Genomic DNA, 144,179 nt, shown 5'->3' with positions numbered 1-144,179 from the left:
GTAATTCCTAGATGTTTAGCTGAATTTACGGCCTTTAGGTTTGATTGATTTATCGTTAACCGAAGTTAGGCGGATTCCTTTTGGCACTTATGTCGATGACCTCACACTTTTCATTATCTAAGCTCAATTTCAAACTTTTGCACCACACAGATAACTTGCCTATATAGTTTTGCATTTGGCTTTGATCTTCTGACGAGTTTACTAGGCTATAATCGACAGCATCATCTGCAAAAAACCTAAGATGGCTACTGAGATTGTCTCCTAAATAGTTTATATAGATTTGGTTTGTTTGTTTTATATAGATAATGTGATTTGCAGAGTATCCATGTAGATGTCGAAAAAGGTGCAAGCAGGCGGCGCTTTCTCGTATAAGCGAGAACTAGGCATGAAATACCACAAGTAAAATCAATAAATTTTCTAGGGAATTGGTTTTTTTAATCTGAAAACCAAGAGAAATTGTAAATAACTTCCATTACATACCACTGATGATGTTTTATTTACATAAATGAAACGCGTTTGGTGACAACACTACCTTGCGGAACGCTAGAACTCATTTCTGTTTTACTCGATGACTTTGTGTCAGTTACTACGAAGTGTGACCTCTCTGACAGGAAATCACGAATCCAGTCACATAACTGAGACGTTATTCCATAAGCACGCAATTTCACTACAAGCCGCCAGTGTGCCAGAAGCCTTCTGGAAATCTAGAAATACGAAATAAATTTGAAATCACTTGGCAATAGCATTCAACACTTCGTGTGAGTAAAGAGTTAGTTGTGTTTCACAATAACGATATTTTCTAAATCCATGTTGATTGTGTGCAATAGACCATTCTCTTCGAGGTAATTCGTAATGTTCGAATACAATATACGTTCCAAAGTCGTGCTGCATATCGACTTTAATGATTTGGACCTGTAATTCAGTGGATTACTCCTGCTGCCTTTCTTGGTTATTGGTGGGACCTGTGCGACTTTCCATTCTTTGGGTACGGATATTCCGTCGAGCTAGCTGTTTTAAATGATTGTTAATTATAGAGCTGTTGCATTAGCATACTCTGAAAGGAGTATTCCTTCATTTGGCAGTGTCTATTCTGGCCTAGTCCCACATTGCCTTGCAAAAGTATGCATTTCTTGATTTGAAGCACAACATGATGTACACCACTAGCGATTGCATATTTCTGGCTAAATATGTCACGTGTGGATTGTAGAAGGTTAACAACATTACCGCTATTTTTCCTTTCATCTAAAAATGTTCTCTTTCTCTGCGATTCGTCGTATGTAAGTTATGTCGTTTAATTATGTTACTATGCATTTATTTCATGTGAAAGAGAAACGAAGGAGTAGTGATGGAGTTGGATTTCTAAATGGTGAGAAGATGGGAGAGAGCCGGGAGAGGAGGGCCAAGATGCGTGAACAGTGAATCCAAGTCAGTGGAACGAGTAAGTTTGAGGAAAAGGGATGAGGAGCATGAGTTGAAATGAAAGGGGGGAGAGGTAGAGTGAGAGTGAGGAATGCTAAAGAAAAAATGTTTTTTTCTCATTACGTTATTTTTAAAAGCTTTGAAATAATGTTTCGTTTCCAATATTTTTCAGAACATTGAGTAACTTTTTAATTTTTGTTTTGTTATGTGTATAAACAACCTAACTTGAAACTTAACTAATCTTTGTCATGTTCATACGTTTCACTATTGTGTTTGTATTGTGGTATTCCTGTTCATGGTGATCTGTAAATATTGAGTGGTTTCTACCGTATTTCCATGCTCTGATGTATTCTTTCAAAATCAAATGTGAGTGAAATCTTATGGGACTTTAACTGCTAAGGTCATCAGTCCCTAAGCTTACACACTACTTAACCTAAATTATAATAAGGACAAACACACACACACACACACACACACACATGCCCGAGGGAGGACTCGAACCTGCGCCGGGATAAGCCGCACAGTCCATGACTGCATCGCGTTAGACCGCTCGGCTAGTCTCGCGCGGCTGATGTATTTTTTACACCTTGTGCTAAATGTCATGTCAGTCATCACAATGTAGATTCTTTCACGGTCCCTGGAACTGAGCTGGTAGATATCAAATTGTTGGTATCTGTCTGGTTTTGTCTTCAGTTCAAGGATGTGTTTCTGTAATTACTTATTTGTTTCTTAGGCAACGTTTTTTGAATATATTACCTATTTTGTATGTGAGTTTACTATGGTAGGTCATTGTACGCCACTTTCTTGTGATGATGGTGTTTGTATGTGTTGATGTGATTTGGTTTGTTTGTTTTATTATTTATGTCGTTATTTTTCTGTTACGTTTATCTGCTAATGTGTCTTTTTTTAATGTTATCATCTTTATAGCGGTAATGAGAAGCGTATAGTTGAATCTGATTGCGTTTGTTTGGCATGTATCTGACCGCAGCTTGTTTGAACTTGCATTTATTATAGTGTTTGTTGTTATGGATTTTCTGCGTTCCGTTCTATAGGTCTTAATAACTGCTGTGCAAGTCCAAATGCAACATAATTTTGGCTTGAGAAAAGGAGGTAAATGATACGCATATCTGTCTCAGAAGGACTTCAGAAACCAGCTATGTTTCTATTAACACAGAGCAATACTTCACTAGGCTAATTGATGTGAGTGATTCTTTGTATTTTAATTACTCCTTGTTTTTCCTGTTTCAGTCAGGTGCAAGGGACCCCTTAAACTCGGTGGTCCTGTCCAGCGCGTGGGTTGCCTCAGCCTAGTTCGCCCCTGCTTGAGGAATATTTCAGGACATCTAATAAACTGTGATGGGTGATGTACAACAGACTTTATATCGTGTGGCGAATCAACCAACGTCTTAGAATATTACCAACTTTTGCAACAGCGGTAATCAATCTTCTATATTATCTTCATAATTTTGTTCTGGAGTTGTGATTTTTTTTTTAACCTGAAATATTCTCGTTAATCTCAAAATGTAGAAACTGCATTCTTTGGGTAAGAAAAGTCCAACACATGTGATTTTTCAGAGATGTCCTACGAATATGGTACGTTAACAAACTATTCCATGTACACAAAGTATTTAGCAGACTCGATTTTATTTCTTCTTCAAAAGACATGCACATTTGCTGACGTAACCGTAACATACGGGAGATAGTACTGCCACAAGAGACCCACTAGCAGTAGAAAAATAAATACGTGTGTTCGGTTCCTATACCCCCGTACAATGTTTTGACAGATCTTGCTCATAACTGGCCAAATTTCCTTTTATACAATATTCGACCGACAAGACTAGATTCAGCGGAGGGCACAAATAGTTTGCTGTGAGTATTTCTCTTTGAAAGACTCAGTGCATCTTCACTGAATCTAGAACATTGTTTGGAATAGCAACCAACAAAAGCAGCCAGACATCCAGCTACAACAGTCTGTACTATCACCAATCCACTTTTCCCACTCCACTTATTTTCACTCTTTAAAGTGTTTAGTATCTCGAACAAGTATTGAGCTTTTGCGGTTGCAGTTATGTTCTTACAAAAGAGACAATTCCCCACAACACAATTACCATGTAAGATCAAGTGTGCACCCTTGTTATTAAATATGGCCTTAAGGAGCTGAAACATAAATTTCCTTTCTCTTTTTCAAATATTTGTGCCATTTAACATAGTTTTCTCGTCAAATCGCCAATCGTGAATTTTAATAACTGTGGGATAATATACGCGTGTTTGTTGTTGAAGAGAAAAATATCAACTGTGTTTTTTAAACCAAAGGAGAAACAGAACTGAATATTATCTAATATCACAGCAACTCAACCCCTCAGTCTCACTACTAAAGACTTTAATATAAGAGAATTATATCTTTGAACATAGCTGCTAAGGTTCAGTGACCGTGTCAGAATTATATTGGAACAAATAAGCCCTCGGTCACAAATATTAAGTCAAAATTGACCAGGTTTCGACGCTGCTATGAGCGTCGTCTTCAGAATTAAACTAACTGTTCTAAAACATATTAGGTATATAATACGTTAATAAAATTAAAGTTTGTACTGACTGGAAAGAGATGCAGTACTTACAAGTATGTTGCCTTCTCTACTAATAATAATTTGAAGAGAAACTTCATTCATAATTTGAAATCCATTCACTCCCCTATAGAAAGTTCTGGCGTTTATAATATCATCTGTGATACCTGCTCCTCCTATTATATAGGGCAAATTGGACGTGCTTTCACCATCAGATATGAAGAACATCTTTTGAGAAAGAACGGCACCAATCCCCCAAATTCATCCTTTGCCGATCATCTCTTAATTACTGGACACGTGCCTAAAGCCATAGGCGATAGCAATATTCTGCATACCGAAAAGAAGGGGCGTAGGTTAGATGTTTGAGAGGAATTGGAGATTTTCAAACATCTCTCTCGTCATGATGGCCTCATTCTCAACGAACAGCTGCAGCTGCGAAATAAAAACTTTTTCGACTGTATAAAGCCATTGCTTGATCTTTGATTCAGATTTCCTCATGCAGTTTACCGAAATGTTGTTTTTCTGTTACATCTTTGCCGTTTTCTGGAATGTCATAACTGACGTTTTTTACGTTACAAAATATATCTCTGTTTAAAGCAGATAAATATATAACTTCATCCTATTATTATTAGTGCTTACGTTATGTCTGAATCAACTGCATCACAATTTCATGTGTCTAAGTTTGAATGTACAGCAGCCGAGTTGTTTCTGCGGCTACTAGATGGCGCTTGTAGCAACACCACGTTTACTTGCCCACACTTTCTAACGTGGGAACCTCAGTTTTGTTGGAACCCTTGTTCACTCAAGTACGAGCAGCCCTTAGCGGCTCACCATCTTATTTACAACTATTCATGACGTCGCCTTTCCGGCTTAGATTTTTTAAAATGTGACTTGTAAGTGCTGCATCTCTTTCCAGTCAGTACAAACTTTAATTTTATTAATTTATTATGTACCTAATATGTTTTAGAACAGCTAGTTCTGAAGACGACGCTCATAGTAGCGTCGAAACCTGGTCAATTTTGACTTAATATTTGTGACCGATGGCTTATTTGTTCTAATATAAGAATTATATCTGTTTCGTCTACTACAATAACTGCAGTATCACGTTACAGTCAGGGAATATTCATCTATTTCCGATCATGAGCGTGCAATGTGCTCAAAACAATTTCAACTCGTTCCACAGAGTTAAACTATACTACGCGCAAATGATATGTTGGAATAAGGATTTTCGAATACTTTGGTTTTTAACAGTGACTTACTTTCTTCTGTCACCGGATTTCAATTCAAATTGCATTTGAGATGCTTTAACAAATGCAATTAATACTGAAGTCCACACAGTCTCCTATAATTATATTTATCAGAGAAGTAAAATTAACGTACTAACGGTTGTCGTAGGCGAACAGCTACAATAATACTGCAGAATTTGTTAAGTTCGGGCTTAAATACACAGAGTGTTTCGATGTCCTTGCATTAAACGTCTAGGCGTGATCGATCACCTCATGGGGAACAGCTTCTGATAGACACAAATATTTGCTTTCGCTTTCCGCAGACAGTCATTCGTCTGCCTTGGGACGACGAGATGTCACCGAAATAGCAGGATCAACTAATCAGCTCTACTGCATCTGCATACTGCTTACCCCAGTAAACTGATACAGTGATTTTACGGTCTATACCTTTTCAGGCGGAGCAGGCGTCTGGATTATAAACACTACTCATTGTATAGATAGGTAGCAGAGTGTCTAAGGTCTGCTGCGTCGCACGGGCGTAGTCAGTGATATGATAAGACACTTGGCGTTACTGGGAAGAGTCAGCGAACATTTTAACTCTCACGAAAGTTGTTCCTCATTACGTAACCTGTCACACCAAGATGTTTGATGCAAAGACTTTGATTACTCGGTATGCATCACCAGTAACCTGTAAAATGTAAGATATTAGCTTGGTCCCTTCATTTGGCGAGCGGAAGTTGCTAGTTTTGTGTACAGGGTATAGTGCCTTTAAAACGTACTCTCATCCCTACTTTAACCCTCATTAGTCAAGAATTTTCCTGGTCATGGTCCTCCCTCCTATCATTCTACCACTGCACTAAAGTTTGTGACTAGACGAATTATTTCCCATAATTGACCATTTTTGGTCTTCATTGGGCTATTACGCCACCGGCTTCGTCGGTTGCTTCGTTACCATTATTAATTTAATCTTTCCTGTGATACCATTGCCAGAAAAAAGAATTCTGTAAACGTTATACGTAAGCTCATTACGTTTACATTTCGATCTCAATTTAACGCCTACAGACACAATGGTTTCGCCGTGTGAAGTCCAGACAAACAAAACAACTTGTCAATTTTATGCTGTTAATATCAACACAGTTATGAGGTAATTTTACACTAAAGTCAATTTTACAATTTGTAAGTGTACGACTAAGGCGATGGCGTAATAACAGACGAATCAATGAGTAAAAAAGGTCGAATATGGGAAATAACTCGTGTAGTGACAAATTTTTGTACAGTGGTATTGTGATAGTAGGACGTGCCTTGAACAACATACTGAAAATCCTGACCGGTGGAGCGTGAACGTCGGATTGGGTATACATTTGAAGGCCACATTCGTACGTTTTTCTTGAATAATTCTAAAACGGTGATCTGTAACGATAAAGTGACCCCATACAGAATTAAACTACGTTATATTTGCTTCCACTGAGAGAACGAGAGAATTCTGAAGATCTCGCACACCGCGCATGTGCTGTAACTTAGGTTGTCTTTGTAGGTCCATTTGTGGTAGTTGATGGACCACAAGTGTTTTGTATGAAACTGTACGTGTAGACGTCCTCTACACCGCTGTGGTACTTTGGAAACAATTATATCTGCGATTGCACGCAGTTAAAGCTTCTTCAAGTGTGGCAGTATGGCTCACTTGGTTTAGTTACGAGTGTTTACTAAGCTCAGATGCAGGCCTGGATGCTCAGCTTTCAACTGAGACGAGTAGCTGTTCGATGTACAAAATGAGATTACGAGTGAAAAGTACTGTTACCACCAGAAAAACCGAAGGCAGGTCCGTATTGAATGGCATTTTAATACGAAGAGAGATGATGCAAAATAAATTGTAGCATATCTCGACTGAAGAGAAGGTGCTTGGAACAAGTAAAGCTTCACTTGGTCGCAAATGTAGTTTTAAAAATGTATTTATTTCATGCTTCTGGTATTGGAAGTTACCTGGTTGCGTAGAAAAATGTATATTAGATTAGATTAGATTCAATTTTGGTTCCATAAATCCAAAATGAGATGTCTGTGGGTGTGGAACATGTCAGAAGGTATAAAATAATAAACAAAGAACATGTGAACACTCACTTCCATGAACATTTGTCAGAAGATTGTCAAAATATGTGAATATTTACAGAATTAATACGCTGCCAGAATTAAACATAGTTATGCACTTTTAATAAATAATAATAAAATATTCATTTATAAAGTAGAAGGAGTTCCCTACCAAAAAGTCTTTCAAACTCTGTTTAAATTATGCATTATCTGAAACCCAGCTTTTAATGTTTGCTGGAAATTTACTGAAAATGTGCGCTCCTGAATACTGGACACGATTTTTGACCATGGCAAGTGATTTGAAGTCTTATGTAATTTGTTCTTATTTCTAATATTGGTACTATGTATTGAACTATGGATTGGAAATAGAGCCATATTACTTGCAACAAATTTCATTACAGAATAAAAATTTTGAGAATCAGTAGTTATAACACTGTTTCTTGAACAGGTTTCTATAAAATATTCTTGAATTTACACGACAAATGAGTCTAATTACCCGCTTTTACTCCCTAAAATCTTTTTCTCAGTTTGACAAATCACCCCAGAATATGATCACGTATGACATAATACTATGAAAGTAAGCAAAGTACACAGTTTTTTTTTTAATATTTATATCTCTTACATCTGACACCATTCGCATTGCAGGTACAGACTTATTTAGGCGCTTCAGCATTCTATAGAGTGCCCTTCCCAACTGAATTTATTATCAAGTTGTAATACCAGAGCCGGCCGGAGTGGCCGTGCGGTTCTAGCCGCAGCAGTCTGCAGCCGGGCGACCGGTACGGTCGCAGGTTCGAATCCTGCCTCGGGCATAGATGTGTGTGATGTCCTTAGGTTAGTTAGGTTTAATTACTTCTAAGTTCTAGGCGACTGATGATCTGAGAAGTTAACTCGCATAGTGCTCAGAGCCATTTGAACCATTTGTAATACCAGAAATTTAACAGTGCCAACCTCTTCTATCTGCATATCTTCGTATGTTATAGACATGCTGGAAGGAAATCTCTCATAGTTTCTGAAATGCAAATAGTGAGTCTTTCCAAAGTTTAACGTCGGTGGATTAGTTTTGAACCGTTTATTAATTTCAGTGAAAATTTAATTAGCAGACCTTTCTAAATCTGTACTTGACTTGATATTTATTGCAATGTTTGTATCATCTGGAAACAAAATAATATCTGGCAATATAATGGATGAGAGGTCATTAATGTGCACAAGAAAAGCATTGGGCCCAAAATGGAACTTTGAGGAACACCACATAATTTAAATTCCAATCAGATGAAAACTGATTGCTTACTCCACAGGTATTTCGCAACGTCACCCTTTGTTTCCTGGCAGCACTGCCAGCAACAGCATGTTATTCTAATTTACTTACGGTAATGCTGCGATTCGCACAGTTAAAGGCTTTAGACAGATCACAGAAAATGCCAGTAGCCTGTAATTTGTAATCTAATGAATTAAGTACATTCTCACTGTATGTGTATGTAGCCTTTTCTATATCTGAACCGTTAACGAACCCAAACTGGGACTTTAACAATGTATTATTTACATTCAGATGCTGAAGAACACTCTTGAACACAACCTTTACAATTATTTTGGAAAAAACCAGAAAAAGGTCGATAGTTTGGATGTATCCCCTTATCCCTTCTTGTAAAGAGTATAGTTTAGTCAGTCTAGTAATATTCTGCCTATAAGAGATTGATTACAGAAATAGCTTATGCTAGAACCCAACTCGCATGAAGACCTAAAAGATTAACTTCTTTGACATGTTATCATAACCACTATAATACTTCGGATTTTAGGATTTTATGATAGAGATTGCTTCTTTGGGAAATGTAAGTGTCATTTCCATTTTACGGATGTTATCTGTAGAGACTCTCAGATGTTCCATTGCACTGTTTACTGAACCTGGTAACCCAAAGCTGTCAGTAACAGCAACAAAGTACTTGTTTAAGAGGTCTGCAATATTACATGCACTTATTAACAATGCCTACTGTATTTTTGAGCTATGTGTTCCTCTTCCTTTCTGGCATCATCTGCTCTGCCTTCAATATATCCCATACCGTTTTTATCTTGTTGCGTGATGTAATAATTTTTTTCTCATAACAAAGCTGCTTAAATTTCTGGATTACTTGCTTCATTATTTCGCAGTACTCTTTATAATGCATTAGAATGATAACATCAGAACTGTTCCTAGATGTAGATACAGTTTCATTTTTGTTGCACATGATATCTTTATTCCTTGTGTGATCCACGGTCTATTTTTAGACTTCTCTTTGATTTGAGTAACATTTAAAGAAAAACCAATTTTCAAATGAGGAAGTAACTTTATTAATCAGGGCTTTGTATTTTCCAACTGAGTCAGAAATATTGTAAAGATTTATCCAGTTCATGTCTCTGAGCAATTTCCTAATTTCTCAATTCTTGACTGTTTTATTCCCCCCTGTTCTCAGATTTAATCGATTGTTTATCCTGACAAGTTTCAAAATTTAACATAAGATGCAACATATTATGTTCAGATAGCCAATTAACTATTGATTTTGTGATATGACTTTCTTCCCTAGATTCGTCTACAAAGGTGTTATCAATAACAGTCTCTGAGCATTCACATAACCTAGTTGCAAAATTGACAGTAGTAATTAAATTGAATAACTGTTACTGATTACAATAATTATTCACTGACACAGCTTTTCAATAAATCGCCATTAAAGTCACCAGCAACCACAATGTCCCTGTTTTTTCCTGTGAGATAGTGTGGCGAAACAAGCGCTGTATCATTTGATACAGAGGCGAGCTAGTGTGCCGGTACTTACCCCAGTTCATTGCTAGTAGCACCACGTCACCTAACGCGTCTGTACGTAGCACGCAAGCATTGCACCATAATTAAGAATGAAATTAAAAGTTGAAGTAGCTTTTTCAAACTTTGTGAACAATGCTCTAGTGTAATAATGTTTAAACTGTCACGTATGTGATTGATTAGGTCAAAATTTTACCTAAATGCATTGTTTTAAGAAAAAAAATAAGCGGCGCTAAATAATAAAGCTAGGAAGCCAGAAACTGGTCATAATGTGCAGATGTATGTCGAAATTAACTGGTACAAGTCTCAATGTGATTAAAACAATATTTTGGCCAGAATCCACGGTTTTAAGAAAAATTGAAGCCGCTAAATATTAGACTTAGAAATGTTAAAATTTGTATGACGCTTCAGCTCAACATAAAAATAATAACTACGTGACCCCATTACGCTAGCTCTGATAATTTTCGAGTAATTTACTGAAAACTAAATTTGGAACAAAAACGTTCTTATTTGTAGTAGATTAAGTATCTGTTATATTAATGTTAGGAAGTTTTGGTTACAGCAGGGATGAAACCTGTTAAATAACACAGCTATAAAAAGTTTCAGGACCTTGATGTTAATAACAACTAATACAAGGTCTCTTAAATTTGTAGTTCAGAAGTAATGTTCTACTGCCAGTTCCGTTCTAAAAATTCTAGAAAGCAAAGTTTTAATGCAGGCGTGCTAAAAGTTTTTTTGTGATTTTAATCAACTTAACTACATGCATGCAAAAATTACGAAGATTCTAAATTGATCCATAACATTGTTATTAAATACTGTGTGTCCGAGAAAGCGGCCGTTTAGAGACTGCTACAGCATGCATAGGGCGGATGACAGCAGGTGTTCCCTTGGCAGTCCGCTGCGCTACATATATAAATACAGCCCGAGAGGCAAGACTAGGTTTCACTTCGCACCCAGCCACTGTAAGATCGCGTCTGTCGAACGCCGGATTGCGCGCTGCCTCGGGTGACGTCAGGACAGGCTGTTACAAAACTCTTATTTTCAGTAATAATAGAAAGTGAACTCGCGAGGACTGTACACCGTCCTAGATCGCTTAGATTTCACTACAGTCACTGTTAGTGTGCCTCCCGTAATGTTAACAAATCCGTGTGGCAAGTGCTGACAACTATTTTCCACTTTTGGGGCGAGCATTTACTTTGATTATCAGTAGTCAGGGCGAAAGACAATTTAATAGGAACTTACCGTAGAGGACGCCTCTGAACTCTCATAGTGCTGTTTAGGATAGAGTGATTTACTGTCAGTATGAACATAATGAATATTACAGTGTTGTGCGTGTGAAACTTTACCAAATACACTCCTGGAAATTGAAATAAGAACACCGTGAATTCATTGTCCCAGGAAGGGGAAACTTTATTGACACATTCCTGGGGTCAGATACATCACATGATCACACTGACAGAACCACAGGCACATAGACACAGGCAACAGAGCATGCACAATGTCGGTACTAGTACAGTGTATATCCACCTTTCGCAGCAATGCAGGCTGCTATTCTCCCATGGAGACGATCGTAGAGATGCTGGATGTAGTCCTGTGGAACGGCTTGCCATGCCATTTCCACCTGGCGCCTCAGTTGGACCAGCGTTCGTGCTGGACGTGCAGACCGCGTGAGATGACGCTTCATCCAGTCCCAAACATACTCAATGGGGGACAGATCCGGAGATCTTGCTGGCCAGGGTAGTTGACTTACACCTTCTACAGCACGTTGGGTGGCACGGGATACATGCGGACGTGCATTGTCCTGTTGGAACAGCAAGTTCCCTTGCCGGTCTAGGAATGGTAGAACGATGGGTTCGATGACGGTTTGGATGTACCGTGCACTATTCAGTGTCCCTTCGACGATCACCAGTGGTGTACGGCCAGTGTAGGAGATCGCTCCCCACACCATGATGCCGGGTGTTGGCCCTGTGTGCCTCGGTCGTATGCAGTCCTGATTGTGGCGCTCACCTGCACGGCGCCAAACACGCATACGACCATCATTGGCACCAAGGCAGAAGCGACTCTCATCGCTGAAGACGACACGTCTCCATTCGTCCCTCCATTCACGCCTGTCGCGACACCACTGGAGGCGGGCTGCACGATGTTGGGGCGTGAGCGGAAGACGGCCTAACGGTGTGCGGGACCGTAGCCCAGCTTCATGGAGACGGTTGCGAATGGTCCTCGCCGATACCCCAGGAGCAACAGTGTCCCTAATTTGCTGGGAAGTGGCGGTGCGGTCCCCTACGGCACTGCGTAGGATCCTACGGTCTTGGCGTGCATCCGTGCGTCGCTGCGGTCCGGTCCCAGGTCGACGGGCACGTGCACCTTCCGCCGACCACTGGCGACAACATCGATGTACTGTGGAGACCTCACGCCCCACGTGTTGAGCAATTCGGCGGTACGTCCACCCGGCCTCCCGCATGCCCACTATACGCCCTCGCTCAAAGTCCGTCAACTGCACATACGGTTCACGTCCACGCTGTCGCGGCATGCTACCAGTGTTAAAGACTGCGATGGAGCTCCGTATGCCACGGCAAACTGGCTGACACTGACGGCGGCGGTGTACAAATGCTGCGCAGCTAGCGCCATTCGACGGCCAACACCGCGGTTCCTGGTGTGTCCGCTGTGCCGTGCGTGTGATCATTGCTTGTACAGCCCTCTCGCAGTGTCCGGATCAAGTATGGTGGGTCTGACACACCGGTGTCAATGTGTTCTTTTTTCCATTTCCTGGAGTGTATATGTATCAATTAGGGGTCAAAATCTTCATTGATAATCGTAGTTCTAATCCTCCTGAGCAAATAATAGAAACATTTCTTTCAGTGGGCTGAACAAGAATGTGGACTTGCAGACTGAGAACTACAGTCAATATGTTCTCCATAGTTGCCAGGCTCTCGTAAAAGATGGCGAACAATATTTACAACAATTCCAATTTCCTCGTATGACTAATGATTATTATTACGAAAATAAACCCGCCGCCCTACAATAGGACAGCATAGCTTCCAGGTTTTTTTATGAAGAGGTTAAAGTTTCCTGAAGGTACTCTGTATATCCTTACTATTATGAAGAACTTATTATGAAATACTAGTTCTGTTGTATAAGCTTCTAAGTGCTGACCTGAGGAAAATTTACTAACGCCAATATTATTGAAATTAGAATATTTTTGGCAGATGTGGCAACTCCTTCTGTCTCCATATTTTCTCTACAGAAATGCGAGGCTGGCTTGAATCCTGTAACATTTAAATTATCTGTAGGGTGGTTACATGATGTTCAGAGACGCAGATTATAACATCTGGTTTGCTCAACTCTAATTCTTTAACACAAATAAGCAACTCATTAAGCATACACATGTCATCAGATATTCTGATGCAGTAAGGGTAAATGATTTTGTGCAATGGCTGAATTGCAACTGGATGAATCTATTTTTTCTGTCGATTTATGAGCATCACCAATTTAAATTATAGGCTTTTGCATGAGCTGTGTACATTAAAATGTGTTTTCTGGCTGCCTGTTTTATCAATGTGAAGGTAATTTTCATCCTGTCTCTGAACATCTTTTGTTCCGCCCTCCAAAGCGCATAGTGCTGTAGCTGTGGAATAAATGTTGTTTACTGTGACTGTAAAGCTGGTTCATGATCTTGCCACATTTGATAATTATTGTGTCGTCGTATAAGGGTACAAGGATTTAGTAGTGTTATATGTAAATTTGAGATACGTATTCAGTGTTGATTTAAGAGTAAGACTAGAAAGTATTCAGACTTTTCTCACTAAATGGGCAGAAGAAAAAGGCAAGATGGAAAAAAGCCAAGGCAGGGACGAGAAAGGGAAATACGAGAAGACAGGAATAAATTCAACGATTTTTTGAATATTGCATTTATTTTTGTTGTGGTCTTCAGTTCAGAGACTGGTTTGATGCAGCTCTCCATGCTACTCTATCCTGTGCAAGCTTCTTCATTTCCCAGTACCTACTGCAACCTACATCCTTCTGAATCTGCTTAGTGTATTCATCTCTTGGTCTCCCTCTACGATTTTTATCCTCCACGATGCCTTCCAATATTAAATTGGTGATCACTTGATGCCTCAGAACATTTCCTACCAAACCATCCCTTCTTCTAGTCAAGTTGTGCCACAAACTCCTCTTCTCCCCAATTCTATTCAGTACCTCCTCATTAGTTATCTGATCTACCCATCTAATCTTCAGCATTCTTCTGTAGCACCACATTTCAAAAGCTTCTATTCTCTTCTTGTCCAAACTATTTATCGTCCATGTTTCAATTCCATACATGGCTACATTCCATACAAATAATTTCAGAAATCTATACGCTATGTTAACAAATTTCTCTTCTTCAGAAACGCTTTCCTTGCCATTGCCAGTCTACATTTGATATCCTCTCTACTTCGACCATCATCAGTTATTTTGCTCCCCAAATAGGAAAACACCTTTACTACTTTAAGTGTCTCATTTCCTAATCTAATTCCCTCAGCATCAGCCGACTTAATTCGACTACATTCCATTATCCTCTTTTTGCTTTTGTTGATGTTCATCTTATATCCTCCTGTCAAGACACTGTCCATTCCGTTCAACTGCTCTTCCAAGTGCTTTGCTGTCTCTGACAGAATTACAATGTCATCGGCGAACCTCAAAGTTTTTATTTCTTCTCCATGGATTTTAGTACCTAGTCCGAATTTTTCTTTTGTTTCCTTTATTGCATGCTCACTACACAGATTGAATAACATCGGGGATAGTCTACAACCCGGTCTCACTCCCTTCCCAACCACTGCTTCCCTTTCACGTCCCTCGACTCTTATAACTGCCTTCTGGTTTCTGTACAAATTTTAAACAGCTTTTCGCTCCCTGTATTTTACCCCTGCCACCTTCAGAATTTGAAAGAGAGTATTCCAGTCAACATTGTCAAAAGCTTTCTCTAAGTCTACAAATGCTAGAAACGTAGGTTTGCCGTTCGTTAATCCATCTTCTAAGATAATTCGTAAGGTCAGTATTGCCTCACGTGTACCCATATTTCTACGGAATCCGAACTGATTTTCCCCGAAGTCAGATTCTACTAGTTTTTCCGTTTTTTGTAAAGAATTCGTGTTAGTATTTTGCGGCTGTGGCATATTAAACTGATAGTTCGGTAATTTTCACCTCTGTCAATAACTGCTTTCTTTGGGATTGGAATTATTATATTCTTCTTGAAGTCTGACAGTATTTCGCCTGTCTCATACATCTTGCTCACCAGATGGTAGACTTTCGCGAGGTCTTTCTCTCCCAAGGCTGTCAGTAGTTCTAATGGAATGTTAATCCTGGGGCTCTCGTTTCGACTTAGGTCTTTCAGTGCTATGTCAAAATCTTCACGCAGTATCATATCTCCCATTTCATCTTCATCTACATCCTCTTCCATTTCCATAATATTGTCCTCAAGTACATCGCCCTTGTATAAACACTCAATATACTCCTTCCACCTTTCTGCTTTCCCCTGTTTGCTTAGGACTGGGTTTCCATCTGAGCTCTTGATATTCATACAAGTGGTTCTCTTTTCTCCAAAGGTCTGTTTAATTTTCCTGTAGGCAGTATCTATCTTTCCCCTAGTGATATATGCCTCTACATCCTTACATTTGTCCTCTAGCCATCCCTCCTTAGCCATTTTGCACTTCCTGTCGATCTTATTTTTGAGACGCTTGTATTCCTTTTTACCTGCTTCATTTACTGCACTTTTATATTTTCTCCTTTCATCAATTAAATTTATTATTTCTTTTGTTGCACAAGGATTTCTACAAGCCCTCGTCTTTTTACCTACTTGATGCTCTGCTGCCTTCACTACTTCATCCCTCAAAGCCACCCATTATTCTTCTACTGTATTTCTTTCCCCCATTCCTGTCAATCGTTCGATTATGCTCTCCCTGAAACTCTGTACAACCTCTGGTTTAGTCAGTTTATCCAGGTCCCATCCCTTTAAATTCCTACCTTTTTGCAGTTTCTTCAGTTTTAATCTACAGTTCAAAACCAATAGAGTGTGGCCAGAGACCACATCTACCCCTGGAAATGTCTTACAATTTAAAACCTGATTCCAAAGTCTCTGTCTTACCATTATATAATCTATCTGAAACCTTCGAGTATCTCCAGGCTTCTTCCATGTATACAACCTTCTTTTATGATTCTTGAACCAAGTGTTAGCTATGATTAAGTTATGCTCTGTGCAAAATTCTACCATGCGGCCTCCTGTTTCATTTATTACGCCCCAATCCATATTCACCAATATTTCATTTATGAATTTGGAAAAAATCAATAATAGTATTAATGAGCGACTAAAGACAACGGGTAGACAACAGGTAAAATGGAATGTTTCGGTCGCAGAACTAATTGTTAACCACTGATCACGTAGCCTATTCCTATAGTACATTAATACAGATTATCCTAAATTTTACCCATTTTTGTTACGCTCATAAAACATATTGCAACAAACTGAAGATACAGGGGATAACTCAAAACAAAAACATCTCTATAAGTATTTTCTTGCGCTTTTACAGTTTTTATTGTCTCATTTACAGCAGTTTGTGCACAGATGCGCTCGATATTCTTTGCAATAAGGACGACGAACTGCTTTGCAATATTGACTGTCATTCTTTTTTTTTTAGAAGGGAAAATGTGACAAACAGTACTCTTGTCAGTGGTAAGTTGTTCTTGCGTTTTTAGTGGTGACTCTTTAGTTATTACACTTTGTACGGCTACACGAAGGTGTGTTTGTGGACAGTGAGTTTCTAGGCTCTTCATCATACAAGGTTTAGAGAGTTCTTCACCCTGGCGAATAAGGAAGTCTTTTCGTGGATATCTGTTGCCTCTCTGCTGGTAATTTTGTGGTGTGGATATACCAAGTATTCACACGCCCAGTATTTATCTTGCAATGAAACACAAGTAGTGGCCATCTTTCTGGTTCCGCGACTACGTGAATAGGTGCTGCACCTAGGGTCCATCACGTCTACTACAAATTTGGTAGCGTTATAATCCTCTAGTATGTGTTGTTTCTTACTAATGCTACTGACAGAGGGATGACCATGAGCAGTTGACAGCAGAACAATCATTTTATTTGGTTCTGCTTTTTATGAAACTAGGGTTTTCTTCTGTATCAGAGCAAAACATAGACGTACCTACCCCTTGGGTTTTCGTGAACAATAGCTGAGGGCGTGTTTCAAGTTTGTTGGAGCGAATAGTGCCGTCCAGCGCGAGTTTATCTTTCAAAAGATCACCTAAACCAGTTCTCTACTGTGATATTTCTATTTGACACTCGAAGAATCTTGGTCATTTCGTTTACATACAATGCCTCGAGGAATATTCCATTGTGTCTGCGCATTTCCTAAGTAAGGAGACGCGTCGACTATGTACCATGCTTTTGAGTCACAAACCATAACTACACTGAAGCGGCAAAGAAACTGGTATAGGCATGCCTATTCAAATACAGAGATATGTAAACAGGCAGAATACGGCGCTGCTGTCTGGCACAGTTGTTAGCTCGACTACTCCAGCTACACTGGCAGGTTATCAAAACTTAAGTGAGTTTGAATGTGGTGTTGTAGTCGGTGCACGAGCGATGGGACATAGCATCTCCGAGACAGCGACGAAGTGGAGATTTTCCCGTACGACCATTTCACGAGTGTACCGTGAATATAAGGAATCCTTTAAAACATCAAATCTCCGACATTTCTTCGGCCGGAAAAAACATCCTGCAGGAACGGAACCAACGACGGCTGAAGATAATCGTTCAGTGTGACAGAAGAGGGATCCTTCCACAAAATGCTGAAGATTTCAATGCTGGGCCATCAGCAAGTGTCAGCTTGCGAACCATTCAACGGAACATCATCGATTTGGGCTTTCGGAGCCGAAGGCTCACTCGTGTACCCTTGATGACTGCAAGACACAAAGCTTTAGGGCTCGCCTGGGCCCACATTGGACTGTTGATGACTGGAAACATGTTGCCTCGTCGGACGAGTCTCGATTGTCGAGCAGATGGACGTGTACTGGTATGGAGACAACCTCATGAGTCCATGGATTCTGCATGTCAGCAGTGGACTGTTCAAGCTGGTGAAGGCTTTGTGATGGTGTGAGGGGTGTGTAGTTGGAGTGATACGTCTAGATATTACTGTGACAATGACATGTGCGTATGTATCCTGCATCCTTTCATGTCCATTGTGCATTCCGATGGACTCGGACAATTCCAGCACGACAATGCAATACCTCACACTCCAGAATTGACACGGAGAGTCTCCAGGAACATTCTTCTGAGCTTAAACACTTCCGCTGGTCACCAAACTCTCCATACATGAACATTATTGAGCATATCTGGATGCCTTGCAACGTGCTGTTCAGAAGAGCTCCTACTCTTACGGATTTAAGGACAGCCCTGCAATATTCGTCGTGTGAGTTTCCTCCAGCACTACTTCAGCCATTAGTCGAGTCCATGTACGTCGTGTTGCGACACTTCTGCGTGCCCAAGCACAAGAAAGTCTTGGGACTGCTACGACTCATGTCAGTATTTGGCCCAGAAATATCTTAACGATCTGTATCAGTCATTGCTATTTAAAATGTAATCATTATCAATTTCTTCGTTAGAACCAGGATCACCGTCAAGTCTGAATTAATCAAGCATTTTCGTAAGCTGTTCTTCAAAATTTGGATCGTCTGCAAGCAGAATACTCTACTAAAATACAATAAAATAAAAATTCAGATACTAGCCGGCATATATTATAACCGTTACATCATGGCATAAACTAATTGAAAAAATGTTAATGATTGAAATAGTTCCTGTCGATGCACTTACCTTATGCAATTCTGAACGTGTAGACACAAATTCCCCTAAATATTAGTATATACTGGGTGTTTCAAAAATGACCGGTATATTTGAAATGGCAATAAAAACTAAACGAGTAGCGATAGAAATACACCGTTTGTTGCAATATGCTTGGGACAACAGTACATTTTCAGGCGGACAAACTTTCGAAATTACAGTAGTTACAATTTTCAACAACAGATGGCGCTGCAAGTGATGTGAAAGATATAGAAGACAACGCAGTCTGTGGGTGCGCCATTCTGTACGTCGTCTTTCTGCTGTAAGTGTGTGCTGTTCACAACGTGCAAGTGTGCTGTAGACAACATGGTTTATTCCTTAGAACAGAGGATTTTTCTGGTGTTGGAATTCAACCGCCTAGAACATAGTGTTGTTGCAACAAGACGAAGTTTTCAACGGAGGTTTAATGTAACCAAAGGACCGAAAAGCGATACAATAAAGGATCTGTCTGAAAAATTTCAACGGACTGGGAATGTGACGGATGAACGTGCTGGAAAGGTAGGGCGACCACGTACAGCAACCACAGAGGGCAACGCGCAGCTAGTGCAGCAGGTGATCCAACAGCGTCCTCGGGTTTCCGTTCGCCATGTTGCGGCTGCGGTCCAAATGACGCCAACGTCCACGTATCGTCTCATGCGCCAGAGTTTACACCTCTATCCATACAAAATTCAAACGCGGCAACCCCTCAGCACCGCTACCATTGCTGCACGAGAGACATTCGCTAACGATATAGTGCACAGGATTGATGACGGCGATATGCATGTGGGCAGCATTTGGTTTACTGACGAAGCTTATTTTTACCTGGACGGCTTCGTCAATAAACAGAACTGGCGCATATGGGGAACCGAAAAGCCCCATGTTGCAGTCCCATCGTCCCTGCATCCTCAAAAAGTACTGGTCTGGGCCGCCATTTCTTCCAAAGGAATCATTGGCCCATTTTTCAGATCCGAAACGATTACTGCATCACGCTATCTGGACATTCTTCGTGAATTTGTGGCGGTACAAACTGCCTTAGACGACACTGCGAACACCTCGTGGTTTATGCAAGATGGTGCCCGACCACATCGCACGGCCGACGTCTTTAATTTCCTGAATGAATATTTCGATGATCGTGTGATTGCTTTGGGCTATCCGAAACATACAGGAGGCGGCGTGGATTGGCCTCCCTATTCGCCAGACATGAACCCCTGTGACTTCTTTCTGTGGGGACACTTGAAAGACCAGGTGTACCGCCAGAATCCAGAAACAATTGAACAGCTGAAGCAGTACATCTCATCTGCATGTGAAGCCATTCCGCCAGACACGTTGTCAAAGGTTTCGGGTAATTTCATTCAGAGACTACGCCATATTATTGCTACGCATGGTGGATATGTGGAAAATATCGTACTATAGAGTTTCCCAGACCGCAGCGCCATCTGTTGTTGAAAATTGTAACTACTGTAATTTCGAAAGTTTGTCTGCCTGAAAATGTACTGTTGTCCCAAGCATATTGCAAGAAACGGTGTATTTCTATCGCTGCTCGTTTAGTTTTTATTGCCGTTTCAAATATACCGGTCATTTTTGAAACACCCTGTAGCATTCAATACCGCTGAATCATATAACCGAATTTCGATAGTGCATGCGCACTGATCGACGACTTCGACAGCTGGAAAGCTTCAATGAAGCAAGTAGTCTTGCGCGAAAACGATAACAGACAAAAAAATGATACCAACCGTGCTTCGTTAAAGTGACGACGCTTGTGATCTACGGTTAAGGAATCGGAGGACCGTAGCGAAAATGAAAATTACAAAAAGTTATAACCCAGTAATAGTCGACAATCTATTCAGAAAAAAGACCTCGCTTCACCGGATACTAATCCTAATGTAGTGATAATCCCTTTCGTAGGAAATCTTCCGAGCTAGCTAGCAGAACTTTTTAAGAAACAGGGGTTAGACGTTATTTGTGCTTCGGCCAACAGCCTAGAGAACCGTTGTATTCACAATGAACAGCCGTATAGATATAAATTTTCAGGTTCAGGGCTGTATAATATCAGTCGCAGTGTATGTGATGCGTCATATATAGGACAAACAGGTAGAATATTCAAGACTAGATTTAATGAGCGTTTACAGAACAGAAAAGGGTAGGTGAAACACCATTCAGTGTTTGAGGAGCCCTTAAAATCTAGTGGCCATCAGCCGCCGACGCTAAGCAGTTTAAAAGTAACCCATTCAGCCGAAAAGGGAAAAAAGCTGATCTCGTTATAAGAGGTGGAAATTGCTACACTCTCGTGTGAACATAGTGCTACACTTCTTAATGATGAGTTGTTTAGCAAGAGTCAGACATTTTATCGTTTAATGACACATGTCATAAGGCCCTTCCCTTCACTTAGAACTATATTTTCAATAATTTGTTGATCGTTGTATTCTTTTTTTTCTTACCTAGACCTATTCAGTATGTACCATTGGTTCTGAACCTTCCATTTTCGTATTTTTGTATTGTGCATAATGTTTTAATCCCATGATATTCAAGTAGGCACTAAAAGGTTAAATTTTTTATTGCTTTGTGTGAACGTACAATACGATTGTGTGGTATTCGAGCGTGAATTTAGTAATGCAATGTTATAGTATTCTGCCCCCTCATACGGACACCTAATTTTTTTAACGCTTTTAAGATTTGTAAAACTTTTATTGCAGTTTTGTAGCTGGTTTATTTGAATGTTCAAGGACGCTGCTTTTGAACGCTTTATCCATGTCGCACCTGCTGGTTAACTTTTAATATTACTATCGTTTACCATTGTAATGTTTACCTAGTATATACAGTAGCATCGCTGTATTGCACGTGATTTTGATGGCCCATATTCCTTGTTCAATAACTTAAATCTTCATTACATTTTAACTTAAATTTTAATGAAATTTAGTCATTCTCACTAAGTATAGATTAACGTCTCATATTAGCCTTTTCTGTAGCTTACGTTCCTAGGGCCATCTATTGTGCTTTCGCTGTATTAGCGCGGCCATATTAGGCCACGCGCTGTTAGTAATTCTATTGCCGCTGCCGGTTAGACCGTCCAGCTGTTTGACAACCAAGCTTACATGTACACGTGGCTCTTCGGGCGCTCTACTTGATGCTGTAGCAGTTCAAAGGTATCTGTAGTCCTTTGTTGATTTTCTGTATTAGATGGTCAGACCACTTTCCCGCTGTGGCCTGTGGGTTGAATTCCGAAATTTTCTGTGCAGGTTCCCACAGTTCGTTTTCGTTGTTTTGACGACCGTATTTTCATCCAGACGGTTTTATGTGTGTATGTGGTTGTTGTAGCAGGTCGCAATGAACTTCACTTGACAGTTTTACGCGAGTGTTGTTCGCAGTTTTGCATTAAATGTTTAGCGCAGCTTAGCACCGTGCTTTATAATGTTTATAAGATAATTGTTTAATTAGTCTCCGTTTTCATTTTAGATAATCTGACGATGCCTGACCACGGCGAAACGCATTATCTTTAAATAAAAATAACTTTTCATACGTGAGGTTTTACTTTTAATATAATGCAAAAGACGTAGAAAGAAGCTTAGTTGGCAGAACACGCTGAAGAGCCAAAGAAATTGGTACATCTGGCTATATCGTCTAGCGCCCTGTCAGCACGCAGAAGTGTCGCAACTGAAGCAGTGCTGTCGGAAACTGACACTATGAATCCTGCAGGGCTGTCTATAAATACGTAAGAGCACGAGGGGGTGGAGATCTCTTCTGAACAGCACTATTCAAGGCATCCCAGATATGCTCAATAATGTTCATGCCTGTGGAGTTTGGTGTCCAGCGGAAGTGTTTCAACTCAGAAGAGTGTGCCTGGAGCCAATCTACAGCAATTCTGGACGTGTGGGGTGTCGCATTGTTCTGCTGGAATTGCCCAATTCCGTCGCAATGCGCAATGGATGTGAATAGATGCAGGTGATCAGGCAGGGTGCTTACGTACGCGTCACCTATCAGAGTCGTATCTACACGTATCAGGGGTCCCATATCACTCCAACTACACACGTCTCACAGTATTACAGACCCTGCACGAGCCTGAACAGTCCCCTGCTGGCGTGCAGGGTCCATGGCTGCATGAGGTTGTCTCCATACCCGTACACGTCCAAGCGCTCGATACAATTTGGAAACAGACTCGTCTGACCAGGAAACGTGTTTCGAGTCATTAACAGTCCAATGTCGGTACTGATGGGCCCAGGTGAGAAGGAAGCTTTGTGTAGTGCAGTCATCAAAGGAACACAAGTGGGACTTCGTCTCTGAATGCCCATATCGATGATGTTTCGTTGAGTGGTTTGCACGCTGACACTTATTGAATGCCCAGCATTGAAATGTGCAGCAATTTGCCGAATACTTGCACTTCCGTCACGTTGAATGATTATCTTCAGTTGCCATTGGTCCCGTTCTTGTAGGATTTTTTTCCGGCTCAGCGATGTCGGAAATTTGAAATTTTATTCTATTCTTGATATTCACGATACACTCGTGAAATGATCGTACGGAAAAGGACCACTTCATTGCTATCTCGGAGATGCTGTGTCCCATCGCTCATGCATTGACTATAACACTACGTTCAATCTCACCTAAATCTAGATAAGCTCCCATTGTAGCAGCAGTAACCGATCTAACAACTGCATCAGACACTTGTTTTCTTATATAGGCGTTGCTGACCGCAGCGCCGTATTCTGCGTGTTTACATATCTCTGCATTTGAACACACGTGCCTCTACCAGTTTCTTCATACACTTCAGAGAGCACGAAGGTTTCTTTGGAGAGGTGTGGGTGGTATAGAACTGAAAGCAGAAGGTCATGTGATCGCTCCCTCCCACTTCCTCCAACCCTCAAACCCCTTCACCCCGCCCTACTCCAAGCAGAGACGTGATATAATGACAGACAAGAAACTGTCGTACCCGTGACCAAACCGTGAACGAAGTTACCTAATATCGGCGAGGACTGTCTAGCATGTCTTCAAGGAATGGTGTACCATTCGCAGCTATGTAGCACCGCATACGATCAGTAGTGATGCCAATATCCTAACTAATAGCGACTGGATCTTATCAACGCCAATCGGTTTCTAATGTAACAGGAATTGCTGCTGTCAGGGAATGTAGGTCTATCACAACCAGTTTTAAAGGGAAAACCGCGAAGGGATCTGCATGCAATGGACGTTTGGAGTCCAGCACCTCGCGTGAGGTCATACCTCACATGGGCACGTAGAACTGCAAGTCTTCAGTCGGCCAAACAGGACAGAAACTGGATAGTTGCTGACTGGAGACGCATGATATGGTTCGAACAGTAATGATTTATCCTCTTTTTAAATGATGCAGGTCGTCGAGGGCACCGTCCCTCAATTGAGCCATTTAATCCGCAGTGTGTGGTTGAGGCTGGAGGGAATTCGATGACATGTGGGGAGTGTCTTTCGTACGATGACTTGGGTCACTGACGTCAGGATGCCGTGTACCTTGACTTCGGGGAGGCATTGGACATCGTCTAACACTGCAATTAAGAGAAAAAATAAAAGGTTATCGCGTATCGGACAAGATTTGAGACTGGATTCAAGATCTCCTTGCAGACAGAACATACCACGTCGCTCTTAATGAAACGTAATCGATACTTGTAAGCGCAATTTGCAAAGTATCTCAAGTAAGTGTGGTAGGACAGCCGCTGTTTACAACGTTTATCGATTATCCAGTAGAAAGTGTCGGAAGCTCTTTAAGAACGTTCGCGGATGATGGTAGGATCTATTATCTGTAAGCAGATAGCAACACCATAAGACAGTATCGACTTTCAGAATAATGCACAGAAGATTGATGAGTGGTGAAGCCTCTGGCAGCTGATCCCGAATGTAAATAAATGTAACAAATTCAGCTTGCATAGGGAAAGAAATCCACTATTGTACAACTACAATATTGTGACAACACATTCCTGGAAACAGTATCTACAGTAAAATATCCAGGAGGAACTATCCAGAACGACCTTAAGTGGAATAACCATATAAAATTAATAGTAGGACAAGCAGACACCGGAAGAATCTTAAGGGAATGTAAACCATCGACGAAGGAAGAGGCTTATTAGCCATTTGTTCTACCGATTTGTGAGGATTTTTTTATCAGTTTGGGACACTTACCAGGTGGGACTGTTAGAAGAGACAGAGCAGATCCAATGAAGAGCGGCGCGTTTCGTCACGGGATCGTTTAGTCGACGCGTGATCGTTATAGTGACGGTGATCAAACTGCGATGGCAAACGGTAGAAGAGAGGCACTGTGCATCACGGGGAAGTTTACTATTGGAGTTTCGAGAGAGTACTTTCCGGGAAGAGTGGGGTAACATATTGCTGCCTGCCACGTACATCTCGCGAAATGACCACTAGGAGAAGATTCGGGAAATCACAGTTAGTACAGAGGCTCACGGAACATCATTCTTCCCACGCTGCATTCACGAGTGGAACGAAGGAGGTCGTGGGTTTACAGTTGAAGGTACCATATGTACCCTCCGCCCCACACCGTCAGGTGTCTTGCGGAATATTGATGTAGACTATGTAGATGCCCCATCATTCAGGTTACCGCGAACACACCAATATGTTTCACCATCCTCGGTTGCCAATTGTTGCCCTTTATTGTTGATTAACAAGCCATCTCTACGCGTGTCTTCGAGATGATAACAGGCGATTCACAGTGCATCACATTTACGTTCCTGAGTTTGACGAACGCACTGGCACCCTATCGATCTTCGACTGTTTCCATAAATCAAGAAGTCATAAGTCCATATAAAATGTCGTAGATTGTTTGGAATGTTGCGGAAAGTATCAATCACCGTCCCTGCAGTTCGGTAATCTCTTGCGTCTAATGAACAATGAGTAACTTCAGGTTGGTATGGCACTTACGGAGAAGCTTATGAAGTCTCTTCCTCTGTGAACTGAGGCCATTATCGACTATAGTAACGGTGTAACAGTTTTATGCCCGGTATGCTTTTAGAATTAAGAAACTGAAAGAATGAAAAAGGTCTGATAGCCGGTACAGTAAAAATAGAGACGAAAATGAAGAACGTAACTGAAGTTCTCGATCTCTGTCCGAACTGACTCGGCTTTGGCCCCGTGGAGAATTTCTGTGTTACTAAAATTTCGATAAACCGAAACGTCCGCAGTTTTTATAACGAAATCCACTGACCCTGTGTCCACTGGAAGGAACGAGTAGTGTGAGGTGTTATTCCACGTGCCACGTTACGCAAAAGCGATTGATTAATGTTACTGGGGCAATATTTTACTAATAAGTTAATCATAACAGCCAGATGTACGGTAACAATCCAGGTTTATTAACTGAAATAATGGTGCGATTAAGCACGCACAGCCAAACTCTGTGGCCTAGCGGTTCTAGGCGCTTCAGTCTGGAACCGCGCTGCTGCTACGGTCGCTGATTCGAATCCTGCCTCGAGCATGGATGTGTGTGATGTCCTTAGGTTAGTTAGGTTCAAGTCTACGGGACTGATGACCTCAGATGTTAAGTCCCATAGTGCTTAGAGTCATCTGAACCATTTGAAATACGCACACATACGTGCTGCGCTATGCTCCCAACGATAGCACAGCGCTCCCGGCACACGACTCAACTACCACTGACAATGCGAACTAAGAACGTGTGTCGGTGTTATTGTTAACCGGTACATTTAAATGAAGGTGTAAACTATTCAAAAGTGTGCTCGATTAACTGACTTCGAGGTGTGGTAGCTCTGGAAACGTCACAAATTAATTTGAAATCTGTAACTCAAGATTTACTTCTTTGAGATCACTTTGAGGGGTGTGAAAGTGTGAGATGATTCCGAAGATACTATCCACGTTGTAAGGAAATTTTTGATTATAGAAGGGGCAGTCAAATGAAAACGAGACACTTGGAAAATAGTAAGTAAAATGTTTATTATTTGAAAAGTATTGGCCTTATCTATTAATATACTTATCCCACTGTGAAACAAGCCAGTCAGTAAATTAGTGAAAAAATGTTTGCAGTTGCCTATGAAACCATTAATGTGCCCAGGCGTGCACGTCTTCGTCCGAAGCAAATCGACGATCGCGAATGTCTTTCTTCAGGGCTCCAGAAATATGGAAATCGCATAAGGAGAGAACGGGACTGTATGGAGGATGTGGGCAGGCCCACATGTTGCCATGATCGTTTCGAGTAAGCTTCAAAGTTTCTATGGGAAGCCATTACACATCCTCCCTACAGCCTGTATCCATGCGATTTTCTAATTTTTAGAGCCCTGAAGAAAGACATTCGTGGCCGCCGATGTGCTTCGGTCGAAGAGGTGCATGACTGCGTATGATCACGTTTCCGTAGGCAGCTGCAAACATTCTTCTTGAAGGCATTAACTGGCATGTCTCACAACGGGGTAAACGTACAGGGTGACAATTACTGAACTACATGAAAAGGAAACGTATATTAGTTACAAACTACCACGTGTACACACTTCATTCAACACGTAAACGTCACTAAAGATATTTGGATTTAGGTTACGACATGTTCGATATACCTGCCGTCATTGACGATGATGTGGCGCAGACGAATAGCGTAATTCAGCATGCCCCGCCGAAGTGTCGGAACATCGATGCTGTCAATGACCTCCTGAATGGCTGTTTTCAGCTTATCAATTGTATTGGGTTCATTGCTGTAGCCTTGCCTTTAATATATCCATACAAAAAGGAGTCGCATGTGTTCAGATACGGAGAATATGGCGGCCAGTCGAGGCTCTTGCCAGTGGCCCCTGAGTACCCTAGAGCCAGAATGCGGTCCCCAAAGTGCTCCTCCAGGACATCAAAAACTCTCCTGCTTCGATGGGGTCGAGCTCTGTCTTGCATGAAACACATCCTGTCGAAATCAGGGTCACTTTGGACAATCATCTTCCAAAACATTCAAGTTGCTTTCGGTAGTCACCGTGCCATCAAGGAATATCGCACCGATTATCCCGTCACTGGACATTGCACACCACACAGTCACCCGTTGAGGGAGAAGAAACTTCTCGGTCGCGAAAAGCGGATTCTCAGTCCCCCAAATGCACCAATTTTGCTTATTGACGTACCAACACAAATGAAATTTTGCTTTGTCTCTGAGCCAAACTACACAGCGCATACTAATTCCCATCATGCGCCGCGGCCAACCATGCAGTTTGAATGTTCTAACGCAAACCGTTCAGAGGTTATGACGATTTTTATTCATATAGTTCAGTAATTGTCAACCTGTATTAGTAATAATGGCGATTACATTTGAAATAACAAACACTTTACTCATTTTTCCCCCACTGTCATTTGAATGCCTCTTACGTAATGAGAGGCTCGGTCGGTGTTCTAGCACGACTGTCGCCAGCCTAAGAAGAAGAACTTAATGCTGTGTTCCGTCGTTACTTCGGAATCCGGATTTAGCCATTCAAGTGTTATGAAGCTACAACGAGATTAGAGAGCACAAATAGACTTAACAGAAGCGCAGGATGAAGAGATTGCTGACTAATCTGTAATCTTAAATTGCTGGGACGAAGTTCTACAGTTGAAGTAGGGGCCGTGTCTTGTTTATCTTCGTGCAGTCATAAGCATTAACCAACTTGAGTTTTTATCGTAGTATAACAAAACGTGCAGCTTATGCACGTTGTATATTACACGTGTTCCCACAACTGTCTCTGACAATGTCACCTCTCATGTGTGTACGGCTGACAGCGTTATCCCTTGCTTTTAAAGTTCATGCACAATGACACCTTCATCTTCGTAAGGCAGCCAGTACCTGTCAGGGATTCGAGTTCTGCACTGCACACGGTAACTAAAACTTGCACATAAGAGTTTCCACATATTCAGGGTACTTATGAAGTCAGTGAAACATCTAGTAAAAGAGAAGTACCGATATATCGCTCAGAACAACGTAATTAATATTACATGCGTAGTAAACCAAAAACTCAGCTACATTCAAAGACTTTCCATTAAGATGTTATTTTCTGGTGCTATAAACTTATTTTTGTCTATGACCATTACCAATCTATCTGCAAACAGTGTTGTTAGCGCATGTATCTAGTGCATGTTTACTTGCGACTGGTAACAGTTTTTTATGTATCTGTCGTAGTATTTATTTCCATAACATATCGTCAATGCTGTCGCTGTATAATACCTTCTCTTGTTGTTTATCGTAAGTGTAGCGCAGACGATATTGTTATTCGCTAAATATTCAATGTTTAAGCAGTGGAATTTATTGCTGAACAGTATTCGATAAGACCTATTTAATGTTTGCTTTTTTGATAGCTTCAATTGATACGTAAGTCAACGATGTTGTGTGTTTCAGTAGGTGGCTTATTCATCTATGGAATTCTTTGTGATAACAGTAAAATATTTGGCACTAAATAACGAGTGGGTCAGGAAATCAAGGATAAATTGGCACAGGAAAATCTTTTGAATGAAAATACGTATGCGGCTTACTTGTGTCTCAGGACAGCACCAGTCAATAGATTTTTCACCAGTTGTCCAGATTTATAGATAGATATGTGTGTTATACCAACGAACATGCACATCTAACACATAAAAATAAAATGCAACATATACTGCTCATACAGTACCCTATAACTAAATCGGAACAGGCGTGTGCATAACCTTTCCAATTCCATGCAAGAACATAAAATCTAACATATATCAACCTCACGATTGACGAGAAAGCTTACTTGATAAGGGCTTAAAATATAATTGAAAACCTAAACCAAACATGAAATCATTGACCATTCGTCTTACTGCAACCAAGGTCGCAACTGACGCAGCAAAATTAAGACCCAGACAAAAAATGAAAAACAGTACGAGCATCACACAGTATAGAAAAAAATTAACACACAACCGTCGATACAAAAAAAGGTGAAAAATTAGATCACTCTACACACTAGAGCAAAAACCAAAGCTCATCACAAACCATGCATCGGAATTAAAGCAGAAAAGAAACAAGTTTACTGATAATAAATCGCAATGACTGTATAAATAAAGTAGTACTCAAACCAGTATTAAACCAGAATTGCTTTGAAATCTGTAATGCAAAATACACACAAAAGGATAGAGTAGCCATCGATGTATCACAGCTGGCACCATAGATGTCATATTTCGAAATAGAATGGAACAAAAATTTTTAGAAACACAGCACACTTGCAGAGAAAGTTGAATATTTTTCTTGTTATGTAGATGACACCCTGCTACTAATAGATGATTCCGGCACAGACATTCAACAGATGCCCAAAATAATTTCTTCATATACGACAAGACCACACACTCAATGTATCATCTAGCAGATGGAACAATTTTAGCCACTGTAGGTCTTCAGTTTCATCCTTTTAATGTACCACGCATATGCATCACATTACTGGCCAGTTTAAGCCTTAGGCCTTTATCAGATGTCTGCAATATAATGCCAAAACTACAGCAAACAGGTAAAACATATTAGTGGAGCACATTACAAATGCTTATTACGATTGTTGTTTAAATTACTTACGCGATACTAACGTTATGTGTGTCACATTTTAAAAAATCGTGTTATTTGGAGCTATACGCGTCGAATGTTAGTGATATGGTCTTGCACATACCAGTCAGCTTACAGGAACAGCTATCATAACAGGTCATGTAGGAAAAAACCTTATTGACAGGTAGCTTATTAGCCCTTGCACGTTCGTTTAACAGAATACCGTTTACTTTCCCGCACGCATACACAACTGTTACAAATCACAGGGAACATGCAGTGGCACAACAGTACTTTCCCTCATTACTGTAGTAAAACAGTTCTTACATTTGATAAATGTCTCACTTCAAATCGAACTGCGAGCTTATAATTATGCACAACACTGTTGAAATTGTTTACGGTACTGTCAAATAATAAAATGATGTACATTTGTTGCTGTGTGTAAAAAATCGTTTTTCTGGCTATCATTTTCACTGAAGTGGTCTCACGTGTTTGTTTTCTTATAATAATCTATTAAAACTTATAATTTTCGTCATTAGTAAAATTACAAATCCACTTCTTTGCAGAGGTACGACACTTCTCTGAAGCCACCACCCAGATTTCATGGCAATAATATCAGTCACTCTTATTAATTAAGTCACATAATGATGCTCCACTTTATGCATACAAGCACTTTATGAATACAAGCATAGAGGCTATTTTCAATGATGGCGTATAAAACTAAAGCCATTTAAAAAGGAACAATAAGACCACATAGCATCATTCCAACGATAACGGAAGTTTAATTATGTATAGAATGATTATAAGTATTGTCAAAGTCCATCAAAGGTTGATAAGAACTAACGACATGTAGGCGAGACTGTCATCATATGTCTGGCGATGATTTTGTCTTTGCAAAATGACAAGTCTTAGCATGTATTTTGGTTGGTGCATGTTTCCATCCAAGATAATATGCTGAATCCTCGCTACGAAAAAATCCTCACTCTAAACTAAAATTTTGCTTGATACCCCATATAATCTTACTTTTAATGGTAAGGATAGATGTAGTACTGAATGAAAAGCTCTCGGGAAATCGAGAAATAGTGCATCTACCTGACTACCTTCATCCATGGCTTTCGGATGTCATGTGACAAAAGTACGGTTTGAGTTTCACTTGATTGATGTTTTCGGAATCCATGGTGGTTGGCATGATAGACATTCTGTTTCAGATGTATTACGTGTGAGCTCAGAGTATGTTAAGAGATTCTACAAGAAATGGATGTCAAGCATATTGGACGACAATTTCGTGAATCACTTCCACCACCCTTCCTGTAGACGAAGGCGACCTGTGCATTCTTCAAGTACTCCGCACGGCTGTTTGTTCGAGGGATCTACGGTGGACTGTAATTAAAACAGGGTGTAGCCGCAAATTGGGGGTAGTATGCTTGGGTATCCTCACGGCTCGCGAACTTCGTACTGTGGTAGCAAGTTCAACTGTTTCTTTACACTACTGACACTAACAAGATAATCTTTGCAGTGCTATGAGTATTTAATCTGTTACTTAGTATGGCCTTTTACGTGACAGATATAATGTCATCAGAAATAATGGTAATGAATTCATTTTGTATGCCCTTACTTAAGTAAGTTACCTATCTTCCAGGCTTAGCCACACGATTAATGTGTTCATTTATTACGGGGTCGAACTTGGCCCTTAATTTTACTAGCCGTAAGAAGTTTCCAGAACCAGGATTTCAAAACATTTATTGGTCGCCTCTTAATGAAATATTATTTTCGACAGGAAAACATTCTGTGGAAAATAGCCTTAACGAAACCGATCTATGCCTCTTTTCTTCCTAGTTAATTTGATCTTGAGCTGCCTGACCCATTGTTTTTGAGTTTTTAATTCTGTGCAAAAACTCTTTCCACGAGCGCATTTCAGTAATACGGTTGCGGGACATTTCATGGCAAGATAGAATTTTTGATAAACTTTGCCAGTCTCTTAGACCGCTTCTTATGAGAAAGCCAGCACTCGTATTGAACAACTCGCAACAAAAACAATACACAGCATTTTTTTGTTCGAGAATACACAAGCCACGTTCGCCTAACTTTTTCGTCATTTGAAGGATGAAAGAAGCAATTAAAAACAGTAAAAGCTATCAGAGAGGTACATGAACTATTCACGAACAATTGCCAAAAATATTTTTCACCTAGTGAGTATCTTGCTGTTGACAAATAGCCTTTGGCATTTAGAGGAAACTTCCCGTTCAGGCATTATATTCCTAGCAAACTAGCAAAGTATGGGTTAAAAGTGTTTGCTCTGGTTGATGTAAAAACAGGTTACACTTTGAATTTAGAACCGTACGTCTGTAAGCAACAAGAGGGACCACGTAATGTCAGTAATTCAGCTGAAGATATTGTTCTTCAAATGGTCAGTCTTTCAAACGTTAGAATATATTATACTATGTACAAATATTAAATGTATTGTATTTAGATTTAATAAAAAGTCATAAAACCAGTCATAAAGACAGTTCAAAGTGTACAAATAGACCGCTTGCTTTGTGGATGACACCAGTTATCCGCGCGAGTGACAATGTCACGAATTTTCGCGCGAATGACGGAGGGTTAATTTACAATCACGTATTCCACGCAGAGTGATTAATGGAAGTACAGACATACTTTTAAGAGCAGTTGGCAGCGTCGCACCCAGGTATGTATGATAGACACTTTATCATCATGTGCGAAGGTAGGATTTTGTATGGATGCGCATTATTTTGAAAACAAAGAGCCGACTTATATTTCAGAATGTCTCATGGTAAAATAGTGTATTTTGCGACAATGTAATTTAATCTTAACATGGTACAACAATGTAGAGCTAAAAGAGCAACTTGATAAGCGTTGAAACAGTCCGCAGCGTTAGTTTGCTATCATATCTTGGATCCACACAATGCGAACATCTTTTCAAGCCGTAGTTGGATGCCACCTTTAGGCATAAGTATAATGGACCTAGGGTTGTACTCGAGGTTCGTCACCGTTTTGTCCGTGGTCCGCACATTGTGCCTCGACAACAGGTAAGCGAGTCCCACCTTGACTTGCAACAGACCGAGTCTCATACCTGAAATAGAAAGACAAGAAACGTAAGGAGCCTGTGCATTAGGCAAGGCAACAGAGTGATTGATAAATCTCTATGTTATTGAAAATTGAAAAAAAGATAACGAGAGAGTTTTTTGTTCCGTTGCATCTCTGTGTTCATGATACGTGTCACTGGGTATTTACAAATGTTTAGAAAGACAATTGGACATATATCAAACATTTGAAAGTAAAACTGATGAAATGAAAACAACTAAGTCAATGACATCAATAATAATAAAAAAATTCAACGTATACATTTACTTCATTTTAAAAGGCTTCGTAATTTCTCAAAGAATGGGGAAGGTGAAGCTTTTGCTTTTCCTATCTGTCGTATAGGAATGCAGCAGTCTAACGTTCTCGACAAACAGGTGGTATTTATAGGGGTGAATACCTTGTCCTTTTCAAGGTAAGAATCCAACGAGAGATCGCAGTTTACTGCACATGTTCTGTGAAAACGATGCAGTGTTCAGGTACCGAAATACTGGCAGTCTCGAAGACGTTATATAACTGCAGTTACCTAAGTTACCTGAATAAGGAAGAAAATGTAGGCCTTGGTCATCATCGGAAACTGCAGCCTATGGAATAAAAGTTTGACGAATACAGGATGTTTTGCAGAGAACAATAAATATATTACAAAGTGGTTCTACAGACAAATTCGAATGAAACATGCGTCCAGCTTTTACTCGTAGCAGAGATACAACTGTTAGAACACAACTCACCCAAATACGCACAGAAGACACTAGGCCATTAGAGGCAAGTGATGTAGTTCACAACTGATATTTTTAACCCATCTGCAACTTCAGTGCACTTTCTAATCCTCTCGACAACACCACGTGTTGTTTTTCTGAGTTCGTCTTGGCGTTTATTTACAAAGGGAGCACTACTCATGATCCGTACAATTAGTTCGTCTAATGTGTTTACTTTGGATCCTCAGACTTTGCATTCCAACTATTCTCATAGGCATAAAGTGCTGGAATATTGTTGGTCAACGAACTTGATCATTTCTATCTATCTATGGTTACGCAAGAGGCCCAGTTAGCTGATTGTCTCTCATGATACAACAAACACTTACCGAGAAGCGTTGTTCAAAATGTCTGGGCCACGGCATGTGAGCTTTAGTCGCATCACGGATGTTGATAGTATCACGAGTAAAAATGGCTTCAGCAGCAAACAATATAAATGGCAGTACTCGAAGATCTTGAATTAGCCAACAACAAAATTACAATCGTCTACCTTCATCTCTTTCACCGAGAGGTGGAATCTGCTACAAATGATAAGGACAGAGGCCGTGCATACGCAGTGTCCGCCATATGTTTGGTTCAAATGGCTCTGAGCACTATGGGACTCAACTGCTGAGGTCATTAGTCCCCTAGAACTTAGAACTAGTTAAACCTAACTAACCTAAGGACATCACACACATCCATGCCCGAGGCAGGATTCGAACCTGCGACCGTAGCGGTCTCGCGGTTCCAGACTGCAGCGCCAGAACCGCGCGGCCACTTCGGCCGGCGCCATATGTTTGTATGTGGAACACCGCTGTGTATAGAAATTCTGCGCAGGCTTGTTGAAGGATTACGTTCTACCATCTGAATAATTAATGAAATGTATTCGCAGTTGCGAATATGGACAACCATCACCTTTATAACAGAATGAAGACAATGAAAATTTGTTTCAGATCGATACTCAAACCCGGATTTCGCGCTTATCGCAAACGGTCGCCTGTCTGATCACGACTCACGGCCAGACCCAATGCATAAATACAACATAAGCATACATCACATTTGTAAATACATGCAGCATTAATTGGACAACAAATCATACTCACAAAACAATTCAAAAATTCAGTTGTGTAAGCTCAAGCACAACTTCACCTCAGCTTAAAAATTAAAATTAAAATCTTAAAAGAAACCCGCTGCAACTTGAATACCGACCGACGAAATGAAAAATTATCTCTGTAGCCAGTTGTATCTCAGTAAGCAATTCAGCTAGACACACGTCACATGGAATATTGTATTCGAATTAGTCTAGGCTGCCAGCTCCTAAAATGTTTAGAGTTCCTCCTGAAACTCCCTGTATAGCAGATCATGGTGGCTAGAGTAAGTAAACAATATAAATTCATGTTTTCCTTATATTCTATAAATTTTAATAAGTTACAGTTAACGTAAAACTGACGGGAGACTTTTCGATTTATTTCAGTGTTCCATAATTCTCATAATATCGGTACCTGTACCTTAAGTACAAATTATCATACGTAATAAACATTATATTCTTACTTTGCGTATTACTAATTTACAATTCACTAACCATCATCATAATTAGCAGCAGCATCAAACTGACACACAGTGTGGCATACTTGTTCGCTCTGGACTACTTCAAGCCTTACAGTCTTCACTCGCAGGCCTCTACACATTTGTATCTATGCAGTCTGCCCACCTTACATCAGGTCGCGATCCCTGTCTTCTCACATGTCGTGGAAGCCATCTAAAGCGTCCGTGGCCCATCTGCCATCCGGCAGCCGTATTACTAGCACTGTTACTACCTATCGCTGACCGTTTTCTTCATTTTACTGTCTCCAAATAATCTGAAACAGGAATCGCTTCGTTGATAGCTGAGAATCACTCGATTTTCTAATGGTTTCCAAAGATAAACTGGAAGTTTAATTTTGAAAATTTTATTTAGTTTACAGGAAGCTCCTCAGATCAATTTTTACACTTCAGCTCTTTCTTGGCTGTGCATCCAGCCATCTTCCTCAACATCGATAGATACACTAACACAAAAGCTGCATTGTTAAGTTGCACCATCTTCTTTCCGATATGCCGGTTACGCGTTATTTATCTTTTATTATAACTGATTTTAAGAATACTTTTAAATTTAGTTGACTGAGATTTTTCAATAATTAATGCACTAGAAACAAACATCGCAATTTCATTAGTAAAATTACGGTGGGTCAGTTACGTTCCATTTATCCAAACACCTTATTTTCCAGTTTAAGGATAAGAAAACTTACTCTAGCGCTGTATCCTAGGAATATTTCGCGGCGACTTGACCGACTAAACCCTTCTCGGTTTACAAGCGGCGTCATTTCGAAACGACTGGCTTGTAAGCCGAGAAGAGCAGATTTACTCTAGTGCTGCTGATAATTTTGATGATATTGCATATCCGTGTTAGCTACTCCCTTAGTTTTGAACTTCCCATCATTCTACTGAAGTCTAATAGAAACTGTTGCCTTAATGTATATACTCTTCAACAAGATAACATACACTAGTGTCCAAAATTAAAGCAACAAACGGAAATTTTGCAAGGTTGCGTTTATTTTTCCGCAAGACAGGTGATAGTAAAATAAAAATAACGTAAAGAATACAGAACGTAATCAACTGCAACATGCGTAACTGTAGACAAAAATGTTCTTCTTTTTTGTTTTTCAACTTACTCATTCTGACAACTGGTTAATTTGCTCAGTATGGCGTGTGACCACCTGTGGCACCAGTAAAGGCTTGACAACGACGGGACATGTTGTGAATGATGTCATCGATCCCATGTTGAGGCAATAATGCCCATTCTTCCCGCATAGCTGCTCACAAGTGTTGGACAGTGGTTGGTGGATGCTGATGTGATGCAACCTGTTTCCCTAGTGCATCCCAGGCATGCTCTGTGGGATTCAAATCGGGAGAGCGAGCAGGCCACACTATGCGTGCAATATCTTCCGTTTTATGAGGTCGAGCATTACCTCCATCAGTACGAAGTCTGAACGCACAGCATCTTGGAACACCTGGTCATGAAATCCCAAGATCTCCTCACGGTAGCTGCATCAGTTAAACCTTGCCAATTCACCCGTAAAATTTGGAGAGGTGTTGGAGTGGTCAACAAAATCTCTGCCCACACCATTAGGGATACTCCTCGATATCGGTATCTTTCTACAATGTTTGGGTCCCGAAATCGTGTTCCATGTGCCCTACAGATGCGAATCCGTCGAGAATCACTCTCCAGACCAAATCGGGACTCATCAGTGGAAAGGACATTGGGCCACCGTCCGACCTTCCAGGTTGCATGTTGACGGCTCCACTCTAGACATTCACTTCTGTGGAGACGCTTCAGAGATAAGACAGCTGTCTCCAACAATAATGGCCACCCTGTTGGAGCCTTCTGTACACTGTTTACCTCAATACAACACGTCCAGAGGACGCTGCGAGGTCAGATGCCAGTTGCAGTGCAGTAGTAAGGGGGTACCGTAGTGCCCTTACATCCAAATTACGCTCCACTCTCTCTGATGTCACACGTGGTCGGCCCTGTCCTGGTCTCCGAGGTACAGTTTCGGTCTCTATAAACTGTCGCCTCATCAGAGAAACAACAGAACGATTCACACAAAGCAATCGGGCCACATAAGTTTGCCCTGTGCCATACTGTACCGTCTGTGACTGTGTACACAGAAATTGTGGATGTGGCATTACCCTGCAAACACCACCCCTTTTGATAGGTGCCCTGACGTCATTGGTGACATTGTTGCCCGTTGATCGAAGTGCCATATTCCGTCCAGAACAGGATCGTAACGACATCTGTTGACAGTTTGTATGGTTATGTTGTGAATTAGACACAGGAAATAGAAGTGCGTTATTTTAATTTTGGACACCAGTGTAGTTTGAATCAACGTCTTGTCTATCAAGGGCTCTTAGTAGAGTTTTTATTGAAAGCGAGTCAAATACTCTTTCAAAAAATGGTTCAAATGACACTAAGCACTGTGGGACTTAACATCTGGGGTCATCATTCCCCTAGACTTAGAACTACTTAAACCTAACTAACCTAAGGACATCACACAGGCCGGCCGAAGTGGCCGTGCGGTTAAAGGCGCTGCAGTCTGGAACCGCAAGACCGCTGCGGTCGCAGGTTCGAATCCTGCCTCGGGCATGGATGTTTGTGATGTCCTTAGGTTAGTTAGGTTTAACTAGTTCTAAGTTCTAGGGGACTAATGACCTCAGCAGTTGAGTCCCATAGTGCTCAGAGCCATTTGAACCATTTTTGACATCACACACATCCATGTCCGAGGCAGGATTCGAACCTACAACCGTAGCAGCAGGGCGGTTCCAGACTGTAGTGCCTAGAACCTCTTGGTCACTCCGGCCGGCCGCCGATGGTCACATTGCCGTTTCGATCAATCAGTGGACCACCCTGTATACTGTCATAAATAATGGTGCTATAACGCTTTCTTGGAGCACACGTAAATTTACTTTTGTCTCTGAAGACTTCTCTCCATCCAAAATGACATGCTGAGTTCTCTTTGTAGGAAATTCTTCTATCCAGTCACCCAGTTGGAGTGATTCCGTACGCTGTTTTGGTCATTAGGCGGCAGTGCAGGACTGTATCGAATGCCTTCCAGAAGTCTACGAAGACGGCATCTACCTGGGCGCCTATATGTACTGCGTTCTGGGTCTTGTGGATGACCAGACCGACCTGGATTTCACACGATCACTTTTTGGTACATAACTATTATTATAACACAATTAAGGAGACCGAAAGTATTCGTAGACTGAGTAGAAGGACTTGGTCAAAGTAAACGCCTTGAACGGGGTTTGGAAACTTGCAGTTTGTCAGTAACAGCGTTCATATCTTGTGGGATCTTGTTGAAAATTTCTGTATAAGGGACTATCACAAAGTTTCCGTTCGAAGGCCCCTTGCTTACATGTCTGCGCTAATATACCGAATCGGAGTCGGGCTGGGTTGCATATGCGCCGCTGCATTGCCATCAGAAGGAAAATTTGTCACCATCTCTTTTTCAAGAAATGAGCAAATTATGATCACAGGCGTTGTAAAAATGAGCAGAACTGCAAAGAAAATGGAGGGAATTTATGCTGTGGTAAAAGTAATGAAAATGAAAGCTGGAGTTTGCACAATCAGTGTTTATATTTAGGTGCTGCTCTGAGGCGAATTACCTGAATAAATGTTGGTTTAAAGAGTAGCTCTTTCTTAGAACAACTGAGCGACCGTAAACAGCATTCAGTTAGACTTTGTCGAATAAGTTCCTGTCACTGGCTCTCGGGGTAATGTGTCTTAGCGATGAACATAGCACGCAGATGTGATATCAGGTGCTGAGAGCAATCATACAACGAAGGCTTTCGCTACCGGATGTTTCAGCTACCGAGAATTATTCCGGGTTGTATGGCCGTGGTCCATGGAACTCTTCTATCCCTGACGTTTCGTCCAAAGCTGCGTTGGACATATTCGGAGGTGCTCCTGGCTGTCCAACGTAGCTTTGGACGAAATGTCAGGGATAGTGAGTTCCATGGACCATGACCATACAACCCGGAAGAATCCTCGGCATCTGAGAGTAATGTTTCTTTGATTGCCGGACTGGAACGGATTTTATTCAGCTTCATGAACTCTGGTGGGTAGATAATTGAAGGATAAATAGCGGCTTTGATTTCTGAAGTTTACCCCGACCTCTGCGCCCGAGAGTGAAGTCACCATTACATACTAGCAATATGGACCTCGCCAAGGTGGAGGCCAGTCCGAACCCTTGTGGTGTAAGAATTTTCAACGACAGTCTTTGATGAGAAAGGGAAGAAATTTGGTTGTTTACAGTTTTTGAGCACCAGATGGTGCACGATAGCTTTGAGTTAAATCCAAAATCTCTCAACAGTCTCTGGTGAGGTATGTGATCATTTTGTTACATTTGTAGTTCAGAGACACGAGATAGCGTTTTGTGCGCGTTTGTGTATATGTGTTCTACATATTTAAGTTGTGTATAACATACATGATGAAAAAAATCACAACACCAAAAAATAATTAATATAGGGTAATGAAATTTCGGGAATACATTTGGCTAAATTAACATATTTAAGTGATTAACCCCGGAAGATCACATGTTAATGTAAACGCGAGATAAGCCATTGAAAATGTGAAATGCTGGCACATTAATAACCGGTGTAACCGCCAGAATATTGAATGCAAGCATGCAAACTTGCATGCGTTGTGTTGTATAGGTGCCGGATATCAGTTTGTGATATGGATTTCCATGCTTGTTGGACTTAGTCGGCCAGTGCAGGGATGGTTAATGCTGATTGTGGATGACGCTGGAGTTGTCATTCGGCAATGTCCCTCCCATAAGCACTCCACTGAGGACAGACATGTTGATCGAACAGGCCAAGACAACATGTAGACATGCTGTACAGCTTGTTGGATCACAACAGCAGTATGAGGACGAGCATTATTCTGTTGGGAACCACCCCCTTGAATGCTGTTCATGAATGGCAAGACAACATGTCGAATCATCCGGCTTGCGTACAAATTTGAAGTTATGGAGCGTGGGATAACCACGAGAGTGCTCATGCTATCATACGAAATGGCACACTGACCATAACTCCAGGTGTAGGTCCAAAGTCTCTAGCACGCAGACAGGTTGTTTGCAGTTCCTCAGTTGGTCTCCCTCTAAACAACACATGGCCCTCGTTGGCACCGAGGCAAAACCAGGCTTTATCAGAAAACACAACAGACTTCCACCCTGCCCTCCAATGAGCTCTCGCTTGGCACCACTGAAATCACAAATGAATGTGGTTTGGGATCAGTGGGAGGCCCGCTACAGGACATCTGTTTCGGAGCTGTACTTGAAGTAATATATTTGTAATAGTTCGTTATGTCACTATGTGCTCAAATTGCTGCTGCAGATGCAGTACGATGCGCCAGAGTCATACGCCGAACACGACAATCTTCCCTCCCGATAGTGCCACATGGCTTTCAGGAGCCCCGTCTTCTTGCGACTAAACATTCCCGTGACAACCGGTGCCAGCAATCATGTATTGTGGCTACATTCCTGCTAAGTCTTTCTGCAGTATCACAGAAGGGGCATCCAGCTTCTCGTATCCCTATTACACGACCTTGTTCAAACTTAGTGCTTTGTTAATAATGGTTTCTTTGCCACCTTAAAGGCATTCTTGACGAACATCAACTGCCACATCCAAATTCAAAGGTAACTAACTTTCACGACCGTTATGCAAGTATTTATGGCGAAACTGATTTTCATTCTCATAGTGGCGCTGCATCTTTCAGGTGTAGAAACACGCCTACCAACTTCCGCGTATGTCGCACCACTCCTTCTAGGTGTTGCGATTTTTTTCCGTCAGTATACTAAAACTATTTTTAAGCTATTCTTAATTCTTCAGTTACAGAAGCTTACAGAGAGCAAAATGCTGTTTGTTTTTAATATTCGTTACATAAGGTGTGGGCAGGTACACCAAATTTCGTCCATCATGCACCATCTTGTACGTTGAAACGGAAATCCTCCTACCATGGAACACGTGACATTTACAAATAAACTGACAAGGGAATGGTCCAGTCCGACCTGTCGAAACTTTCCCTGAAACATATTATGCAGGAAGACCCTCTCAAAATTTTAGCTGCTAAGACGCACTATAAGTATTTTAAAAAATGTTGAAAATTTTCAAATTCACAGCTCGGCAGGTGGCTGGAGAAGTTTACAATCCTACCGGAGCTGTAGTAGTCAGCGCATGCGCAACACGACAGCGACATATGCTTGGTTGACAACACTTCGGTAAACTAATAACTCGTCTCTCACGATCGTAATTCGTGATGCGAATTGTTGTTGTTGATTGTTTCTCTGAAGTATTTGTCCGTAGTTACTGTTCATTCAAATTTGCAACCTTTTTTGCTGTAGCAAAAGTGTTAAAAATGTAGTTAAAAATGGTTCAAATGGCTCTGAGCACTATGCGACTTAATTTCTGAGGTCATCAGTCGCCTAGAACTTAGAACTAATTAAACCTTACTAACCTAAGGACATCACACACATCCATGCCCGAGGCAGGATTCGAACCTGCGACCGTAGCGGTCGCTCGGTTCCAGACTATAACGCCTAGAACCGCACGGCCACTCCGGCCGGCCAAAAAATGTAGTTAAAACTGAATTAATATTCATCGTGTTTAACACCTAATTTTAAGCAGCGCGCAACCGGTTTTACTTCGTAAAATCTAACTGCGAACTGTATAAATGTAAGAAAGACTTACACAATGTAATAATAAATAAGCGTCAAAATGAAACTCGCAAAACTGTGAAATCGAAACTATCCGAACAATTTATTGCATAGAGTGGTCACACGAAGTCCCGACGCCCTCATTAATAACCGTACTTAGCCCCTAACCTTGAATAAATAACGTAGACAACAGTTCTTTAGAGAAGTTTTCTTGACATATGAATTATGTAGAGCTGCTCCTACCGATGGAGATCTTTGAGACAGGGTCTTCGAATCGCAGTTGAGATGAACACTGCAAAAATCTTCGATCTGGTTGAGCAGATTCAAGAAATCATACAGTATAGGAAATCGCCAACAATGAAGTATACTTCAAGTAAACGTGTAGAGGAGTGCAGTCAATCGTAGCTGTTGTGAATACAAAGCTTGCTGTTATCTCCACATCTGATCTGTCTAAAGCTATTCAGTCAGGTTTCATGAAAGAACTGTGAGCAAACCACGTTTTATCATTTAGAGGCGAAAACAGACAGAGTCTATTGTGGAATGGACTAATGCTCTGACTCTTTCATATGCAACGTTGTCAGTCATAAGTATGAGTGGGTTACTGTTTCCACAGTTTTACATCTTGAGGGACCTTAACGCATAGTACGACCAAAACTAAAAAGAAAGGACTTTTTGGTGGCAAAAATTTTGCTACGGACTTATTAAAAACTGGAAAAATAGGAAAGAATAATTTTTAACATTTTATTCGAAATGGTTTCTAATGAGTTGCAGAAATTAATTCATTGCCTTTGGTACACTCTTGCCCTGGACATAACAACTCTCTTTCAGGTGGACGAAGAAAAGACTGTTGATATAATTGAGATTCCATCCGGAATGACAAGTGTGAGGCTGGAAAACAGTTTTTTTTTTTCAACTGTGGAACATATTTTTAAGGAAATTGTCGGACGATATAATTTCCGATATCTACGTGTCATTTGAGGATTAGCTGGAGATCAGTAACCTTAAATTTCAGTGATTTGTGGAGTCAGTTTGTATCGGCACATTTTTACCAAATATACACTGTTAGTATGAGATTTTCACTCTGCAGCGGAGTGTGCGCTGATATGAAACTTCCTGGCAGATTAAAACTGTGTGCCGGAAGGTAGGAGACGAGGTACTGGCAGAAATAAAGCTGTGAGGACGGGGCGTGAGTCATGCTTGGGTAGCTCAGTTGGTAGAGCACTTGCCCGCAAAAGGCAAAGGTCCCGAGTTCGAGTCTCGGTCCGGCACACTGCCAGGAAGTTTCTGTACACTGTTAGTTTGTATCGGCACATTTTTACGAACGGTATGCAGCACGATAAGCAGAGCAACGGCGAGGACCATTTCCGTTTCTTATTCAGTCGCAATTCTGTCTAAATAAGACTAGTAATTACTGTGACGTTTCTGAAAGTATTAATTTTAGTTTCGCTGGTTATGCCTGATGAAAGGAAAATGTTGGTTTTCGTCAAATTTTGTGACGACTACGTGGAATCAACAAGGAACTGTTTCATTGTTACTAAAATACACGTTATTCAAAAATTACAAGAACTTTGCTACAGGAATTGTTACAGAGAGATGTACGTTTAAGAAATATTTTATTTCAATGAATTGAAACCACGAATGACGGAACTTGTCTGCAGTGTAACAGCAAACACTGCCTTGATTTATTTTCCTCTGCTAGTCACCTCTGTAGGAATTACATACGCAACAGTTTAGCCGTCGGTACGAACTGCCTCTTAGTGAAAACATTAATGATACTTTTTTTTATGATTCAGATGTTTCAAATTCGCTTGTGTCACTCCGGGTATCAGCACTACGCAGCACAATGCTCTCTTGTCACAGCCGATCGGACTCTAGGCAAGTAGGACTGTACAAACGGCTGTCTTAAGCTATTCGTCAAGTGTCAAAAACAAAAAGCGTCAACTTTGAAAAAATACTTGCTGTGCGTGTCAGCAGCAAAAATGTTGACAGAGAATTTGTTCATTGGATTCTAAATTCCAGGGTGGGTTTAGACATGTCGGATTGGAATATTTCCTTGTGTTTCTTTAATGTGTTAAGTCTTCCCCGTCTTGAAAACGGAAATTTATGTTAGTTGGCTATAGTTTATATTTCAAAGGCTATTTAACTTATGCCTGTTTTAAGTACATACTTCTTCTTACTTTGATTACACTTACTGATAACTGGTGTGCTGTAGAATAATAATATAGGCCTAGCACATAGATTATCAAATGCAATGTATTCACGATTTTCTCGATCACAACGTTTTTAAGTTTGACCAGAATATTTGTTCATAATTACATCACTCTGACGTTCGTTGCAACATTTTTTCACATTTTTTTAAACCTTTCTTTCCTGGAGTAATTTTTATGATTTCAAGAAGAGACTGCACCGCACATAAAATGAACGCTGTTGTTGTTGTCTACAGTCCAAAGACTGGTTTGATGCAGTTCTCCATGCTACTCTGTTCTGTGCAAGCTGCTTCATCTCCCAGTACCTACTGTAACCTACATCCTTCTGAATCTGCTTAATGTATTCATCTCTTGGTCTCCCTCTACGATTTTTATCCTCCACGATGCCCTCCAATACTAAACTGGTGATCCCTTGATGCCTCAGAATACGTCCTACCAAGCGATCCCATCTTCTAGTCAAGTTGTGCCTCAAATTTTTCTTCTCTCCAAATCTATTCAATACCTCCTCATTAGTTACGTGGTCTACCCATCTAATCTTCAGCATTCTTCTGTAGCACCACATTTCAAAACGTTATATTCTCTTCTTGTCCAAACTATTTATCGTCCACGTTTCACTTCCATATATGGCCACACTCCATACAAATACTTTCAGAAACGACTTCCTGACACTTAAATCTATACTCGATGTTAACAAATTTCTCTTCTTCAGAAACGCTTTCCTTGCCATTGCCAGTCTACATTTTATATCCTCCCTACTTCGACCAAATAGAAAACTCATTTACTACTTTAAGCGTCTCATTTCCTAATTTAATACCCTCAGCATCGTCGGATTTAATTCGACTACATTCCATTAGCCTCGTTTTGCTTTTGTCGATGTTCATCTTATATCCTTCTTTCAAGACACTGCCCATTCCGTTCAGCTGCTATTCCAGGTCCTTTGCTGTCTCTGACAGAATTACAATGTCATCCGCGAACCTCAAAGTTTTTATTTCTTCTCCGTGGATTTTAATTCCTACTCCGAATTTTTCTTTTGTTTCCTTTACTGCTTGCGCAATATACAGATTGAATAACATCGGGGATAGGCTACAACCCTGTCTCACTCCCTTCCCAACCACTGCTTCCGTTTCATGCCTCTCGATTCTTATAACGGCCATCTGGTTTCTGTACAAATTGTAAACAGCCTTTCGCTCCCTGTATTTTACCCCTACCACCTTAAGAATATGAAAGAGAGTATTCCAATCAACGTTGTCAAAAGCTTTCTCTAAGTCTACAAATGCTAGAAACGTTGGCTTGCCATTCCTTAATCTATTCTCTAAGATAAGTCGTAGGGTCAGTATTGCCTCACGTGTTCCAGCATTTCTACGGAATCCAAACTGATCTTCCCCGAGGTCGGCTTCTACCAGTTTTTCCATTCGTCTGTAAAGAATTCGTGTTAGTATTTTGGAGCCGTGGCTTATTATACTGATAGTTCGGTAATTTTCGCATCTGTCAACATCTGCTTTCTTTGGGATTGAAATTATTATATTCTTTTTAAAGTCTGAGGGTATTTAGCCTGTCTCATACATCTTTCTCACCAGATGGTAGAGTTTTGTCAGGGCTGGCTCTCCCAAGGCTATCAGTAGTTCAAATGGAATGTTGTCTACTCCCGGGACCTTGTTTCGGCTTAGGTCTTTCAGTGCCATGTCAAACTATCATTTCAAAACTGAATAAGAAAAGATATTAAATTTACATTACATTGCGGGAGAGAAGCGAAAGTCTGAAAAGTCTTCCAGTGTACAACAGATTCCCCTACATATCAGCGACACGTTGCAACTGTCATGAGGGCGAAAGAGGTCTGGTACACGTGACTACGCCGCAGTCTCTGATTCAGCTCTACATCTTTTTACACTGTCTGATCAGACGATCCGGGTGCTCCTATATAATGTGGAACTGACCACAAAATGTGACGAGAGGCGGACCCACAAGTATATAAGAAGGAGAGGAGTGCTGTGTTGTCAGTAGAGAAGCAGTAAAGATTGGATGGTTCTGCAGGGAGAGTTCATTGACTCCCTGTGTGGACTAATCATTGGATGTCATCTGAGTAACAAACCCATCAGGGATATTTCAGCCCTTCTAAAGCTGCTCATACCACCACAATTGGTGGTATGAGTGTGAAGTGAAAATGCGAAGGAATAACCGCAGCTAAACCAATGCCACGCAGACCTCATATACTGACAGACAAGAACCATCGAGCATTGCCGCGGTTGGTAGTAGAAAAATAGCATGACATCTGAGGAAGGAATCACTCGTAAGTTCCGAAGTGCTACCAGCAGTCCAGCTAGGACAGTAATTATGAGTAGGGAGTTACAATGAATGGATACAATGTTCAAACAACCCCTCTTACATGGCACATTTCGGTTAGTACGTGATAAGTGGTGTTTTAGGTGGTCAATGACTGGAAACGAGTGATTTGGAGAGATGGATCACGCTATACACTGTGGCAATCCGATGGAAGGGGTTGGTCTGGCGAATGCCTGGAGATGGTTTCATGCCCTTATGTGTAGTTCCATCAGTGAAGTATGGAGGTCTTGGTGTTACGGTATAACGGTGTTTTTCGTGGTAGGACTGTAGTCCCCTAATTGTGTTTAAAGAAACAAAACGCCGTACGAAGAGACCATGAAGGCGGAAAGGTACCGACCGGTCGTCGTGTCATCCTCACCCCTAAGGCGTCACTGGAGGGGCATGTGGTCAGCACACTGCTCTCCTGGCCGTTGTCAGTTATCGTGACGGTTTCGCTAATTCTCAATCAAGTGGTTCCTCAACTGGTCTCACACGGGCTGACTGCACCCCGTTTGCCAACGGCACTCGGCGGACCCAGAGGGTGCTCCATCCAAGTGCTAGCCCAGCCTGGCAGTGCTTAACATCGGTGATCTGACGGGAACCGGTGTTACCACTGCGGCAAGGCCACTTGCGTTAATTGTGCTTCAGGAAAAGCTAAATGTAGATGGATATGAACAAATATACAGCATTTTTTTACCATGTATAGTAGAGGAACAATTGTGAGTCGATGACGGTATGAACATGACAACGCACGCTGTCGGAAAGCAACAATCCTGACACAGACCGGTCTTCCTAGAGACCCGAGCTGGATCAAATGGAACACGATTGAGATGAACTGGAACGATGGCCTTCCTCTAGCGCCCAGTGTCAAAGATCACTAGCTTCTCTGGTTTCTGCTTTTGAGGAAAAATAGACAGCCATTTCTCTACAGATATTCAGACGCCTTACTGTAAGCGTCCCCAGTAGGGTTCAAGCCCAAGGGTGGGTTAGTCTACGTATTAACGCCCGCTAATAGGTGTCTTGATATTTTTGGCCAGGTAGAGTAAATGCTCCGAAAGTCACTGAACAGTGCGTGATACAAAGTAATTCGTACCAACATTATCGATTTTTATTTCTATTCTATTCACGTATTCAGCGAGGGAAAATTGACTAGATTTATACTACTGTACGTAGCATAAACTCTGTTACCTTATTCTTAAGTTCCATATGCGAGGCGCCTTGCCACAGTTCATGCGGCTCCCTCCGTCGGAGGTTCGAGTCTTCCCTGGGGAATGCTTCTGTGGTTTGTGGTTAGCAAAAGTTAGTTTAAGTTACATTAAGTAGCGTGTAAGCCTAGTGACCGGTGACCTCAGCAGTTTGGTCCCATACGATCTTACCACAAATTTCCAAATCTCCATACGCGATATATATGATGGTAGCAGCATAATGTTCAAATAGGTTTCTTTGAATACAGCTTCCTTAAATGTTTCTAACAGGCTTCCGAGTCATCTTCATTTCAGGGATTCTCATTTCAGTCACGCGTACATTTGTAGTTACTTGATAAGGCCTCCAAACAATGAAAAATACTCTACAACTCGTCGCGGTAACATTTTGTCTGTGATTTCCTTTACAAGTGTGCTACATTTCCCCATAAACCTTCCCGCAAACCTGCATCTACAGCTACATGACTACTCTGCAGACCACACTTACGCGCCTGGCAGAGGGGTCTTCCAACGGCCTTCAGACTATTTCTCCTCTGTTCCACTCTGTAACAACGCAGTTGTAAAAATGAACACTTAAATCTTCCCATACGAGCTCTGACTTCCCTTATTTTATTACGATGATCATTTCTCTCTGCGGGCCGCAGTGGCCGAGCGGCTCTCGGCGCTTCAGTCCGGAACCGCGCGACTACTACGGTCGTAGGTTCGAATCCTGCCTCGGGAATGGATGTGTGTGATGTCCTTAGGTTAGTTAGGTTTAAGTAGTTCCATGTTCTAGGGGACTGATGACTTCAGATGTTAAGTCCCATAGTGCTCAGAGCCATTTGAACCATTTTGAACCATTTCTGTCTACGTCAATTGGCGAGAATAAAAGATTTATGCATTTAGAGTAGAGAATTCCCCCATTTCGCTATGATAGGAAACGAACTGTCCTTTTTTTGGACTTTTTCGATGTCGTCTTGAAACGTGGTAATGTGGTATGCACCAATGAACACGCTTCAGATATGCAATAGTCTTAAGCCTTTTTAATTAAGCGAGCTCTGATTAGAATGCAGCAGGATGGCAGACGAACGGACGGAATGAGCGGAGGTAGTGAGCCGAAGGGTTACGATAAGAGCCGAGTCGGGCGCGGTAGACCAGCACGGTGAGTTGCGAGAACGTGAAGGCAGAAGGACACAGAAAAGCCAGGGGTAGGCCTAGGTTAGAAATACGACGCAGCATCCACAGGCGGGCTACCCATGTGGATTTAGAAGATGGACGAATCTTACTAGACGCTGCTGAAAGGTAAAAAAATAATTCGTTGTAAAAACTTTAAATTAGAGCAGAGGGCCATGGTAAAATTTGCAGAAGAATGAAATTCAGAAGTGTATTTGCCCAGAAAGCAACAGGGAAAGTATAAAACAAAATATGTCTGTTTTAAGGGCAGTGACGTCACAAGCGGTTTAGTGGGGGAGGAGGAGCACATAGCTCACCATTGTTGAGGATTAGCGGTTAGACGGGGGAGCAGAACGGATGGCTGGCGGTTGCGCTCCCGCAGGATTACCAACTAAGCTTTGCTCTGTGGGTTAATCTGCTTAAGACCGTGACAAAGTAATGTTCGCGTAGTGGTGAAGTTATGTTGACTGTGAAGGAACGTTTATCTTAATATGTTACAGTTACTGAGGTACAGACGCCAATAGTTAACTGAGCAAAGCTTATTGCATGCAACAACACGACAGTCATTGAACACTGCTGCTGTGCTCGCTCCTGCTGTTGCAGATTCTGATTTTGTTTTCTGATAATGATCATTATTTCCAATTGGTGATCATCATGCTTATTTTTATATGGCGCATCAAGTGTAAGTAAAGACTGAGTTCCGTGACATCCAGTAATACAAGATCGTGGCCTTGTGCACACAAAGACCCACGTGGCAGCTTAGTGATTTATATTAATGCGATCACAATTGGGATTAGCCTGATTGAGACGACAACAAAATGCAATCGGTATCCGACAGTGGTCTAAAACCCACTGAGAGAGACATATCCGTCTGACCGCTATCTGGCTGGATTCTGGCGTGAAAACTACGATTTTGCTACTTGTTTGTAATAAAGTGTATCAGAGCATTTTGAGGCCAATATAACTGCTTTTATCAGAGGTGCGTTGCACTATTTAGTCGCAACGGAATTCCTCTCCAAACCCTTAGTTCTACGTATTTACGAAGTCAAGAATCCACAGGGGGCCGAGTAACGTACGAGCGGCTGAACTGCAGGTAAGGGCAGGTAAGATTACAGGACGAGAAAGTGCGGAGGCTGACTACGCTGCCCCTGTCCTGGTAAGTCACAAACAGGACCTGCCATGCACCCCTGAAAGTCTGCTGCTTACCGTACCAGACAGTCCAAGCAGACCAGTAAGTTATAAGTTAGGGTACGTCATTCCGCAGAGGGTATGTTACATAGAAGTACATCGGCCTAGGGAATGTTGCATAGTGTCAATCCTGTTTGGTAAGGACCCCATAACGCATAGTAGTGCTCTAGCAGAGGACGGAAAAGCATAGTTTAGGGAGACACTTTATCAGATCTTTTATGTTTAAGTGTCCTGCCAATAAAACAGTCTTCCGTTTGCCTTTCTCACAACGTTATCGATATGATAGTTCTGATTTAAGTTGTTCGTAATTGTGATTCCTAGGTATTTAAATGAATTGGCAGCCTTTAGATTTATATGATTTATCAAGCAAATGTAATTTAACGCATTTCATTTAATACTCATGCGGATGCCCTCACATTTTTCGTTATCCAGAGACAATTGGTACTTTTTGAATTATACAAACATCGTGTCCGAGTGATTTAGCAACTGCTTTTGATCTTACGATGAAATTACTTGGCGGTAAATCACAGCATCAACTGCAGAAGACAATATACGAGACAAACTCAGGTTGTCTTCTAAATTGTTTACGTAGATTAGAAACTGCAGAGGGCTTATGACGCTTTCTTGGCGAACGCCAAATAACACTTCTATTTTACTCGATGACTTTCTGTGTAATGCTATGTACTACGAACTTTCTAACAGGAAACCACAAATCCACAGATGAAACGATAGTCCACATGCACGGAATTTGATTAGAATTGTCTTTTAAGGAACGGCGTCAAAAGTCTTCTGGGAATTTAGAAATATGGAATCAATTTGAGATCCCTAAATCTTCCATTCACCTTCCGTAACACCGGTTTTACGTGATCGAACCGTTTCATGTTGCTCCTTAGTGTTCCGCAATAACCATTGCTGTAATACCAGCATTTTCTAGAGTTACTACTACAAGAAAATATGAAACTAAAATCAGATCTGTACATTGGCCACAAAATTGGAGGATGGATAAGCATAAAGAGAGAAAGATAAAGGTTTTCGAAAATTAATTTCTGAGGAAAATATTTGAACCAGTATGTGAGGGAGGAGGATGCTGAAGGAAAAAGAACAGGGGGATATATAATGAGCCAGGTGTTGTTGCAGAGGGCAAGACAAGGAGACTGAGAATGGCCAGCCATATTTATAGAGGAGACGAATAGTCAAGATTGAGGGGAATGTCAGAGAAGAAACCCAAAGGACGAAGATATTCAGGCAGACCGAATATAAAATGGAGAGACCTGGTGGCCAAGGATTGTCAGATATTGGCAGCAATGAAAAATATGCCAATAATAGGAAGAGCGTACCTGAAGAGGCCAAACATCGACTACTCTTTGTGGAGTCACTGGAGTAAGAGAGAGAGTCCTAGAATGACCCATGAGTACTCATGGCATTTGAGGTGTTCAAGACGTTCACCATTGCTCATGTGGTGGGTTACGATAGGGTTGTTTCTCTACATTACATGCGTTATCTTACACCTATCCACATTTAAAGAGTGCTGGCATTCACTACAGCAAACTGAAATTTCATCCAAATCATTCTGCATTCCTCGCTCATTGAGACAATAGTCCCACTTTGTTTAATGTTGGTTTACTATAAAGGATATGTAAACCGACTGCTGGTAATAGAGTTGTACTTCAGCTTGACGCCAAGAATTATTCCGAAAGCTCTCTGTGCGTACGAGATAAAAGCTCAGGAATTATTGTATGAGCTACTTTTACCGAAAAATGCAACTACATTTTAGAACTCACAATTTGAAGATTTTTACTCTTCTTCACATCGAGACACAAATTGGAACTAAAAAGGCGTGGGGCGAGACTACTCACCTATACAGATGCGGGGGCCCTCCCCGAACGGCAGGTAAACATAGGGGTGCCTCTTGGCTTTCTCCTCCTCCGAGAACCTCTCAGGGTCGAAGCGCTCAGGATCCGGGAAGTACTTGGGGTCGTGCTGGAGGCCCAGCACGGAAATGGCGACCGCCGTTCCTTTCTCCAGGACTAGATCGCTGCCAGGAATCCTGTACTCTTTGTTACACTCCCTGTTCAGGATGGGCAGGGGCGGGTACTTCCGCAGTGTCTCTAAAAAAAAATCACACAAACGCTGGTTTATGTATACATTAATCTACCAGACTAGCTTAAAACACGATCCTTTAGAATAGTGAAGAAACCAATCCATAGTTCGCAGAGGTTGTAACGTAACAGGGGATAATATGGAGCTCTTTCAAGTAGTTTGTAATTTAAATTTAAAGCACAGCAGCAGAAATATGTCAGGCTGGTGTACTCCAATCAAAACGTTTCATAGTAGAATTAAGTTATAAAGATGTTTAGAACAACTGCAAAGTAAGTCGTTATTTTATTGTGAAGACACTATTCAGTTTCGATGTTTGTAGTGCCAGACAATTATTTGTATGTTTCATATTTCGTGCAGAGATGTCATTAAATGATGGAAGAGGGGTGAAGCTGTGCCAAAGTATGGAGTTATTCCTAATTATGTGATCTGGTAGCATGTCATAAATTAGTACTGATTTTAATTTTCCACGCTTAAGAATAAAACTGTGTATTAAATGCAGAGTGAAAATAGTATAATGCAAAACAGACAGGAAAATACTTGTTTTGTGTTTTGATGAACGTTGTAGTTCCGTTGTATAGTGTTTTGTTTTCTTTTTAATTGCTACAAATTATAAAATTGTGGTGATAAAGCTGTGTAAAATTATCTAATGTATTTAGGTTTAAGTATTTAAACCTTATAAAAATTATAAACGAATTGTGGCTCTGTTTATGGATTATTTTGATTAATGTAGTGTCACGTGACCCGAACTGGGGTATGAGCGTGAAAAGGAGATCTTTGGTAGTTGTCCGTGTTGGTGGTAAGTTCGGAGCGGCAAAGTGCCACGAGTGTAAGCTTGGACGCCAGTGTATGTGAGGAACAATATGAAAGTGTGTAGGTACGCGACAATAAACCATGTGTAAGAACTGCACCGACTGTTATTCATACAGATCGATTTATTTGTGAACTTAAAAAATGCATGGCCACAAAGTTAAGGTGTTTATTTTTGAATAAATAAGTTTCAATCTGAACGTGTATAGTGTACCTCATTTTCGCAAGGTTGTGGTGTAGACAATTGTGTATTCAGTCCACTGCCGTTCAAGAGCTAGCGAATATATGACTCAATAGTAGGGGTGCAAATGCAACCTTTCACTACCAATCCCCTTTGCAGATGAGCCACGTGAAAAGTAGGCCGAGTACAGTTGCAAGGTGATAATGTTTGTAACTGCTCTTAATAAGTTTGACATTATTAATTTTAATATAACGACGGTGTGCAATTGTTATTATACCTAATTCACTTACTGTTGGATGTAATTTCATTATTTTTGTGTATAGCTCCTTTGAACAACAATCCTGAAGACATGATAACTTGAAATTAATTGAAAAAGTATATACGAAATATTTACCAATATGTAACTAAATAAAATTTTTCAGCATTTGTACGAAAACGTATTTTAACTGCAGCACAAAAAATAATTTTGTAATTGTCTTTACAGACTAATTAAGTGCAAAAACAAATCTTAGTAGTTTTCGTATTGAGAATGTATGAATTGTCTTCAATAAGTAGTGCAACACATTTTTTTGTTGGTCATTTTCGGATGAAAGAAGTCGGAATTTGCTGTGGGTCATCGTGTTGTATTCTCCCTTCAGTCTTTACAGTTTCATGAAGTTCTGGTCAGTGGTGGCGCTATACGTCCGCCAGTTGGGGAACTCAAAGGTGTGTGCGCCCTGGGTTCCTTGCCGTCTAACGGAGGACCAAAAGAGCAACGAAAGTCCATCTGTGCGGAACTGCTTGCGCGTTTCGAGGCTGATAATGACAGTTTTTTGTCGAACATTATCACAGGCGATGAAATATGAGTTCATCACTTCGAACTGGAAGTAAAACGGAAATCCATGGAATGGCGCCAAACCACCTCTCCTCCGAGGGAAACGTTCAAAGCCACACCCTTATCCAATAAAGTCATGGCGACGGTTTTCTGTGGCTCTGAAAGGGTTATTCTATTTGATGTCCTTCGTCTTGGTGCAACGATCATCCTGGACGTGTGTTGTATTACCCTCAAAAATCGAAGAAACGACATTAGCTTGTTCGCTACCAAGAAAATGCAAACGGACTTGTTCTCCTCCATGACAACGAAAGGACTCTCAGAAGTCGGCGCACCCGAGAGGAGCTCACAAAACTTCATTGGGTTGCTTTTCCTCATCCACCCTTCAGCCCTGATCTCGCACCTTCTGACTTCCATCCGGTGGCCCGAAGAAGGACGCACTCCACGGGAAGCAGTTGGTGGATGATGGGGCGGTTATTGATACAGCCAGACGTTGGCTCCGACGTTGAGCAGCAGAGTGATACCATGCGGGCATACACGTAAGGTGGCGTAAGGCCGTCCCATTGAAGGGAGATGGAAAAATAGGTTTTTGTAGTCAAAAGAGTGGGAAATAATATAGTGTATTGGAATCCTGAATAAAACCAAACCGCCTTAAAAAAATAAAATAAAAAATAAAAAAAACGGTGTGTTGCATATTACTTATTGAATGAATTCCCCTCGTATTTGTTCCAAAATGCTGTTAAACTATGTTAAACATATTACTACGTTTCGTAAAACTTATCTTTGCACTTGGATTTTTGTAGACGTGTAAATTATTGTTTTAATTATGAACACATTCCAATAATACTTTGAAATATTGTAATTGTTTTAACTCATTCATAGGCCAGCGGCGGAGCCTGCCAAGTGAGTTGTTTGAGAGTTCTGGAAAGTTATAGACTGTTTATGCACTCATCTCATTTCAAAATCCCTTTTGATCCTAGTAAATGTGAAGTGTTGTTATAATCTCGTGCTCTTCGAAGTAATAAACAGAAAACATGGCGCAGAAAGTTGTCTGATTATTATTTTATACATAAAAACCCAGGAAATATTTACGTTACTACCCCACAGATAAGAATATTTTCAAAATTTATTTCATTGTACGTTACAATTCGCTGTTATTGTCCCTCAGCGTTGTTCATTGGTATTTTGTTCCAATTGAATCACTTAGGTTTTTAAAGTCAATTTATGTAATTGATTAGGATTACTCGGAATTATCGGATGATTGTGTTACAACTGCAAAATAAAGAAAAGGAAAGTAACTGTTTAAACAAGAGATCATTAGAAACGGAACACGATTTCGTAAACAATGAAGGGAAAAATGTCGGCCATGGCAGAATGACACCCAAAATAATTTATTTGGACGGAAGTGTAGCAAATTTAGTTAATTTGAAGTGTGATATTATGTATTATGATAAGTTAACGTTGTTGTTGTTGTGCTCTTCAGTCCAGAGACTGGTTTGATGCAGCTCTCCATGTTACTCTATCCTGTGCAAGCTTCTTCATCTCCCAGTACCTACTGCAGCCTACATCCTTCTGAATATGTTTAGTGTATTCATCTCTCGGTCTCCCTCCACGATTTTTACCCTCCACGCTGCCCTCCAATACTAAATTGGTGATCCCTTGATGCCTCAGAACATGTCCTACCAACCAATCCCTTCTTCTAGTCAAGTTGTGCCACAAACTCCTCTTCTCCCCAATCCCATTCAGTACCTCCTCATTAGTTATGTGATCTACCCATCTAATCTTCAGCATTATTCTGTAGCACCACATTTCGAAAGCTTCTATTCTCTTCTTGTCTAAACTATTTATCGTCTATGTTTCACTTCGATACATGGCTACACTCCATACAAATATTTTCAGAAACGACTTCCTGACACTTAAATCTATACTCGATGTTAACAAATTTCTCTTCTTCAGAAACGCTTTCCCTGCCGTTGCCAGTTTACATTTTATATCATCTCTACTTCGACCATCATCAGTTATTTTGCTCGCCAAATAGCAAAACTCATTTACTACTTTAAGTGTCTCATTTCCTAATCTAATTCCCTCAGCATCACCCGATTTAATTCGACTACATTCCATTATCCTCGTTTTGCTTTTGTTGATTTTCGTCTTCTATTCTCCTTTCAAGACACTGTACATTCCGTTCAGTAGTGGATTCGAATTCGAGACGACGACTGTTCAAATTCCTGTCCGGACATCCAGATTCATATTTTTTGTGGCTACCCAGAATCGCTTAAGGCAAAGGACGGAATGTCTCGTTTTAGAAGAAGGCAGCCGATATCGCACTCATAATTTTCCATCCCGATCCTGCATATCGTCTCTAATGATCTCTTCGTCAAACTGACGCTATATCCAATCTTATTTCTTATTTTTCAAAGGATATACCTAATAGGGCCAATAACCAGTGAACGCCAGCTACCATGAGCAACACACCAAGCATCTCCACGACGTCAACAACAAATCTCTGCTGTCAACGACGTTCGCTTCGTAATCGTTCTTTTATAACTGTTTTGTCATACTAACTAAAGCATTTAGTGTCTTGGCTAGGGGCAGAAACAAATGATGTACAGGTCTGGATTCGTAGTGAATGTTAAACTGACTTACCGCACACCACTTTATCAAGGTAGGACATTTTTGAAATGGAGTCGTAGGTTATGTCCGTTCCATATTCCTTGAACACCGAGTCTATCTCCTCTTGCAGCTTGGTCTGCAACGAAGGATTGAGAGCCAGTTCGTGCAAGGCGAAGCTCATTGTCGTCGAAGAGGTTTCAAAGCCGCCTACGAAGAAGGTGAATGCGTGGGCAGCCAGCTCGTTGAGTGTTAGCTCTGCAGAAAAGTAAATACGGCTAAGAAAACAACGTAAAGCTACGTCTGTATCTATACTTAACAATCCACCTTACAGTTTGTGGCGGCGGATGCCTGTCGTACCACTATCATGTTGTCCCTTCTCTGATCCGCTTGTGAACGACCCGTGAGAATAACGAGTGTGTACAAACTAGTTTCTCTGATTTTTTAGTCCTGATGTTTAGAGGGACATATATGAGCGAAAGTAACATATTGCCTGCCAGTTTTTGGAAATACGCCCTGGAAGTTTCCTCTCCGTGATACAGTACGCCTCTCTTGTAACGGCTACCAATGGAATTTGCTGAGCACCTCCGTAACATTCTAGCGCTTATAAAACAGCTCCGTGACGAAATGCGTCGCTCTTCTTTGGATATTCTCTGACTCTTCTGTTAATCCTGCTTACGAGGGATCATTCCCAAGTGTCAAGAAAGGATCCTGATGAAACCTGGCGGGTGTGCAGAAGGTGCAAAATATCCCAAAACGTATTTTTTTTGTTCGTGCCCAAATTCACTTGTAACGTAATTTAACAAATTAGGTTTGGAAGAGATATCTTCAAAACTATGATACATAAAAAGTGTTTGCCATATGAAAGCTGATATGTAATTAACGTTCTCGAAAACTGGGTAATCGAATTTTATAATAATTAGAATTTTTTGCAAAATACCCTCACTCCACCATTAATTATTTTTGAAAACTGAAAACTTTTGTACCAACACAAACCGAAGGAAATTTCAAGCTTGGTACATCCATGTGTAACAAAGTTGGTTCTGATTTTTGTAAAATACAATGTACACAATGTTGTGTCAAGGTATATTCAACATACTTCATTGAAATATCAAAGTTTTCATTCTTAGTCCAGTTATTTATTTTACTTACATTGTTTCATATTTCGTGTTGTTATTTTACATTCTTTTTCCTGCATTTATTATTTATTTTTTCGTTGCACATAAGTGTATTATGTTAAGTGAAAATAATAAGTAACTCATTATTATGTCACAAAATCATTTCAGTTATGATATCTGTAAATAAACGCTTAAAACATAACGTTTTCTTACGCCATGCACATAAAATTAACAAAATTTCTTCATATAATATACACGACAGAGAACACAATATAAAACAGAATTCAGCAAGATTTCAAACTGTCGTAGGTGATACTTTAAGTATTCTGATTTGTATCAGGCATATTTCATTAAATTGGTAAGCCGTGGCGGAAAGAACTGATTATGTGGCAGTGACTACAGCTTAATTATAGTGTTTCGCAAGTGGAGATTCACATCAAAATCATTCAACAGAACTAGATCTGAAAATTTTCTCACAAGGTTCTCGCAGCATCGAAATCCGTATACTTACCAAGTCTGTGCCGTCGTGTCTTTTGGGATCACAAGGTGAATAAGTTTCTTCTCCTCTGGTATAATAGGCAAGATGGTTTTTTCACATACCTTTTGATAGTTTTAAAAAAGAACTAATGGTAAGTTTGAACTGAGAGTTCGAGAATCTCTTTTTTAAGTCCCAAATGTCCTTGTGACAGCATCGAAATACGGAAAGCAATCCTCTGACCAGGTCAAAAGATATTTAAAACAGCTTTTCTTTCCCAACGAGGGAGAAGAATCTGTATTATTGTTAGATTTTTAGAGCTATCAGTGTGAAAGACCTGTACAGAGAATCGTACCTAAGGACAAGGAACTTGTTCCTCTGGTGGTCCCAAAGGACAGGACGGCACAGGTGCAGACCTGGTACATATACGGCTTTCGACGTTGGAAAAACCTTCTGAGAATATTTTCAGGTCTAGTTCTGTTGGTTGATTTTGATGTCAGTTTCCACTTGGGAAACAACACAATTAGGCTCCAGTCACTAGTACATTATCAGTTCTTCTCGCAACGGCTTAGCAATGTACAGAAATATGTCCGATACGGATTAGGATATTTTGCGGATCACCTGCGAACAACTTGAAATCCTGCTGAATTTTGTTTTATATTGTATTCTCTGTCGTGTATACGAGGTGCATTCAAGTTCCAAGGCCTCCGATCTTTTTCCTAATTAACTACTCGCCCGAAATCGATGAAACTGGCGTTACTTCTCGACGTAATCGCCCTGCAGACGTACACATTTTTCACAACCCTGATGCCATGATTCCATGGCAGCGGCGAAGGCTTCTTTAGGAGTCTGTTTTGACCACTGGAAAATCGCTGAGGCAATAGCAGCACGGCAGGTGAATGTGCGGCCATGGAGAGTGTCTTTCATTGTTGGAAAAAGCCAAAAGTCACTAGGAGCCAGGTCAGGTAGTAGGGAGCATGAGGAATCACTTCAAAGTTGTTATCACGAAGAAACTGTTGCGTAACGTTTGCTCGATGTGCGGGTGCGTTGTCTTGGTGACACAGCACACGCGCAGCCCTTCCCGGACGTTTTTGTTGCAGTGCAGGTAGGAATTTGTTCTTCAAAACATTTTCGTAGGATGCACCTGTTACCGTAGTGCCCTTTGGAACGCAATGGGTAAGGATTACGCCCTCGCTGTCCCAGAACATGGACACCATCATTTTTTCAGCACTGGCGGTTACCCGAAATATTTATGGTGGCGGTGAATCTGTGTGCTTCCATTGAGCTGACTGGCGCTTTGTTTCTGGATTGAAAAATGGCATCCACGTCTCATCCATTGTCACAACCGACGAAAAGAAAGTCCCATTCATGCTGTCGTTGCGCATCAACATTGCTTGGCAACATGCCACACGGGCAGCCATGTGGTTGTCCGTCAACATTCATGGCACCCACCTGGATGACACTTTTCGCATTTTCAGGTCGTCATGCAGTATTGTGCCCACAGAAGCCACAGAAATGCCAACTCTGGAGGCGATCTGTTCAACAGTCATTCGACGATCCCCCAAAACAATTTCTCCACTTTCTCGATCATGTTGTCAGACTGGCTTGTGCGAGCCCGAGGTTGTTTCAGTTTGTTGTTAGACGATGTTCTGCCTTCATTAAACTGTCGCGCCCAAGAACACACTTTCGACACATCCAAAACTCCATCACCACATGTCTCCTTCAACTGTTGATGAATTTCAATTGATTTCATACCACATAAATTCAGAAAACGAATGACTGCACGCTGTTCAAGTAAGGAAAACGTCGCCATTTTAAGTATTTAAAACAGTTCTCATTCTCGCCGCTGGTGGTAAAATTCCATATGCCGTACGGTGCTGCCATCTCTGGGACGTATTGACAATGAACGCGGCCTCATTTTAAAACAATGCGCACGTTTCTATCTCTTTCCAGTCCGGAGAAAAAAAAGTCGGAGGCCTTTGAACTTGAATGCACCTCGTATAATGTGAAGAAAGTTTAATTCACTAATAGAGTAATCATGGATGTTTAGGAATTTTAATGTGGTTTATTGAAAATACTCTGACAGCACACCGAGTACAGAGTATTTTCCGTAAATCGTGTTTCAGGAACCAGCTTTATTACACACGAATGTCTGTAGCTTGAAGGCTTCTTTAATTTGTATTGTAACAAAAATTTTCATTTTTCAAAATTAATTAATGGTGGTGGGGTATATTGCCAAATTTTAAATTATTACAAAATTGGATTATAAATTTTTCAAGAACGTTATTTACATATCAACTTCTACATAAGAAACATTTTTATATATCATCGTTTCGAAGATCTTCTCTCCAAACGTATGTCAAATTATCTTTCGGGATGTGTTTTACCCCTTAAAAGTGAAACTGGTCTCAAACAAAAAAATACATATTGGATTATTTTGCCCCTTCCTCACACCCGCCAAGTTTCATCAAGAGTGTTTTTTGAACCTTGGAAACGTTCCCTTGTTAGCAAGCGTCCCAGACTGATAAACAAAACACAGTAACCTGTTGAATGAGTGTTTTTTAATCCAGTTGTTTCGTGGATGAGCCAAATTTGCTTAAGATCCACCTCATAAATCTCAACCTGGAATCTGCTTCTCCTGTAGTTAGTTTTATTTGCTCATTCGACTGTAGGTCGTCCTTGACGGTTATCCCTAGGTATTTTACGGTTGTTACTATTTTCAATGAGTGTTCACCAAAAGAATATTCTAACAGTAATGGATCACTTTGTCTAGAAAACAACAATTAACATTTACGTACAACACAGCCATGTGAAATCTCGTGTGTGGCGAAAATAGAAACAATAAATTATTTCGGTGTGAGTGAGATGGGATTATTTAGGTACTCGGAGCAAGCAGACCAAAGCATTCGACCAAAAGGGTGGTTTTACACCGCAGTGCTTTTCTGGGTAAGGCAGTACTCGTGGTGGTATGCAGTTGCTTTTCTCAATCTCTGAATTGACGTCTTCCAGAAAGAATTTCACTTCTAGTTTGTTCATTACGTCCTAAACGACTAAACGAGGACTCCATAGTCCTCGATCGCCTAAAGCCGAGAGAACTCAGTCGACTTCGAGCCAGGAAGGTTTTTGTCCGGCCGCTGCCAGTATTGCAGAGGTGTACACATTCCGCTTTTAACCTGACTATGCTTGCCGGTTAGTCAAGCAGGCAAGCTGCCACACATTATCACAAGATCGGGCAGTCTGCTTTACTCACACCTAAGCCAAGCTATACCCAATCCATACAGGCTAAAGGAAACATGTCTGTCCGGTTTTCTCTGCAACTTCACCCTCTTTCTGCCAGTACTGGCTATTCTGAATTAGAGCCATCATCAGGTCTCCTCTAATGCATGTTATCTGCAGTAAGCAGAACCGTCTCTGAGAGTCGACATCCTTTTGCACCTAAGAACCTGAAGATCTCTGATACACTGCAAGTCTAATTTCTGTAACCTTAGTGTGCTTCAGCCAAAACATGAGCTCAGTTATATCAATTTTAATAGTTTTTTTCCGGGACGTGTATTGCGGGTTCGCTGAACTATCAGTTGATAGGCTAAATATTATACGCAGTTCAGAAGGCAGCACGTTTACTTATAGCAAAATCATAGTAAATTAATGTACTTTTATTGAGGAAAACAGCCTAGAATAATTTTTACAGAAAGTATTTTCTAAAAACGTACTTACTCTTGGTATCGATGGCTTCACTCATGTACCCGCTCTCCTGAGCTTCGCTCTTGTCTGGATCAGCAACCCCCTTGTTTTTGAGCTCAATAAGCAAATCCATGAAATCTTTCCTCGTGATATTGTTCTTCTCCCTGTAGGCTACGGTGTCTGCAACCATGCGACGAAAGTATTCGCTGACTGCTGTAATTCCACTCCTGATCCTATAAGGGAGATGTTCCACTGCTGAACTTATAAGCACGACATGATCAAAGTTCTCGTCAAGCTGCTTCACAAACAGGGGTTCTTAGTGACCCCGCCTGCAGTTCTGAACGCTTGCTGCAGCCACAAAATAAGGAGAGAGGGAAGAAATAAAACTATGTGGTTATAAAACTAAAATATAGAAATAGAAGTACTCTGACGAAAATGGAAAGTATTAGAAAAGGAACACCTTGAAACAATGCCTCCAAACTGCTACTGCAGTATTTCCATACGTTGAATATACTTCATAGTTATGCGTGCTTATTTTCAGTATTTTAAGTACAGTATAAGGCCATTATTGTAGATGAAGAACGGTGTGAGGACATGATGCCTGTTTGATGTGTCTAACGAGACTGGGGATCACAACACAGCGTGCCCAGGGGTCATGTAAGTGGAGCTTATCGTCATCTTACGGACTTTCAGAAAGCTAGAATAATTGGGATGAGGGAAATGAGAACATCAGAGCGACAGATTGCACGGACAGTTGGCTTTAGAGCAAGAGCTGCAGAGTATGTGGTGATAAGACGGATTCACGTTAACAATGAAAAGAAAAATAGGTATTGGTTCTTCCAGAAGAACTACAAAGCGAGGAGGTTGTAGCATTGTTAGGCTGGCTGTGAGAACAGAGGGATGCCGTTAACTAAAGCCCAGGCATTGGTTACAGGCGGAGTGCCACTAAGGACCGTCGCGATCAGATTAGTATGGGCTGAGTTGACATCTCGAGTTGGCAAGCCTCCTTTACTGCTGACACAATAACAGAGGCAACAGCCAGAATCTGATGGGACATTTTGTGGTATTCTGTAGTGTTCAACGACGAGTCACGCTGTTATTTGTGGTGATGCATTCATACGAGGAGCGTTCTATAAGTAATGCAACACAATTTTTTCTGAAAGAAGGTTCGTTATATTCAGAATTAGAATAGACACTATTATTCCCCACTCTTTTGAATACAAAACCCTATTTTTCAGTTTAATCTCCGTTCAATGCGACGGCCTTACGCCACCTTACTGGGAGGACCTGTATATCCGCATGGTACCACATTGCTGGATGACGTACTGGTTAACGTCTTGCTGCATCAGAAAACTCTCCATCATCCACGTACCGCTTCCTGCCCTCATTGTGCCAGACGGATGGGAGTCAGAACGTGCGAAAGTCAGGCTGAGCGGTGGATAGGGAAGAACAGCCCAACGAAGTTTTGTGGGCTCCTCTGGGGTGCGCAGACTTATGTGAGGCCTTAAGTGGTCATGGAGATGGAGAAGTTCGTTTGAATTTTTGTGGTGGCGAAAACGCTGAAGCCGTTTCTTCAATTTCCTGAGGGTAGCTCAATACACTAGTGAGTCGATCGGGGAACCATGAAGGAGGAGATCAAACAAACTAACTCCTTCAGAGTCCCAGAAGACTTAACCAATTTAAAGTGCAGCGTTGCACTTCTTCTTCGGAGACGTGGTGTGGCGCCATTCCATAGATTGTTGTTTTGTTTCCAGTTGGAAGTGATCAACCTATGATTCATCACGTGTGATGATGTTCCACAAAAAAATGTCACCATCAGCTTCGTAACGCGGAAGCAATTCCGTCCAGATTGCCCTTAGTTGCGCTTTAGGGTCTCCTATTGGGCGGCAAGGAATCCAGCGGTCTCACAGCTTTCAGTACCCCAACTGGTGTATGAGTGTTACAGCAGCACCAACAGATGCGTCCAGTTGTGCAGCAAGCTATCTGATGGCGATTCGTCGAACACATCGAGTGAGGCTGTCCGCACGTTCCAACATTGCAACCGCGCGGACTGGCCGCGTGGTTTGGGGCGCCAAGTCACGGATTGCGAAGCACCTCCCGCCGCAGGTTCGAGTTCGCCCTCGGACATGGGTGTGTGTGTTGTACTTAGCACTCTCTTGTGTGTTCTTAGTTTGTCCCTACCACACAGAGTCTCTCGCTACTTACCTATCAGCAACAAACAAACAGATTCATTGCTTTTACTAGGAATGTGGGTACGTGGGTAGTTCAATGTGTGCATGATGTATACTGGTTTCACAATGTCAGATTAATTTAGCACCCCAACCTGTGCATGATAATAGCAGCTGTACGAACACTGAAGGTTTCCCTTTGACTGTATTACTGGACCCTGGCAAGCCGCCCATACTACGGCAGTACATTAACGAATTCATTTTTGGAAACAACTTGCCGTGTAATTAACACACGAGACGATACATTGCATGCTTACTACCTTCTTGTCACAGTGAAGTAACACCTAGTACGCAGCACAATGCTTTTTTTGGTGGGGGGTCAGTCTTGTGACTGGTTTGGTACGGCTCGCTGTAAATTCCTCTCATCTGCCAACCGCCTCATCTCAGATTAGCATTTACGTCCAACTATTAATTATTTGTTGGATGTGTTGCAATATTCTAACACTCTAGAACTCCCTCAAGTACGATGGAAGTTATTTCTTGATGTCTTACGAAATGCTCTATCGTCCTGTCCCTTGTTCTTGTCAGTATTTCTCTCATATTTCTTTTCTCGCCGAATCGGCAGGCAACCTCCTCACTTTTTATCAGCCTATCTAATCTCCGACATTCTTCTGCAGCACCACATTTCAAACGCTTCCATTCTCTTCTTTTAAGCATTTCCCACAGTCCTTCATTCAGTTCCATACTATCATGAGATCCAAACGTACAAAAATGTCATCCTCAGTATAAGTTCTGTGTTTAATACCAGCGGACTTATTTTTGCCTGTAATTCGCTCTTTTCCTGTGCTACTCTCCTTTTTATGTCTTCCTTCTTTCGACCGTCATGAATTAGTTTGTAGAATTCCTTCACTTCGTCTTCTTCGTTGTCCCCTGTTGTGACTTTAGGATATTTTAATCTTATTTCTACTATTACTCACTTCTTTAGTTTCTCTTCTTTTATGTTTTACTCAATGTTCCCGTAATTGTCTCTATTTCACTGAGGATAACTGTGTCCTCAGCGACTCTTATCGTTGACATTCTTTCATTCTCATCTCCTGTTCCTGTCATTGCTTCCTCAGTATATAGATTTAATAGGAGTGAAAGACTACATGCCTATATTCTACCGTTTCTAACCCGAGAACTCTCTTTATGGTCCTCCGTATTCATTTCTTCCTGATGGTTCTTATATACATTGTATATTACCCGACTCTATCTATACTTTATACCCGTTTTCATGATGCTTTTGAATGTATTGCGCCACTTTACAGCGTCATAACTTTTTTCTAGTTCAATAAATCATTTTCTTTATTCTTCGATAATCAATATACAAGCAAGAATATGTATACTTCTGGGTGCTTGATCTGGAGATGAATCGGAAAAACAATGAGAAATAGTTCATGGAAATAAATGGGTATTTATTGAGCATCTGGTCGCTGCGAAGTTTAATTCTGCACTTTCTTCTTTTATTTTCTTTCTTTTTTTTTTTTTTTTTAAAAAAAAAGGAAAGAAGTAGACACACCACGAAGGAGTGATGCAAATACGTTACAAAGTGATATTCATATAAGTATCGATGGTAAATGAAAAATTGCAAAATGAAAAACTTTGGCGGCCAGTGGATGAATGTGGGATGCTGCAGCGCACTTTTACTGTGCAGTTACCATGGATAGTAAACAGGACACATGCAATCTTTGCAAATTTAATTCCGCGTCCTCAGTTGGACTTTTAACTACAGCCTACAGACAGGCGCGTGAACAACATATACATATGTCAGTATTTGAGAAAGTTGAAAGTTGGGCTCAAAGAAGCCAGCTGGAGGAACTTACGAAACAACGGCATTTGAACCGGAATGATGCCACTATTCGACGATGTTGGCGGGTATCGGTGACCATGGCCGGACACAGTGTCTAGAAGGAAGTGGTCGATCTAGAGGGACGACAGAAAGAAAGGACCGAGAAATCGTGAGAGACGTACCCAGAATCCAGGTTTCATCATTATCATCGATCTGAGGTGCAACTGGTGCTTCATCGACCACAAGGACCATTAATAGGCGGCTCAGAGGAGGCTGGCTTCACGGCTCCCTCTGCGCCGACGGCCATTGACCTCTCTACAAGAATCCCGTTTGCAGTGTTGTCGGGCACATTCGGTCTGGAATCTCACTGATTTGAGTAGAAATATGCTCAGTGAAGGGTCTTGCTTCGAATTGAGGTACGACGTCCAGCGTAGACGCCCCAGACGACAGGGGGATACCAACCTATCAGTTGCCCACTATATGGCGGAGTTGATATTTTATTTCATAGCATGTCCCCATTGGTTTGTCTTCATCTGGACCCTTAAAGTCCAGTGTTATGTCGGCGATGTTCTATGCCTCGTTTTGTTGCGTAGCGATCCAGAACGTATATTTAAACAAGATAACGTCTGCCGGCACATGGCAAGAGTTTCTAATTCTTGTCTACGTGCTTGCTAAACCATATCTTGGCCAGCAAGGTAGTCGGACCTCTCCCAATTGGAAATGTTTGGAGCTTTATGGGCAGGGTCCTCTAACCAGCTCGGGATTTTGACGATATAAGTCGTCAGTTGGACTGAATTTGGCCCGATGTCCCACAGCAAGACATTCAGCTATGCTGTCAACCAATTGTCGAGACAGAATAACTGCCTGCATAAGGCCGAGAGCTAGACCAGCGCATTATTGACTTGTTCAATTTGTGAATCTCTTTTTGTTGAATAAATCAATTTGTCTGAAGCTGTAATTATTTGTTTCTCTGTACATCATATCTATCGATTTCTGTCCCATTTGGATGAATCCTTCGTGGTGTGCCGTTTTTCTGTTTTATCTTAGACTGCATTTGATAACTTACAGTCACAGGCTCCTACAGTACCCATAATTACCTTAATAGTCTGGTGAGTGTGGGGCTGATGAAAGAGAGGATGTTGCTGATGCCCGTCTGTATGGTGGGCTTGAAGATCCTGCGGCCCCACTGGCGGAACTCGTTGTCGGGGTTCCGCTGGCAGTTGCACTCGATGCCGAAGGCGACGGACGCGATGACGTCAGTTGCGTACCTGGCTGCCAGTTCCCGCACTTCCACAGTGTCGCCGCGCTCGGCCACCGCCTCCAGCACGTCTGCCATCTCGCGGCCGCACTCTGACAGCGTCTGTCGGCAACCGTGGATTGCTGTTAACACCACTGCTTAGAGTTACGCGCGGCACCCTCGACAAACCAGAACATCAGTCCTGGAACTTGAAAACGAACTATTACCTTACCGATCTACAGAAACTAATATATCGGTATACTGTATTAAACAATGCAGTTTGTAAACACAGAGAACAATGGAAGTAAGGTATGATTCTAAAACGCTTTCTAAGTGGGAAGAGAAAGAGAAGGCGCAGCAGTGTAACGGTAGGGGAGAGCTACAAAATATTGAATTGTCAGGTGAAGAAGCAAAAGAAATTCATGCTTACATTTACGATGAGGATGACGTGCTCTTATCTAAAGTGCCTGTGCAGGATGTTGATACTGTACTAATAGATTTAGGACAGGAGGTAAGTAAGAATGTAGAGGATAGCCTGTTGGGGGTCGATGAACCCAGTAGCTGTGACCAGTTGTCACTTGAGAAGGAACCCGACGATAATAGTGAAAGTGGTTTAACTGTAACTAGTGTTATGCCCGGTCTGGAGGCGCAGAATCGCTCAGACTACAGTAATTTGGGTCATGTTCAGCAAACTAAATGTAATGAAGTCGTGCAGTGTTTCGATTTGAAATTAATAGACCGACTGGAAAAGGCAGCTGAAAACGTAATTCAGGAAACTCCTACACACTTTGTCCTAAATGTAATGAAGACAGATGTCGATCACTTTAGTTGGAGACAAATCCAAAAGGAACTATTGGATGAGTTTGAGGAACCACCTGTACAAACCAGAATAAGCCACCCTATAATAATAGTGAATATGTTGTGTATCAATGTACGTTCTCTTAGACAGTGGAAGTGAGGTGAGTGCGATATCTCAGTCCTTCTTTGATGCATTACCTGATAAAGACAAGCTTACCGTAATGAGGGTATCAGGACTAAGAATAATTGGTGCCACTGGCAAGGTGTCAAAAACGGTAAAGCAAGAAGCTTTGCTGCTCTTTGATATTAATGGTAATTTAATTGATCATCCATGCTTAATTGTAAACAATCTCAGTATTGAGGTTTTAATTGGCATACATTTCTTGTCGAAATATCAGAGTGTTGTTGACTTTGAAAGAAGCCAGTTAAAAATGGTCTTGCCGATAACCGGAGTAATTACGGTACCTTTTATTGATAAATATGTAGTAACTAATGATGAAACTTGGGAGCTGCCTATACGAGTTCTGAAAAATAGGAGATATTGGGACGAAGGTGTTAATCTAAGTAAAAGTAAGTTAAACACAAAAGAAAGAAAGAAGCGTCATGATGCAAAAGCTGTACCCACCAGTTTTGAAATAGGTCAGTTAGTTCTTGTCAAAACCAAGGAAAAATCAAAGAAAATAAATGCAGAAACAAAGAAATTCATGTTCGTATACCAAGGACCTTTCAGAATCATAGGAAAACCACATGCCAATGCATATAGGCTAGAGTACCCTAAGAGTAAAAACCTATTAGGTCTCAGGAATGTGATCGACCTAAAGAAGTTCAGAGGTAGTAAATGAATTCTGTAGGGAGGAGGTTGTTCTGTAACCTCTACACAGTGTGGCAGCTGTGCAGTCCCAGCTGTGTGAGATCTTCTTTCCTTTTCAGGTCTCACTCATTCTTCATCTTTCCTATCCACCAAAATTTCGGCTCTTACTCTCAAATACTAAATTTTCCGTTATTGTTATCAAGCCAGCATTAAGCTAATGAATGCTGTAGGGAGGAGGTTGTTCTGTAACCTCTACACAGTGTGGCAGCTGTGCAGTCCCAGCTGTGTGAGATCTTCTTTCACATTTCAGATCTCACTGTCTCTTCATCTTTTCTATCCACCTAAAATTTCGACTTCTTCTTTCCAACACATTAAATTTTCCGTTATGGTTATCAAGCCAATAATAAACTAATGAATTCTGTAGGGAGGAGGTTGTTCTGTAACCTCTACACAGTGTGGCAGCTGTGCAGTCCAAGCTGTGTGAGATCTTCTTTCCTTTTCAGATTTCACTCTCTCTTCATCTTTCCTATCCACCAAAGTTTCGACTCCTTCTTTGCAATACAAAAATTTTCCGTCATGGCTATCAAGCCATGAGTTCTGTAACCATTCTATCCAACGATTAGTGAAGAAAATACCTAATGTGACAAACCTAACAGTGACATAAACAACAGAGAAGTATGATGTAATTAAGATACAAATGTATACGAGTAACAAGTATGTATAGAACCCGGGTAATATTATAATTACAAAGTGTTGTTTTATTGGAAATGGCCCACCAACAGTAATTTAAAAAGATATACAAATTGGTGTACAAGCAGGATCTGAAGTGGCAGGGAAACCTATTGTATGCTGTAGAGCTAACTAATTAATAGTAAAAGAGATTGCTTAGTGTCATGAAAAATATGCAGATAAGTTGTAAGAATGAGCTCACCTTGTGTAGCAAGGAATGGCAGTGTAATAGAATTGAACAGTGTTTGTGGTTGAGACGTGAAGGACACGTCCTTGAAATATTTATAAGGTTGGAGCTGGCCGTTATTTGGTGTAGTGTGTGACAGGACACACCTGCACGTATTGAGGTTATGAGTTGGAGGCGTGAATGCGACCATAGGTACCCTTATGTTAGATGAGACAGAGCAGCTCATGGTGTCCTATAGGTTTAAGGAATTTAGCATTACGCTCGTCCATAATTACTTAATGCACTTTAATGGTAGGTCGAGAGAGACTACCTGTGGTTTCAGCGTCCGATCGAGTGGAAATGGATTGCAACGTGAGCAAACTGATCAGCTGCAATACACTTCAGATATGAAATAAATGTGCTATCCTGTGCTTTAAATGTTAATAGAGTGAGTGTTAAATAAGTACATACACTAGCAACATAATTGAGTAACATAATGGCAGACGTGAAACATTATTTATAGCTCAGCATAAATACACTTCGATGAAGTAAGTACATAATTGCAGATGTGGAACTGACATAGCAGCAGAGGACCAATAAGTGGATTTAGTAGTCAACTAAACTAGTGTGTTTTGAACACTCAGAACTGTACTATTACCACAAGTTACTCACATGTACAAAGAGGCTGAGAAGACAACTACTAATCAAATATACTTGTACTATCTCTAAGAATAAGGTAATAGAAGATGAGTCAGCTAAGTAAATAAAATACAAATGTATCAAGAATGTACCGAGCATTGGTTCAGTGTTCCGGCCCAGAAATAATAAATTGAAATCAAATAGGATTTATGATAAATTTTCTCTAGTACTTGACTAACGGCGTTTTGAGCCATTTGGTTATCGATTTTATGACAATTAAGTAACCGCGAGAGAAAAATTGAAAAAGTTCTGTTAACTTTGTTGCAGTAATATAATGAAAGATATAATGTATATATCCCCATTTCATTGTGACCCACCCTTAGATATTAAGTGAACAGAGTCTGAGGCACTCTTTTTGTTTGTTCTACAGGACAAACCAGATAATGGCAGCCTGATAGCTGCGTGAAAGCGTGGAGAGACTTGGACACAACTCACAGTGACCCCTCCCCTTTCCCCATGTAATTTAGAGTGAACGTAAAGGACGCACACCATAGCAGCTTCCCCTCCTCTACCCTTGTGAATGGAAGTGTAGCCATTTGAGGCCCTGCAGTTTCATGACGTTCCGATAGGTAGCGGCGCTATACGTAGCCTTCAAAACAGAGGTGCGTTCCAAGCAGAGGGCAGTCATGGAGTTTCTTTTGAAGAGAAACCAGAGCATCGAAAATATTCGTAGACGCTTGCAGAATGTCTGCAGAGGCCTTAAAGTTAAGAAAAACACGGTGAATCGTTGGGCGAAGCGTCCTGTCTTCTACATCTACATCTACATTTATACTCCGCAAGCCACCCAACGGTGTGTGGCGGAGGGCACTTTACGTGCTACTGTCATTACCTCCCTTTCCTGTTCCAGTCGCGTATGGTTCACGGAAGAACGACTGTCTGAAAGCCTGCGTGCGCTCTCTAATCTCTCTAATTTTACATTCGTGATCTCCTCGGGAGGTATAAGTAGGGGGAAGCAATATATTCGATACCTCATCCAGAAACGCACCCTCTCGAAACCTGGCGAGCAAGCTACACCGCGATGCAGAGCGCCTCTCTTGCAGAGTCTGCCACTTGAGTTTGTTAAACATCTCCGTAACGCTATCACGGTTACCAAATAACCCTGTGACGAAACGTGCCGCTCTTCTTTGGATCTTCTCTCTCTCCTCCGTCAACCCGATCTGGTACGGATCCCACACTGATGAGCAATACTCAAGTATAGGTCGAACGAGTGTTTTGTAAGCCACCTCCTTTGTTGATGGACTACATTTTCTAAGGACTCTCCCAATGAATCTCAACCAGGTACCCGCCTTACCAAAAATTAATTTTATATGATCATTCCACTTCAAATCGTTCCGCACGCATACTCCCAGATATTTTAAAGGAGTAACTGCTACCAGTGTTTGTTCCGCTATCATATAATCATACAATAAAGGATCCTTCTTTCTATGTATTCACAATACATTACATTTGTCTATGTTAAGGGTCAGTTGCCACTCCCTGCACCAAGTGCCTATCCGCTGCAGATCTTCCTGCATTTCGCTACAATTTTCTAATGCTGCAACTTCTCTGTATACTTCAGCATCATCCGCAAAAAGCCGCATGGGACTTCCGACACTATCTACTAGGTCATCCTCGCCGGCCGCTGTGGCCGACCGGTTCTAGGCGCTTTAGTCTGTAGCCGCGCGACCGCTACGGGCGCAGGTTCGAATCCTGCTTCGGGCATGGATGTGTGTGATGTCCTTAGGTTAGTTAGGTTTAAGTAGTTCTAAGTTCTAGGGGAGTGCGGAGTGCACTTGCCGAGGAGCGTCGGGTGAAATAGTCGATGACGGAGCCACCGATGGGGACCGGTGCGCTGGCGACGGCGCGTTGAACCCAGCAGTTCGAGAGTGCCCTTGGCTTTTGGGCGAGGTCCGGTCCAGGGCAAGAGACGGGCTCCCACCTTTTTATCCCTCGTTACCAATGATGGCTGAAATCGAAATGAGTGATTCGAGTGCGCCTAAACGGGCATCTATGGTGTCTGCTCCCTCTCCACAGGACGACATGGGACAGGCAGAGGACGAAACAGTAACACCGAGACACGCGAGGATTACACTGCTCTTGGAGCAAAACATAAAAAACGTCAAAATAAGTCAAGCGGCTGTGTCTGTAATCAAAAACGAGTTATCAGCATGGTCTATGGCCAATGCAAAACTTGAATGCCGCGTCATAGAGTTAGAAAAAGCCGAGGAAACCTGTCCAATCTTCCAGGTGTTGGCTGGCTGCAAACAACTGTGACGCCTCCAGTGTTGGAACGTGCGGACACTCTCATTCGAGCTGAGCGACGGATTGCAATCAAACACCTCGCTACGCAGCTCGGCGTCTCTGTTGGCAGCGCTGACACATTCGTCCACCAGCTCAGGTGTTCAAAGGCAAGTGCCCTCTGGGTTCCTAACAGAAGACCGTAAAGGAAAACAATGGACCAACTGTGCGGAATTTCTTGCGCGTTACGAGGTGACTGAAAATATTTTTGTCCAGCATCGTCACAGACGATAAAACATGGGTTCATCACTTCGCAGCGGAAACAGAACGGCAATCCATGAAGTGCCGCCACACCACCTCTCTGAGGAAAAGGTTCAAAGCTGCACCCGCAGCCGGTAAATTCATGGAGACGGTCTTCTTGGACTAGGTAGACGCGGTGCAACGATTACCTCGGAAGAGTGTTTTGCTACCCTCAGGAAACTGCAGAAACGACTTCATCGTGTTCACCAGTACAAGAAACGAGGTGCTCAAAAAACTTCATTGAAATGTTTCCCTGCCCCACGCTCCAGCTCGGATCTCACACATTTCGACTTCCATCTCTTTAGCGCAATGAGCGTAGCATTCCGTGGGAAGTACTATGTAGATAATGGGGAGGTCATCGATGAAGCAAGACTTTGGCTCATGTCAACCAGTAGCGTGGTACCAAGCAGGCATACAGGCCGTCACAATAAGGTGGCGTAAGGCAGTCGCAATGAACGGAGATTATGTCAAAAATAGTTGTTTCTCTCCAAAAGAATGGGGAATAACATGGTGTATTGGAATCCTGAATAAACACATCCCATAATGTGTTGTATTACTTACTTAAGACTCCCCTTACCTTAACAAGTCACCATTGAAGGTGCTTCACAAATAAAACGAAATGAAATGTGTATGGTACAAAACAAACAGCCTTTCATTTAGTTGCAGTAGACGAATCACATCTTCAAGAATACAAAAGAGTTCAGCTTCTCTGAGTCATAGGGTATTCCCCAACCAGAAACAATAAATCTGTCGAACAGTTAACAAAAGGTAGCATCACGGAAGGAATACCTTTCTTTATACACTTACTTTATACACCACTGTAACTAAAGGGACATTTAATGATTGGTACTGATTCTGGGAATCCTCTCAGTTGATGAAACGGCATAACTTTTCACGTATTCAACAATACAATCCCAAAAGAAAACGGTATTTAAAGTTAAAACTTTAACAGACTGTATAGTCGGTCATGAGAGTCCATACAGGACACTGCTGTTATTCTGCACATCTCTACAGCACCACCTCTCCCTATTGAGAAGATCACCTGTCAGAAGTAGCACATCTAAAATACTATCTTCTCAGCTGTTCAGCAGGTCAAAATTTATGAAGACAGTCGACAAACTGAGAATTCTTCTCCTGACAAGTGTCACAAATCTTACCTAATAGCCAAAACTCTACGCCCACATCGCAAGATACTATCAAGAGATGGACATGCATACCTACATTCTAAGATGTGAAGATACTGACTCACAGCAACTGCAGTACTTGATTAATTCCACAGGTGCACACTACACCAGGAACTAATAACAGAAAAAGAAACTGTGTGCCGTGATATGGTAACTTAATAATTGGTAATTTCTGTATAATGTTAGTCTATTGCCCGATTAGTTAATTACTTCCAGTGATAAATTCTATAAAACTTACTCCAGTGAAAAGTGATTGGCAATTATTAACATACTTAGCACAAGAATAAGAAAGTTTATACAGGGCATTTCAACATCTTTGAATCAAACGTCTAGGGAGGATAGTTGACGTCATGTGGAACTACTTTTGTTAGAAATAAAATGCTTGCTGACGCTTCTCGGTGATGCTAGCCATCTTTTATTACTGGTAATGTCCTGACAGGTTGTAATGGCTACAAGAGCGAAGCACAGTGGTTGAAGCTTAGCTTGTAGTTCACATGACTGGTTTCACAGGTAGCCCTGCTTGTGATGGTATCGACAATGTTTGTGACAGGACTAGAGTAGGTGGCGTTGGGACGATGTATGTGACAGGTTTTGATTCCAGGTCTATTACAGGGATATGAGCCATGAGGTAAGGGGTAGGGAGCAAGGATTGTGTAGGGGTAGATGAGTATATTGTGTAGGTTGGGAAACCTGTCGAATACCATTGTGTGAGGCATGGGAAGTATAGTGGGCAGGCTATTTCTCATTTCAGGGTACAACGAGAGGTAGTCGAAATTCTGCTGGAGAATGAAATTCATTTGCTCCAGTCCTGGGTAGTACTGAGTTACAAGTATCATTAGTGATGGAAGAAACAGGGAAAAAACGTAAATAACGTAGAATTGTGTACAGAAGAAATTCGCAAAAGTACTGTCAAATACACGAGAAAAATCATGAAAAGGATGAAACTGACGAAATACAGGAAACAAGATGAGTGAGTGAGTATGATGATTTATAGTTGACCTAGCTGCAAGATCTGTCTCATACATCCTCTCACCATCACCCTCTCCAGTCTGGTCACAAACATCACCTATACAATCAGAGGCAGTACTATCTTTGAAACCAGACATGTGCTCTACAAGCTAAGCTATAGCAAATGTGCTTCATTCTATGTGGGGATGACAACCAACAAGGTATTTGTCTGCATGAATAGCCACCGACAAACTGTGGCCAAGGAACAACTGGATCATCCTGCTGCTGAACACGATGTCCAGCATGACATTCTTCATATCACTGACTGCTTCACAACCTTTGCCATATGGATCCTTCCTCCCAACACCGGCATTTCTGAGTTGTGCAGGTGGGAATTCTCCCTGCAATATATTCTTTATTCCCGTAGCACTCCTGGCCTTATCCTGCATTAGTCATTCTCCTCCCCCATCTAGCCCTTTCCCTGTTCCCATTCCAGCACTATGGAAGACTTGATTCCATCAATGCACCCAGCCTTTTTACTTCTCTCCTTTTACACTATCCCCCCATTCTGCCCTGCCCTCCATCTAACCTCCTGGTTGCACTTAGCTGGCCTACCCTCTTTCCACCATGTCCCTGCATGTCCCCAGCAGCACTTCACCGGCCATAACCCCCACCCTGCTACCTCTCCCTCCTCCCTACCCCACTCTCCTCCTCATCCCCACTCAGTTACCTCTCCCATCATGCACTGATGCTGCTGCTGGTATTCTGGTTTTAGCTGCCAAAGACTGTGATCATGGTGTGTGAGTAGCATTTGCGTGAGTATGTGTCTATGTCTGTTGTCTATTTTTGACAAAGGTCTTGTTGGCCGAAAGCTTATTTTGTGTCAGTCTTTTGTTCCACCTATCTCTGACTCAGTCTCTCTGCTATATGATGAGTAGCAGCTATCCAGCTATCCTTTTTGTAATTTTTTCAACTCCATCCTGGATTTTCCATTGCTTGTTTTTGCTGGACGACTTTTCTTCTATCATAAACCCAGTGCTGTTTTTCTTTGTTACTATCTTCTGATGCATTAATATACACAATATCCATTCTTCCTTCTCTTCTTTCCTGTGTTTCTCTTGCCGCCTTACAAACCACACCACACGTTTTACTTACGAGCCACACTGTATCAACAGTCTCAACTGTGCACAACAGATGGCTACAAGACCAAGCTGATTGTTGGTGCAGCATCTTACGTCCCACATTACTGCTGCTGATATCATTAATCCTGTACCTTCAACTTAATCAGTCACCCTGTGTCACTTTCCCATATTTTCACATGTTATTTCCCATACGTTTCTTGTTTCTCATCCTACCAACTCATCCCCACCCCCCATTCCTTCTCCGTTCTATCCCAGGTTGCACCTACTAATTTCACCTCATCCAGTCATATCCACCATGCCCCTTATTCATGCTTATTCGCCTTCATACCTCCAACCCACAGTAAAATATTTTTTTAAATTTATGTCTTTTCTTTGACCTTATTATGACTTCACGCCAATTTTAGAGGGTTTTCTCTTGTCACTGTCATCGTACGCCCTCAGTTTCATCTTGTTTCCCCATATTTCCTTCGTTTCATCTTTTTCGTGATTTTTCGCATGTGTTTGGGATTACTTTTGCGAATTTTTTTTGCGCATAATTCTACTTTATTTACGTTTTCTCCTGTTTCTTCCAACACCATGGGCCCTTGCTCCTTCCATCTGCATCAATATAGAAAAGTTTCCTTATCCCTAGCCAGAACCCAGTCCCACACTATTACTGTGATGTTGCTTGGCTCATGGAATCCCCCCCAAACGGACTTACCGTCAAAATACTCATCTGCGGCTACCTCTCTTCCTTCCACAATGATTTCTATCTGTTCAAAAATGGCTCTGAGCACTATGGGACTCAACTGCTGTGGTCATCAGTCCCCTAGAACTTAGAACTAATTAAACCTAACTAACCTAAGGAATTCACACACATCCATGCTCGAGGCAGGATTCGAACCTGCGACCGTAGCAGCAGCGCGGCTCCGGACTGGAGCTCCTAGAACCGCACGACCACCGCGGCCGGCTCTATCTGTTCAGATAACGCCAGTCCTTTCTGTTCAGATTCCACCAATCCTTAGTCCTTACCAACATAGTCCTGCAAAACCATGTCAGTCAATTGCAAACCTCCTTGCAATACTTGCTCTCCATCTGTAAAATTACCCTGCTATGCAATCCCAAATACCTGGAACCCATAACACACATTGGAACTCTTGCCCTCCAGGAACGAGAGCAACAATCACAACGCCACCTCAAAAAGCTCTCCACCCTGCTCTCTTCCTACTCCTGCCTTGGAGTACCACTGTCCACCACAACAACCTCCAAACCTCCCCTCATAGCTGAGAAATCCTGTCTCACAGACATACTACATGTATCCCATCCTCCAAAACTCGATCACCATCACATAAAATCAAGAAACTGAAAAGACCTGAAACATAGTCATGACCGTTTCCTTCAGAAGCCTTAGCCCTGCAGAAATATTAGTCCTTTCCAAAAGCCTCACCTTTTGCTCCGCTCCCAAATTCAATCATGCAAGATGTGTTAAAGAACTTCTCTCTTTCTCCTGGTCCCTACAGTGGAAACACTTTTTCGCCACCAAACCTACTAATCTGAGTCAACCAAAGACCAATGTTGAACCCTGCCAGACTCAGTCCACGCCTCCATCCAACCGTGATCCACCGCCACTGCCCCCAAATCACTCCCTGTTAACTTCCCAGAATTTCTTAACCTCAAACCTTGCCTCACCATCATTCCCCAAATCCCTCAACATGCAAACTAACCTTACATCTGCAGAAAGAACTGCAGTTGACCACCTAAAACTGATTCCGACCTTATAATCCTACCTGCAGGCACATGATACACCACTGTTGTTTTTAACTAGAAGGATTACCTGGCAGAGGGATCTTGCGAAATGTCAGACTCATCCACCTACAAACATTGCCACAGTGCCATCATTCCTGAAATCCAGCAGGATCTCCAGGCTCTCTGCAAATCCTTAGGTCCATCCCAGAACCTCTCTCTGGAATCAATCTCTCTACTCATCCGTACCACACCCCACATGTGCTTCCTAAAGTCCATAAACCCAACCACCTAGGATGCCCTATTGTGGCTGGTTACTGTGCCCCCACTGAGAGAATCTCTGCTCTTGCAGACCAACACCTTCAGCCTACTACCTGTAACCCATCTTCCTACTGATGCCACCTCCCTTTACACCAACATCCCTAATGCCCACAGCCTTACTGCTGCTGAACATTACCATTCCCAATACTCGATGGATTCCATACCGTTAGCCTCTTTCCTCGTCACCATGACCCTCTATCATTACCCACACTTCTCCTTTGAAGGCATTACCTGCAAACAAATCTGGGCCACGGATATGAGCACCCACATGGCACCATCCTATGCTATCCCATCCATAGGCCATCTAGAGTAATCCTTTTTAAACACCCCAAATCCTAAACCCCTCTTCTGGCTCAGGTGAGGACACCCTATCCACATTCCTCCAGAACCTCAACAGCTTCTTCCCCATTCGTTTCGCCTGGTCCTCCTCAATTCAACAAGTCACCTTCCTAGATGTTGACCTTCACCTGAGAGATGACTACATCAGTGGCTCTGTCCATATCAGACCTACTAAGCACCAGCAATACATCCACTCTGACAGCAGCCACCTGTTCAATACCAAGAGGTCACTTCCATACAGCCTAGCCAACCACGGCCATCTGCAGCGACAAGTGGTACCTCTCGAAATACACAGAGGGTCTCACTGATGCCTTGGTCACATTAATTATCTTCCTAACATTCTACAAAAAAAACCTTCTGTGCCTCTCATTTCCAGTCACCCACCATCTCCCAATGCTTCACCATCTGGCAACAGAGGACCATCCTACTTGTAACCCAGTACCACCTAGGATTGGAGCAACTGAATTTCATTCTCCACCAGGATTTCGACTACCCCACGTCGTGCTCTGAAATGAGAAATGAGCTGCCCACTATACTTCCCACCTCTCACACAGTGGTATTCCGCTGGCTGCCAAATCTACACATTACACTCGTCTGCACAACACAACCCCTGCTCCTTACCCCTTACCTCTTGGCTCATATCCTTGTAATAGTCCTAGAAGCAAGACCTGTCCCATACATCCTCCAAACGCCACCTACTGTAGTCCTGTTACAAACATCACCAATACCATCACAGACAGGGCTACCTGTTAAACCAATCATGTGAACGACAAGTTAAGCTTCAACCACTGTGCTGCACTCTTTGTGGGCATGACAACCAACAAGCTAGTTGTCTGCATGAATGGCCACTGACAAACTGTGGCCAAGAAATAACTGGACCACCCTGTTACCGAGAACGTCACCCAACACGACATTCGTCATTTCAGTGACTGCTTCCTAGACTTTTCTTCCCGCCAACACCAGCCTGAATTGTGCAGCTGGGAACTCTCCCTGCAGTATATCTTACGTTCCTGTAATCCTCCTGGCCCCAACCTTCGTTAGTCATCGTCCTCACCCATCTAGCACCTTCTCCATTCCCATCCCAGCACTACAGAGCAGTCTAGACCACCAACGCACACAGTCATTTTACTTCTCTCCCTTTCCACTACCCCCCTTCTCTCCCCCACCCTCTGTCTAATCTTTGGACTGCAACTAGCTGCCCTACACTGTCTCCACCACTTCCCTGCATGATCCCCAGCGGCAATTAACCGTCCCCCACCCCTATCCTGCTATCCCTCCCACTCCCTGTGCCAGCCTCCTCCTTACCCCCAAACAGTTGCCTGTCCCATCATGCACCGCTGCTGTTCGTAGTCTGCCTTCAGCTGCCAGTGGCTGCGGTGATGTGTGTGAGTTGTGTTTGCGTGAGTGTCTGTGTGTGTGTTTGTATGTCGTCTGTTGTTGACAAAAGCCTTGTTGGGCGGAAACTTGTTTTGTGACAGCCTTTTTGTTGTGCCAGTCTGCGACACAGCATCTCAGCTACTTGGTGAGTAGCAAATTTCATAATATTGTTTCATTACATCCTGGATTTTGCGTTGTTTTGTATCATTTACACAGATTTTTAGGATGCTTCTAATTACACATCTAGTTTCAAGATAAGTTTTTTGTAGAAATAACATATAAGTGTGAATGTTGGTTTCTCTAGCACGCTGAGCGACGTATGGTCTTGGAATTTGTGGGAGTATTAGGACCGAACTTACAGAAGACGATAGCCACCTGGCGTCTTTCGCAGTTGGTTAGCACAGTTGCTGTGGGCGATGTTCTAGCCAAACGTGTTAAGAATATAGTAGTTTTTTGACGCTGTGGTCATGACAGAGAAATTTTACACAGTGTTTTAGTGGGGACTATAATAATCTTTGCAGCCATCAACAACTTCAAATATTTTGTCTGAGGTTCAGTGGGTCTCGTAATTTTTCATGTGCTGAGCTGATCTGGACTTAAAAAACTCTGTTGCGAGTTGAACTTTAGTTGAGTCTGAGTAATGGTGACTGTACTTTAGCATTAAATAGAGAGTTTACAAATCACAATGTGGGGGCTCGAGCTATTTTAAATCCGGTTAACGACTGTGCAGATTTGTTACTCAGTCTGCAGTCTGCTATGCAGTTTGTGAAAAAGATAATTTTGAGCCTTAAACATTGTAGTAGTCCAACGTTATACAGCATGTTGTTCCTGTCTATCACTTAACGTTCAGTTACTCAGGTTTATACGTGAGGGACAATTAAGTGTTTTTATTTACGAAGGCATTGGGTTTGGTGACTGCATCTCCTGTGAAAATGACACAGTCAATTTGATAACGAAACCGCAATATCGCTAGATCCTGTAGGTTCGGTGAAATCTCACCGTCCCAGGGCAGGTAAATTCAATAAAAAGACGCATAGCGTGGTGGCGTGCCCACATATGCCGCCACCATCACTGCCGGAGTGTTCACACTTGAAGTCGCTAGCCAGAGAATGAAACCAGAGGGCCTCCTTCGCTTGCTGCCAGCGTCACCGCCGACTGATTGGGTCTAGCTACACACCAGCAGCGCAGGCCACTCTCTCTTGCATCATTCATGTTCCGTGAAGGTTCTACTTAAAATTACGACTCTTTGTTATGAGGGGCATGATTGTTATCAGACTTGGGCCTGCATCGTTTTTCCCACTGTTTCTGTACGTGTGTGTACAGTTTTTGGTGCTCAGTTACTGCAGTTATACAGGGTGATCAGCAGCCCCTAAAGATGGGTTTATGCAACCTGCAACATCATCAAATTCCCCCTCCCCCTTACCCCCCAAAAAAATAAAAAAAAAGACAGAACACGACCAATTTTTAGGAAATTTTACCTAGTTTAAATTTTATAGCGAAGTTCGGTATCGCTAGAGGCCTTAGTTTTGCAGTTGTTCCCGAAATATGAATAAAAGTGATCCTCAGGTACGTTTTTAGTGAATAACTCGACAACTGTTGCCTCCAGAGGAGACGTATCCCAATAGAAAGATTAACTACACTAAATTTCCTACATATAATTCTGTTAACTTTTATAGTACTATTAGTTTGCACGTAATGAGTAAGAGAATGTGAAAATCTTGCACGTGGTTTTTGAAGGCATTGTGGATTACATAAAGCCCATCGGCAGGGGTAGCTGAATCATAATATTTTCAATAAATCTGTAGATACTACAGTCTTTGGCGATGAGGTTATTTAGTTTCCGCGTGGCTTCCACGACCACAGTGGATCCAGTGTTGGCGCAGGTTGCTAGAACAACAACAGCAGTAGCAGCAGCAACAACAGCAGTTATACTTGATGCATCAGTTGGTTATTACTTCGCAGGGTGCTGCAGTCCGCCCGAAACCTGCTCCCCCCCCCCCCCCCCCTTTTCAGCATGCAGCACACTCATCCATGCTTCCAACTTTTCCACCATTCCAAGAACTGATGGAAGAGTGGGACTCACACATCTGGCGTTTTAGGCACTTGTCAAAAATTCATTTCTTTATCTTGGATCGAGCCATAAGCGCTCCGCCTATTTCGAAAACTCACTCCATTAATGGAATCTAGAGTTTCTTAATGATTACACGACGCAGCACTCATTCTGCATCGGGGATTTGACATATATATGTACTTTGGCGCGTAGAATTCGAATATATACGAAGACAGTAACTTGTTCTCGACAGAACAGTTACTGTTGATGACCATGCAGCTTTTCCCTGGAATAAATGATGACTAACTGACAACCTCAGCTATCGAGGTATGTCAACAACACCTGTCGGTAGCTGAGGTTGTCAGTTAATCATGAATTCGAATATACCTTTTAGAAAGTTCTCATTCGTGAGATTTTTGAATTTTTATGCATTTTTATTGTTTATTTTCGGTGTTACGCTGTTTCCTACTCTTTTGTTTAGATATCTAATGTTCTAATGTTTTTTGTCCTTTTGGTACAGGAAGATCTCCAGTTCATCACTGGAAGGCAGATGTTATAAAGATTCTAAACTTTACTCATCTGATGGCGAGATAATCCATAGTGCAAAAGAGTTTTCACGATTTAATCGATGCTGAAACACACATGGTGCTATTACTTACCTCGGCCCAGCAGTGTTTTGCGAGTTTTTTTTTGTCCCGCTGAGTGCTCGTTGTGACAGACGTGGGACATTGTCATATGTTTGTTAAGCTTACACTTAACAAAAATGGTAACTTGCAAACGCCATTGCTGTGTAAACCATTACGATAATTTGCTATTTGTGTGGGAAATTCACCCACAGTCTCAAAGAAAACCAATCATTGACAGTATTTTGATCGTCTTGTTGGTGATCAAGACAAAAATTTTGCACTTCATATTGCCTGCATAACCTGTACTACCACTTTAATCGAATGGTCGAAAGCAAAAAGCGTAGCCGCGCCATTCACTATTACAAAATAGTGGCATCAACCTAAAGAGCATTTTCAGATTGCCCCTCTCCAATACTGCAGGGTATTCAAACAAACCAACATAAAGTTTTCAAATGTGTCTTCATTGCATTTGCATCCTTTGACGCCAAATATCGAATTAGCTGCTTGGTCCTCTTACAAGGCAATTGTGAAGGGCTTTTCTAACAACACAAATGATAATAACTACGTTTCCAATGTAAATGATCTGTTAGACTGCTACAAGAATATGGGGTGTAGAGCGTCACTTTAAATTCCCCTTTAACATCGCCACCCTGAATTATTTCCAGGAAATTTGGCCACAGTAAGCAGTGAGTAGGTTGCACGCTTTGACGAGGACATCCATACTATAGAACACCACTATCAAGGTTACTCCAACTCTTCGATGATGGATGACTGCTGCTGCCATCTTGTTAGGAAGAGCGATGAAATGGCAAACAAAATAACGGCATCTTTGTGACATTTTCGAAAGCCGAAAAATATTATAGTTGAAAAACCATGTTGGGAAATAATTTAGACCTTTTATTGGCGTCCTTTCCGTATACATACATTTATAAAGTTTTGAATACGTATTTCTTGTTTATTGTAATTCTGTCAGTGTTCATCAGTGCTGTTTTAATTCTGATGTATATGTAGTAAATTTGTAGTGATAGAGAAATACTGATTTTACCAGTGAACTCAAGACTCCAAAATTTAGAAAAATAGAACCATTTACAAACCAGATAAAGAAAAAAGTTTCAATTTGTAGACTAGTGTTATCATCATAAGAAAACTTGCGTTGTGGCTTCTCATATACAGGGCGGTCCATTGATAGCGACCGGGCCAAATATCTCACGAAATAAGCATCAAACTAAAAAACTACAAAGAACGAAACTCGTCTAACTTGAAGTGGGAAAACAGATGGCGCTATGGTTGGCCTGCTAGATGGCGCTGCCATAGGTCAAACGGATATCAACTGCGTTTATTATATTTTTTATTGCATATTCGTGTCGTACGTAAAGAAATGTGAATGTTTTAGTCGAACCACTTTTTTCGCTTTGTGATAGATGCCGCTGTAATAGTCAGAAACGTATAAGTACGTGGTATCACGTAACAGTCCGCCAGTGCGGACGGTATTTGCTTCGTGATACATTACCCGTGTTAAAATGGACCGGTCACAAATTGCGGAAAAGGTAGATATCGTGTTGAAGTATGGGTATTGTGATCAAAATGCCCAACGGGCGTGTGCTATGTATGCTGCTCGGTGTCCTGGACGACATCATCCAAGTGTCCGGACCGTTCGCCGGATAGTTATGTTTAAGGAAACAGGAAGTGTTTAGCCACATGTGAAACGTCAACCACGACCTGCAACAAATGATGATGCCCAAGTAGGTGTTTTAGCTGCTGTCGCGGTTAATCCGCACATCAGTAGCAGACAAATAGCAAGAGAACGGGAAATCTCAAAAACGTCGGTGTTGAGAATGCTACATCAACATCGGTTGCACCCATACCATATTTCTATGCACCAGGAATTGCATGGCGACGACTTTGAACGTCGTGTAGAGATCTGCCACTGGGCACAAGAGAAATTACGGGACGATGACAGATTTTTTGCACGCGATCTATTTAGCGACGAAGCGTCATTCACCAACAGCGGTGCCGTCCGGTGTGGCCGTGCGGTTCTAGGCGCTTCAGTCTGGAACCGAGTGACCGCTGCGGTCGCAGGTTCGAATCCTGCCTCGGGCGTGGATGTGTGTGATGTCCTTAGGTTAGTTAGGTTTAATTAGTTCTAAGTTCTAGGTGACTGATGACCTCATAAGTTAAGTCGCATAGTGCTCAGAGCCATTTGAACCATTTTGAACCAACAGCGGTAACGTAAACCGGCATAATATGCACTACTGGGCAACGGAAAATACGCGATGGCTGCGACAAATGGAACATCAGCGACCTTGGCGGGTTAATGTATGGTGCGGCATTATGGGCGGAAGGATAATTGGCCCCCATTTTATCGATGGCAATCTAAATGGTGCAATGTATGCTGATTTACTACATAATGTTCTAGCGATGTTACTACAAGATGTTTCACTGCATGACAGAATGGCGATGTACTTCCAACATGATGAATGTCCGGCACATAGCTCGCGTGCGGTTGAAGCGGTATTGAATAGCATATTTCATAACAGGTGCATTGGTCGTCGAAGCACCATACCATGGCACGCAAGTTCACCGAATATGACGTCCCCGGATTTCCTTCTGTGGTGAAAGTTGAAGGATATTTGCTATCGTGATCAGCCTACAACGCCTGACAACATGCGTCAGCACATTGTCAGTGCATGTGCGAACATTACGGAAGGCGAACTACTCGCTATTGAGAGGAATGTCGTTACACGTATTGCCAAATGCATTGAGGTTGACGGACATCATTTTGAGCATTTATTGCATTAATGTGGTATTTGCAGGTAATCACGCTGTAGCAGCATGCGTTCTCAGAAATGATAAGTTCACAAAGGTACATGTATCACATTGGAATAACCGAAATAAAATGTTCAAAAGTACCTATGTTCTGTATTTTAATTTAAAAAACCTACCTGTTACCAACTGTTCGTCTAAAATTGTGAGTCATATGTTTGTGACTATTACAGTGCCATCCATCACAAAGCGAAAAAAGTGGTCCAACTAAAACATTCATATTTATCCACGTACTACACGAATATGTAATAATAAATGGGAAATCCTATTTAAAAAAACGCTGTTGATATCCGTTTGACCTATGGCAGCGCCATCTAGCGGGCCAACCATAGCGCAGTCTGGTTTCCCCCTTCAAGTTAGACAAGTTTCGTGCTTTGTAGTTTTTTCGTTTGACGCTTATTTCGCCCGGTCACGATCAATGGACCATCCTGTATACTTTCACCATCGAGAACCGAAACCGAGCTAGTCCTATAAGGCGTGAGTAGCTGACCTCCTAAGGTTAACTCAGGAGTGCAGATTTGTATGTGGTCATTGTCAAAAGCCCTATGTCGACTATCTGATAAGCAACGCCGTTGTCCGTTTCTCACGGCAGCAACATATTACTAACCTTCAGATTCTGTTCACCTACTTGCAAGAGGTGGGCCTTAAGTTCAACCTGCAAAAATCAAAGATTTTTGGGACAAAATTTGAATGTTTAAGCTACCTTCGTTCAAAGAACGGTTTCAGACCTACGAAGCGCCACTTAGCAGTGATTGATAACTTCCCTAAAACACAGAACCTGAAGGAACACCAGTCGTTTCTGGAAAAATCAGTTATTCTTCTATATTTCTCCCTAACGTGGTGGACATAACTCATCCGTTGGATGAATTACAAAAAACAGATGTTCCTTTCTTTCTGTCAGCAGTTGGAGAGAAGTAAGAAGTCGTCGTGCGAGTATTCCTTCTGTCCTTTCCCGCCAGTCGGTGGTGTAGCAGGTGACTTCGCCCCGCGAGACGGAAGTTTGGTGACTTGTTTCACAGCTGCAGGGCCGGCCGCGGTAGCCGAGCGGTTCTGGGCGCTTCAGTCCTGAACCCTTGACATGATTCTCCTTCAATGGTATGTTTGGTGCTTTAGACCCAAAAGAGAGGAATTACCGCTGCTCTTGGAATCACAGCATCCATTTGTTCTCTGCCTCCAGGAACCAAAATTGCGCCCTCATGTCCCATTTGACATCTCGCATTTCTTTCCAGTCCGCTTTGACCTTCCCCTTGAGGATGGCAGTCTATCTCATGGGGGAGTCATGCTACTCATCCAGGATGAAGTTCATAGTCAAACCATCTCACTGACTACCCGGCTTCAAGCTGTTGCAGTCTGTATTTTCCTTCCTAACTTCGCTTTTTCGCTTTGTTTACATCCCTCCATCATTCGGTGTCACTAGGACAGTCTTCCTCCAGCTCGTTTGGGCAACTCCCTTACCCCTTTTTGCTGCTTGGTGACTTAAATACTCACCATCCCGTTTAGGGTTCTCCCAGAACCTGTCTGAGAGGAGTCCTCTTGGCTATTTTTCTCAGTCAGCTTAACCTTATCTCCCTTAACACGGAAATCCCCCCCCCCCCCGCCCCGTTCCTTTCAGACTCCACGCACCCCTATTCATATTTGGGCCTCTCCTTCTGCACTGTTCTTCCTGCTCATCGTCTCGAGTGGTCCATTCTCTCTGAAACTTACTCGAACGACCATTTCCTGTGTGGTATCCTGCCCCACCCACCTACACATCTAAATTGCAGCTTTCTAAGGCCGACTGGGTTCTTTACTTCTCCCTGGCGACTTTCAACGAACGTTTCCCCAGTTGTGATGACCAGGTATACCACATTACCAACATTATCCTTACCGCCGCGTAACGTTCCAATCCTTCTACTTTATCTTCACCTCACTGTGTCCCAGTCCCTTGGTTGACTGAGGAGTGCCGTAATGCATTTCGCGCGCAGAGACGTGCTCTCTGCGTTTCCAGAAGTCATCCTACGAGGGCAAAGTGTATTCGTTATAAACAGTTGCGAGCACAGTGTCGTCACGTTCTTCGGGATAGCGAAAAAGCTAGCTGGATTTCATTCACTGGTTCTTTTATCAGTTCCACTCCCTCTTCCAATGCATGGGCTAACATCCGAAGGCTCTCTGGGCCCAAGGTCCATTACAAAATTTCCAGATTGATCATAGCTGATGATGTCACAGTGGTGCTGTCTCCAACACCTAGGATCGCCATTCTGTGGAGATGTCGAGCTCCACCGACTATCACCCTCCCTTATACGAATGGAGGAGGCTCAGGTATTAGCCTTCTCTTCTCAGAATTGTTCTACAGTGAAAGAGCTAGATAATGCTCTCACTTCATCCTGATCCTATGCCCCAGGGCCAGACGATGCTCACATTCAGATGTTGCAGAACCTTTCTCTTGTAGCCAAGCACTTTCTCATTCATACATATAGTCGCATCTGTGTGAGGGCACGTTTTCTAAGCACTGGCGTGAAATTACTGTCATCCCCATCTCAGGTGTAACCCCAGTAAGGACAATTACTTTCCTCCTAGATACTGCCTCGTTTCACTCACTAGCTGTGTGTGCGAGGTGATTGGACATATGATTCCTGCCCAGCTGGTATGGTGGCTCGAGTCTCGCAATTTACTAACTACTGCACAACGTAGATTTCGAGCTCCCATTTCTCCAGTTGATCTCTGTCTCTTTGTCAACCCATGTCATGAACAGTTTTTTGCAGAAATACCAGACTGTGGCCGTGTTTTACGATTTGGAGAAAGCATACGACACCTGATGGAGGACTGGTATCCTCTGTACCCTCTGCATGTAATTTTCATTGCTAACAGACTAGTAGTTTTGGAGTTACAGGGATATGGCAGCAGAAGACTGATGCTAGTGCCTTTACTAACAGCACAACATCGTCTACAGCGCCTCTCCTGGGCTCGTGACGATATCGGTTGGACATTAGATAATTGGGAAACCGTAGTCTATTCAGATGAGTCTCGATTTAGAGCCGATGGTAGGGCTCCAGTGTGACGCAGACGCTACGGAGTTATGCTCACGAATTGTCAACTAGCCACTGTGCTAGCTGGTGGTGTTTTCAAAATGGTGTGGGCTTTGCTTACATGGAATAGACTAGGTCCTCTGGTCCACCTGAACCGATCATTGATTGTATTTGCGTACTTGGAGACCATTAGTAGCCATTCATGGACTTCATGTTCCCCATCAGTGATGGGATTTTTGTGAATGACAGTGCTCCATGTTACCGAGCCACAGTTGCTCAGGATTTGTTTGAAGAACATTCTGAACCATTTGAGCGAACTATTTGGTCATCCAGATCGCCCAACATGAACCCCACTGGATATTTAAGGGACGTAATCGAGAGGTCAGTTCGTGCACAAAATCCTGGATGACTATATAGTCAGAATGTCTCAATATTTCTGCAGGAGACTTCCAAGGACTTGATGAGTCCATGCCACATAGAGCTGCTGCACTATGCCGGAGAGAAGGAGGCCGCCACGATGTTAGAAGCCATCCCAATACTTTGACACCTCAGTGTGTGTGTCATCTTCTGTGGATTAAATTTAATTCTATAAAATACAATACCAAGTTTATGATCATTTGTCCATTGTAGGTCTAAATATTAGAACATGTGCATTTTGTCTGGTTTGTTTCAATGGCTGACCTGAACATTTTCTTGCTAGTGAAAATGCATTTTTAGAGATCAGTATCTTTGTGTGCCCTTTTTTGCCGTTTTGAGAGTATATCATCTGCAAAGTAGCAGTGAAGAAATTTTGTGCGTTTTTGAAGTACTTATTCCTGGCTAGCGGTTTGTATGTTACTGCATTTACATTTTCTGTCCTGTTCTAGAAATCTCTCTCTACTAATATTGTGTACATTGTTTTCACACCATTTTTTATATGATTTCACTCTCATTTTTACTTCACACATATTTTCCACAAAATGTGATCTGAGGAGGCGCTAATGTCTCCATACTGATTGGGAAGCGGTATGTTATGGTCGCTCCTCACTTGTTCGTCGTTTTTCTTATGTTTAGTATAGCGCTAATTTGGAATGTTTCGTGAGAACTATTGCGATGTCTGTGTTGGGAGAGAACTTAGGAGATGTGATGTGATGTGTTGTAATTTGTGTGTGTGTCTGTAAAAGCGAGATATATAGAGAATGTTGTTAGGGTGGTGGTTTTCTTGTATAAGATGATCTGCAAAAGTGGAGTGTATTCATAACATTTTGTTTTAAAATTTCTGCATGTTTGACCTATGTAGGCAATTGACATGAAATATAGTTTAACTGATTGATTGCAACTTTGTAGATTTGTTTGTGGAAGGATTCTCATTGTTTGGATTTTTCTGTAATGTGTTGTTTGCATGGAGTGATGTTTGTAGTACTTTATTCATCAGGATGTTTCCTACACTGTGGACGTTTTAATTACTCTGTTAGTATATGCCCTATTGTGCTCTTTATAAGGTTTTCCTGGTTCCTTGCGTTTGTCTAGTGTTTGTGTTCCTTGTTCTCAGTTGTGACTGTGCGTTGTTCACAGTCTGTTCTTTTTTAATTTCCTTTTTCATTTTGTTGTTCAGTTTGTTTATTATTGGTGTGTTGCACCCATTCTTCCTAGCTAACTAATGTATTGTGTCTAATTTCTGTGTGTGGTTCAGTTTGTTGTGTGGAGTTGGGGTGAGCCTTTATGGCATGTATGTGATGGTCAAGAGTTAGTGCGTGTGGGGATGATTCGAATTCTTGCAAATGGCTGTTCTTGTGGCTGTAGGTTTTCTGAATATTCCAAAATTATGTTTGTTGTTGTCTCTGTGTACAGCGATATGTAATAAATTCATTCTCGTGTCTGCTTCTCCCTCAATGATGAATTTAGTTTTTGAGTGAATGCTGTTTATGCTGCTGAGTAGTTTTTTATCTGGGTGTCTGTTTTGTCTATCATGCATATAATGTCATCCACATAATGGTGCCACTACATAAACATGTATTGTTTTGAATGTATTATTTCACTGAATACCCTGCTTTAAATGTGGTTCAGTAATATGTCTGGAAGTAGGACACCTATAAGTCAGCCCATTGTTAGGTCACATTTTTGTAGACAGAGTTCCTTGTTGAATGTGAAGTAATTCTGTTCTGTCATAATCTTTAGGGTCTATGTGTAAATTTATTATCTTCCCTTGTTTCTGCTGTTGTTCTTTAATAATGCTGACCATTTCTTCTACTGGAATCTTTGTGCACCAGGATATGATGTCAAACGATGTCAGGTTTGCTGTTGATGGCACAACTACATCTTTTATTTTTTCTATCAGTTCATTGGTGTTTCGTAGGTTGCTGTTGTTTGCGAAAGCGTACAGTTTCTGTATAACTGTATGTGTTTGTCTAGCTAGGTGGTGAGATGGTGCATAGTGAAGTTAATTATTGGTTGAATTGGACAAAAATGTTTATTTGTATTTGGTAAACTATTTAGATTGAGTGCTTTGGGATTGTTATGTGTCATGTATTTTGCTCAAGATTTTGTGATGGGCATCAATTGTGTCTTCTTTATTCACTAGTGTGGTGTATTTCATGTTATCATTTAGTTGTTTGTTTTGTGTTTCTTTCTTCATTTTCATTGTTGTTTCTGTCTATGATCTGATTCCTTGTGTGATGTCAACAAAACTGGCTGATGATTTTATGAGATTAGTTTGTTTAAAGTTTGTTTTATATAACTAAACATTTATCTGCTGTTTTTAGAAATTGCTGTACGTTTCTTTGGTATCTCATTGTGGGATCACTGACTAATTTAATAATGTTATTCTTTTCTGTGAATATTTCTGTTTTATTGATTCATTTTGCTTCACTCATAAGGCCCAGGGTATTCCCTTTTTCCGTCTTTGTTATAACTGCATTGTGTTTTTGCAGTTTTTTGATTTGTTTTCTGGACATGTTGTGTTCTGTTGTTTTTCTAGTTGATGTGAATCCATTTCTCCTTTATTATGCGTTTTATCTGTTCTGCTACCAGTTATTTTGTCAAAGTAGCACTGAAATTGGGGTTTTCAACCATTTCTCCTTGTTTTATTATCTATTCTGTTTCTGTGATCATATTTCCTGTTATTTTGTGTGAATGTTTTGTGTTTATGTTGTGTTTGGACTACTTTTCAAGTAATTTCCTTCCTTGCTTTGTTAATGAAATTTCAGTTAATTTAACAAGTCCGTCATTCAACTTGTGTGCTGGATTCCTTGAGGTCATCTAGATTTTTGTTTCGTGTTTCTTTCTTCCTTTTTATTACTGTTTCTTATTACTCAGATAGGTTTTCTTAAACCTGATATTGAGTACAGAATTTTGCAACTGTATTGTAAATGCAAAAAGCAGTGTTTCATGGGGTGTTTTAGGAGATATATACACCAAAAACTTTCACAGTGAGTTTACCGGATATAATGCAGCAAATTGCAGTACTTTAAATCTTCTTGTATATCAAAAGTAATTACAATTTAAGGTAAGGCTGAAAGGTAGCATTCTGGAGGATAACGACATCTTTCCTGCCAGGCATATTGAAGCGTAGATACCCTTTTGTGAAATAAAACCGTGTCTAGTTTGCGACGATGTGAGTTACTTTCTGAGTTTGGGGCACTGTCATGCAGTTATCAACAATGTGGTGGTGGCACTGAGACCATGTGATAACGTGTGCTGAGTGTTGTTCCACAATCGCGGTAAGATGCTGGTGTATTTTAACATAGTGACTAGGAAAATGATAGTTAAGTTTACAAATTTAACTTCCATAGAGAAACTGCCCGCCGCCAGTAAGGCAGATAGTGGATCAAAATACAGATAGTGTTGCTTTTGGGAATTACGCTGACTTGACAAAGATGCTTATAGCTGATACAGTTCATTAGAAGATTGGTGAAGATTAGACGTGACGCTCGAATAACAAACGAGAAGGTACTGAATCGAAGTGCATCAAAATGAAATGTATGGCACAAATCGACTAAAAGAGGAGATCGGTTGTTCGAACACATCTTGAGGCATCAAGGAACTGTTGATTGGGTAATGAAAGCATGTGTAGGGGGCAAGCATAGTAGAGGGAGACGATGGCTTGAGCACAGTCAGCAGGTTCAGAGATGAAGAGGTTATGTAGAGATGAAGAGGCTTGCAATGGATAGACTAGCTTGGACAACAGCCTTGAATCACTCTACAAAAGGAAGACCACAACAACAAACACGAAGAATATTATTCCAAATTTCGTTACTTTTCCGTCATTACGGAGGCACGCAAAGAGCTTTAGAGCGACTGTCGAACTGTAGAAGTATTTAAATAAACAGAGCTTTAAAAAGTATTTTGCAGTAGTAAAGTCCGAACATTAGTAGTCACGGAAACTTTGCCTCAGATGACAGCAACGCATGCCTTCAAAACATATACATTTTAAAATATGATCATCGTGTTCTAGGCATAAACATTTAAAACACTTGATCATGGTAAGTAACTGCGTTCGAACCAACTGTGCAACCGAACTGCAACATAACTGGCAACTGGAGTGTTGATTTCAAGAAAAGCGGTCCACTTTTTTTTAAATTTTTTTGTTAAATTTGTCAGCCTGTTATAAGGAAACCCTAGAAAAACTTAAAGCGATGTTTATGGTTATGTTATAATGCATATAATATGTTCCCAACTAAAATATATCAACCACACACGTAATAAAATACAGCGTTTTTTAAGGTGACACGCAGAAAATACCCACAGAGCTACAGCCACTCTTTCAAATTTAAATTCCTCATGCAAGGTCTAAGTGATCTTAAACAATATGTTCTTAAGTGATATTAGCCTTCCAACATATATGTATTTCGATTGACAAAAGGTAATTAAAGAATTTCAGGATTGAAGATATGCAATTTTACAATGTAGCTGGAGGAAGAGATTTGACGTATCTTAATGAGGAGTTCTGGATTAAAGCATTTCGAATTCAAATAAATGTAAAGCATGTATATACTAACCTTAAACATGCCCCTCAGTTTACCAGACGTGAAAGTAGGACTCAATTTGACCCTAAGTTGTCGCCACTTTTGTCCAGTGAAGGAAAACAAATTATGGTTCAGTGGCTCTTCATCGTCAAGTACGATTCCTCGGTCATGGAACGTCGAGAAATCCTTCACAAGGATGTGGCGTATGATCTCTGGATCACGAATTAGAAGAATCGGTCGACAGAATCCGAAGTGTCCAACATAACGCTCTCCTGCAAAGAGAATTTAATCTTAAATTGCAAGATAATAGCAGAAGCAGAATTATTACAATATCCAAATAACATAATAATTGTAGCTATTGCTGTAGAAGGAATTGGGCCTTTTCGTTCATATCATATGGTGGACGTGCGCTATATTTCTTTGAGCAATGGAATGAGGGAGCTATATGCTTCCCGTCTTGCGACGTACCTATTGTATGGCACTTGCGCGATATACGGCTCTGTTAATAAATGTAGGTCATTTATTTTATGCTCAGCAACAGGTTCCACTCACTATTGTCTTTTACTCATGATCCTGCACCGAGCGAGGTGGTGCAGTGGCTAGCACACTGGACTCGCATTCGGGAGGACGACGGTTCAATCCCGCGTCCGGCCATCCTGATTTAGGTTTTCCGTGATTTCCCTAAATCGCTCCAGGCAAATGCCGGGATGGTTCCCCTGAAAGGGCACGGCCGACTCCCTTCCCCCATCCTTTCCTAATCCGATGAGACCGATGACCTCGCTGTCTGGTCTCCTTCCCCAAACAACCCAACCCCCAACCCCCCTTGATCCTGCAGTTGACTTACTTGATCATTGGTATGTAATACGAATTGTAAAGTAACAAATTTAGAAACATATTAAGAACAATACTAATAAACGAAAAAGGGTTGAATTCCAGTGAATAACTGATGTATGCCAGAACAAAAGATTTAAACTGAAGGAAAGGATTTTTGCAATCACACAAAACGCTTTAACTTTTAAGAGGGCTGCTCCATAATACAGTGTCGGTGAGACTTCGTCCAATATAATCAGAAATTTTGTAAGTTTGAGCAACAGTTAAAGTATTTGTGGTCACTCGCCGCCCAGAACACATTACCTACATCTGGCTACTCCGCCCGATCGTCACAGAGTCTTCTAACAGAGTGTCTTTCATACTGCCTCATGAATCCTTCCTAGCTCTCCAGAAACAATCAAAACTCTTGAGCGCCATTCGAGACATGCATTCCCCCCACTATGACAGCACAGTTTTATTTAAAATCCGATAAATGTATTGTTTATTAACAAATGTACAAATGACAGATGTTTTAAGTGACAAATCACCATCTTACGATTCTACTGATACTAAATACTGTACACTACGAGTATTTACAAGGTTTATAGATAAATAATATATCATGTAACTGACGCATTCTCGCTAGTTACAAATAATGATAATGAAATATGTAGAATCTATGAAATAAATGATCTTGGTCTGCTCTATTGAAATGTCATCTAAATTTCAATCTACTAATACCATCACTTCATTCATATACTTTGCTATTGTTAAATTATAATTGTTTTTAATGCTGGTCAAAATTACTATTCATTAAAGGTATTTGACATTAGTTATCAGTCTGATTTTTTAAAATCGGATGATTCTTTTTGATGCACATTGTACAAACATTTATTCATGTATTGCTTTTTCGCACTGTGACACCAAATGACACCGTACTGGAACACGAAAACCTGGTTCATCTTTTTGTTTCCAAAGTTATGTGACACTTCTAGATATAAAAGCATCTCTGCGTATCTGCAGGTACACACATTTTTTGCCGACGTTACCGTTTTCAAAGCAGTCCTTCTGTAACATCTTGTAAGTTTCACACAATGGAGTTGTCCTGACAGGTTACAAAATCTTTACTGAAGATTTTATTTATGCTAGAAACCTTCACGGCAGTGTACGCTGTACCAGAAGAATTTACAGTATAAGACAAGCTTGTGTCTAACTTAGCCTTGCCCGCAAGTCTTGAAACGTACCTGGTACCTGTTTGTATAAGCGTTGCGTCGTTACACCAAGGGGCTCCTGACCCAAAATGCTTTTCCTGAAGTTTCCGAACGGAATGCTTGGCTCCACGAAAGGTGTGCCCTTCTTCTTCCAATATTTGAAGCCGTGATCGAACCATAGGTAGATAGCGAGAGTCGCCACAGAAACGACAAGTATGAATTCACTAATCCACGAGTCCAAGAGCAGCCCCATCGTTGTCCTGGAATAAAGACACTGAGTTAATATCTTAAATGAACATGTGTGATCCTTATGTTCCAATTAAACTAAGTAGCTAACTAGGAGATACGTGATGTTGGGAGTGTTGCTATTACACTTGAAACGTCAGTTTCATGAAGACTGTTTTATTTGAGTTATTGGGTCGTATGAATAAAACGGAGAGCGTACTTTATTCTTGGAATTTCGGAGAACATTTTCAGTTTCTCATGAATAAAACGATTAGGAGAAGGTACATCATCTGATAGTGTTCTCGGATTGAGTAAAAGGCTGGTGGAAGTTTCTAAAAGCGGAAAATGTTATCCGATTTCGTATGAATAAAACTAGGAAAGTTTCTCAGACCTGGTGAAAACTCTCGGTTTTTTTAAAATAAACTTTGTAGCATGGTTCATGCTGAGTAAATTCTATTGAGGGTAATTTTTGGTAAATTTTACCGAGTTTTTTTGAAGTAAAAATGGCAGAATTTATGTTGCTCGGAAGGGGAGAAAAGATATATGTTGCCCGAAGGAATACTGAAAAGAATAACTGTAGAAATTTATATGGTTTTAACAATAAAAGCATTATTTGGCCGGCGAACTTCCTTCCCGAAAATGAGAACAGGGTTGTACTACTTAGCAAAGCCAAGTTTTCAGACTGGTGTACGAGAAGACTTAGGTATACACCAGAGTGTGTCACTGACATTCTTGACATTCTCAGTCCGCCTACTTAGCTGAGCAGTGACGTGTTTGCCTACTATGCAGCGGGCGCGTGTTCGATTCCTGTGCGTTTGGAGATCTTCCTCCGCTCGTGGACTGGGTGTTGCGCTGTCCATATCATCATGTCATTATCACCGACGAGCACGTCACCCAGTGTGGTGAAATCGCCAGTAATATTGATAACAGGTTTATTACAAAATTAGCTTTCTATTTCTCGTAAATAAACCGCATGGCCGAACGTTTAAGTACGTACTCGAAGAGCGAGCGGCCCATTATGCGTCATATTTAAATAAAATTTCTCGTATTAGAAAACTCTGAGAACGTTGCTGTTTGGAGCAGGTGTAAATGTGATGTATTCTTGAGGTTCTGCTCGCGTAATGTATTCACCTCATTCGACAACAACAAAATTTTCTACATGTCGGGAAATCAGGCAACATCGGCAGAAAACGTATTTCCATAAACTGCCCGTGTACGTAAAGGTAATATCGAGGCGTAGTGCAACTATTCCATAACACAGCGAAGGCAGTTCCATAATTGTACATTGAATAGTTCTGTTTGAGCGAGCTGAATGAAATGTAGAATTACATGTGTGTTCCGTGCCGGACACAGGAGACGACACACATCGAGATCCTTCTCAAGAAGGAGGGAAGCTGGTGCGAAGAAACAACCTCGTCAGAGAACATGCTTCGAATTTTTTACTCACGCGAAATTGACAGTCTTCTGCGGACAATGTTCTCTTTTTTATTCATACGACCCATTATTCCTAAAAAATGGTTCAAATGGCTCTGAGCACTATGGGACTTAACATCTGTGGTCATCGGTCCCCTAGAACTTAGAACTACTTAAACCTAACTAACCTAAGGACATCACACAAATCCATGCCCGAGGCAGGATTCGAACCTGCGACCGTAGCAGTCACGCGGTTCCGGACTGAGCGCCTAGAACCGCTAGACCACCGCGGCCGGCCCCATTATTCCCAGCCCATAGCTAGATACACTGATGAACCGAAACACTATGACCACTAAATGGGTACCTCCAGGTGGTGTTTTGGACGCGTGACGCGTTAAGGAAAGTATGTTTGCAGAAGAGTGACAAATCGTGAAATCATTCTAGCGATACGGGGCGCAGGTGGGGAAATCCATTGTCATAAACGACTATGACAAAGGACAGACTCTTCTGGCCCAGTGTGTGACTGTTTTTCTCTACGCCTCCTCACACAACGTGTGTAAGGGGTTCGTTACTATTCGCGAGCGCACTTGAGCAGTTGTAATTTCGATGGATTCCTCACGCGATGCTTGCGATATGGAACATCCGTGCTACAATAGAATCGCAGGTCAGAGCAGTGTTGGAAGTAAGTCGAGTTTAGTAGCTCGCAGAGAGCAATCGAGTTTTGTAGGTCACACAGAGCACTTGAGTTCTGGAATTCGGGCAGGGCAGTCCAGCGGTTGACTTGAGTTGGACCGGTCGTGCAGAACGATGGCAGTGCCTGAGCGATGTAGTATAAGGTAATAAAGAAACAATATTATTGTTCTTTGTTGCCTCGCGCATGTGTTAGTTGCCGCAACTGATTTAACCACAATTGTAATGCTAAAGTCCCATGTAATTCCTTGCAGAAATGTTTCAATAATAACTTTTGTTCTGAAGAAAACTTTTGCCAGTCGTTTATCTGAGTTTAAATATTTACGAATTTTTCCTGTGCATACTCATGTTGATTAAGCAAAAGAAAACTTGTTGTTTTCCTACAAATGAAAATCTAGTGGCCACCATTGCACTGGGCTGTGCCAAAAATTTCTTATAGGAGCCGATATAGAGATAGCGTTATCCAGCGACATCATTGTGAGGTAAGAATTTTTCAGTTTATTCAGGATGACTTCACAGGGCCATGACGCAGCGCTGCTGACGTCAAAACTTATTAATCTCGATATGCAGTCAGTCTTTAATGGAAGGCCACATTAAAACTTGAATTTTTTTTATTGGAAAGAAGTTTTTTATTGGGAACTTAAACGAGATTTTTTTCTGTTGGGAGGTTACACTAAACGTGAATATTATGATTATTTTTCTGTTGGGAGGCTACACGTGGAAAGCGAAGACTTGCGCGCTGTGCAGAACAGGATAGACAGCGATCTGTGGCAGGTATGCGAGTGCAATGCTGATGTAGGTATAATTGCTTCGAAGCACACCATTCAGCGCTGACTGCTGAAAATGGCTCTCCACAGTAGAGGCCATGTTGGCTCCAGGACATCGTCATAATTGCAATGAGCACGGTATCACCGAGACTGGACTGTGGCTCAATGAAAACGTGTCAGGTGGTCTGACGAATCACATTTCTTGCTACAACTAATCGTTGGTCGTGTCCGCATACGCACGTCGGACAGTTATCTGATATTCCTTATGACCGGCGGTAGTATATGAACGCACTATGAGAGCTGTGCACTACGTAAAAATTATCGTGGCTACCAGTATCCCTTCATACACACCTATATCTACATGGGTACTCTGCAGATCACACTTAACAGCCTGGCAGAGGGTTCACTGAACCACCTTCACACTAATTCTCTATCATTCCACTCTCGAACAGCAGGCAGAAAAAACGAACACCTCTATCTTTCCGCGCGAGCTCTGATTTCGCTTTTTTTATTATGATGATCTTTCTCTCTATGTAGCACGGCGTCAACAAAAAATTTTCGCATTCGGAGGAGAAAGTTGGAGACTGAAATTTCGTCACAAACTCGACCGCAACGAGAAACGCCTTTGTTTTAGTGATATCCACCCCAGTCCCTGTATCATGTCCGTGACACTCTCTCTCTCCTATTTCTCGATGATACAAAATAAGTTGCTCTTCTTTGAACTTTCTTGATGTACTCCGTTAATCATATCTAGGCAGGATCCCACACCGTGCAGCAGTACTTCAAAAGAAGACAGAAAAGCGTAGGTAGGCAGTCTCTTTGGCAGATCTGTTGCATCTTCTTAGTGTTCTGTCAATAAAACCTAGTAGTTTTTGGTTCGACTTTCTCACATTTTCTCCGTATTCTTTCCAACTGAAATACATCGTCATTGTAATTCCTAGATACATAGATGAACTTAAGATCTTTAGAGCTGATTGATTTATCGTGTAACCGACGTTTAACGGATTCCATTTAGAACCATGTGGTTGACCTCGCACTTTTCATTGTTAGGATCAATTGCCAATGTCCGCACCGTACAGATATTTTTTTCTAAACCTCTCTGAAATTTGTTTTGATCTTCTGATGACTTTACTAGACTATAAACGACAGTATCATCTGTAAACAACCTAACAGCTGCTGAGATTGTCACCTAAATCGTTTATGTACGTAAAGAATAACACAATAAATCACTTCCTTTTTACTCGATGACTTTCTGTCAGTTACCACGAACTGTGGCCTCGGTGATAGGAAATCACAAATCCAGGAGCATAACGGGACGATATTTCATAAGCACGCAATTTGGTTACAAGCCGCTTGTGAGTTACGGTCTCAAAAGCCTTCTGAAAATCTAGAAATACCGAACCATTTTGGAATCCCTTGTCGATGGCAGTCAACACTTCGAGTGTATAAAGAGCTACTTGTGTTTCGTAAGAACGATATTTTCTAAATGCGTGTTGACTATGTGTGAATAAACCTTTCTCTCCGAGACAATTAATTACTTTCGAACATAATATATGTTCCAAAATCCTGCTGCATATGATATGGGTTTATAATCTAGTGGATTACTCCTGTTGCCTTTCTTGAATATTGCTGTGACCTGTGCAGTTTCCTAGTCTTTAGGTAGGGATCTTTCTTCAAGTGAGCGGTTGCACATGATTGGTAAGTATGGATCTATAGCATCAGTGTATTCTGATGCCTTCTCGAAAGGCGATGGCATTGTCTAGCAGGACAACTATTCGTGCTACACGGCCAAAAACGTGTTACAGTAGTTGATGAACATGATAGTGAACTCACTTTCGTGTATTTTCCACCAAAGTCTCATGAACTAATCGCGGTGGAACAAGTAAAGGATGCCAGCCACGCATCCACAAACAAACGGCCCATAATTTAAGGGAATTGGGTAACATGTGCGTAGACATCTGGCGCCACCAACCTCCGAATACGTACCAAGGACTCGTTCAATCCCTGGCATGCAGAATCCCTGCTGTATTGCGTTCCAAGGGTGGACCAATACTGTGAAGCATGTGGTCACAATGTTTTGCCTCATTGGTGCAGCTTATGTCTCAATATGCCGGTCGTCCCATATTGTTTCGGTCAAATTTGAACAGCCAGTACAGGATTATAGCCTCAATGTTCTGTGTAAGGAACCAATGGTCGGAAATAAATAGTTGAATCTCTGTTGATCCGCCGTGGATATGGGCCGCGGTTGGTCGGAAGAAAAATCACCAAACAGCCGTATGTTTTCAGATGTTGTTACTTCATTTACACGACCAGTTCCTGCATCTCATTAATGCCATCTTCAGGCCCCTATGCACTCTATGTATAGAGAATCACATACATAAATGCATGCAGTCGTTGTCGAAGTACATTCTCCACAAAATATTCAACGGCTCCGGTTATGCATGCATCGCTGTATCTGATTCACTCTACATGGCGTTCATAGGGGCCTGAAGGTGGTATTATGAAATGCCGAAACTGGTTGTGTAAATAAAATAACAACTTCTAAAAACGTACAACTGTTCGATGATTTTTCTTTGGTGAGTAAATACTTTGCCAGCTGCCTTGCCGCAGTGGTAATTCTTGTTCACGTGAGTTCACCGAAGTTAAGCTCTGTCGGTTTGGGCTAGCACTTGGATGGGTGACCATCCGGTCTGACGAGCGCTGTTGGCAAGTTGGGTGTACTCAGTCCTTCTGAGGCAAACTGAAGAGCTACTTGACTGAGAAGTAGCGGATCTACATCTACATCTACATCCATACTCCACAAGCCACCTGACGGTGTGTGGCGGAGGGTACCTTGAGTACCTCTATCGGTTCTTCCTTCTATTCCAGTCTCGTATTGTTCGTGGAAAGAAGGATTGTCGGTATGCCTCTATGTGGGCTCTAATCTCTCTGATTTTATCCTCATGGTCTCTTCGCGAAATATACGTAGGAGGGAGCAATATACTGCTTGACTCTTCGGTGAAGGTATGTTCTCGAAACTTTGACAAAAGCCCGTACCGAGCTACTGAGCGTCTGTCCTGCAGACTCTTCCACTGGAGTTTATCTATCATCTCCGTAACGCTTTCGCGATTACTAAATGATCCTGTAACGAAGCGCGCTGCTCTCCGTTGGATCTTCTCTATATCTTCTATCAACAATATCTGGTACGGATCCCACACTGCTGAGCAGTATTCAAGCAGTGGGCGAACAAGCGTACTGTAACCTACTTCCTTTGTTTTCGGATTGCATTTCCTTAGGATTCTTCCAATGAATCTCAGTCTGGCATCTGCTTTACCGACGATCAACATTATATGATCATTCATTTTAAATCACTCCTAATGCGTACTCCCAGATAATTTATGGTGTTAACTGCTTCCAGCTGCTGACCTGCTATTTTGTAGCTAAATGATAAAGGATAAAGGATCTATCCTTCCGGTCTCGTAAACTGACATACAGTCGGGAGAGCGGTGTGCTGACCACATGGCCCTCCGTATCCGCATCCAGTGACGCCTGTGGGCTGAGGATGACACGGCAGCCGGTAGGTATGTTGGGGATGCAAATTTCCTCGCGAATCTCGATGATAAAATCTTCTCTGTTTGACAGCCGACTCAATGCGTTGTACTCCCGCAAAGATCCGGACGAGACATGAACCCGACACTTCGCCCGAAGATAGCAAGTAAGAAACTCGCTGAAACGTTGCTGGAGTACAACGCATTAACTCGGCTTTCAACCCTAGAAGATTTTGTCTCAGGTATGTTGGGCCTTCACGGCCATTTGGGACTGTGTTTACTTTTCTTTAATAAATACTTTAGGTAGTGCGATTTCTTGGTTGTAATGGCTGTTTGTGAAATGCTCATGTTTCATAACAAATGACTGCATACAGTAGCGACACTGGAGGCGTTGTGTTACAAAAGCTCCACAATTTTGTATGTTGTGACCATGGAGGAGTTTAATTTTTTTTAAAGTACGTGGATGACTGTACACGATGGAAGGTTATTCGTTTTAAGAAACTGCGCAAACACATTTAATTTATGGTGCAGCAGGAAGCAGCCCCCAGAAAGGCGAATGTATGTACAAAGAAAAATTCCCACCATGCGTCATTCTCACTGGAATAAATTTGTCATTATGTAGAGAAGCTGATGAGAAAATGAGTGCTTCAAGTCACTGGGGGAGTTCTTGAGAAAGAGTTGCACGCAGAATAAAATTTTAGGAGAACATGTTGCATCGTGTGGGAGAAGCCTCACAATAAACCACCCATCAGCTGGTTCATGGAATGCATTTGCCATAGAAAGAGGCGTGGACAGTGCTACTAGAGCAGCAATTGTACCCCTATCATCAACAATGTGCGCAAATAATGGCTCCAAGTAATTTGATTCAAGAGTTCAGTTTGAATACACTGCCTGACAAAGAAAGGGAGGTACCCCTAAGATATCGCCAGATACCAGTGTAACTTCCTACACGTACTCACCATCGGCGGATATGCATCGGCGGATGTTGTATTTCCCTGTCGCAGGTAGAACGGCCACCAGTGTCTTGAAAGTGTTTAGCATGGTCGTCACTGTCGTAGTTTATGCAAGAGGTGTGAGCAGCACATATTTCGAGTTACCACTGTAAAGGACATATAGATGCCGCATACTGCTGTGAGACAGCGTTATCAGAGTTTTAACAGAGTCTCATTGTGGGTCTCCACTGCGTCTGCCGGTCGAATCAGGTAATATTCAGATTTGTGGGGCATTCGAATGTGGCAGTGGACCACCGTTGAGTGGGAACATGAAGGCAAGCATATTCGTCGGTAAGCTTCCGGTCCATCAAGCTTGATCACGGCAAGGGAAGATCGCCGAATTGTGCACGAAGCACATCCTAACCGCTTCACACCTGTGCCTGTCGTGCAACAGCAAGTAGAGGATTCCCTGCAACGTTCTGCGTCATTCTGCTCCATTGGTCGGAGAGTAGCAGCTTGCGGACTAGGAAATTACTGTTCCAATGGTAGGCTGCTGCTAACACTACAACACTGATGTGGCGTCGTATTACGTTCAGCTAGTGTTCAGTAATGAATCGCGGTTCCACATTACCACGGATGACCATCGCTGATGAGTATGGTGGCGATCTGGCGACAGGGCACATTTGTACAAAGTTCTGGGGAGACACAGCGGGTTTACTCCTGGTGTCATGGTGTGCGAATGGGTTTGACTTCAGGTCACGTCTGGTAGTGACTCAGGGAGCTTCGACAGCATAACAGTACGTCTTGGACATCCTGTGCCATTTGGTCTTATCTCTCATGCGACAGTCTCGTTATGCCATGGTGCACCACCTTACTTCAGTTTGGATGTTCACAACCACTCAATGCTGTATTTCCTGGTCGCTGGATTGTATGGGACAGGTCCTAATCCATGGTCCGCGAAGTCACCTGACCTAGATCCCCTTGATTATTTCCTATAGAGATATTTAAAGTCACTTGTGTATGACTGGGTGTTGTGTTGTCTTCATCAGGATTTCATCCCCATCCGGCGCGTAGGTCGCCCAATGGGGCGTCCAATGTACTAAGACCTGCACCAAGGCGGCCGGACCTGCCCCGCAAGGGGCCTCCCGGCCAATGACGTCAGTCGCTCATTTCATTTCCATATTGATTATTTAGACCTATCATACCAATGGATTAAGTGTACTGATTAAAAAAAGGAAGTGAAACATGAGGCTGGCTGCAGCTTGACATATTTCAACAAGTTTCGGCATCTATGTGTCACCTTCAATGTGTCTCGTTTTATTTTTGTAAAAATATTTTACGAATATTGTGGGTGGTTTTATATTTTATGCCTGATGTGTATATTTTTTTGTATTCCTCGCCTAAAACTGTATATATGTGGTGTATCTGCTGGGGAAAACGTTTAGGACTGCACCGGTAGCTTTGTAGATCGCTGTCTGTGTGGGCAATGCACTACCGGATTATAGTATCTGTTGTCTTGAGTCGATGTGTTGTCGGTTGAGTCGGTGGTACACCATCGCTTTAAACCCCAAAGATTAAATACAGAAATATTCCTCAAACCCTTATTTAGTAGTCAGTGACTTTAGTGATAGTTAAAGATATCTGTAGTTTTTGTTAATGTGTCTGTTTAATAAGGTTTAATAAAACAGACGGAAGACATGGGAATTAATAGGATAAAATCATTTATGATAATACTGTGGGCTAAACCAGGTAGCTATAGTTCATACCAAAGAATGTGCACTCAGAGATTATTGGCTTCACATATATTTGCAGATACAAATAAAAACAGTTAATCAAAGTTTAATTTATGTAGTTCAAAGTATGTTGTTATCTAGGGCGTGCAGAGCATTGAACACAGCAAGTATTACGAGCAAAATTCATCTAACTGCACATTAACTCACAAAAACAGTAAGAAATCTTCAAGGAAAGAAAGTATGGTTTCTCACTGCCAATAGCTATGTAAATCAAAGTTCGATATTATCAACAATCACCACGCTAAATTCATCCTGCAAGATCACCAGACAAAATACAGATAATAAAATCAGGAAACAGGGAATATTCGCACTTCATAGCTGCCTTCAATTCCGTAAATCAAACGACACGCTTATATATGTACATATACAGGGTGGTCCATTGATAATGACCGGGCCAAATATCTCACGAAATAAGCATCAAACGAAAAAACTACACAGAACGAAACTTGTCTACCTTGAAGGGGGAAACCAGATGGCGCTATGGTTGGCCCGCTAGATGGCGCTGCCATAGGTCAAAAGAATATCAACTACGTTTTCTTTTAAATAGGAACCGCCATTTTTTATTACATATTCCTGTAGTACGTAAAGAAACATGAATGTTTTAGTTGGACCACTTTTTTCGCTTTGTGATAGATGGCGCTATAATAGTCACAAACGTATATGTTACGTTATGTTATGTTAACCGGGGACCTAGAAACGACGGAGAGGCTCCGTCCCCGCCGCAGCCGCAGTGGTCCTCAACCCCACGACGACTACTGCAGTCCACTTCACCCCTCTGACACCCCATATCGAACCCATGGTTATTGTGCGGTTCGGCCCCCGGTGGAGCCCCCAGAGAACGTCTCATACCAGACATGTGTAACCCGTATGTTTGCGTGGTAGAGTAATGGTGGTGTACGCGTAAGTGGAGAACTTGTTTGAGCAACAATGGCCGACACAGTGCATCTCAGGCTGAATAAGGGGAACCAGCCCGTATTTGCCGAGGCAGATGGAAAACCGCCTAAAAACCATCCACAGACTGGCCGGCTCACCCGCCGGGCGGATTCGTGCCATGGACCGACGCTCCTTCCCGCCAGGAAAGCCGTGCGTTAGACCGCACGGCCAACCGGGCGGGCTCGCAAACGTATAAGTATGAGGTATCACGTAACATTTCGCCTGTGCGGACGGTATTTACTTCGTGATACAGTACCGGTGTTAAAATGGATCGTTTATCAATTGCGGAAAAGGTCGATATCGTGTTGGTGTATGGCTATTGTGATCAAAATGCCCAACGGGCGTGTGCTATGTATGCTGCTCGGTATCCTGGACGACATCATGCAAGTGTCCAGACCGTTCGCCGGATAGTTACGTTATTTAAGGAAACAGGAAGTGTTCAGCCACATGTGAAACGTCAACCAGGACCTGCAACAAATGATGATGCCCAAGTAGGTGTTTTAGCTGCTGTCGCGGTTAATCTGCACATCAGTGGCAGACAAATTTCGCGAGGATCGGGAATCTGAAGAACGTCGGTGTTGAGAATGCTACATCAACATCGATTGCACCCGTACCATATTTCTATGCACCAGGAATTGCATGGCGACAACTTTGAACGTCGTGTACAGTTCAGCCACTGGGCACAAGAGAAATTACGGGACGATGACACATGATTTGAACGCGTCATTCACCAACAGCGGTAACGTAAACCGGCATAATATGCACTATTGGGCAACGGAAAATCCACGATGGCTGCGACAAGTGGAACATCAGCGACCTTGACGGGTTAATGTATGGTGCGGCATTACAGGAGGTAGGATAATTGGCCCCCATCTTATCGGTGGCAATCTAAATGGTGCAATGTATGCTGATTTCCTACGTAATGTTCTACCGATGTTACTACGAGATGTTTCACTGCATGACAGAATGGCGATGTACTTCCAACATGATGGATGTGCGGCACATTAGCTCCCGTGTGGTTGAAGCGGTATTGAACAGGATATTTCATGACATGCGGGTTGGTCGTCAAAGCACCATTCCATGGCCTGCACGTTCACCGGATCTGACGTCCCCGGATTTCTTTCTGCGGAGAAAGTTGAAGGATATTTGCTATCGTGATCCACCGACAACGCCTGAGAACATGTGTCAGCGCATTGTCAATGCATGTGCGAACATTATGGAAGGCGAACTACTCGCTGTTCAGAGGAATGTCGTTACACGTATTGCCAGATGCCCTGAGGTTGACGGACATCATTTTGAACATTTATTGCATTAATGTGGTATTTACAGGTATACACGCTTTAACGGTGTGTGTTCTCAGAAATGATAACAAAGATATGTGTATCACATTGGAACAACGTACCTACGTTCTGTATTTTAATTTAAAAAACCTACCTGTTACCAACTGTTCGTCTAAAATTGTGAGCCATATGTTTGTGAGTATTACAGCGCCATCTATCACAAAGCGAAAAAAGTGGTCCAACTAAAACATTCACATTTCTTTACGTACTACACAAATAGGTAATAAAAAATGGAGGTTCCTATTTAAAAAAAACGCAGTTGATATCCGTTTGACCTATGGCAGCGCCATCTAGCGGGCCAACCATAGCGCCATCTGGTTTCCCCCTTCAAGCTAGACAAGTTTCGTGCTTTGTAGTTTTTTCGTTTGATGCTTATTTCGTGAGATATTTGGCCCGGTCATTATCAATGGACCACCCTGTATATGTACATATATAAGCGTGTCGTTTGGTTTACGGAATTGAAGGCAGCTATGAAATGCGAATATTCCGTTTCCTGAATTTATTATCTGTATTTTGTCTGGTGATCTTGCAGGATGATTTTAGCGTGGTGATTGTTGGTAATATCGAACTTTGGTTTACATAGCTATTGGCAGTGAGAAACCATACTTTCTTTCCTTGAAGTTTTCTTACTGTTTTTGTGAGTTAATGTGCAGTTAGATGAATTTTGCTCGTAATACTTGCTGTGTTCAATGCTCTGCACGCCCTAGATAACAACATACTTTGAACTACATAAATTAAACTTTGATTAACTGTTTTTATTTGTATCTGCAAATATATGTGAGGCCAATAATTTCTGAGTGCACTTTCTTTGGTATGAACTATAGCTACCTGGTTTAGCCCACAGTATTATCATAAATGATTTTATCCTATTAATTCCCATGTCTTCCGTCTGTTTTATTAAACCTTATTAAACAGACACATTAACAAAAACTACAGATATCTTTAACTATCACTAAAGTCACTGACTACTAAATAAGGGTTTGAGGAATATTTCTGTATTTAATCTTTGGGGTTTAAAGCGATGGTGTACCACCGACTCAACCGACAACACATCGACTCAAGACAACAGCTACTATAATCCGGTAGTGCATTGCCCACACAGACAGCGATCTACAAAGCTACCGGTGCAGTCCTAAACGTTTTCCCCAGCAGATACACCACATATATACAGTTTTAGGCGAGGAATACAAAAAAATATACACATCAGGCCTAAAATATAAAACCACCCACAATATTCGTAAAATATTTTTACAAAAATAAAACGAGACACATTGAAGGTGACACATAGATGCCGAAACTTGTTGAAATATGTCAAGCTGCAGCCAGCCTCATGTTTCACTTCCTTTTTTTAATCAGTACACTTAATCCATTGGTATGATAGGTCTAAATAATCAATATGGAAATGAAATGAGCGACTGGCGTCATTGGCCGGGAGGCCCCTTGCGGGGCAGGTCCGGCCGCCTTGGTGCAGGTCTTAGTACATTGGACGCCCCATTGGGCGACCTACGCGCCGGATGGGGATGAAATGCTGATGAAGACAACACAACACCCAGTCCCTGAGCGGAGGAAATCTCCGACCCAGCCGGAAATTGAACCCAGGTCCGTAGGACGGCAGTGCGTCACGCTGACCACTCAGTTATCGGGGCGGTTAGTAATCAATAAATTCAGCTGTATACCAGAGTAGTGCCATTGTCCGTTAAGAGTGGGTGACGATTGTCGAGAATTTCCTTCAAATTGTCTTAGTTGTTAAGTGAACGCTAAATTCATTCTAGTAGTTAGCGGGAAGCAAAGACACGGCCCTTACAGTTTCTGCTCGCCTTGACCTGCCTTCAGTGGACGAGGCAACTGACAGGATGCGCTCGGGGGAGCAGCGGCGGCTACCCGACTCCTGTGAGCGACCGCTCGCTATCGCATTTACGGCGGCAGAGGGCAGCGGGCGTCTTTGACATACGGTAATTAACAACACTCGGGAAAGAATGCACTTGCGTGCTGACTTCAGCGAGCTCTCCCTGTCCTCGAGTAGGCAAATATAAATACAACAGTTTCTCCAAAGGACAGACCACCCACGCAAATGGCGTACCCCGTGCGATAACATCGCAGTGTTGTGCAGTAACCACTGGGCGGCTCCACAGATGAGTCTTTTGTCTAGCATCAACGGCTGCTGACGCCTTGAGCGTAAACATTGACAAGACAACGTTATATGAAGCTTTTGGTGGGTCACCCTCTGATAGGTTGCAGTCCGGTATCCTAGGGAACAGTGATGCGTCATAGGACGGCACTCGCAAATTTCTGAAAGGAGGAGTGGGATAGGTTGGCGTTCGGAATCTTCCAAGAAGCGACTCCAAATCTTCCAGAACAAAATTGTAAGGACGTTTCTGTTTGTTGGAATAGAATATGCAGTTTCAGACTGGCCAAAATAGCACTTCTGGCGGGCTCGCACCACGAAAGAACCGAGAGCCATAGTAAACGCACTTCTCCGCCTGGAGCCATAGTGAACACACTTAGTCATTGATAGGAATAGAGAACATAGTTCTTCACCGTGAGAGGGCCAGTTTACTACGAGCAGACGGGCTGCATAATGCCAATATCAGTCGCCGTCTGCGACGTCACCGCCTCTCGTCTCCCATAAATGATGCAAGTGTCGCAGCAATGGCGTACGAAGTTCGTACGGGATGATCGGCGTTTTAGTTCAGATTTATAAATCACAGTGTGGTGTCCTTTCGGCCGTGATTTTACTCTTTCGGGTACTATTTCTCTTTACTCCTTAACCTTGCAATGCAGTCGTCACCGACACTTCAGTTTCGCGATTAGCAGTTACTTAAAACAGTTTCTTGTTCGTTCGGCCTGTTTTATGATAACTTTTCCAGTCCTTTCCCTCTGATGATCCACAGTTGCCATACGCTCATGTGTGTTTATGCACTCATTCTTAGGTGACTATATTTGATAATATTGTTTGTTCTGAACAATCATTGTCTTCATACCCAATAAATGTATTTAATTTGTAAGCGTTGCTTCATTAGAGTAGCTGACAGTCTCCATCACTACTTAGTAATTTTTTTAATGGTTAATAAGGCTACACTGCTACAGTCTGCTTGTTAGAGCCAACGTTTTCCTTCCGTTTCCTTGCGCACAGTTTCTTTACCTGGACCTGGACCGATGTGAGGGACCTGTGTCTCGAGAGGGGATACACAGAGCATGCCAGTGGCAAAAAGGTTTGTCTAGAACTCTAACCCCGGGGAGCCTTGCAAGGTAAAGGACGGAAAACAGAAAAAAATCGTGTTTTGCAGAAGGTGGAGTTTAGAAAAGCTGCTATTAATTCGCAAACAAGGAAAAAACTGTCAGCGGGAGGTGCAAATCGCAGGAAAACATTTTCGTTTGCTTATAAAAGTCTGACAGAACATAGGCGTTGACTAGACGTACCGGCTGACTGAAGACAGGGAGTGCAGGGGAAGTACTAAACAGTAACAAATCACTCCCTGGTGGAATGATAAGACCCAACACCAGGAAGGTGGAATAAATTAAAATCTATAGCTATAGTTGCTATGAACAGAAACAATTAGTTTTTTAGAATTTCAAGAATGACATCAAGGCAACAGAGCAGATTCGTATTTGCACAAAATCAATAGATTGAGTAAGAGGATTTTTGTGCTGTTGTTGCGATCGTAGTAAAGCCCAGATTAGATACTAAGGTGGAAATTTACTATCCTTTACTTCTAGAGAGGCGTAAACATCAGGATTAAACTTCTGGACGGTGTACTATTCAGTCGGTTAGTTAGTTTCATGTCACGTGAATTATTTTGCAAGATAAATCGTAATGATGTGGAACTTGTCATTTTACATTCATTGCAAATTAATTTGCGTCTGTGGCTACATATTGAATGTTTCAAAGGTTCGTTTTCTTTTTAAGAAACAAGATACATAGATGTGCGTTAATAATTGCTACCACCACCTTTTACACATTACGATAATAGAAATCCTTCTACAGAATATAAAGAGTAGTCAAGCAGAAACTTTTTCAGTTTGTTTTCAAATTTTGCTTTGCTGTCCGCCTGACAGCCGTGGCGGTAAACACTAGTACAACAATCCCCAATTCAAGCGTGATTTTAGTGCGTACTTTATTGCCAGACCTACAAAGGAGCGTTTTCGCAGAATTTTTCTCATGTAGATGATGTATTCTGCTGCAAACACAGAAGAAAACACAGTTCCATTAACAAGTGATTATGTCTGTATGGTAGCTTTGAGGTAGCTTTGAGGGATGAAATAGTGAAGGCACCAGAGGGTCAAATAGGTACAAAGACGAGGGCTAGTAGAAACCCTTGGGTAACAGAAGAAATATTGAATGTAATTTATGAAAGGAGAAAATATAAAAATGCAGTAAATGAAGCAGGCAAAAAGGAATACAAACGTCTCAAAAATGATATCGACAGGAAGTGCAAAATGGCTAAGCAGGGATGGCTAGAGGACAAATGTAAGGATGTAGAGATTATCTCACTAGGGGTAAGATAGATACTGCCTACAGGGAAATTAAAGAGACCTTTGGAGAAAAAAGAACCACTTGTATAAATATTAAGAGCTCAAATGGAAACTCAGTTCTAAGCAAAGAAGGGAAAGCAGAAAGGTGGAAGGCGTATATAGAGGGTCTATACAAGGGCGATGTACTTGAGGACAATATTATGGAAATGGAAGAGGATGTAGATGAAGAGGAAATGGGAGTTACGACACTGCGTTAAGAGTTTGACAGAGCACTGAAATATCTGAGTCGAAACAAGGCCCCGGGAATAGACAACATTCCATTAGAACTACTGGCAGCCTTGGGAGAGCCAGTCCTGACAAAACTCTACCATTTAGTGAGCAAGATGTATGAGACAAGCGAAACACCTTCAGACTTCAAGAAGAATTTAATATTTCTAATCCCAAAGAAAGCAGGTGTTGACAGATGTGAAAATTACCGAACTATCAGTTTAATAAGTCACAGCTGCAAAATACTAACGCGAATTCTTTACAGACGAATGGAAAAACTGATAGAAGCCGACCTCGGGGAAGATCAGTTTGGATTCCGTAGAAATGTTGCAACACGTCAAGCAATACTGACCCTACGACTTATCTTAGAAGAAAGATTAAGGAAAGGCAAACCTACGTTTCTAACATTTGTAGACTTAGAGAAAGCTTTTGACAATGTTGATTGGAATAATCTCTTTCAAATTCTGAAGGTGGCATGGGTAAAATACAGGGAGCGAAAGGCTATTTACAATTTGTACAGAAACCAGATGGCAGTTATAAGAGTCGAGGGGTATGTAAGGGAAGCAGTGGTTGGGAAGGGAGTGAGACAGGGTTGTAGTCTACCCCCGATGTTATTCAATCTATATATTAAGCAAGCAATAAAGGAAACAAAAGAAAAGTTCGGAGTAGGTATTAAAACCCATGGTGAAGCAATAAAAACTTTGAGGTTCGCCGATGACATTGTAATTCTGTCAGAGACAGCAAAGGACTTGGAAGAGCAGCTGAACGGAATGGACAGTGTCTTGAAACAAAAGCAAAACGAGGATAATGGAATGTAGTCGAATTAAGTCGGGTGATGCTGCGGGAATTAGATTAGGGAATGAGACAGTTAAAGTAGTATAGGAGTTTTTGCTATTTGGGGAACAAAATAACTGATGATGTTCGAAGTAGAGAGGATATAAAATGTATACTATCAATGGCAAGGAAAGTATTTCTGAAGAAGAAAAATTTGTTAACATCGACTATAGATTTAAATGTCAGGAAGTCGTTTCTGAAAGTATTTGTATGGAGTGTAGCCATGTATGGAAGTGAAACGTGGACAATAAATAGTTTAGACAAGAAGAGAATAGAAGCTTTCGAAATGTGGTGCTATAGAAGAATGCTGAAGATTAGATGGGTAGATCACATAACTGAGGAGGTATTGAATATAATTGGGGAGAAGAGGAGCTTGTGGCACAACTCGACTAGAAGAAGGGATCGGTTGGTAGGATATGTTCTGAGACATCGAGGGATCACCAATTTAGTATTGGAGGGCAGCGTGGAGGGTAAAAATCGTAGAGGGAGACCAAGAGATGAATACACCAAGCAGATTCAGAAGGATGTAGGCTGCAGTAGGTTCTGGGAGATGAAGAAGCTTGCACAAGATAGAGTAGCATGGAAAGCTGCATGAAACCAGTCTCAGGACTGAAGACTACAACAACAATGTCTGTATCTCAGTGTTTAATAAATTTGGGAAGACTGGTCTTTATTTGATGATCCTTAGTGGCTAGTCTTCACCCCATAATCAACAACCATCTAACATTCACAAGTGGATAAAGGTTTATATACAGTTGAATTTAAATGATGAGTAGAAATTGAAGCCGTTCTAAGTGCGAAATCTAAGATTTGCCGGAAGAATGAAAAAACAAGGTAGCTCTGTTTGTGTCAAAAATATTGAGAAGGTATTCTGATACTACAGATTTATACTGCCTGTCCCATTAGTAGCAGCCCTTGTGGCCGAGCGGTTATAGGTGCTTCAGTCTGGAACCACGCGACTGTACGGTCGCAGGTTCCAATCCTGCCTCGGGCATGGATGTGTGTGTGTCCTTAGTTAGGTTTAAGTAGTTCTAAGTTCTAGGTGACTGATGACCTCAGATGTTAAGTCCCATAGTGCTCAGAGCTATTTTTTGTCCCATCAGTACATAATAATAATGATAGAAATTAGGGAATAAATAGTTTATTAAGAACTTCCTCAGTGTCATACAAGGAAAATGGTTGGTTCTAAGTGCCAATAAGAATTTTTTTACATGTTGTGTCTTGCAAAGAACCAAACAGTAACCATCCACAATGAATAATGCTATTTATTGACATAAATAGCGCCATTACCAGTTCCGAACCGACAGGCTTATTTTCAGATAGCTGTTGACGTGTGTATTACATTTGTTGCTGTTTACATTATTTATTGGTCGTTTTTTCCAAAAACTAATGTAAGTAGTAGCAGGTGTTAGATAAACGTGGACAGCCATCTGAAGAAGAACCTGTCGGTTCGAATCCATTAACGAGCACTATTTGTGTAAACAAGTACAATTATTCGCAGTGGCCATTTGCTGTTCAGTTCCGTGTCGTGCAGTCAGGCGGGCGCTGAGGTAGCTGGTCCTACGCTCCCACCCTCCTACGCTCCCACCCTCCTACGCTCCCACCCTCCTACGCTCCCCCTTTGGCATGGGTGTGATCCCCAATGACTGACTAGCCCGACCACCACACGTTCATCTCCTCATAATTATACTGGTGGCACCTGAAGATGAAGCCTTAAGCTTCGAAACCGGTCGAGAAATAAATTAAGAATATTACTAGCAATGGAAGCAGATTGCTATTCTATAAATATGTTCTCCAATTGCGGATGTTCACCTGATGAAATATTTTGTACACTAATTAAGTTTAGTTCATAGTTAGGTATCGCATCGGGGATAAACCAGCAGCATTCCATCAGTGCAAAGCAAGTGTGACGCTTGAAAGCGTTCGATGAGTCGCAGGAGACAGAAAGTGACATACTTTAAGCCACTTACTTGATAGTAGACGGGTACCACCAGTATTCCGGACGACGTCTCCTGCTCCTTCGGCGACAAACTAAGCTATTAACGAGGCTGTGAATGGCGCTGCAATTTATATGACTCGGATTTCTGGAGGCTGAGATACCGGATTTTACCACGTGGTCTTTGAGTGAGGGGACGGAAAATAGCCGCTATACACGTAGGATCATCTTATCTCCGATATCTATCGGGCAATCTCTCTATACGGATATGTTGCCGGAATATCCTGGTGGCGAGTCGTTTCATGCCGACTCAGCATTTTTCTTGTGAATTTCTGTGATACTAAACTTCGGTAAGAAGCTGTTCCTTATCAACTGAATTCCGTTATACGTTGACAACCAGTCTCTTTCTTTCCACTTTGAAAAAAATCTCATAGAGATGAGCTATTGGAATGACGATAAACAACTGTATATCTATCAAACATGTAAAAGAATCTAGCGACACGCAGAACTGTTTTCAAGACACAGTGGAATACGTAAGGTTCTTTCACTGTTTCGAGGAGCGCTCTTTACACAATTCCAACGAAAATATACTCCGCAACCGATAAGACATCTTTAAGTAGCCGGCGGGAGTGGCCGGTTCTAGGCGCTACAGTCTGGAACTGCGCGACCGCTACGGTCGCAGGTTCGAATCCTGCCTCGGGCATGGATGTGTATGCTGTCCTTAGGTTAGTTAGGTTTAAGTAGTTCTAAGTTCAAGGGGACTGATGATCACAGCAGTTAAATCCCACAGTGCCCAGAGCCATTTGAACCATTTTTCAACATCTTTAAGTAATCTGGAACGGAGAAATCGTGTCAAATACACGCGCTGGAAATGGTGGTATTAATACTAATTACCATTCAGACGGCGTTTAAATAATTTTGCTGTGGCCTATAACCATGAGTCTTATTAATTTATAGCTAGATGACGAATGAGTATCTTATTTGTACACTACGGTTCTTGCAGCTGTTATCGAGCGGTAACTCAGAGCCTCAAAATTAGTCTGAAGAAAATATGATGTTTGTAAATTTCCTTCTTGGTCCTCTACCACAGAACTGTTCAAGTATTTATTAATGAGTCACTTATGACAGAACACTGAGTGCAATGAATGCTATGGTTTCAGGAAGCGGTTGATACTCGTTGTAAAACGTTTTTCCATTATGTATAATTGGCTTATACCTACGGCTTTAAAACGTCTGTAAATCTTTATTGTATGCTTACGAGTAAGTTCAGGTGAATATTTTGAAGCTGTGTATCGCAAATGTTTTTGGTCCTGACGCCCTCGATATATCAAAATTTCACCATGATGCCCTAAGCCAAAATATATCTGTCTAAAGCAGACGAAGTGTGCAGTTGATGCGATTGGGTTTGTTTGAAATGTAATGATAAATGAAACAAGTGATTTTCATTCAGAAGCAAGTGATATAACAGATATATGAATAACGTAATATATGGGAAAAATGTACTACTTTCTAACCACTCACCTTCTCAAATCATACACTGCTAGCCTCATTTACTGCTGGACTCAGCCTTTACTCTGCACACCATCTGGTAAAAAGCATATGAACAACCATATGAATTATAGAACTGATCACTAGATGTCGCAAGAGATGGACCTGCCAGTATAAAGAGAAACCGAGAATATGGTTGTGTTACTAGAGAAGTAGTGGCAGCAGATCTGGTGGAACGGGAGAGCTCGGTGACTTCGAAAATGGGCTGTTCATTCGATATCAGCTGATAACAAATCCATCAGAGACATCTCAACCCATCACAGCTGCGCTGGTCAACTGTTGGTGGTGTGACTGTGAAGTGGAAACGCAGAGGAACAACCAGAGCTAAACCAAGACCAGGAGACCTTATGTATTGACGGCCAAGGAACCATGTGAGCGGCCGGCCAAAGTGGCCGAGCGGTTCTAGGCGCTTCAGTCTGGAACCGCGCGACCGCGACCGCTACGCTCGCAGGTTCGAATCCTGCCTCGGGCATGGATGTGTGTGGTGTCCTTAGGTTACTTAGGTTTAAGTAGTTCTAAGTTCTAGGGGACTGATGACCTCAGATGTAAAGTCCCATAGTGCTCAGAGCCATTTGAACCATTTTGAACCATGTGAGCGGCTGTTAGTAAACAAGCCGCTCACATGGTTGCAGATGACATGATGTTCGCTAAGTAAAAAGACGGCAACAGAAAAAAGAGCACAGAAAATATATCACAAACAGCGCCAATAATTGCTTAAAACATGCTGTAGTATACAATAAATAAGGTAGTATGAAAGGGTTCAATATAAAACTACATTTCAAAAGACGATTTGTAAAAATGTAATAATGTTTAACTGTGTTTGTACAACCATACCATTTTCTGCATGTTTTAGATAAAAAATAACAGTGATGATGGTGATATTTGTCGCCGAAACTGGTTTGGGATAATAAGGAAAAAAACGAATAACAAGGTGTTTTGCATCAAGGCGGACTCAGTTTGTGATATTACTGTTTTTCTATGCAAGCACGGATCAAATGGAAGAGTTCCAAGATAATATTGTTGGTCGAGGAACCGTCGAGCATTGCGGAGCGTGTTGGTAAAAAATCGCGTAAAATCAATGCAAAGATACGCTTGTGGGTTCCTAAGGGCTACCACTAGCTAGAACAACGATTGTGCGTAGGGAGTTAGAGTGGGGTACGGCGGTAGAGCAACTCTTCATAAGCGACACATTTCTGTCGTGAACGCTAAGCGACGTCTGAGGTGGTGTGAGAGTGACGTCACTGGATAGTGGATGACTGGAAACTAGTGATTTGGAGTGATGAAACACGCTGTACCCTGCGACAATCTGATGAAATGGTTTCGGTTTCTCTAGTGCTTGGACAACGTTGCTTCCCATCATGTGTAACGCCAAAAGAATAAAGTATGGAGCAGGTGGTACTACAGTAAGGGGTTGTTTTTCATCGTTAGGGTGTAGTCCCGTTATTGCGATTAAGGAAACGCTGAGTGTGGAAGAATATGAACACACTTCACAGCATTCTGTACGAAGTAGAATAGGGAGAGACCATCCTTATATCAGCATGACAATGTAAACCTGTCATAAATCAGCATCTATCAAGCATTGTTTTGCGAACAGTAACATATTTGAAATGTAAAACAATAAACTGGTAGCCAAGATCGCAGGAATTGTTTTTATTCCATGATTACCAGTTTCGGTGAAACTAAAGCCGCTATCATCGGATCTTAGGACACATACAGGTTACAACATCAAGGCAAACAATGGTGATATTAATAGTTGCCTATAACACGCAGGCCTTACAAGATTCTCATAAGTAGCACGTAGGCGTCCAAGACAGATGACACTTAACATTTATAATGTGCAAGAGAGATGACACTTAACATGTATAATGTCATATCTTTTGGACGCCTATGTGCTACTTATAACAATTTTGTAAGGCCTGCGTGTTTTAGGCCTCTATTAATATCACCATTGTTTGCCTTGATGTTGTAACCTGTATGTATTCTAAGATCCGATGATGGCGGCTTTAGTTTCGCCGAAATCGGTAATCATGGAATAAAAAGAATTCCTGCGAGATTGACTACCAATTTATTGTTTTACAACCATCTAGATCGCTCCCGCATGAGCACAGTGTGCTCCCTAGAAAACACTTGAAATGGGCTGGCCTGTCCAGAGTCCAGACCTGAACCAAATGGAACCCCTTTACTACGATTTGGAACATCGATTTCGCTCCAGATACCGGCGTTCAGCATCACTTGTTTCTCTGGTTTCGGCTCTTAAGGAAGAAGGAGCTGCCATTTCTCCAGAGAAATTCAGACACCTTACTGAAGGTGTCCCCAGCAGATTTCAAGTATTCATAAAGACGAAGGGTGGACAACGACATATTAATGGCCACTAATATGTTGCCGGATACTTCTGATCAAATAGTGTATTTCACTGACCGCCCTAAACCTGGCTTTACACAGTTAGGACGCTGCAAATGCAATTAATATTCGAGCGGATATCCCAGACTTTGACTTCAAATTTCTGTCGTAAAATTACTCAATCGGATTGTCACCCTCTAAAGAATTAAAGGCCGTGAGTGGGGCGTGAATCCATGTGAATTCATCGATAATATTAAGTTGACAGCTGAGCCAAACTATAGTCTTGGGAGCCGCGGCCCAAGTTCCTAAAGTTAGTTCCCTCCTTCCCTCTCCCCCCCCCCCCCCCCCACCCCCAATTTTCACCGCTCGAGCATGCTCATCGTATTCTCAGCTCAACGAAACGCTCCATCATGTAGCCGAGACCGACTTTATGATTGCTGTTTGGTCAGCCTCGTAGCATGTGCTGCGCCTTTAAGAACTCTGTTGAAATTTTGACTCTATCCTTTTATGCGCACCGTTGTGGATGCCATAAATCACGAATGATGCGTCATGTCCTTGCCCAAAACTACTTGCTGACTTCTCCTCCTTTTAGTTCTATACATTCAGATAATTGCCTTTAGAACATCATCTTTCAATATGGTAAAGGCGATAACTGATTCTCATACCCTAAACTCAGAATGATTTTCTAAACAGTGTTTCATTATTTTAACACAGCGAATGGCTTTTCTTTACTGAACAATTTTATAAAAATTTTCACCTTTCCTTCCCATTTAAATTTTTCTTATTTAATTATTTAGGTCAGCAGAGACACCTCATCCTCGGAATCATTAGATCGGACGCCACAGCCCAGCTACGCCCTTGCTGTCACTACTGGACAATTTCTTTAATTTTAGAGCGTTTATTTTCCTCACATCCTCTGCGACATGAAGCAGTTTTCAGCAGTACAGGAGCCTTCTCAGCGGCCTGCACCATTGTTCTGCAACAGTGTGAGAAAAGTCGAACGGTTAGTAACATGAATGTTTCTGCCCTGTTCAGCAAAATCTTAAGAAGACCGTGAAATGCAGCAAGAGCATGGAGCAACGAAAACAGGGCGCGAGCTATCCCATCAAAGAACATATGACATCTGACAATCATTGGCGCACATAACACTGGCGCCATTTCGATTACGTCTTTCTGCGGACACATGACATAAATTCTCACAAGCATGCAGGTTTAATGGACAAAGAGATCTTCTACTCAGCAGTTATATTTGGGGTAATTTTATTTCGTAGACCGGTCACCGTTTATCGCTTTTCGCCTGAAGCGGTTTGTGCTAGAGGAAAATGAATTTTATAAATTTTGTAAATGCAAGAAAATAGGAATACGGCAAATTATACATGCTCGTACAAAGTAGCCATGCGAAGTGCTTTCTGTTTTCGCATGTATAGAAAACGTTCGATATTTTGTGTCTATCAGCATGAAGTCTTGAAACAGTCGTGTATATGCACATGTTGCAAAAGCAAGATATTTTTAGAAGAATTTCCTGGCCATATTAGGCAGATTTCATGCAATAGTTACAATGTTCCAAATAGTTTTTACTTTTTTGTTGGAATAATTTATTATTTCTTGAAAAAGCACGTATTGCTGAAACGATGGTTCAAATGTCGATAGCTTTTCTGTAATTCCTCTAAATTGCTTTCGGCGAGTGCCGTGTGGGTTCCTCAGAAAGGGCACAATTGATTTCCTTCCCTGTTGTTGGGGTCTTCACTCCGAAGACTGGTTTCACGCAGCTCCTAGGGTACTGTGCAAGCCTTTTCATCTACGAGCGATTATTGCGTGGTACATCCATTCGAACCTGAATATTGTATTCATCTCTTGGTCTCTACAATTTTTGCCACTCACTCTTCCACAGAATAATAAATTAACGATTGCTTACTGCAAGGTACATCCATTCGAACCTGAATACTCTATTCATCTCTTGGTCTCTACAATTTTTGCCACTCACTCTTCCACAGAATAATAAATTAACGATTGCCTGATGTCTTAGAATGTGTCCTATCAAACTATCTGTTTTTCTAGTCAAGTTTAGTCCCAAGTTTTTTTCCTCCTCACTTCTATTCGGTAGCGCCTATCTCATTCGTCGCAAGATTTGCCCATCTAATCTTCAGCATTCTTCTATAACACCACGTTTCAAAAGTTTCTATTTTCCTCTTGTCTGAATGGCTTATCGTCCTCGTCTCACTGCCATAAAAGACTACTCACCAGACAAATACGTTCATAAAATACTTCCTGACACATTTATATTTGATGTTCAAAAATTTCCCTTCTTCAGAAACACTTTTACTGTCAGTCTATAATTTATATCCTCTGTACTTCGAACATCGTCAGCTATTTTACTGCCCAAGCAGCAAAATACATATACCACTTTTAGTGTATCATTTCGTAATATAAATCCCTCGGCATCGCTTGATTTGCAAGGGGCGTTCAAAACGAAACGAGCTGGAGTCTGGAATGCGCAAACCAGTGACAGGAGGGTAATATCGTGGCGTGTGTAGCGAGGTGTGGTTCTGAACAGAGCGTGGAAGTTCACAGCTCATCGCTAGAGGGTACGCGTGCACGTCACATGACTATACAGAGCTAGCAGCAGCATGCATCAATCGTCCAACGCTGCCAGGGAAGGTTATACTGACGTTCGTTTTTGACCAGGATGGCCCCCATCTGATTCACTTCCTGCAGCACGGGACAACAGTGAATGCCCAGTTTTACTTGCAAACCTCGACCACCCTTCGCAAAGCGATCAAATCAAAACGAACAGGTAATCTCACCCGTAGGGTCATTCTGCTCCAAGACAATGCAAAGCCTTATACGGCCAACACAGTTGCGGCACTCCATCAGAAATTCAAATGGGAGGTTCTCGGCCACCCTCCACACAGTCCGGAGCTCTCTCCCTGTGACTACGCCATTTTTGGTCCCCTTAAAAAGGCTCTGAGGGGCAAACGATTCACCTCTGACGACGACGTCCAGCTGTACGTGCGGAACTTGTTAACATCGCAGCCCTGGGAATTTTATGAGACAGCCATTCACCACCTTGTGTCACAGTGGCACAAGTGTCTCAACAGCCAGGGTCAATACTTCTAACATACAGGTACAGGTTTCTGAAATTATGCCTCCTGCTCGTTTCTTTTTGAACGCCCCTTGTAATTTGGTTACATTCCATTACCATGGTTTCGATTTCTTTCAACACTGTCCATAACGATCAGCTGCTCTTCCAAGTCCTTTGCCGTTCTGACAGAATTACAATGTCATCGGCAAATCTCAAAGTTTTTATTTCTTCTCACTCAGCTTTAATTACTTCTCCATTTTTTGCCCTTTACTGCGTGCTCATTGTACACATTGAATTACACTGGGCATAGGCTACGACCCGGTCTGCTTCCCTTTCGACAGTTGCAACTGCCATGTGGTTTCTGTACAAGTTGGAACGTTTCCCTTAATGTATTTTACCGCTGCTGTCTCCAGAATTTCAAAGAATGAATTCCAGGGAGCATTGTCAAAACCTTCCTCTAAGTTCAGAAATGGTATAAACGTAAGTTTACCTTTCCCTAACCTATCTCCTCAGGGAAGTCATAGGTCAATACTGCCTCGCGTGTTCACATATTTAACCCAAACTGAGCTTCTCCAAACTCGGCTTCTACCAGTTTATCCATTCTTCTGTAAATAATTATTGACAGTACACTGTAACCATGACATATTAAACTTATAGTTCGGTAAAATTCACACCTGTCAGCACCTGCTGTCTTCGGAATTTTTACGTTCTTCTTGCTGAGGGAATGACGTCCACTCCAGGTACCTTGTTTCGGCTTAGGTTTTCCAGGGCTCTGTCAAATTATTTGTCGCACTGTCATATATTTCCCGTCTCATCTTCATCTACTTCCCTTTCGTAATAGTGCCTTCAAGCTCATTTCCCTTGTATAGATCCTCGGTATGCTCTCCACCTTCCAGCTTTTCCTGCTATGTATAGTGCTGGTTTTCCATGTTTATTTATTGTATTTAGTTACACGTCAAATTCCAAATTGAGGAGCAAACCTCTAAGGTCATGGAACGTGTCAGTACATGAAATTACAACTAAAAGTAATAACATATAAAAATAAAATGTTTTTGAACGCGAAAAAAGTCAATCCATAAGTTTAAGTACACGCAACCAACAATACATCAAGAATGAGCTTAATTTTTCAAGAAACTCCTCCACAGAATAGAACGAGTGACACACGAGGAAACTTTTCAGTTCCGATTTGATAGCGCGCGGATTACTGCTAAGATTTTTGAATTCTAGTGGTAGGTTATTGAAAATGGATGCAGCAGTATATCGCATATCTTTCTGCACAAGAGTTAAGAAAGTCCGATCCAGATGCAGGTTTGATTTCTGCCGAGTATTAACTGAGGGAAAGCTGCTTATTCTTGGGAATAAGCTAAAACTATTAACAAGAAATGACAGTAAGATATATATGTATTGAGAGGCCAATTTCAAAATACCCAGACTCGTGAACAGGGGTCGACAAGAGGTTCGTGAACTCACACCACTTATTGCCCAAACCATCCGTTGCTGAGCCAAAAATATCCTCTGAGAATAGGAAGAGTTACCCCAAAATATAATACTATACGACATAAGCGAATGAAAATAAGCAAAGTAGACTAATTTTTGTGTCGAACGATGACTCACTTCTGATACCGATCGAATAATAAAAATAGCAGCATTAAATCTTTGAACAAGATCGTGAACGTGGGTTTTCCAAGGTAGTTTACTATCTATCTGAACACCTAGAAATTTGAACTGTTTTTGTTTCACTAATCATATGCCCATTCCGTGAAATTAAAACGTTGGTTTTGTTGAATTAAGTGTTAGAAACTGTAAAAACTGAGTCTTACTCTGATTTAGCGTTAATATATTCTCTACAAGCCATGACCCTGTGTCATGAACTGCACTGTTTGAAACCAAGCGAATGTTGCACCCAACGACCTTTACTACTAAGTTAGTGTTATCATTTGTTTAAACCACCCAGTACCTCACAGAGAAAATAGAATATAGCATTTTCAGTTGTTAAAACGACTTCTAAGGCCTTGATAACAAATTATGTGATATAAAGTGATCAGCTAACCTCACATACAGGGTGCGATTCAAAAGTTTCAACACTTAGAACTAGAAATTTATTGGATATTTAAGTACAGCGGACTAAAATTCTTCAAAATATGATCCTTCAGCATCAACACAGCGCTGCCAGAGCGTCTTCCACTGTTCATAGCCCTTCTGGAAGGCCTCGGTCTTCATGCTGTCAAGGGATTTCGTCGAAGCCTGCTGGATGGCGTCGATGGAGTCGAATCGCTTCCCTTTTAGGCCTGTCTTGATTCGGGGGAAGTGGAAAAAGTCACTTGGAGCGAAGTCGTGGCTGTAGGGTGGCTGCGGAATTGTTGTCACGTTGAACTTGACCAAAACTTCGGTAGCGGTGCGCGACGTGTGAGCGGGTGCGTGGTCGTGATTGAGAATCCTATCACCGTTGATCACTGGGTGGACGCGGCGAAGTCGATCTCTCAAGCGGCGGAGCACTCCAGCGTAAAAGTCACCTGTGACAGGCTGTCCATGAGCAACAAACTCCTTGTGAATCACTCCTTTACCATAAAAAAACAATGAGCATGCACTTCACACACGGCCTGCTCATGCGAGCTTTCTTGGACTTCGGCAAGGAAGCAGTGTGCCATTCTGAGCTCTGACGCTTCGACTCAGGATCGTACTTGTAGACCCAGGTCTCAACACCAGCAACCACTTTCTCCAGAAGGTTCGGATCAACATTCAACCGTTGGAGCATTTTCTGGCAAACAGTCATGTGCCGCGTCTTCCGATCCACCGACAAAACTTTTGGCACCAGTTTGGCACACACTTTTTGCATCACCAAATTCTCCGTCACAATCCTCCACACCGTACTCTGACTGAGTCCCAGTTCATCGGCAATTAATCTAGTACTGTACTAAGACGACAGTCGTTGTTTAAAAGTTCCCACACTCTCTTCACATTCTGATCCGTTCGGCTTGATGTTGGCCTCTCAGAGTTGTCGTCCTCTTCAATATACCTGCAGCCATCTTCGAAACGTTTGTTCAACATGAAAACCATTGCACAGGACATTGCTTCTTCGTAAATGGTTTCTTGAATCATATCGAGAGTCTCCATGGCTGTTTTGTTCAGTCGCACGCAAAACGTAAGCACATAACGTTGCTCCATTTTCGCCTCTCCCACTTTTCGACCGAGGTCAGTGACATGCACTCACGCTGCAAGTGATACGCACTCTTCAGGGTTCGGAGGTAACTGCCGCAGCGTCAGTTCGTTCCCTGGGACCCCCACTACTTCCCCCATCTGGCGGAACCGGTCCGGGCGCGCTCTCCTGCTCAGAAATGAATCAGTCTTGAAACTTCTGAATCACACCTTGTATACAGTCCTTTCAATAACTTTAGCAAACACTAATGGCATAGAAATAGGTCTAAAATTGTCTACATTATACCTCTCTCCCTTTTTAAAAAGCGGCTTTACTACTGAGTACTTTAATCGTTCAGGAAACTGACCATTCCTAAACGAAAAATTACAAATATGGCTAAGTACAGGGCTAACATGTGAAGCACAGTACTTTAATCACTGAAGACTATTGACTTTCGTGGATATGATGGAGTGCCTAGCACAATAAGTTTAGAACAGGTGCTAAACTTATTCTGCTAGGCACTCCATCATATCCATGAGAGTCCTTAGTCTTCAATGATTAAATTATTGACTCAGTCTCCCACATGCCTGTATCACAGAGGAGTATTTCAGACATCAATCTCGGAAAGGCATTAGCCAAGAGAGTTATATGATTCGCTGTAGAAACTAAATTTTTATTTAATTCATCAGCAATGCTCAGAAAATGATTGTTAAATACTGTACATATATCTGATTTACCAGTAACAGAAATATTTTTACTACAGACTGACTTTATATCGACGACCTTGTACTGCTGACCAGATGCTTCCTTCACAACTGACCATATGGTTTTAATTTTATCCTGTGAATTAGCTATTCTATTTGCGTACCACATACTCTTTGCCTTCCTAATAACATTTTTAAGCGCCTTACAGTACTGATTGTGGTGGCTACTGTAACTTGATTATGACTACTTGTAACATTTTGATATAATTCCCGCTTTTTTCTACATGATATCCTTATCCGACTAGTCAGCCACCCAGGCTGTCTTTTACCGCTAGTACCCCATTTGGAACGTTATAATGGAAAGCAACTCTCAAAGAGCATGAAATATGTATTAACGAAAGCTTTATATTTGTCATTTACGTTATCGACACTACGAACATCCTGCCACTCTTGTTCTTTGACGAGGTTTAAAAAACTCTATATTGCTGTTGGATTAACCTTTCTACATAATTTGTAATTATACGTGACATTTGTTTGAGTACAAAAGCCTTTTAGTGTTAATATTTGTGCATAATGATCAGAAAGGCCTTTCACCCTTTAACTAACAGAATGCCAGTCTAGTAAAGAAGAATAAGTAAAAATATTGTCTATGCCTGTGCTACTGTTCCCCTGCACCCTAATTGGAAAAAAACACAGCCTTCATCAGATTATATGAATTTAGGACATCTGCCAACATCCTTTTCCTTGCACAGTCGTATACGAAATTAATATTGAAGCCATCACATGTAACTAATTTCTGGTACTTCCTATAAAGTGAATCAAGAACCCTCTGTAGCTTGAGCAGAATTGCTCTGAAGTCAGACTTGGCTCTGAGCACTATGGGACTTAACATCTATGGTCATCAGTCCCCTAGAAGTTAGAACTACTTAAACCTAACTAACCTAAGGACATCACACACATCCATGCCCGAGGCAGGATTCGAACCTGCGACCGTAGCAGTCGCGCGGCTCCGGACTGAGCGCCTTGAACCGCTACACCACCGCGGCCGGCAAGTCAGACTTAGGGGACCTATAAACAACAACAATTAGAAGTTTAGTTTCACTAAATTCAACTGCCCCAGTACAACATTCAAATATCTGTTCAGTTCAGTGATTTGATACGTCTATGGATTTAAATGGAATACTGTTTTTTACGTACATGGACACTCCTCCACCCCGCAAGGACTCCTTGGAAAACAGGCAGCTAACCTGTATCCTGGTAAAGGAAGCCTCTGAATTGTCAAATTATTTAAATGGTGCTTCGATGTACCAGTAATTTCAGAGTCAACATCTATAAGGAGTTTACTAACTTTATCTCTAAAACCTCTTATATTTTGATGAAATATGCTAAATCCTTCTCTACTTGGAATCATGACGTCCTCTGAAGGTGAGCTCGTAGAGGGACTTCCTTTAAGCAGGTATACCTATCTGCTGACTTCAATCTAAAAATGTTGCAGCTCTAACACTGACTATTACAGGACTTTTTCCAAGAGTAATCCCACCACCACCCACAACACTGTCACCTATAAGCTTTGCCAGCCTCCCCAGCCCATACCTATTGAGGTGCAGGCCATGCCTAGTGAAACCCGATATACTGATAGACGTTAGTTATAGATGTGAGTTCCCAATGTTTGTATAGATGCTACTCTTTTCTCCAAAAGTCTCTTTAATTTCCGTATAGGCGGTATCAATCTTTCCGCCAGTTATATCTAATCATATAGCCTTGCATTTGTCCTCTAGCCATTCCTGCTCAGCCATTTTGCACTTTCTGTCAACGTCATTTTTTAAAAGTCCGTATTCCCTTTTTCATACTTCATTTTCTGCAATTTTATATTTACTTTTTACTTCAGTTAAATTCAGTATCTCCTCTGATATCCTAGGATTTCTACTTGGCCCTAATTTTTTAACCATTTGACCCTCTGCTGCTTTTACTATATCACCCCTAAAAGCTACCTGTTGTTCTATTCCATTCCTTTCCCTTTCTTTCATGGTTCTGAAACCGAGTGTTTGCGATGAATAAATCTTGCTCGGGGCAAAATTCTATCGGGCGTATTTCCCTTACATACCTTTATCCCACTTCATACTCTCCTACTTTTTTACCTTCTCTTCCTATTACAGCTATTGAATCATAGTCCCTTCTCACAATTAAATTTTCCTCTCCCTTGACTAACTGAGTATTTTCTTTTATCTCATTTTACACACTTCCAATCGCTTCATCACCTGAGACGCTAGTTGGCATATAAACTTGTAGTACTATGGTAGATGTCGACTTCGTGTCTGTCTTGGTTACCATAATAGTTTCACTGTGCTGTTCCGCTGTTCATAATAGCTTACCAGCATTTCCATTTTCTTATTCATTATTATACCTACTCCTGTATTACCCCTATTTGATTTTGTATTTATAAACCTGTGCTCACCTTACCAGATGTCATGTTCTTGCTGCAATCTTACTTTTCTTATTGCCACTCTATCTGACTTCAGCCTATCCGTTTCCCCTTTAAAACCGTCTAACATGCCTGACTGATTGAGGTTCTCTAACAGTACATGCTCCGACCCGTATAATGGCAGTTTTCTTTTTGCTGAAGATGATTTACTCGTGAGTGTTCTCCGTCCTGAGATCAGAATGAGGGACTGTTTTACCACCGGAATATTTTACCCGAGAGGATGCCATCATCATTTACCATACAATAGATCTGCATGCTTTCGGGAAAAGTAACAGCTTTAGATTCCCATCGGTTTCAGCAGTTCACAGCATCCCCCTCACCAGGGTTCGCTGTTCACGGATCCTTACTTAATTCGAGCGTGTGCTCTGCTTCTAATCAACACGTCGTCGATGGTAAAATACCAATATTTAGATTCTATTTTGCCTTTGCTTACTATTTTTACAGTTTAAATTGTTAAGTGCTTTAACCCTGTAACCTTCCAAGTCCGCTGGTGCTTATTCTGTTTGATTTGGTGATTCTATTTGTTACTGTGGATTCAGGAGAATGTAATCTGCAAGCGTTAATTTTTAAGACGACTCTTTTGAAAATCTATTTTAAACAATGTCTTACAATCTTCATTCATGTTAGGTGTGTTTTGTATTTCCTTCCAGTCCAAATTTCACAAATATATCATGAAATCCGTAATTTCGTCATTGCCTTGGCCGCAATATTTGCTCACGTCTAGTACCTTCCTTTCTTCATTCGTGTTACCACTTTGTCCGTAATTGCTTTATAATGATTGATTTTAAATACGTCTTTGTGTGTATTTTTGTCACCAAACGCGTTTCGTTTACTGAAATAAAACATCATCAGTGACGTGAAACGAGAGGTACGATTTTTCTTGCTTTTCAGATAGAAAAACAGTTCGCTAAAAAAGATACTGATTTTACTTGAGGTATTTCATGCGTAGTTCTCGCTCGTATCAAGAAGCGCCGTCTGATTGCACTTTTTGAGGATATTCCTTCATTTGGCACTATTTATTCTAGCCTAGTCCCACACTGCTTGCAAAAGCATACATTTCTTGATGTGAAGCACAACATGATGTACACCACTACTGATTGTATCTTCCTGGCTAAATATGTCTCCTGTGTCTTGTAGAAGGTTAACAACTTAAACTCCAGTTTTTTGCTGTGATCTAAAACGAGTTTCGTTCGTTGTAGATTTTTCGTTTGATACTTATTTCGTGAGACATTTGGCCCAGTCACTATCAATGGACCACCCTTTATAAGTTATGTCGTTTAATTATGTTACTGTGCATGTAATTGATGTATAAGAGAAATGAAGGTGTAGTGATGGAGTTATAAATAGTGAGAAGGATGGATAGGGATAGGAGGAGGGGGGGGGGGGTGAAACAACAAGATGAGTGAACATTGAATGAGTTGCAGGAAAATGGGTGAGGAGCAAGAGTTGAAATGAAATGGGGATGAAAGGTAGAGAGAGAGAGCGAGAGAGAGAGAGAGAGAGAGAGAGAGAGAGAGAGAGAGAGAGAGAGAGGGTGATGGATGGGAAACAAAAAGTGTTTTTTCTTTCACTACACTATTTTTCAGTTATTTTAAATAGTGTTTGGTTTCCAACATTCATCAAATCATTGAGTAACTGATTCATTTGTGTTATGTTCTTTGTATAAGCAAGTTATCTTGAAAAGGGAAGAGGTGTCTATCTTTACTAATTTTTGTCATTTTTGTACTGTTCGTTATTAAGCTTGGTCTATGGTATTCCTGTTCGTGGTGGTCTGTAAATGTTGAGTGGTTTGCCTTGTATTTCCATGACATGATGTGTTCTTTATGCCTTGTGCTGCACGTCTGCCGGTCATCACAATGCAGATTGTTTCACTGCCCCTGGAATTGAGCTGATAGATAAGATGGTTGGTACCCGTCTGGTTTAGTCTTTAGTTCAGGGATGTGTTCCTGTATAGAGTTATTTGTTTTGTATGTGAATTTACTGTGGTAGATCACTGTACGCGACTTTCTTGTGACTGTGCTGTTTGTATGTGTTGGTGTGATTGGTTAATTTCTTTTATCATTTGCATCTTTATTTTTGTCTTAAGTTTATCTGCTGCTAATGTCTCTTTGTAATAAATTTCTAAAGCTATCATTTTATAGTGGTTATGAGAAGCGTTTAGACGAATTTGATTGCGTCTGTTTAGTGTGTATCTGATTGCAGCTTGTTTGTGATTCGCGGGGGGGGGGGGGGGGTTCAGCTATCATTTATTATTGTGTCCGTTGTTGACGGTTTTCTGATTAGCAGTAGCAAAAATAGAATAAATACTTGTGTTCGGTTCTATACCCTCGCACAACGTTCGATAAATCCTGCTCTTCGATGTCCAAATTCCCAGTCATGTAGCTCACAAAATTCGACCACAAGACTAGATTCAGCGGAGGGCTCAAATACTTTGAGTGCTTCTCTGTAAATGTTGCAGTGCGACTGCACTGAATACAGAACTTTGTGTGAAATGGGAGCCTGCAAAGGTAGTCACACATCCAGCTACTATCGCCAACTCACTTTTCCCCCTCCATTTATTTTCACTCATTAACGGGTTCTGTATCTCGAATAAGTCTTCAGCTTCCGCACTTGCAAACGGTACAATTACCGTGTAGGAACCTTACATAGAAAATTAAGTGTGCATCCTTGTTATTACATATTGTCTCAACGAGCTGCAACACAAAGTTCCTTTATATTTTTCAAATATTTGTGTACTGAAATTCTCTGCCATGTAGTGAAGTCTATAACTGATACGACTATAAGAATAAGGCACATTTATCGTAGTTTTCTCGACAACCCACCGATTTTGAATTTTAATAAATGTGGTATAATATACGTGTGTTTGTTGAAGTACAGAAATGAATCAATTTTGTTATTTAAAAGAAAGGAGAAACCAAACTGACTGTTATGTAATAACTACAGCAGCTCAGCGTCGCACATTCAAGACTAAAAAACTTTAAAATAAGAGAATTATGTATCTTTCGTTTATTATAATAACTGTAGTATCGTCTTCAAGTCAGTGAATGTCCTACCATTCATCTATTTCCGATCATGAGCGTGCAATGTGCTCAAAACAATTTCAGATCATTCCACAGACTTAAACTACACCACGTGGAAGTGATATGCTGGAATAAGGAATTTCGAATATTTTGTGTTTTGAACACCAAATCACTTCCTTCTGTCGCCGGATTTCAATTCAGATGGCATACAAGATGTTTTTCCAAATGCAGTTAATATTGAAGTTCTCTAACAGAAGGAATTAATTTTATCCAAAAAATTAAATAATATTTTTTAAAAAATCAGGAAGTATTTGCAAATCTATGTTCAGCAGATCCCTTTGACGTAGTTTAGTGTGGATTTCTAAAACATTTTTAAAACAGATCATCACAAGATTAAATCCTCTACTTGTTACTTTGTCCAGTTGCTCACCAATGTTTTCCTACCAGTCTCCTACAGTTATTATTTATGAGAAGAGTAAAATTAACGTACTAACGGTTGTCGTAGGCGAACAATTACAATGCTAAGGCAGAATATCTGAAGCGCAGATGTAAATATGCAGATTATTTCAAAGTCTTTGTGTCATACGTCTAGGTGTGATAGATCACGTCATGGGGAACAAAAAACGTTTGATAGAGACATTAGACATATTCTTATTGAATTCGTCTGCCTTGGGACGATGAGATGTCACCGAAGTAGCAGGGTCTACTAACCGGGTGTACTGCATCTGCATCGTACATACCCCAGTGAACTGATAGATTTTTCGACCTATGCTTTTTCAGGCGGAGCAGACGTCTGCTTCATAGGCAATACACACTGCATAGACACGTCGCAGAGTGCCTGCGGCCTGCTGCCTCGCACGGTCGTAACCTGTGATACAAGAAACCTGGCGTCACTGGGAAGCGGCAGCAAAGTTTTGTCTTTTACGAAAGCTGTTTTTCATAGCGTGATCTGTCACCCCAAAAAGTTTAACGCAAAGCCTTGGAAACATCCGGTTTAGATCACACGTAACCTATAAAATGTAGTATATTGGCTTGGTTCCTTCGTTTAGCGAGAGGAAGTTGAGAGTTTTGTACGCAGGGTATAAACGTAATTTGTTTAAAAAGTTCCACAGTGGTATAGAGGAAGTAAAGACGAACAATCTGATACAGGATACCTGTGGTCCTAACAGGACCTGTTAACGAAAACAGCCCAGAATGACACTGGTCAACTCGGTGTATATATATAACCCACAACCAACCTCAATCCTCCTCAGTCCGCTACTGTCCACTTTGTTTCGCGTTGCATCGTCTCTGTGTGTACTTGTTGTTTTCTCTCCGCAAGATGAAGAGAGGTCTGTGCAGCAACGCTTCACAGTGTAGCGGCAGGCGGCCTAGAGTTCTGGATACAGGACTACCAAGTGAGCAAATAATTTCTATTTTGAGTGCAATTTTTTATGTGTATGTTAAATTCCCCTTATTAATTCCGCCTTCTTGTTATACGTAGTACAACTCCAGGATTTTGTCTTGGAGTGTGAGGAGAGACAGGAGGGGGCTGGACCGCTCCAGACTCTCGAAGTCCAGCCTCATGTGTTGGATTCACAGCCAGAATTGCCATGTGAGTATAATTTTCATTATAATTTGTTCTTGTATATTGTGGCCTGTAATTGAAGAAGTGTCATGATGATTTCTCCATTGGCAAAAGATTCCGGAATAGCCCCCATTCGGATCTCCGGGAGGGGACTGCCAAGGGGGAGGTTACCATGAGAAAAAGATTGAATAATCTACGAAAGGATTACGTTCTACGAGTCGGGGCAAGAGCTGACAAGTCCGAGAATTATCGCACAATCAGCTTGACAGCTCATGCATCGAAGCTGCTTACAAGAATAATATACAGAAGAATGGAAAAGAAAATCGAGAATGCGCTAGGTGACGATGAGTTTGGCTTTAGGAAAAGTAAAGGGACGAGAGAGGCAATTAAAATCAAGACACTTTCATAGGATTTGTCGACCTGGAAAAAGCGTTCGACAATATAAAATGGTGCAAGCTGTTCGAGATTCTGAAAAAAGTAGGGGTAAGCTATAGGGAGAGACAGGTCATATACAATATGTACAACAACCAGGAGGGAATAATAAGAGTGGACGATCAAGAACGAAGTGCTCGTATTAAGAAGGGTGTAAGACAAGGCTGTAGCCTTCCGCCCCTACTCTTCAATCTGTACATCGAGGAAGCAATGATGGAAATAAAAGAAAGGTTCAGGAGTGGAATTAAAATACAAGGTGAAAGGATATCAATGATACGATTCGCTGATGACATTGCTATCCTGAGTGAAAGTGAAGAAGAACTAAATGATCTGCTGAACGGAATGGTCTAGTGAGTACACAGTATGGTTTGGGAGTAAATCGGAGAAAGACGAAGGTAATGAGAAGTAGTAGAAATGAGAACAGCGAGAAACTTAACATCAGGATTGATGGTCACGAAGTCAAGAAGTTAAGGAATTCTGCTACCTAGGCAGTAAAATAACCAATGACGGACGGAGCAAGAAGGACATCAAAAGCAGACTCGCTATGGCAAAAAAGGCATTTCTGGCCAAGAGAAGTCTACTAATATCAAACACCGGCCTTAATTTGTGGAAGAAATTTCTGAGGATGTACGTCTGGAGTACAGTATTGTATGGTAGTGAAACATGGACTGTGGGAAAACCGGAACAGAAGAGAATCGAAGCATTGTAGATGTGGTACTATAGACGAATGTTGAAAATTAGGTGGACTGATAAGGTAAGGAATGAGGAGGTTCTACGCAGAATCAGAGAGGAAAGGAATATGTGGAAAACACTGATAAGGAGAAGGGACAGGATGATAGGACATCTGCTAAGACATGAGGGAATGACTTCCATGGTACTAGAGGGAGCTGTAGAGGGCAAAAACTGTAGAGGAAGACAGAGATTGGAATATGTCAAGCAAATAATTGAGGCCGTTGGTTGCAAGTGCTATTCTGAGATGAAGACGTTAGCACAGGAAAGGAATTCGTAGCGGGCCGCATCAAACCAGTCAGTAGACTGATGACCAAAAGAAAATATTTTTGTTGTTGTGGTCTTCAGTCCTAAGACTGGTTTGATGCAGCTCTTCATGCTAATGTATCCTGTGCAAGCTTCTTCATCTCCCAGTACCTACTGCAGCCTACATCCTTCTGAATCTGCTCAGTGTATTCATCTCTTGGTCTCCCTCAACGATTTTCACCCTCAACGCTGCCCTCCAGTACTAAATTGGTGATCCCTTGATGCCTCAGAAAATGTCCTACCAACCGATCCCTCCTTCTAGTCGAGTTGTGCCACAAACTCCTCTTCTCCCCAATTATATTCAATACCTCATCATTAGTTATGTGATCTACCCATCTAAACTTCAGCATTCTTCTGTAGCACCACATTTCGAAAGCTTCTATTCTCTTCTTGTCTAAACTACTTGTCGTCCATGTTTCACTTCCATACATGGCTACACTCCATACAAATACTTTCAGAAACGACCTCCTGACACTTAAATCTATTCTCGTTGTTAACAAATTTCTCTTCCTCAGAAACGCTTTCCTTGCCATTGCCAGTCTACATTTTATATCCTCTCTACTTCGACCATCATCAGTTATTTTGCTCCCCAAATAGCAAGACTCCTTTACTACTTTACGTGTCTCGTTTCCTAATCTAATTGCCTCAGCATCACCCGACTTATTTCGACTACATTCCATTATCCTCGTTTTGCTTTTGTTGATGTTCATCTCATACCCTCCTTTTAAGACACTGTCCATTCCGTTCAACTGCTCTTCCAAGTCCTTTGCTGTCGCTGACAGAATTACAATGTCATCGGTGAACCTCAAAGTTTTTATTTCTTCTCCATGGATTTTAATACCTACTTCGAACTTTTCTTTTGTTTCCTTTACTGCTTTCTCAATATACAGATTTAATAACTTCGCGGAGAGGCTACAAACCTGTCTCACTCCCTTCCCAATCACTGCTTCCCTTTCATGCCCCTCGACTCTTATAACTGCCATCTGGTTTCTGTACAAATTGTAAATAGCCTTACGCTCCATGTATTTTACTCCTGCCACCTTTAGAATTTGAAAGAGAGTATTCCAGTCAACATTGTCAAAAGCTTTCTCTAAGTCTACAAATGATAGAAACGTAGCCTTTGCCTTTCCTTAATCTTTCTTCTAAGATAAGTCGTAGGGTCAGTATTGCCTCACGTGTTCCAACATTTCTGCGGAATCCGAACTGATCTTCCCCGAGGTTGGCTTCTACAAGTTTTTCCATTCGTCTGTAAGGAATTCATGTTAGTATTTTGCAGCCGTTGCTTCTTAAACTGATAGTTCGAATTTCGCATGTGCCAACACCTGCTTTCTTTGGGATTGGAATTTCTTCTTGAAGTCTGAGGGTATTTCGCCTGTCTCATACATCTTTCTCACTAAATGGTAGAGTTTTGTCAGGACTGGCTCTCCCAAGGCTGCCAGTAGTTCTAATGGAATGTTGTCTACTCCCGGGGCCTTATTTCGACTTAGGTCTTTCAGTGCCTTGTCAAACTCTTCACGCAGTATCATATCTCCCATTTCATCTTCATCTACATCCTCTTCCATTTCCATAATATTGTCCCCAAGAACATCGCCCCTGTTAGACCCTCAATATACTCCTTTCACCTTTCTGCTTTCCCTTCTTTGCTTAGAACTGGGTTTCCATCTGAGCTCTTGATATTCATGCAAGTGGTTCTCTTTTCTCCAAAGGTCTCTTTAATTTTCCTGTAGGCAGTATGTATCTTACCCTCGTGAGATAAGCCTCTACATCCTTACATTTGCCCTCTAGCCATCCCTGCTTAGCCATTTTGCACTTCGTGTCGATCTCATTTTTGAGACGTTTATATTCCTTTTTGCCTGCTTCGCTTACTGCATTTTTGTATTTTTTCTTTCATCAATTAAATTCAGTATCTCTTCAGTTACCCAAGGATCTGTACTAGCCCTTGTGTTTTTACCTATTTGATCCTCTGCTGCCTTACTATTTCATTCCTCAAAGCTACCCATTTTTCTTCTACTGTATTTCTTTTCCCCATTCTTGTCAATATTTCCCTTATGCTCTCCCTGAAACTCTGTACAACCTCTGGTTTGGTCAGTTTATCCAGGTCCCATCTCCTTAAATTCCCACCTTTTTGCAGTTTCTTCAGCTTTAATCTACAGTTCACAACCAATAGATTGTGGTTAGAGTCCATATCTGTCCCTGTAAATGTCTTACAGCTTAAAACCTGGTTCCTAAATCTCTGTCTTACCATTATATAATCTATCTGAAACCTTCTAGTATCTCCAGGGTTCTTCCATGTATGCAACCTTCTTTCATGATTCTTGAACCAAGTGTTAGCTCTGTGCAAAATTCTACCAGACGGATTGCTCTTTCATTTCTTAGCCCCAGTCCATATTCCCTACTACGTTTCCTTCTCTTCCTTTTCCTACTGTTGAATTCCAGTCACCCATGACTATTAAATTTTCGTCTCCCTTCACTAACTGAATAATTTATTTTATCTCATCATACATTTCAACAATTTCTTCATGATCTGCAGAGCTAGTTGGCATATAAACTTGTACTACTGTAGTAGGCGTGGGCTTCGTGTCTATTTTTGCCACAATAATGCGTTCACTATGCTGTTTGTAGTAGCTTACCCGGACTCCTATTTTTTTATTCATTATTAAACCTACACCCGCATTACCCCGATTTTATTTTGTATTTATAACCCTGTATTCACCTGACCAAAAGTCTTGTTCCTCCTGCCAACGAACTTCACTAATTCCCACTATATCTAACTTTAATCTATCCATTTCGCTTTTTAATTTCCATAACCTACCTGCCCGATTAAGGGATCTGATATTTCACGCTCCGATCCGTAGAATGCCAGTTTTATTTCTCCTGTTAACGACGTCCTCCTGAGTAGTCCCCGCCCGGAGATCCGAATCGGGTACTATTTTACCTCCGGAATATTTTAAGTAAAGCTGCATGCCCTCGGGAAAAATTATGTCTGTAGTTTCCCCTTGCTTTCAGCCGTTCGCAGTACCACAACAGCAAGGCCGTTTTGGTTAGTGTTACAGGGCCAGATCAGTCAATCATCCAGACTGTTGACCCTGCAACTACTGAAAAGGCTGCTGCCCCTCTTCAGGAACCATACGTTTGTCTGGCCTCGCAACATATACTCCTCCGTTGTGGTTGCACCTACGGTACGGCTATCTGTGTCGTTGAGGCACGCAAGTCTCCCCACCAACGGCAAAGTCCATGGTTCATGGGGGGGGGGGGGGGGGGTCTTGTATATTAGCGATTCATAATTTTTTATTTCATACTTGTTTTCTTTTTTTCCTCTATCTCACCTGATGAAAATGCAAACTGAGCTGGAGGCAGAGCTGGGGGCTGAAAAGAACTATCCACTGGAGCAGCAGCAACGCTACGTGGAACAGCCTCCAGCTGTGGATAACCAACAACAACATTCACTTAAGTATAGAAAAAGTATCCAAATGTGATCTTTCTGTGTAACTTGAAATTCAAAATAAATAAAATTATGTCTCGTCCTGTTACAGGAACAGCTCTAGAGGATTTAAATTTGTTGGGCAGGCAGCTGGAGGCTTTCATGAGCAGATGCAGGAACAGCCTCCAGCAAATAATGAGATGCCCGAGCAGCATACTTGTAAGTTTAAAATAAAGTTTACGTTTGTACGTGCCTCTGGTAGTAGCGGTTGTTGTAGTAGTGGTGGTAGTAGTAGTATCGGAAGTTTTTTTCTGTAACAAATCGGTTTATATACCTTGTTTGTTGTTGTTGTTGTAGGCGAGACAGACCATTTGTCAGGTTCTGACGACGACGATGACATACCTGAACGGGTCAGACAAAGGCGCTCTCATCTGTTCGCATTAGATGATGATGACTTTTTGAGATTGTTGTGGAGTCGCCCGATGAAGTGTTAATGTCCTGGTGCCAGAGCAAAACCTGTCTATAACCTTGTGATCGTCAGAATTCTTTCCTTCACCGCGCCAACAGTGGTAAGCAATGTACTTAACTATTATTTATTTTATCTCTTCCTCCACAGTGGTTACGTCTCAGCAGCCTCAGCACAGTGTGGCGCGCATACCGGTGGCGCCTAAACCTTCTTCCTCATCAAATCATCGGCCGGTAAGGCACGCCTCGCCTGTAAGGGTGCCCCTTCTCGCTGCGTGGGAAGCCGCCGCCGCGACGCCTCGGCACTGCCGCTCTGGCGTCCGTCGGCCGAGCAACGAATCACCGCACCCTCAGTTACCGGGTCCGGTCTACAGCAACATGGGGAACCATCGCCATAGCCTGGCTTTTCCCATCGCTGACCCGGTAGCACCGCAACATCCTCAATCACCATCGTCATCATCGTATGAGCCTCGTCAGAATCGACATAAACGCAGTTTTTTCTGGAACTTGTACCAATTTTTAGCTATTATGATATGTATGTTTTCCGTTCAAATAGTGTAGAGCATCCCTAAGACCCACGCCTTCATCTCAGAAACGAGTGTTATTTATGTACTTCTCGAAATATTTCAGAAATACTAATTAGTAATTGTGCACGATCAGTAGCTCGTCCTGTGTATGGAGGATATTTATGGCAGAAGGAAAGACAAACACACGTGATAATAACATAAACCGAAATTACTTAATTATGAACTCATTTGTTTATTTCAAAAGACTAACATACAGGAAGACACAACAAACGCGTCATCCCTTGAGAATCAGAAATAAACGACCAATTTAAATGACAACAGACACTGATGGCAAGGCAAGTAAAGAAAATTACAGTGCTCATAGAAATGTAAATGCAAAAATAACAAACCGTTAATGGGATCTGAACACGAAAAGCATCATCAAAACGCCGCAGTAGCAGACTATAAATATAAATATAATAGAGAAAGGTAGCATTGGACGAGGAAGGAGAAGAGGGAGGGGGAGAAGTAACAACCTCGTTAACCAACTCTCTCGAAGACAGCAGAGGAAGTCTGATTTTATTTGCCGATGATGGAAAGCATGGACGAGCCTAGTGGAGTGAACCCCAAACAAAAAAAAAAAAATCAAGATTTCAGACTCACAATCCGATCTTGTCTTGGAATCACATTACTTACTTTGTATGTAATACAATAACAGTTGCAGTATGGAAAGTCCGCAAAATCAATGCACTACCCCATGAAAGAGAAATCCACCATTGTGTCACGCAATGGTGGATTCTCGGGAGTCTCAACAACTGCAATCAAAAGGTTGAACCTGAGCAACATTGGAACCCATCCAAAATAAAATTTGAAAAGACATTCTTTCTAGGTACTTTAATTGAATTTCTCTACTAAAGTCTGGTAAACAATAAGAGTACTTTTAGAGAAAAACAAAATTCAAAGTGCAGCAGTTCAAGAAACAAGGTTCTGAATGAAAGTGTAGTAGATACTTGTCATGACAGAATCTTCAAAGGCAAACAAGCAATCAAAATTATGACTCAGATGCCATTATTGGGTACACTTTTCAATGTTCATAAAAGTATGATAGGAAATAAACGGAATGTAAATTCACCTCAAACAGTACATCTTTCCTATCAATTAAATGTAAAAACAAGATACACACAGTTGTTATTTTTCAATAAATGAAGACAACAGGAAAAGTCGTCAAAAAACAGAGGAATTCTGTGATTTTTTAGAAAGAGAAATATCTAGAATTCCAAAGATGAACACCATATTACTATTATGTGACTTCAGTTCACGAACAGGCAGAGTAAAGAAGTTTAGAAAGGTAGTAGGACACTACCCAGGTCATAGAAGAACCAACGCAAATGGTATGAGGCTAATAAGTTTGTGTCAAAAGTCTCATGTGAAAGTAATGACAGTATTCCTTAGGAAACTCCCAAGAAGAGCTACAACGTAGATATCTCCGAACTCAATATTAGGAGAAATTCAGTTAGATCATGTGGCTATTTCACAAACATGTACAATGGAAATTATGAATGTGAAAGTAGTGAGGAATGGTGAATTTGATTCTGATCACTACCACTCTAAAATTAAAGTCAAACTCCTACCTAATAAGGAATAAATAAAGTCTCAAAGATGACTAAAATACAGTACAGACAGACTTACTACAACAAAAGAATCAATTAAAAACAATCAAGGCAATATTAAAGTGTCTGAACATGGCAACTGGGAAGAAATACCCAAAGCATTTAATAAAGTTACACAGAAAGCATTTAGGGCAGTAAAAAAATAAAAGGAAATTATCGTGAAACGAAATATGCAAAGAAGCCACAACAGAGAGGATAAACAATTAGAAAAATGAAAATGCTCAAAGAAAATTGAAGATTTGATCAATTTAAATAACAAAGAAAGGGAAACAGCCAGATTAATCAAAAAGTCAAACAAGCCTTAGAAAACGAGAACTTTCGAAACTAGACAAAAACTTTGTAAAAAATGAAACTTGTGACTTCAATCAAGCTTTTAGGAACAAATTAATGGGGTACAAAACTCCATACATCTGTTTCAAATATGAAAACGGTAGGATTGGGTTAAGAAATACTGAAAATAATGAAATACTAACAAGATATGTTCATCAGCTTCTGAACTGTCCTGAACCAAGTAGTAAAATGTAATTCTCAGATATCAACGAAAATTTGGAAGATGATTTACCACCAACTATAGAAGAAGTTGAAGAAGTAATTAAAACCCTCAAAAACAACAAAGCTAATGGAGATGATTCTATTGCAGATGAACTTTTGATGTGGTCCTTGCTAAATATAGGAAAGTAGGTAAATTTACTCTTTGATGAAATCTGGTAAACAGAAAATATCCCAGAGTTGTCATGATACATCCAATCCACAAAAAAGGGTAAAAATAAGATAAAACAACTACAGAGGAATATGTGTTTACTGCCAGTGGCATAAAAAGTATTTTCCAAGTTATTCAAGTATAATAGAAACAACACTAGACAGTCATTTAGGTGAATATCAAAGTGGTTAGAGTAAGAGAAGGTCTTGCTAAGAACAAATACTTAATCTGAAGTGAGCATTTCGCAACAGGACATTGTGGTTACTTTTGCTGATTTTAAAAAGGCTTTTGATTATGTTGACAGAGAAACTATAGATTAAATAATATCAGAATTTGGCCATAATTATGAAATGACAAAATCTGTGAGATACTTACAGATATAGTATGTAAAGTGAAATTTATAGGAATAATTCCAAAATAAAAACATGTGTATTACATTGTGATGGCTTATCCTCAATTCTTTTTAATGGTGTTTTAGAGAAAATAGTGAGAATTTGGAACGAAAAAATTATTGAACTCAGAGTTTCACTGATAATGTTAGAAAGAGGAATCAAAAGGATCGAAATAAACTGAATTAACAAATGGTAAGAATTGTCGAAATTTCCTGAAAAAACAAAATAGAGGGGGCCAAACAGAGAGGGTAAAAAATTTAAATATCAAGAGGAGATAATCCAAGAAAATGCTTTGGAAAAATCTGCAATAGAGGAAAGGCTGCATAATGTGGGGAGAGCATATGGTATCACCAGATACCTGAACGGTAAGAAGTGCCTATCGAAAATGCAAATAAAGGTATTACAACACAGTAGTGAAGGCAGAATGCCTATATGCAAGCAAATGCCTGGCATTAAACTATAATTTAGATTAATTAGAAGTGCTAGAATGGCGAATTATTAGTAAAATATTAGGACCACAAAACGCAGCAGAAGATTGGAAATTACGAAGTAATGCTGAAATATACAAAAATATAGAAAATTTTTCAAACGCAATGAGACAAGAAGACTGATGTTTTCAGATATTTATTTCGAATGCAAGACAGTATATTAACCAATAAGATGTTCAAATGTTTGTGGGGTAATAAGTCCACAAAAAAATGTGTCAACGAAGAAAAGAGGAATTAAGAAAGAAAAAATGTCGAACAAAAGCGATAAACAACAGAGAAGTTTTCAGAAAAATGTATTGAAAATGGGAGGATTCTAAGGCAGGGTAACTAAAAAGACTGCTTCAAAATGGTCTGAAGACAGAAAGAAGAAAGATAGTGAGCAGATTAGAGCATTCTGGAAGAAAAGCAAAGAACAAACAACGGAGAACTGAAATTCGAACGTGGTCGTCAGATGGACTATTCGCAGAAAAAGAGAGATAGAAAGAGAGAGGGAGAGAGAGAGAGAGAGAGAGAGAGAGAGAGAGAGAGAAAGGTACAAACAAAAATACCTCAGGTATATATATATATATATATATATATAAAGTTGCAATTTCAGTTCTTCATTCTTTGTTCTTTTCTCTTCTTCCAGTACACTTTCATCTGCTCACTATGTTTCTTCTTCTGATCAAGGCCTTTAGTCATACCATTTATTTTTTATTTAGCGAATGGCGTAGTCCATCATATGAATCAATCACATGTAAATGATCTACAATACAAACATTGAGTATGCATATAAAACATACAGGTCATATTAAAAAAATAATGGGCCTAAAAATACATAAAATATATATACTCACATCATACAGGGGAAGTTAACTAATGCCGAATGTTCATCATGGGATCGTGTAGCCGACGCAGGAGCAGTGGCAGGCGCTACAAAAGTAGCGTTGTGCATCACGGAGAAGTTTACTATTGGAGTTTCGAGAGAGTACTTTCCGGGAAGAGTCGGACAACATATTACTGCCTGCCACATACATCTCGCAAAATGGCCGCTACGAGAAGATTCGAGAAATTGCAGCTAATACAGAGGTTTACTGAAAATCGTTCTTCCCACGCGATATTCACGAGTGGAACGAAGGAGGTGGGGGGTTTACAGTTAATGATACCAGAAGTACCCTCCACCACACACCGTGGCCTGCGGGATTTTGACGTAGATGATGTAGCTGTAGATATCCTGTCATTCAGATTACTATGAACACAAACCAAGATGTTTCACCATCCTCGGTTGCCAAGTGTTACCCCTTATTCTTGATTTCTAAGACATGTGAATTCCTGTCTTCACGATGATAGCAGCCGACTCCCAGTACACCACACCTATGTTCCTGAGTTTGACAAACGCACTGGCACCCTACCGATTCTCGACTGTTCTCATAAATCAATAGGTCATAAGTCCATACAAAAGTCTTGAACTATTTGGAATATTATGGGAATGTATCACTCAATGTTCCCGCAATTCTGTAGCTGTCTGGGGTCGAATCAATAACGAGTAATTTTGGACTGGTATGGCACTTGTGGAAAAGCTTATGAACTCTCTTCCACGGTGAACTGAGGCCATTATCGAGTATAGTGAAGGTGTAGCACGGTAATAGTTTTACGCCCGTGTACTATTAGAGTTAAGAAAGTATTAAAACGATCTGATAATCCATACAGTAAAAATATAGACGAAAATAACGACCGTACCCGAAACTATTCGTTCTTTGTCCGAACTGTCGCGGCTTATCCAACGTGAAGAATTTTTGTGCTATTAAAATTTCAATAAGCCGTAGTGTCCACCGTCGTTTATAAGGAAATCAGCTGACCCCGTGTCCATTGGAACGAGAAAATTGAGGTGTTATGCCACGTACCAGCTTACTCAAGGGAGCGACTGATTGATGCTACTGGGGCAATATGTTATTAATAAGTTAATCACAAAACCCGGATGTACGGTAACAATCCACACTTATTAACTGAAACAGTGCTACGATTAAATACGCATACATACGTCCTGCGCTATGCTCCCAACGACAACACATCGACTCCCCGCATCCGACTCACTGCCACTGACAGTGCGAACTAAGAACGTGTGTCGGTGATGCTCTTAACCTCTCCGTTTCGATGAATGAGTGAATGCCATGCTAATGGACCCAGGTTCAATTCCTGGTTGCGTCGGAGATTTTTCTCCGTTCAGGGACTGGGTGTTGTGCTCTTTTCATCATCATCATCTCATCCCCATCGACGCGAAAGTCGTCGAAGTAGCGTCAG

General features: G+C 41.5%; 1 protein-coding gene, 1 non-coding gene and 1 pseudogene across 2 annotated transcripts; 1 reads left to right on the top strand and 2 right to left on the bottom strand.

The window, feature by feature from the left end:
* Positions 1–33,297: 33,297 nt before the first annotated feature.
* Positions 33,298–125,178, bottom strand: LOC126484974 (cytochrome P450 6k1-like). The gene is made up of 8 exons (XM_050108578.1): positions 125,093–125,178; positions 95,815–96,041; positions 93,794–94,032; positions 67,421–67,683; positions 62,361–62,560; positions 57,090–57,311; positions 52,401–52,652; positions 33,298–33,485 (listed from the first exon to the last, which is right to left on the bottom strand). The coding sequence occupies exons 1-8, from the start codon at positions 125,176–125,178 to the stop codon at positions 33,298–33,300; spliced, it is 1,677 nt and encodes a 558-aa protein (XP_049964535.1).
* Trnal-caa (transfer RNA leucine (anticodon CAA)) lies at positions 43,671–43,745 on the top strand. The gene has a single exon. It is a non-coding gene; the product is annotated as a tRNA-Leu (tRNA).
* Positions 47,516–47,634, bottom strand: LOC126485808 (5S ribosomal RNA; annotated as a pseudogene).
* Positions 125,179–144,179: the final 19,001 nt, after the last annotated feature.

The sequence above is a fragment of the Schistocerca serialis genome, chromosome 6, assembly GCF_023864345.2.
Source record: "Schistocerca serialis cubense isolate TAMUIC-IGC-003099 chromosome 6, iqSchSeri2.2, whole genome shotgun sequence".
In the NCBI taxonomy this organism is placed as follows: domain Eukaryota; kingdom Metazoa; phylum Arthropoda; class Insecta; order Orthoptera; family Acrididae; genus Schistocerca; species Schistocerca serialis.
The sequence above is the reverse complement of the archived record's forward strand: the minus strand, read 5'-3'. Positions and strand labels throughout refer to the sequence as shown.

Excerpts from the sequence above, each read along its gene's own strand:
- LOC126484974 (XM_050108578.1), bottom strand. The coding sequence starts at position 125,178 with ATGGGGGAAGTAGTGGGGGTCCCAGGGAACGAACTGACGCTGCGGCAG. Across the intron at positions 96,042-125,092 it reads GAGTGCGTATCACTTGCAGC|GACAACGATGGGGCTGCTCT; the intron begins GTGAGTGCATGT and ends TCTTTATTCCAG. Across the intron at positions 57,312-62,360 it reads TGAAGCCATCGATACCAAGA|AGCTAACACTCAACGAGCTG; the intron begins GTAAGTACGTTT and ends ACTTTTCTGCAG.